Source organism: Silurus aristotelis, assembly GCF_946808225.1.
Source record: "Silurus aristotelis genome assembly, chromosome: 11".
Taxonomy (NCBI): Eukaryota; Metazoa; Chordata; class Actinopteri; order Siluriformes; family Siluridae; genus Silurus; species Silurus aristotelis.
This window is the reverse complement of record NC_139584.1, coordinates 6,387,194-6,531,372: the sequence shown is the minus strand read 5'-3', so window position 1 is coordinate 6,531,372 and position 144,179 is coordinate 6,387,194. Positions and strand designations below refer to the sequence as shown.

The following is a 144,179-nucleotide window of genomic DNA, read 5'->3' as shown; positions in this document are numbered from 1 at the left end:
GTGGTCATGTTAGAACACTTTTAGGTAACTTCAAATTGGCCTAGTAAAATATATTTTTTTACAACTTTTTGCTCCTAAAACCACTTTTGCTGATGCTGCTGGACCTCCTTGATATTTCGATTATTAATTAAGAGCACTCTGGGTATGCATTACTCAAAAATGCAGCTTGCATGAAAATCAGCAAGGCCATGATTGTCTCACAAAAAGAATGAGATGCTCCATTGAGGTGTCAAGCAGCAGAAAAGAGATTTATTGGAGTAAAGCCACTACACCTATCATGATGAACAATTAAGGTTGTTCAAGTACTTTACAAAAATGACCGATGGCCGGGCTGTATAAGGGTCACTATGGATTTGAAGCCTTGGCATAAAAGTTATGCCAAGATTGGGCATAAGTTGCCAGTAAACTGTCAAGCACTATTTATTCGCACGCTTATTTACACCTTGAAACTCACCCTTCAATTATGTAGTGAAAAATGGAGAGGTTGTAGATGTTCGATTTCATAAAAAAAATAAATAAATAAATAAAAAAAACAACACCTATTAAATTTGATTGCATGTGTCAAAACTGCACAAGAAGTGGGAAAAACAGCATTTAAGGGTGGAAAAAAGGCCACTTCATCTATCATGCAAAGAACGCAAACTAAATTGGGACAGCTCTTCCCTAGAGGCAAAAACAAGGATGACATACACAAATTATACAGAGTCACAGGAAATAAACCAAGCCTGCAATGTGAATTACAAGAGATCAAGTATAGCAAAGGACTATAATATAAGGGTTAGGATTATTTGGATAGGATTATTTGGGTTTACTTAAATTTGATTTTGGATGTGTCTGAAATCAAGAATATATTGACGTGTGGTTGATTCGTTTATGTGCATTTTTTCATTCAGTGCACGTGTTTAAATCAGGACTTATTGATATGTGCTTGAATGCTCTGAATTCTCTGAAAGTAATTTGACTTGGTGCATAGCTATAGACAGAAGGATTAAAGCTACACTTTCTCTTGCTGCAACCAAACAATCTGTAACCCAGTGCTGTGACACAGCACTAATTGTTTTTTAGTTATTCATAAAGACAATGGAAAATAGTTAATATGATTTGTAATGTCAACTTTTGAATTTATAAAATAACAACAAATGAAGAATAAGAACAAATTTAAAGGAGTGGAAACTGCATTTATTTTTCTACATACTTTCCTGCTACAGTTATATACTTATCCCAGCATTACCAAATATTGCCGGCAAAGACATGCCATAGAAAGATTTGTCAGTATGCCTGAACCATCCTAGGACAGCCTGCCTCACTTCGTCGTCAGTACTGAAATGCTAAAGTCAGAGGAACCCTTTTCTTCTTTTCCTTCGCGTTTCGGCTGCTCCTGTTAGGTGCCGCCACAGCGGATCATCCGTCTCCATACCCCCTGTCCTCTACACCTGCTTTTTTCAACCCAATCACCTGCGTGTCTTCCCTCACCACATCCATAAACCTCCTCCTTGGTCTTACCCTTTTCCTCCTTCCTGGTGGCTCTCCTCTGTCCCTCCTCTGCACATGTCCAAACCATCTCAATCGCTCCTCACCTTGTCTCCAAAACATTCTACATGCGCGGTTACACTAATAAACTAATTTTTAATCCTGTCCATCGTCGTCACTCCCAATGAAAACCTCAACATCTTCAGCTCTGCTACCTCCAGCTCCACCTCCTGTCTTTTTTTCAATGCCACTGTCTCTAAACCATACAACATCGCAGGTCTCACCATAGTCCTATAAACTTTACATTTCATTCTTGCAGATACTCTTCTATCACGCATCACTCCTGCTATCACTCTTCTCCAACCACTCCACCCCGCCTGCACACTTTTCTTAACTTCTCTAACACACTCTCCATTACTTTGCACTGTTAACCCCAGGTACCTGAACTCCTCCACCTTCTCCACCTCTTCTCCCTGCAACCACAACACTCCACTGCCCTCCCTCTCATTCACACACATGTACTCTGTCTTACTCCTACTGACTTTCATTCCCTTTCTCTCCAGCGCATACCTCCACCTCTCCAGGCTCTTCTGAACCTGCTCCCTACTCCCACCACAAATCACAACATCTCAGAGGAACTCTTTTAAGGGTCCAAATAGGCCTTCATCTCAGTGCAGACTTTAACTCTTCTGGTCTGGTCAAAAGCAGAAAGCTGTCTTAGTACCCAGCCTATGCTAAATTTTTTTAAATGGAAATGTTAGTGAATGATTGTGCTCACTATTCCCCATGTTGTCCCTAAAACATATTCCACATGTTTTATGTGCTGAATGTTCACAGAAATAACTGCTGTGGGCAGGGAACCACCACAACTGGGATCGCACAGCCATCTTTGAAACGTTTGCACCATTTAAATGTCTTACTGTGGCTGAGCGTCTCTCTTCCCCGTGCTGTGTTTGAAAGCCTTCTGTAGATATCCACATGTTTTACTCCTTCCTTCACAAGAAACTTCATCACCACATGCTGTTCCATGCCCGCACTAACACTGTTATCTAGCATCTTGGTTAATGGCCTCTGGACTGGCCCTCGACATGTGTGCCAAATATCAGTAAAACAGAACACTTGCCACTTACCACTGCATGCAGTATTGCCATGCTATCATCTATTTTTTATACCTGTAAAATTAAAAGTCCCAATTTGCTTTGAACGCCCTTTGTATATCTTAATAAAAACATATTCTAAATCTGTTGATGCTGTTCATCAAATTAAAGAGACTCAAAACAGTTTGAATGCTGCCACCACATCACACTTCGATTAACACAGTCTGCATTCATTTAGCTGAAGTCAAATGGTTTGCATCTCATTTCGCTTCTGTCTGTTTTTCCTGCTTCCTGCAGAGTGTGCATCCTCAGAGCTGGGTGCTGTAAACAGAGTCAGATAAGAAGCTGGCAGGTGAAATATGAAGAGGTTTACCACTGAGACCTTCAGTTGAAGATGGGAGGATTGGGGACTGGATTGTAATAATCAATCAGCCTGCTGAAGGATCTATAGTAATAAAGAATGGCCGTATCAGACAGACCTGTCGACTCGTTTGGAACCAGTATATAATTTGAGCAATGTATTCTTCTGTAGATGCTGGGTTAGGGTGCTTTTACCCTGGTTGGTTTTATGCATCCATTCCTTTTCATAAACTCTAGTTGATTATTTGATTTGTAGTGGATATGGAGCCTCTCTTGGGAACCCAGGGTGCTCTCTGGAATAACATTCCATTGCATACACACACTGGTTCAAATGTATGGGCATGAATGTAAGGTGTTACAGTACTGGGCAAATGTTTTGGACAGGTGTGTAGAGTAAGAATGTTTTCAAAAATATATAATTTTATTGCTTTTATCAATTTACAAAATGGAAAATCTAAATCAAATCAATATTTGGTATAAGCACCCTTTGGTTTTTAGTTCTTACACATGCACACTTTGTACACTTGTACAAACAGAGTTAGGTGTATGATAAACCAGTTATACCAAGCAGGTGCTAATGATCAATTTAATACAGTATGTACGTTGAAAAAAAGCCATTAACTGAAACAGAAACAGCGGTGTAGGACATTTAATTTGTGTGAGGAACAGCCAAACTGCTTCTATAGTGAGATTCTGGGAGTTACAGGTCATACGCCATGGCAAGACTCAGCACAGCAACAAGGCACAAGATAGTTATACTATACTGTTCAGTTATACAGGTGCTCTGGACTGAAAAACAGAAATATTTAGCTGTAGCATGAGGGAGGTTGTTTGTGTCAGGGCTGGAGAGCAGTAAAACAATTAGTTTCTGCAGGCAACAAGTTTCTGCAAATGGAGCTTTGGTCAGGATGCTGGGAAATACAGGCAGATACATTATCTCACAAAAGTGAGTACACCCCTCACATTTCAGCAAACATTGTTGTATTTCTTATTAAGGTACAATACTATAGAAATGAAATTTTATTTACTATTCTCTGAAAAAAAAAAATTTAACATACAGCCATTATTGTCAAAATAGCTGGCAACAAAATCTGATCTGATTGGCCCCAAATTTATTTTGCAGCAGGACAACGAGCCCAAACATACAGCCAATGTCATTAAATACTATGTTCAGCGTAGAGAAGAACATGGAGTCCTGGAAATGATGGTTTTGCCCCCCACAAAGACCTGATCTCAACATTATTGCATCTATCTGGGAGTACCTGCAAAAACAGAAGGATTTGATGCAGGTTACATCCACAGAAGATCTCTGGTTAGTTCTCCAAGATGTTTGGAACAACCTACTTGCTGAGTTCCTGTGCTGTGTGCTAGAGCATCTAAAAAGAACTAATGATGTTTGTTTTTAAAGGGTGGTCGCACCAAATATTGATTTGATATAGATTTTTTCTTCTGTTCATTTACTTTCTATTTTGTTCATCAATAAAACTTTGAACACTTCTATGTTTGAAAGAATTGCTACTTTAGAGCATTTTCCACAACTGCCTAAAACATTTGCACAGTACTGTATGTATGATAATGGTTTTTGAGTTTAATACAATTCAAATGATGATGGCTTTATTAATCATTGAGTTTACGGTGTTATTTGATGCAGCCTTGGCATCCTATAAAATAAAATAGAAATGCTTGAAAAACAGACATTAAAATAAACTATTATGCACACATGCAAATTATTTGACATTAAATCTTCACAAATAAATTCTGTGTTTTTTGTTTTGTTTTTTTTCCCAACAAAAATTGCCTACTGTGTTGTTTCCAGATATATGAAACAAGTGAAAGTTCTGCACAGGTTACAGTTTATAATGTATTAATGCTTTTAAGCATACTACAGTACATGCATGTGCTACTTGTTCAATTAAGTATGGGCGTAATAGCTTGATTAGATTTAAAGTGGTATTAACAGGAAAGTTCTGCTATGGGTTGTAATGCCATTTGGGGTTTTAACCTTATTATGGATTCATCGTCATGCCTGTCAGTGTCTGGAATAGCTTCTGAATATCTGATGAGGTTCATGAATAATTCTTCTTTAAAATACAGTGCCTAAAAATCAATCTTTATAGACGAGAAGATTTGTGTGTGTGTGTGTGTGTGTGTGTGTGTGTGTGTGTGTGTGTGTGTGTGTGTGTGTGTGTGTGTGTGTGTGTATGTGTGGGGGCTTACAGTGGTGGGGGCTGGGATAGATATGTATTAGAAAACATCCATCATCTATGACTTTTTGAGTTTCTGCCAGTGCAGGCCAAAGTTAATAGTTGACAAAGTTGACATTATACTTTATGTCTACTTGTACTGCTTACTTTTTTAAGACTACCTTCCCTTGTGGGTGTTTCTGACAGGGTAAAAATACTCAAATTCTTTATTCAAGTTACTCATCTGCATAAATATTTGTGTAAAAGTTGAAGTACTGCTTAAGGATTATATGAACTCTTACATGTACTTAAATATGAGAGTACAAAATGAAATCATGAATTCAAAATCTGTTTCTGACATTTCGATTTTGGGTATTGAATAACTGTCTGTTTTGCACGAAATGTGCTTACTTGATTATAATCATCATTATCATCTTTGTTATTATTTTTATTATTATTAATATTATTATTATTATTATTATTTGGATGCAGACATTACTGTATGTGTGTCACTGGCTGGTATACTGCTTTGATATTTTTTATATATATATATATATATTCTTCTTCTTCTTCTTCTTTCGGCTGCTCTCATTAGGGGTCGCCACAGCGGATCATCCGTCTCCATACCACCCTGTCCTCTACATCTGCCTCTTTCACACCAACTACCTGCATGTCTTCCCTCACCACATCCATGAACCTCCTCCTTGGCCTTCCTCTTTTCCTCCTACCTGGTGGCTCCATCTTCAGCATTTTTCTACCAATATAATTCATGTCCCTTCTCTGCACATGTCCAAACCATCTCAATCTCGCCTCCCTCACCTTGTCACCAAAACATCCTACATGTGCTGTCCCTCTAATAAACTCATTTCTAATCTTGTCCATCCTCGTCACTCCCAACGAAAACCTTAACATCTTCAGCTCTGCTACCTCCAGCTCCACCTCCTGTCTTTTACTCAATGCCACTGTCTCTAATCCATATATATATAATGGATTATAATGGAGTATATTTTATATATATATATAAACAATATAATAGGCTACATATTACAATCTGCTATAAATGTACAAATATATGAAATTACAAATGTGATAACAGTGTTTTAACAAAGATTTATAAGGTAAAAAGCAGAGAGCCAAACTTATTATGTGAGAAAATGGTGGCGAGACACATTCAAAATGTTTTAAAACAAAATTTATATGTAAAAAAAAAAACAGTATAGAAGAAAAGATGCAACAGGTTAAAACAGCTGTTTTGGATATACAGTGAAAAATACACCTGAGACAACATTCTATTGCATTCACACATATTATACATATAAGTATGTTTCAGGAAAAAGAAACTGGAGAACATCCAGAAGAAAAAACTCTAAGGAATGCAATCTGAACATAGAGAACTTAAGGTACTCAGGATGGAACAAGAGGCACTGCAGTTGTGAGGTGTAATCATAATAAGTAATTAAATGTAAATGGTTAATTTCATGGTTTTTAAGTTTGACATATGTCAGATTGTGATGGTTTTGTTGACTGTTTTTGCGGTTAGTTTTGTGATGAGACTTTGTCCTCCAATATAAAAGAAAGAGGAAATGGCTGAAAGAGGAAATGGCTGAAAGAGGAAATGGCTGACATCAAATAATTTTGTTCATGTCAAACTTTTTTATTTTATTTCAGATTTCTTTAAATATCAACTCAAAGTTCATTGATAACATGTTTTTAATTTACTGGCCAGTGGCCCTTTTTTAATTTCATAGTTGTATCATTCCATGTATTTCTGAGAAGCCTGAACTAAAATAGAGACATTATTTTTGACACTATTACTATTGATTGATTGATTAATTTAACACATTTGGGCATGTTTTTTAAATGAAATTTTACAGGTTCATTTCTTTCTCTAATCAGAACTATATTTTTATTAATGAATTTCCCCAAATGTTAAAATGATTGTCTTAATGTTATATTTATGGGAAATGGTGCATGGTGTAAACATGAAGCTGGAATATTAGAATTTTTCAAGCATACATATTTCATGTTAATACATTTTAAGCTCCAGTGCAAAAATATACAGTTAGTATAAGGAGCAGTTGCCTAGCAGGCAAACCTTTGACTCTATTCATCTTCATTCATGTCTTGCCTTGAGTTAATTCACATGTAATGATCGCATTGTAGCGGTAAGCTGCATGTGTATTGTGTGTTCTGATCTGGAAGGTAACAGAGGCCAGTTTTTGTATCAGCCAGATTAAAAAGAAAGAGGGTCTGGGTGATGTTTAGACTTTGTAATTCTGTGATGTGATTTTTTTATATTCATAGTGGGTGAACACTGCAAAATTGATTGCGCTCCTGCTGTTCATCTTAACCGCAGGCCTACATAAAACATTATCTCCTGAAGAAAAATTCATATCAGCTTTTACACTTTGTTGCATTATTTGGATGCAGACATTATCTGTGTCACCGCCTTACCCTGAGCGGTGCCATGCTGTATTTCTTCAGTTTGAACGAAAACCCATCAACCTTTCAAATCTGCTTGAAGTGCCTGAGCTTCCAGTGCGGATGTGCCCCAAGCTAACAACACAGCAAAAGAAAATCTTTTCCCTGTTTAATCAATTAGCACATCTTTAAATCAACTAATTGATTTCTGCTGATGTTCATAATACATAATGCTTTGCGATGCACACGGGTCATGGGTCAAACACAAGCCAAACAACTGTGTGCTGCCAAAGCAAAGGCCACATATGGGCAACACCACATGCTACATGTACACTGGATATAACTCTCTGAGTAGAATCATCTGTTCAAGGACCACTTTATAAGGAATTTCTGTACCCCTGATAACCAGTCAACCAGTTATGTTGTACTGTAGCAGTGTAATACATAAATTCATGACGCAACAGTGCAAGAGCTTCATGTTCCCATCAAGCATCAGAATGGTACCAGATGGGCTTGTTTAAATATTTCAGAAACCGATTATCCCTTGAAATTTTTCTCTCCGATTTCACACAACTCTAGGTGTTATGAGAATTGGTGTAAAAGAATCCAGGTCTGCTAGCATCGACCCCTTGTTAATGAGGATTATGGCTGAACAGAGCTTACAAGAAGGCTATATGAACTCAAATCGCTATTTTTAAAAACGAGGCTGAGCAGAAAAGCATCTCAGACTGAATGGACACATCAAAACTATAGTAGGATGGGCTACAGCACCAGAATACCACATTTGGTTACACATCAACAGAAATCTGAGACTATATTAGGAACAGGCTCACCCAAACTGTGCTGTTTTTTGCTGTGGTGGATTTTGGGGTCCAAATGTGGTTTTAGCAACATGAATCCATTAAAAAAAAAAACACTCAAGTGAGGATGGGTGCTGCAGTCTGGTTCTTCTCAAGGTTTCTCACTCATGTAATTCTTCTTCACTACTGTATCATCACCTCTGGCTTGCAGGGATTAATTTATAGGGACTTATTTATGAGATTAATATACTCTGATCAGGCATACAATTATGGCATTATAACATTATGAGCGGTGAAGTGAATAACACTGATCATCTCTTTATCATGGCACCTGTTAGGATGTATTAGGCAGCAAGTCAACATTGTGTCCTCAAAGTTGATGTGTTAGAAGCAGGAAAAATGGGTGAGCGTAAGGATTTAAGCGAGTATGTCAAGGGCCAAATTGTGACAGCTAGATGACTGGGTCAGAGCATCTCCAAAACTGCAGCTCTTGTGGGATGTTTCCTGTCTGCAGTGGACAGTATCTATCAAAAGTGCTTCAAGGAAGGGACAGTCGTACAAGCCAAGGCTTGCCAAGGATTACTGACTCATGTGGGGAGTGAAGGCTGGTCGGTGTGGTCCGATCCAACAGACGAGCTCCTGTAGCTCAAATTGCTGAAAAACTAAATGCTGTTAATGCTCAAAGGGTCAGAACTGTTTTGGCAGCAAAAGGGGGACCAACAAAATATTAGGCAGGTGGTCATAATGTTATGCCTGATTGGTATATGTTCATAGTCAATTTTTCTGTGAAGCTGCTTTATGACAACGTCCAGTGTTAAAAAGTCTACACAAATTAAACATAATTGAATTTAATTGAACAGATCATACCAGTAATGTCTGTGGTGGTGTCATAATAATAATGTATTCATGGCCCACCTTGTTTGCTCACCACACACATTATATAAATGCCACCCTTTCCCCACATTAATGCACTTTGCCACGAAGCACAAGTCATTTAAAACCGGTTCCATAAACATGACAGTGAGTTCACAACCACCAGGTCTATTTCTAATACTTTTGGGATGTGCTATACCAAGAAATCCGAAAGAATTGGAGCTATTGTAAGAGCAAAGTATAGTCCTTCCCATTCTTAAAAAAAAAAAAAAATCCTGTGGCTGTATAATAGTGATTCAACAGAAGAGTGCAGTCATCAAAAAAAGAATAAGGACAAAGAGAAATAATAAAGGACAAGCAGCTCCTGCTAGGGGTAATTACAAGTCAAAAGCACTTGACTGTTGATCAAATGCATGCTGGAGAAATATACGGTTACTGCAGCAGGATACATTGAATATATCTTTCTTTCTGTACTACTTTATATTTGTTAAAACAGGTTGCATTGTGGAAGAGAGCAAAAAGCTTCTGGAGAATTGTAGGGTAATAGCACAGATTCTTGTCCTTTTTTGACAAAAATACCCTATAAAGAAACATACCTGAAACATACATTTAACATGTTCCTATTAAAATATTTGTCATATTTGTTAATAGTGCTAATTAGTTGGTTGGTCCTGTATTTTAAGTTATTCCTTTGAAAGGTTAGGGGCTGCGTAATGTCAGGGGGATATTAGTAGGTGTTTGATTTGGAGGGAGTGCAGTCAGGTTTTGTGACAACAATCTTTAATGTCACAGTCAAGAGAAATCCAGTGTGAAAGAAGCAGAGGTGGTTAATTTTGGAATCAGCAGAGACTTCTCAGAGAGTTTCAGTGACATATGCATGTATGTATGCATATGCTGTAAATATACTGTATATAAGGATACCAGTATCCTTATATACAGGAATAGACCAGATTTACAGTGAATTTTAAACAAAAAATATTAAGTCATAAATCACCCAATTGTTTGGCAGTCAACAAAAGGACAAAACCAGGTTTTTTTTTCCATAATACTGCTTATATTAATGTAACAGACCACTCCATTATGTTTCATTCATTTGCAAGCATAGCAATTGATAGCTTGCAATATTTGACTCCCATTTTAAAAGTATTGAGAAAGAACACATTTACTGGTCTTTTTCTCAGCACAGGGTTAAAATGTATTGAATTTTTGGACGGTTGTGATGCCTATACGCTACAAATGACGTGACTTGAGATTAGAATGAAAAATGCTGGAGTATGGAGTGCTCGATAGCATTCATTTGGTGAAGCCTTGCACTCAGCCGATCATTTCATTTCATATCATTCACACCGCATGCTAAAGTTCTCGTATGCTTGCTTTGATTCCTTTCATTCGCTCTCTTATAGGATGCTCCGAATAGCTGCTTTTTACCTGCAGCAGAACAACTAAAGCATGTCTTTTTCAAATTTTATTTCTTCTCATGCTGGGAAAATTAAAAAGCACCACCGCTGATTAATGCTAGAATCTTTTGAAATGGATGCACTTATGACCCTGCTGTGTGACCTCCAAAGTAAATGGAGTTGCTGGAACAACGACAGTGAGAATGCATAATGTAAGCTTGTGGTTGGTGGAGGAAAAGGAAACAGATGAGCATATACCATGCTTCATCACTATTCTATGTGATTAACACAGGTGCTGGCTAAACACCAAAACATGTTCTTCCAAGTGGATTCAGTAGCAAGCGATTGTTATAAAATTTCTAATAGATTCAGTGGAACATTCCATAAAATTATTTTGAGAAATCATTCAAAATAAAAAAGCAAGGAAATAAAACATAAAATAATGAGTTTAATTATTTTCAAAAAATGACCCTCTTCTGATGTCTTTTATTCTTTTCATTCGACATCATACATTTTAATTATTTATAGTTTCATTTAAAAACTTTCCTACGGCTTCTACCATTAGGGGTCGCCACAGCGGATCATCCGTATTCGTGATCCGCATGTTCGATTTGGCACATGTTTTTACGCTGTATGCCTTCCTAACGCAACCCTCCCCATTAATCCGGCTTGGGACCGGCACTAAGAGTGCACTGGCTTGTGCAACCAGTTCCATTTAATGTTGTGAAACATTCTTTAGAAAAGCTCGATCCCGTTATCACTTATATTACAGAAGCCAAATATGAGGCTTGTTATGTTACTGGGAAACCAGAAACCAAAGTGAACAAAGCCCTTATTTCAACTCATCGTAACCACATAGCTGGTCAGTTTTATGTATAAAATAAATGTAAGCTGCTTTGCAAAAGAGCATCTGCCATATGAGTATAAATGATTTAGAAATAATAAGCAATCAGAATAAGCACATTCATATAAACCCGTGATTTGTAGATGCACTACACTCAAAGCTGCTGTTACAGAACATACATTTACCTTAAAAATCAGATTTGAGATTTGTGAAGCACTAGGGTCTGAAATATATTAATAAATATAGACCGAATTCTCCAGGTCACAATATGCTCTTGGACGGTGGAGACAATGCGGTAAAATCATGTGGCACTTGAAGAGCCAGCTCTTTGAGAGGAAATATGAAAATTCAGCTTCAGTGAAGGACTGAATTTTACATTGCTCTTTTCATTGAACTGTGAAGTGCTGCTGAAGTGTTTTGCCAAGCAGTCATTCACAGTCCCCTCCTTTTTTCTCCAAAAAAGACCTCTATTGCAGCAATTAATGAATCATTTTGGACAAGCCTTTGTTCCCTGCTGTTAAGACCACAATTCACTTTCTACACAAAGTGGAAAGTGACAAAGTATGACAACACTGTTTGGGTTTTTGCAACATATACATCTTGAGGAATACTCATTAAAAAGTCAGTGTTTATGAAAGAACTAGTTGTCTTTCTCAGCATGACACTGTCGAGCAGGCTTTTTTTCAACACTATGTCTTTGCACTAAGATTTACACACATTAGCTAATTGCTAGCTATTTTACTAATTTCAGTCATTTTTCAGCCAGTTATCAAGTGATTCAAAAAGACGCAGTAACAACCAAACGGTTTTGTCATTTGTCATGTGTTTGCACTATATAAAGCAGCTCTTTATGTCCAAGTTTCAGTAGAAAATTAATCATAGTTAATAGTAACAGTACATTTTTTCATTGATAAATTAATAGCATTGAGATGATCAAACATCACATATAAAGCAGCTGTTGCTTTGATATATATATATATATATATATATATATATATATATATATATATATATATATATATATATATATATATATATATATATAAAGTAGGACGATTTCTTCTTCTCTCTGGTCATGTCTGACCTGAAATACAAAAAGACAGGTCTAAGTAAACTGACTGCCAAAAGCCACAAGTGAGAACCATTGCATGTTACCTGCTGGTTCGATCACCTACTCTTTTCCGCTTGACCATTTCGCTGCTGCCACATTATTTAAACTTCATTAGCGGGCCGTGCATTTCACACAGGCTTTTAGTAGTGTCCTATAGAGTCAATGGTGGCATTAATCCAGCATTTAATACTATCATTATGACACCAAATCTATAAAAACTATTAATATTGTATAGAAATGCAGTATAACAGAGTGCTGCATCACATACATGTATCTGCAGTGAGAACGAAAGCAAAGCACTAAAGCAAGAAACTCAATTAACACAATTCAACAAGTCTTCTTTCACTGCAGCCACAGCTACAACACCCACTGTTCAGCTTCTCTTGAAAAACCTGTCTTGTAATTGACCTTTTGTAAGTGTATCTGCCACCAAATCAATTTATTTTCCTTTGTCGGCTATTGTATAATGAAAAAAAAAACAGATATTATATAGACACAAATATATTTGAGCTTGTGGAGTTTGCTACAGATGCGATTTGTGAGCTTTGACTAGTGCGCTGGCTGACCATCCAATCAAAGGACAATCTTCTAGAGAGCATCAAAGTGGCCTGATCACAATCTGATTGGTTAAAGCAAATGATTTATGCAACATACTATAAAGTTTATGCTAAAAGAAAACCTGCAAGTGGTAAATGTGAAGTCCTTATGTCAGTTCCCTTTGACCCTTTCAACATGTCATGTGACTGCTGAAATGTGATTGGATAGAAACTCAAACTTACACCTGGATGCGCTGCTCCTTGCTACTTGCCACTATTAAATGTCCTGTGAAGTGCATGTTCAAGACAAACTCTAAGCACTAATATTAAGTGATTTAATGAACATATTCATATTTGAACCCATTCTGTATCCAAACCAACAACTAACACAGAAAATCTGAATGTTTTCACTTTTTCTTTATAAACAGGTGATTGGATTTAAAGTGTTTATATGTCTACTTGACATTCACAAGTTGGCTGAATGTACAGAATATATACAGCTGACAAACTGTTGCTATACATTTTGAAGACACACTATAAGGTATTATTAAAATTTCAGTAGAACTAACACTCTTAAACCTGTTGTAGCATAAAGCTATTGTGCATGAGGAAAGTGCTATGTAATATATAATGCCAAGGTTGGAGTGAAAGACCTTAAATGTTTTTTTCACACAAAATATGTCCATGAAGACATTTTTGTCCGACATCAGTGTTTGAACTTACTAATGCTCTTGTGGATGATCCAGCATCTATTGCAAATCCTTCTCAGATAAGTGGAAGCTTTGAAAAATTGAGCTCGATCCCATATTTATGCCCATAGTTTTGGAAAGGGAAGCTCAACAAGCACATCTGTCAGTAATGGTCAGGGGCCCATGTGTACAGTATATGGCTACATCCTGTAAGTTAAATTTAACAGCGTCATTACAGCTTAACATTACCCTACGTGAATGGTTGTTCCAACAGGCGTCGGCATTCAAAAAAACTGCTTTACTTAACTGTTTTGACAGTTCAGAAAATGACCCGAGGTTGTCCATGTACTTCTAGGTTTATTAGAGTCACATAATAATCATCTGTAATAAAAATTGTTAATCATAAGGTACACAGAGCCGTGGTTAAGAGAGGAGATATGATGACTGAGATACAATGAGAGATTACAATCATTTCTGTGAGAACTGGATGAGGTCAAGTGCACATTTTATTTAAGTACCCATGAAAATTATAGCACAAATGCATATATTGATGGTAAAAGAATGTCTTAGCGTGGTTAGTTATCCACGTGACCATGTCTTAGATTCAACAGCTAGTTATATATTTCTTTTCTAGACACACAGAAGAACATCCTTTGGAAATCTTTGTACAAACTCCAATTCCAAAAATGTTGGAACACTGTGTAAAATGAAAGTAAAAACAAAATGCAACGATCAGCAAAACTAGTAAAACACGTATTTTATTAACAATAGAACATAAAAACCATATTAAATGTTTAAAGTAAGGAAATTCACCATTTTATGGATTAAGATCATTTTGAACTCAATGGCTGGAACAGGTCTCAAAAAAGTGTTTTAAGGTCAGTAAGATGATTGTGAAATCTGTGAATGACTGTGTCTACAAATTGTGGACAATTTCATAATAATGCTCTTCAACATTAAATGTCTATCCTGCAAAGAAGAAGGCATGCATGGCCATGATCCAGAATTTCTTCCATCCTCTCTGGGCCAAAGTGTATTTGAAGTGTGCTGAGGCAAATTGGAAAACCTTTCTGTGGTCAGATGAATCGAAAAAATATTTCTTTTTCAAAAACCATGTCCTATGTCCTATGCACTATGTCCTATGCACTATGTCCTCCAGACTAAAGAGGAGAGGGACTATCTGGCTTGTTATAAGCACTCAATACAAAAAGCCGCATGGTGGCTCTGCATGTTCGACTCTGAGGGTATGGAATTGCATTACCCTGTAGAATGGGAAGCTTGCACATTTTGAAAGGTTCCATCAATGCTAAATTGTATATACAAGTTTTAGAGCAACAAATGTTGCCATCCAGAAAACAGCTTTTTTAGGGAATGCCTTGCATATTTAAGCAAGACAATCCTAACTGCATACTGCATCTATTACAATAGCATGATTTGTAGTAGAAGAGTCTAGGTGCTCAACTGGCCTACAGTCTAGACCTTTCATTATTTAAAAACATTTGGTGCATTAACATTAAAATAAAAAACACAACAAAGGAGACCCAGAACTGTTGAACAGCGTGAATCCTATATTAGACAGATATAGGACAACATACTTCTCCCAAAACTTCAGCAACTGGTCTCCTCAGTTCCCAGATGTATACCTACAGAAGACGTGATGCTACACAGTGGTAAACATGGCCCTGTCCCAACCTTTTGGACACTTGTTGCAGCCATCCAATTTCAAAATTACCTTAATTTTTTAGGTAAAAAAGTTTAAACATTTGTTTGTTGATCTGTTTTTAGTTTTATTGTGAATAGAGATTAAGATTAGCAAATGATTGCATTCTGGCTTTATTTACATTTAACACAGTGTCCCAACTTTGGAATTGCGGTTGTATTTCCATGTAATACACAACCTAACTATCATGTCACTCTGACCTTCAGGAACTATGTCACTAACCCCTAATATTCGCATGACATGAAAGAAGAGTGAAATGGACCGGAAAGTGTCATAACACATCCAAACATAGAGGTGTTATTTTTTCGACGTCACATCACCAATACCAGTGTTTTTCGAAAGCTGACATGTGTTCAGAAAAGGTCTTTATTAAAACTGCACAGTAATAAAAAGCTTGTGTAGTTGTAATTCAACACCTGAAGTTAACAACTATTTTCTCAGCAGTGAACTGAACGTATAAAAAGTTTAAAAAAAGGCAACCGAAGTCATCAGCTCCCAACTTCAGACTCTAAAGTGTTTCGCAATAGAAGTTCCAGCTCTCTAATGGCTGGATATTTGCTTGTGTTCTGTGCTCAGGCACTGAATCATGCTCAGTTTTCTGCTCGTGGTCAACACTCTAAGCTTGTCAGAAGAAATTTACATAATTAGCCTTCTAGACTATAGGGCTAATGTCCAAACTTAAATAATTTACAGGCCAGTGAATCTGCTTTTTTTACTCTTGCTGAATGCTGACTCCTCCTACTGTACATGCAAACTGGGCCATAATACAGAACAGTTTAGTACTCAAAATATTTTATAGGAGTAGACACAATGCTGGGGAATGTGCATGTGTGTGCATGTGTGTGTGTGTGTGCGTGTTTGTGTGTGTGTGTGTGTGTGTGTGTGTGTGTGTGTGTGTGTGTGTGTGCGTGTGTGTGTGTGTGTGTTTGTGTGTGTGTGTGTGTGTGTGTGTGTGTGTGTGTGTGTGTGTGTGTGTGTGTGTGTGTGTGAATGTCCATGCAAGTGTCCTGAAGAACTGGAGGACATTAATGGAGCTGTGACAAGTGCACAAGGGCCCCGAGGCAATCATGCGTCACATCACATCACGGAGGGTGACTGAAACATCACCCTCTGACAAAATCCAGACAGCAAAGAGTCAGAGGACCAGTCTCTCAGAGCTGACATATCCCTTCACCATTTCCCAGTTTCTCAGAATACAGACATTCCTGTTGTTGTTTTTTTGTCAGGATAGACACACAAACACCCAACCCAACCACCCACACACACACACACACACACACACACACACACACTTCCTTCTGTAAATATTTCAAGTAAATGAAAAAAAAGTAAACTTAATTTTAAGAATTAGACAAATCCCATATAAATGTATACACATTTTCTAATCAGTGAGAGTTTTTCATGAGATTTTTGATACAGTTCTTTTCCCCATATTTATTTATTTATATGTATGTATGTATGTATGTATGTATGTATGTATGTATTGTATTGTATGTATGCATGTATTTATTTATTTATCATGTGTAATTTATTTCCTTCTTCTTCTTTCGGCTTTTCCCATTAGGGGTCACCACAGCGGATCATCCGTCTCCATTCTACTCTGTCCTCTACAGCTACCTCTTTCAACCCAACTACCTGCATGTCTTTCCTCACCACATCCATAAACCTCCTCCTTGGCCTTTTTCTTTTCCTTCCTCTTGGTGGTTCCATTCTTAGCATTCCCCTACCGACATACCCCATGTCCCTCCTCAGCACATGTCCAAACCATCTCAATCTCACCTGTCTCTAAAACGTCCTATCTGCATTGGTCCCTCTAATAAACTTCTTTCTAATCCTGTTCATCCTGTTCACTCCCAATAAAAATTACACCATCTTTAGCTCCGCCTGCTTTCTTTTTGTCAATGTGAGACGCAACTTCAGCACATCATTTTGGGACATAATTCATGTAATTTCACCTGAATTGTATAAAACATTTTTTTCTGAATACTGCAAATGATTCATTTATTTTTATCTGTATCTTTATCCCAGTGCAGTGGGCAATTGTAATAATGATCACATTATTGTAGATCGTCTACGTATTTTCATTGTAGGAGCCATTAGATAGATTTATGTTTGAATATTCTTATTTAAAATTACATTTTTATTAGAATTGATTCTTGGTTGGAATTTTGCAATGTTTTTTGCGTATGTTTTGAGTGTGTGCCCTCTATACATTCATTTCCACTTATGTTTATTTTACTTGTCAACAACGCAATATCACCGGTAACCTTAGTAGTGGTGATACAAGAAGAAATATAGGAGCATTCACCACTACATTCAAAATCACATGAAAAAACTTGATCACATGTGGATACCTTTATCACTGTTAGTCACACTTTAATACCTATATCTTCTCTTATTCCCCCCAAACCCCCCCCCCCTCTCTCTCTCTCTCGATTTTAATCTGCCCTGTAATTTTTCATCATGATACAGCCACTTGAAGGAACGAAGTTTGTTTAAAATGCATTAGACCTGTCACATACAATAGCAGCCAGCAGCACTGTAGATTATCACAATGCTATTATGTTTCAACACCCATAGGTTCACTCTGGAAAACTTTCCACATTAGCATTGCTTGGTTTTGCAATGTCATTCAGAGTGATGTAAGAAAATATGCGTATTCATTTATGCACCTGGCATTGCTACTTTTCCCAGTATCAGGTTTGATGAGTACACCTTGCTTGGCTGTGGCTGCAGCAAAAATGTCACTTTTAATTTTTCCTCTAGTTATTAACGCTGCTCGAATGTCTCAGGATGACAAATTGGGGATACCTGCCAAGTGCAGTCACAAATTCTTAAAGTTCAAACACAAGTTTTAAATGTGAGTTGTAATGGGCCACATAATGATTATCCAGGTGTGCACTCAGATGAAGGAATTTCTACATCTAATTTATACCACATATGCATATTCCTATAAAATTTGGGACAGTCCATTGCTTAATCCTGATCCTGATGTCTATATGTGGTTTGGCTATCAAATGTTTATTTATAATATATATAAGCAAGATATTTGTATAGAACATATGTACATTTGGTAGACTCTAAAAAGGATTTACGGTGTAAACACCTTCTTTAATCTATGCTATAGCTGTCTAATGACTAATACCTTTGTTATCCAATTTTCTGGCATTTAGTAGATGGCCTCCTCTAGCCAGAGTCACAGCTATTATATTTTTTTTATCAATAAGTTCAATGATGATTCACAAGATGTTTAAAGCTTATACGATATCATCCGTAAGTTGTTTTTGTTCCTACTTGTTTAATGGGCAGAGGTGCAAAAATTAGGTATGCAGTGCATTCAGTGCATGGGGGCACAATTGCATGTAGTGTATTCTTTCTTGTATTTACCTCTCCTTCTTGGGAGGGGGATGCAGAGAAGGGGGAGCACCAACTATGATATTGCATACCCTCCAGTCAATTTGCAATTGCACCCCTGTTCATAAGGTATATTTTGTAATAAAGTATGGTACCTTGCAGGAACATATGCATTTATAAGGTCATGTGACACTTCTTTACTAATTATGAGAACTAATTTAGGAGCTTAACTTGAATAGGAGTGAATACTACTGCATCTCATACGTTTGACATTATTAATTAATGAACATTTTTGCAAACTTCATTTTGTAGACTTAATAGTATTGAGGTTTTGTGCAGATTCATTACAATCCAAAGTGTGGAAAAATTCAAGGGAGGGAAATAATTATGCAAACCATGTATTAAGACCTCTGTGTAATGTCTGACTGTCAGATAAGATCTCAAATTGGTCCAAGGCCCATCCCTTCTTAGGGATCCCTTCTCAGGACTATACACTCTCTTTGAGACACAGGTGCAACTGAGTGATATCCTCTAAAGCTGGAAAGAGCTTCTTAAAATCAGCCTAATCTATGAATTGCTTTAAGCTAAAATATACCCAATCCCTGTTTTGCATTTTTACCAGAAACGTAATACATTAATCTTTTTGTAAGCAAAGTCGGAGAGAAGAAGACGTTGCAATTTTTTTCTTGTCAGCTACACAAAAAGAATGGTGGGAGGCCTGACAGATACACACGTTAGCGTTTACCGGTGATTTATTCCCTGTGCTACCTGATGACAGCAGCAGTCCTGTTTTTTTCTTTTTTATTCTCAGGTTTTCTTAGATAATTGAACTAAAAGACCAATCAGAAGCTTCCTGCTGAATCTCTCTTAACACTCCTGGTCCCTCAGGGTGACCCCTCCTTTCAGATCTAAAGGAAAATGACAGCCACTCGTTTCCTGTCTCCATAAATACTCTCTCCATCACTCTTGACTCCCACTCCCTCTGAATCACCCTCAGATGTGGATTTTATTTGCTCTTTGACATAGAGGAATGGAAATGTCTCTGAAGAGTGAAGAGTGACAGAAGATGAGCTACTTGGTGAGAATGGCAAGCCAATAAAACTTCAAGAGCTGACGATTAATGTTGTTAAAGTAAGTGAAAACCTGAGCAGTCTGGCCATGATATAGACACTGATTCAGTGCAGTTATATAGAATTACCATGAGGTTTTGTGCAGGTTTTATTTCAGCTTACCTGCCTGAGGTAGAGCTCATCATGATGCTACCGCCATCATGCTTCACTGTAAGGATTGTCTTCTAAAGTGAGTGTTGGGGTTATCCTGAATTTTACACAAGCTCAAATTTCATATGTAAAAAATACTTGATTGATTAAATTTAACACAGTGTATACCGTGCACATCCGATTATTATTGTGTGTTGAAATAATACATCAGCCTATAGTTGGAATTGAGCACCCTAAAGCTAGAGTGATTCATCTAGCTGATGTGTCATACTAATCCATTCCCTCACACGATAAAAAAACATTTCAACCCCTTGTGTTACTCACCACAGCTGGATTATTCTGATGTAGTCCACATTAATGACCATTGACAGGCTGGATGGAACATGTGGTAGGTGAGGTAATTGTAATAGAAAAACATCCCACATTTTGTGCAGTTGTCAGGATCAAGTGATTCACCTGCAGTGTGAGTAGGCATAAATAAATTGCAGAGGAGCGACAAAATGAATATCAGTTAGAAGCAGCTATAATACATAATGACCTCAATGTTGATGTTTGGCTAATGGTTAGTTTCCATTTTTTCTGGTCCACCATCATTCATTCACTTTTGTGAGGATATGGATTTTAAAGATAGGAGGTGTGATTACAGTGGTTATATCTGAACAAAGAAAACATATTAAATTGTTGACACATGAAGAAAACATATCTACTTTTTGTGTCTTTTCTAAAAAGAAAACCAAAAAACAGTGGCATTTCATGAATTACAAAGTCATGCTCTTTTGGGACACTTTCTTTTACTAAACCAAGACCTTTGCTGTACCACAATATTACTCTGACTGACTCATGGCTTATAGAATTTTAATACTGGCCCTCCTCTGAAACAACATTCTCATATTATTCTGCGAAAATTGTCAGCTTTGACCAACAATTCTGGCACATTCTACATTTGCCACTGGTTGCTTCTTGACAGCCTGTCAGAGAAGACACCAACAATATGATTGAAAGTGAGAAGGTGGAGGATTGAGTGCTTGAGTTGCCCAGAAAAGCAGGAAATGGTAATTGGATGAATTACACTAGGCATTGAAATGTGTAGATAATGTAGTGAAGTTTGGCTTGAGGAAAGGCATCTTGGAAGAAGACAGTGACCAGATGGATCGTGAGGAAATTCTGTGGAAAAAAACAACCATAGAAACATGTTATATCTCTAGAGGATTTGGAACCATGCTCGCCCATCAGGTTTCCCTCCAGGGATGCAAAAATAGGGGAGAAATTAAGAATAAGCTGACTGCCATAGGCATCACTATTAAAGCCATAGTGTCCAAAGTCATTCATCATTTCTGGTAAAACTATTTTGTTAAAGTAATAGAAATCAGAAACAGCTCCATGCCATTCGCAGAGTAATACTGCATGGATACACTGTCAATTGGAAAGAAAAAAATGACACCTTGAGTCCTTTAGTGATATATAACTTCAGTGTTATATCAAATTAAAAACCTGAGAATATGAGTTGACTAAATATGAATCCACGAATAAAACTGGAATCATTAAAATATCTGACTTGTTCACCTCTCCATGACTCAGCTGCCTTCCTTGCTGAGAGCAAAGCAGCAGCAGAAGCAGCTGGAAGGATAGTTCCTGAGATACACACAGAGAATGCACTTCAACACTGTTCTTAGTTCAGAGACATGCTGATAAGATGTGTAAATTAAAAGGCATCACACAGCACACTACAATAAGGGTCATCAAGCCTAGATGAGCTGTGGCTGAAGTCCTGCACATTTGAATGCTCGGTCCACTCAGCAGTCAATTATAAGACTTGAATGAAGTTCTCTGTGCTGTTCTAGTTTTAAGAATTTCAATAGAAAGTGCAATAGTTCAAGTTGGAAATTTTGATACTGGATGGTATATTGATACAAAGGTTTGTATACACCTTATCATTGTACCCCAAACAGTTGAAAGTCACAAAGTTGGAAGCATATTGTACAGGATCTCTTTGTAAGCTGTAGCTTTCCATTTTTTTTACACTGATACTTAGATGAGTATGCTTTCCAAACTCATGCTTTTAAATATGTGAGTTTACAGGGATTTAAATATCTCTAAACACATGGCTGAGCCAATATACATAAATAAACGAGGTCAAAATAAAACTCATCTCTAACCGTGTCACATATAAGGTTCAGGATGCATTAACATTTAGAAAAGCATATTAGCTTTGCAATATACTACAGCATAATTGGAATCAAAATTTTATAATTTTCAAAAGTGCCTAGAGAACTCTGAGTCAGTGCTGTGGATCAGATGACTCATCTCTCATGACTGAGTTTTAATAAGAGCTGCTTATTTTCAGCAAAGAGGCCAAAGACCCTCTCAGATGCACTTTACAACTTCCAAACATGTATACTCTTCTTTAATGCATAAGCGGAAAAGTACCATATTATGTGTGAAATGGTCATATTGCAAAAGCTGTAAGAATGGGTCTTTTTGCTGCTTGATTGTATGAAGTAGACACATGTAAGTCACTCTGGATGAGGGTTTCTGCCAAATGCCATAGATGTTATGTCAGTTGTTCTAAAGGTCCAGTGTAGCCATTATGTAGCACTTACATGCAAAATCCTATATGAGCAACTTAGATATTTATTGTGATCTTCAGTGGCATCCGAGATTTGCAAGTCCCACAATGCTATAACATACAAACATTGTGTTTGCAGTGGTAAAGAGCCACCGTGAAACATCAAACCGTCCAGACGTCGATTTTTTTTCCCCACCAATTGTGTTTTCCTCCTTATTTGTATGATAATTAGCAAAATACGTCAATTAGCTTTTGACAAAAGAGCTCCTAATGATCCCAATCAAGAACTACATAGGTTAAATGCACTCTACTACTGCTATTCCAAAGCGAAATCATTGCAAATTCTTCTCATTCTCCTTACACTTGTGAAATGGTCCAGCTGATGGCATGAGCTTTGTCATTACATGCCAAAATATGAGAACGCTCATAGCACTCACAGATCACCACCAATATCTGAGGGGAAAATGTAACTGTCAGACCCATTCCATTAATGTACTATTATCATCTTTAATAAATGATTTCATCTCTCTGCCAGTGACTGCTAGCTAAAGCCCTGGGTTCTACTTACAGAGAGTTAATCTGTCATAATCGTATTTAAAAAAAGAGTGCATTGCCTTTGATAAGCGAATGACAATAAGTCATATTCGTTTATTTTTCAGGTTAGTATAATAGAATGTAAGTGTTTCATACAAAATATTGGCTTCAAGGTAAAATGACTGGAATTTTGATTTAATACTGTAGGACTACAATTGTTGTATTAGGAAAATTATGTTTTGTTTATTTTGACATTTTAGCAATTGATTCCTTTTCGATTTGTTTTTTCTTTTAGGATGTTTTAGTGTGAAAGCACACTAAACACTTGACATGTAGTGTGTGTATATATATATATATATATATATATATATATATATATATATATATATATATATATATATATATATATATATATATATATATATATATATATACAGTGAGGAAAATAAGTATTTGAACACCCTGCTGTTTTGCAAGTTCTCCCACTTAGAAATCATGGAGGGGTCTGAAATTGTCATCGTAGGTGCATGTCCACTGTGAGAGACATAATCTAAAAAAAAAAACATCCAGAAATCACAATATATGATTTTTAAACTATTTATTTGTATGATACAGCTGCAAATAAGTATTTGAACACCTGTCTATCAGCTAGAATTCTGACCCTCAAAGACCTGTTAGTCTGCCTTTAAAATGTCCACCTCCACTACATTTATTATCCTAAATTAGATGCACCTGTTTGAGGTCGTTAGCTGCATAAAGACACCTGTCCACCCCATACAATCAGTAAGAATCCAACTACTAACATGGCCAAGACCAAAGAGCTGTCCAAAGACACTAGAGACAAAATTGTACACCTCCACAAGGCTGGAAAGGGCTTTTATAAAAATCATATATTGTGATTTCTGGATTTTTTTTTTTTTAGATTATGTCTCTCACAGTGGACATGCACCTACGATGACAATTTTAGACCCCTCCATGATTTCTAAGTGGGAGAACTTGCAAAATAGCAGAGTGTTCAAATACTTATTTTCCTCACTGTATATATATATATATATCACAAAAGTGAGTACACCCATAACATTTCAGCAACCATTTTATTATATGTTCTTAAGGGACAATACTATAGAAATAAAACTTGAATATATTTCAGAGTAGTCAATGTGCAGCTTGTATAGCAGTACAGATTTACTGTCCTCTAAAAATTACTTAACATACACAACAAAATTTAGTACACCCTACATAAACATTTTATAAATGTGTCCACATGTAATAAAAGTATTTTGTGTGACCACCATTGTTATGTTGTCCTTAATCCTTCTGCTAAGTTGATCTTTATCTTAATCTGTCTCATCAGACCACAGGACGTGGTTTCTGTAATTCATGCTCTTGGGCAGGTCATCTTCAGCAAACTGTTTGCAGGTTTTTCTTTTAAGCCAGCTTCAATGTGCAGCATATGGTTTGAGCACTGACAAGCGGAAGTTTCGCTTCTGCAACCTCTAAACCAATGCTGCAGCACTCAGGTGTCTGTTTTTTTAAAGCCAGTTTCTGCACCCGACACAAAACAACAGGACTTTGAGGCCTAATTCGAGAAATCCTCTGTATGACCCTGGCAACTGTATTGTAACTCAGGGTCTTACCAATATTTTTTATAGCCATGCCCATCTTTATGAAGAGCAACAATTCTAATTCTCAAATCCTCAAATAGTTCTTTGCCATGAGGTGCCATGTTGAACATCCAGTGGTCAGTATGAGAGAATTGTACTCAAAACACCACATTTTAACTGCTTTAATACAAGATACACGAACATATCCTGTCAGGCAGACAAAAACATGAACATGACATATAGGACATGTGGCTTTGCATAGTTAAATGACATACACTTGTTATCACTTAGGGTTTACTTCATTTTGTTGACATGTTGAGTTTTTTTCAGAGGGTTGTACTGCTATACAAGCTGCAGATTGACTACTCTAAAATATATATTAAAGTTTTATTTCTATTGTATTGTCCCTTGAGAAGATACACTAAAATGGTTGCTGAAATGTGAAGGGTGTACTTACTTTGGTGAGATACGGTGTCTATGCCAGCCTATAATTATAAATGTTGAGGTTTATTACACATACAAAATAGTCTCATATTTAAGAAGCTTTGCACAGCCAAAGTCATATAAAATATGACATTTCTGACAATTCATCAGGTTTTACCTACATGTTTGTGCATGTAACATAAATAATAAATCTACAGTTGAATAATAGATTTAATAAACCTGAATCACTATACAAAATATGAAAGTCCATCCAGTATGAAATAAGTGATGGGTTAATCAGCACTGAAATCAACATTTTTTGAGAACATTTTAAGAGCATATACCAACAAATGGTTTAGAATAAGAATGAATTCTTCAACATATACGGTATTAAACGTAAATGATAAAAAATGAAGTTTGGTTTTACTTTAACTTAAAAAGCAGGATTTCTAAGATTCAGACCCCAAGTGCTTTATTCTGGGGTCAGTAGTCCAGTATTATCTTTACTTTTCCTGCTAGAAGATACCAAAGATCCAAATACATCAAACTCACCAAAATTGAAAGAATATTATATTTTTTACATGTTTTGATTTATCTGATCACTGATAGCAAACTCTAGTCTTCTATAGTTCTGGTTAGATTAAAAACAGGTTTATCAAACAATTTGTTGTCATGAAAGTAATTGTAAATCAGGAGACTTGGTTACCCTGAAATCCGATGTTATGATAAGTTAGTATGCCATGAAGAGGTGTACGTAGAGTGTATGTGTGTAAATATATATATATATATATATATATATATATATATATATATATATATATATATATATATATATATATATATATATATATATATACACACACACACACACACACACACAGTAATCCCCTGTTAATCGCGGTGGTTACGTTCCAAAACCACCTGCGATGAATGAAAAACCGCGATACCCCAAACATTTTTATTTTATGGTTACAGTACTGTACTGTATTAACATTTTACTTTATTTTATAATTATTAAATATATTTCCTATTAATACATTTCATTATTTCAACATAAAACTCGATAAAATCAATTCCCTATAAGTTTTTTGGTCTATGGTGCTAAGAAACCGGGAAAATCAGCCAAACAAATAAGTCACATTTCAAATGCAATTTTGGGACGTGAGCGTCGAACCGTGATAAAGCGGAGGAATTGCTGTATATATAAAATCTTGACACAAACTGGATTAGAAAATCTCAGGTTAAATCAATAGTTGATATTCTTTGCAACAAATAATCATTTTGCCATGCAATTCAATATCTTAACAACTTAATCACCAGTTCTCTTTGCTGCTCACTTCTCTCTATTAACATTCATTCATTTATACATTTTCTTTAATTCTCTTTTTTTTTCTTATTGTCATAAAATATAGATTAGATAAACATAATCAGCAACTCTCATGTTTACTTTTCTTGAAAAGTAAGATTTAGGGATTAAGGTTTAAACAGAGATAACTCCAGGTAAAAGATGTAGTGTATTGTGTAGATATTTTTCCTGCCAGCCCGGTCATGTAGTCCCAGGTGTGTATATATAGAGGATTTTCAATTGGACTTCCAGCCAACCAGAACCAAATAATATTATAATAAGATGATATATTAAGTGTAATAATGTGATGGGGTAAGAAGGTATTGGAACAACCTACTGGAATAATTCTCATTACAGTGTCAGGGCTTTAAGATCAGCAAACCACACCTTTTCCTCTCTGGCTATACTTATTAATACTATTAAGAATGAGATTTTAGAACAGCATAGGATGTCACAATGCTCAGAAATTAATAAAATCATTTTTATTTAACAATATTATTTACCAATGTTATGCAATGTTATGGCACAAACACAAATATAATGAAATGGCCACAATACTGTGCTTTACTTTTTCTTCAGTGTCAATACAAAGCCTAAAAAACCCAGCAGACCTCAGTTTTACTGCTATAACTGTTTTTTTTTTTTTTTAGAAGTCTTTGTGATTTTAAAGCTCTGACCGATCCAAGTTAGTTTGTGCTTGTTCTTTTCTTCTGATCTAACTTTGTGAAACTTGAGCAAATGTTATGAATGGGTATGTTTCACAGTAACATTTACTGGACAGACAAAGAACAAAACTGTCAGCAGACCCCTTTTCCACTGATGTTGGTGCTGGAGCGGATGCTGTGTCAGGGATTTTGTAGGAACAGGCAAAATCATGTCAAATAATGCCGTACACATTGCTGGGATTGTTTAGTGATGTCTGTCAGTAAAAATCATCCAAATGATATTAAAAAGTATATGTACAGTATATTCTTTATGCTCTGTTGACATGACGAGAACAGTGGTACTTCAGGTTGTATTCCCATCTCATGGTTTCCTGATGCTGTTTGTGTGGAGTGTCCTAACCATGTGTTTCCACTGTGTCCTCAGCTTTCTTTACACCTTACTTTCCAGGTGTTTTGCAGGTCCTCTGACTACTCTCATTTGAAATTGTTATATGATAAAGTGTATAAATGTGTGTGTGGTGTCCTGTAGCTGAATGCTAAGCGTGTTCTAAGAGTGCACCCCTATACTCATCTGTATTTGGAACATTCTGTTCAATCTGAATATCACATTTATATTTGTTTATATCTTAGCAGACACATACATGTACTCACACACGCTCATTTTGATAATATTTGTCTTCTCGGGGTCTAATTTCAGACAATGTAGATAATATACATAATTTCTTTTCTTAATATTTATTATTTTCAACATTGTATATTAATATTGAAGCCATCCATTCTATAGAAGAACATGTATGAAATTATGCGGTAAACATAAGTGATGAACAACCCAGAATATGTTTTATATTTTTGATTGCTACCTCTGCTGCAAAGGATAAATTTATGTGGATTCTGCTGCGAACCATGAAGGAGAATGTGTGATGGTGTGGCGGTGCTTTCCTAGTGAAAATTTGAGAATTTAATCGAAACAGAGGGCACATTTTGCATCGACATGTCCTCCCAACTGGTTTGCACTTAGTGAGACCATAGTTTGTTTTTCAACAATGACCCCAAACACACCTCTAGGTTATGCAAGAGCTATTCGTTCAGGGAGAGTGATGGAGTGCTGCATCAGGTGACCTGGCATTCACAATTATCCAATCTAAATCAAGTTATGATGGTTTTGAATGAAACTGGACCAGAGAGTGAAGGAAAAGCAGCCAACAAGCACTCAACACCTCTGGGAACTTCTTACGATTGTTTGAAAATTGTTCCAGGTGACTACCTCATGAGTCTGATGGAGAAAATGGCTATATGTGTGCCAAACTGTCATCAAAATAAAAGGTAAAGAATCAAAATATTAAACAGGTTCTTGGTTAATCAACACATCTCTCTTAACTACATAATTTTATACTTGTTCTTTCATAGTTTGAAAGTTTGGATGTCTTCAGTACTAATATACAATGTTCAAAATGATAAAAAGTAATAAAAAACAATTAAGGAGAAGGTGTACAATCTTTTGACTGATACTGACTCAAAATGAGTTGTGGATGTGCAGCTGATTTAGCTATTTGTTCCTTAAGTTTGATAAAAAAACAAACAAAAAACACACACAGCTCCTAAACCAGCACAAACAGAGTGTTGGTGGAAAAAGGCTACAATTTCCCTGATGCATGGAGAAGTGAATGTGCAGATGTTCATTTACAAAGTGAACAAAGTGAAGCTCTGGAGTCGCTAAACTATTTAGAGGCCATTTATTCTATTAAAAAGAGGAGGACGTACCGCAAAGAGTCCACTATGCTCTGTCAGCAACAATAAAGACATTCATAGTACTCCACTCCACAGCAGTGGAGCACACCTATCAAAATGAACTTGGGGGGGGGGGATGTTTTTGGATTATTTCCATAGAGGCACCTTCACATTGCTGTTCGATGAAGGAGGACACAGCATCACTGGTAAAAGTCTCAGTAATTGTGCTCTTTTCCTTTAGAGTGCCGTTGTGAGTGTTAGAGTGAGGAATAGTTGAGACTGGGCTAATCACTCTGAGAATTATAGTCACAACATTTTTCAGAGAGATCACATCATTGTAAATTTTTTCGTCTGTACTTAGTGGCATATAGTCCACCTCTTTTCCATAAGTAGCATTCTTTTAGTGTCTTTCCTCACTAATTTTCCTCACACGTAGGCCTGATTTTTATCTCTGTGAATTTTAGAGAGTACTGCCAACCCGTCCAAGAGGACCACTCGATGCCGTCGGCGTAGGACGAGTGCTGGCCGCGCAGGTACTGTCCGTTCAGGTTGGACGTGTGGCAATTCCGGTACCACCAGGCTCCATGGTAGAAGGAGGCACAGTTGTTCTCCGAGTGATCGTTGTCCTTGTCCTTTGTGGTGAACTTCATGCCGTTGTGTTTGAGCAATGAGTCCCCTAAAGAAATAGAGAATAAATGGACCCAAAACAAGAGATTATTTTGTGACTCGATAAACTTTTTTAACATACTTATAAACTGCCACTGACTACACTACATTTTAAAGGACAAATCTACTGAGGTAGGAGGAGAATGACTGGAATATCAAAAGAATTTACTTCATTTTAAGTAAGTGCACATTGTCCGAGTTTTCAATGCTGTCCCAGTTTGCTAACTGATACATAAGTGCTGTAATTGTTAATGGATAAATCATAGGTTCTTATTTTTTTTCTTCTGTATGCAAACTCTTTCATGATAGCTAGCGATGTTAATTCACTTTTAAAGTGTTAAAACTAAAACACTGCCTAAAAAATCTACTCAGTGTAAAATGGCTAGTTAAATGGGTAGCTTGCTGTCAATTTTAACTTATACCTGTTTGGACAGGCAACTCGCTATTGGTGTAAATATATTGCTGTTATAAATGTGAAAGCATAACTGGGCTAACTATATTATTTTTAATGCAGTTTCTGAAGAGTTTACTCCCTAATTATTCACCAGGAATTATGCAGCTCATTAGTTCAGCCTCTGCCTCTAAAACTACAATTAATTAGTACTTTTGCACAGTAGTCTCTTTGATCTAAGAGTGGATTAAATGACATTGCATTCACTATAATATACATTCTATTTAATAGATGCATTCATTAATTGAGATTTATTAGAGGTATTGGATTTGCATTTACATTTTATTCATCAAACATATTTTTTCTTGATGTGAGACAGAATACAAACCAGGAATATAGATATTGAATAATTCAAGACTGAATTTGATCAATTTTTTTAATCATGCTATTTTTTTTTTATTTTTATAAAGATCCGTCTCTGTCTCTCATGTTTCTTGAGCTTGGCTTTTTTTTGTGCAATTTGATAAATTTTATTGTAAAATGTTTTACTCATTAGGCGCTTGAACTGCTTAGGGCGAGCAGACTTGGAGCTGATGCTCATGAATATGAAGTCTTAAAAGCCACATGTCTAGCTATCTGTAGAGACTCTGCTGAAACTCGTGACAACCAACAACCACAGGAAATGTCTTTTTGAGTGAATCTGCAAACAATCTTTGACATTGTATGCAAAATTATCAGTGCAGTACTAATAACTAGTTGCATGTGCAATAACTTTTAGAACTATTAGTGTAGACTGATTTTTCTGCCATCTGTTCTTCCCTGCTGTTACAATTTCCATTTGATGATCCATTTCACTTAACATTACCTTTATATGAATATTTATTTTGATTAAATTTTTTTATTTTTACTTTAAACTTTACTTTGAACTTTAACTGTGAGCGGCTGCAATCAAATAATTTCTCGATGGAATCAATAAAGTATTCCGATTCTGATTTTTGAACTTCCAGCATGAGAAAGAGTGCTTTAAATTGAAAAGCTAGCATGTGTAATGTGAAATAGAGAGAATAAAAGATCACATTACTATGTCCCATTACATTCCATTATGAAATTTATTTACTTATAATAACTGAGGCTGATTCAACAGTAAAAAAAAAAATGTAAAAACATGTCAAAGCTCATCATTTTATTAAAGGGTTTATACCTTGTACTTAATCTGCTAAAATAGTATTCATTAGCTGTAATGTCTTTACACAATGCAGAAGAAAGGAGAAGAGAGGAGAGAGAAAAACATTATGAGAAGAGATTAGAATGGAAACAATTAAAAGAGAAGAGAAGAGAAGAGAAGAGAAGAGAAGAGAAGAGAAGAGAAGAGAAGAGAAGAGAAGAGAAGAGAAGAGAAGAGAAGAGAAGATTCATTTGGTTTGTTGGAGCAGTATGATGGACTGCAAGTCTCATAAATGCAATGTTGCAGTGCTAACTGTAATAGAATTCAGCACTGATGACATCAGACTTTACTGCAGCCGTATGAATCATACCAGACCTTTTGAAGATATAAAGGAGATATCATATCATAAGGCAGAAATACTTTTATAAATCTCAGGTGGCTTATGGATACATCAGGTTCCTCTTTGCTTTATAGACAGTACTTTGTTTTTTTGTCCATAACGTCTCAAAGTGTTGAAACAGAATTGTGGAAAATTGTAATAACCACTACTTCAACCTTTGGAATAGTCAATTTCTGGAATTGACAGCAAATTCACATCAAAATACCACAGAGTTATGAAACTTAAATTAAGCCTAATGATCGTTTCGGTTTCTTACCAGTAGATTCCTTTTTTTTATTTGTCATATTTGATGCATAGAGTCAACTGTTTTTCAAGTTTTAGGTTTGAAATCAGGAAATCAGAACATTATTATGTAAGGAATAAAAAACTCAGGGCTGTGCTGTGTTGGAAAATAATCAGTAACAACGAGGTGCATTGTGGATCAAAGTCTTTTTTTAATAAGTGAATAATTGAATGTTTTATTCTTATATATATATCACATATCCTTTTTTTTTTACCTAGAAAAGTTACCAAGAAACTGTTCGAATATTTGTGCCATAAATGAAACCATCTGAGTCAGGACTTGAACAAGGTCACTCAATTCAAGTACCTGGGCTCATTCATCTGCTTCTTTTTCAGACACCCGAGCATGAGACAACACCACATGACTAATCTGGCAAATTACTGGAGTGCTCTATGATCCAAAGATGCTCATCGATCTCAAGGCAAAAGTGTACAATCCATATAGTTGCTCGGTCTGGGAAAGAGTGCTGTCCAGCCACCATTAAGCACCAACAAACTATCCATTTCTAGAAATGCTTTGCTGCACACTAATGTCTATCCCACTTTAATCACAAAATTGTCGGCAAAATAACAAAAGCGGCACTGGTCACAGAAAAGATGTGCAAAGTCTGACTGTGATCATACAGCCATGCCCTTCACGGTGGCAAGAAGACAGCCTTATGACATAGTCCTCAAGAAATCTGGCCTCATGGTCAGCCAAAGAACCACTGGCTCAACAGACTGAAGAAAGATTGCATTGTCATTGATTGAGTCAAGTAGAGTATGGTGTGCAGAATTGCAGTACCTGCATTAACACAAGACAAACTCTAGGAAAAAGAGGAAAAAGAATAGTTATCCCCTGAGAATCTGTAAAGGGGCAGGATTTGGAAAGAAAAACAAATAGCATGTCCTATTGCTTAAAGCAGCTGCAGAAACCTGATTGGCCACACCAAATTACTCATGTACAGGAAGCAATGAAGGTAGAAATGTGATTCTTGGCTGAAAGCCTAAGGGGAAAACAACTGCATTAGACTTTATCTTGCTGTCCACTGGCCTCATCATTTGTCATTTCTCATTTTAGAGGTAGCTGTAAACCACCAAATAACCTGACACAAAATGGTTAAGAAAAAAGACTTGAATAATAGGTGTAGTAAACTGGGAAAACTCACTAAATTGCTGGTATTGGTGTGGCTGAATTTTGGCAAAACAACCAGTAAGTTTTGGGACGTGCTGACTTTTAGTTTTGGAGTTTAAATGCTATGATCTTACTTACTACAATCATCTTTGATTTAAAAGTGCATAAGGGTGATTTATTTGCAAACAATATGAAACAAAAACCATGAGAATCATTAAATGCATGGCTTGTTGCTATTTCATCAAATTTATATAAGAATTCATGAAGTACTTTTGTCTCTTCAAATGTATATCTAGTTATATTGCAATGTTGGAATCCTGGCATGTAAATGCCTTTGTAACAACATACCACACATACTATATACTGGTATATTACTAGGAATTCTGGCTTTTTTCCCCTGACTTCTGATCTAATAGATCTGGTGATGAAATAGTACTTGACATCATTATGTGCTGAAATTTTTCGACTATATTACTGTTTTGCAGATGTTGCATTCTGTCTGCCCTTTGGACACTTCTCATAGAATTCTATGCAAAAGTGAGCACCGTATACCTTTCACATTAATAGGAAACTTGACTTCAGCTTTACTTTATTTTGTGCTACAGAAACCTGAAAGAGTGCTTGTTAATTAGAGCTGTGCAAAAGACGCCCCCCCCCCCCTTCCCTGACTTATATTTATAAAGTGTTTATTTGTCATCCATAATTAGCAAACTGTCCACCTTTATGGCATGCCATGGACATGTCACACTACCTCATTATCTCTGCTCCTCCCGGTGAGTCCGACCTGGTGAGGAGGCCAGAGGCAAAGGACAGGGACCAGGGACAGATTGATTGCAGAAAACCAATTAACGCTTGACAGAGGACCTGAGGGCAGTGCAGGTAAAGGTTCTCTGCCACACTGAGATAAGCAGCACATATATTTTACTTTTTCAGTATTTACAGGATAAGAAGTTTTAAACATGTTTGCTGAATTATCATGACAATTCCTACGTCTGGTTTGGGTCTGATCTCCTCACACTCTCGAGTCCAGCAGCTTACTTTACCAAAACTACACTTTTGAACTTTCATGGGCAATACAAAGGAGATACACAATCCAAAACATAATAATGGCTTTTATTGTACACGCTGCTCAACTTTTCCTACATTAGCAAAAAAATGATTCCAAGATGCCTTGAGCTTAAATTGCATCGAAAGATAAACGAGAAAAAGAGGGGAAAGTACTATAGTGCAAACCCACACTGCTGGAGATCCACTCAAATGATTTACTTTGATTGGTAAATACTAGAATATTCTTTAGCACATTTCTTAACCTAAAAAAAAATATTCATCCAAGTACTGTATAGCACACATGAAACTGTATATAGGCTTATTAAAAGTGTTCATATGCTATTGTGTTTATATACAAGCAATTCTGAATATAATTAAATAGAGGTACAATTTCAGATATCAGAAGAAATTAGATTGGATTCTGGTTAGATATTATAAATTATACTAGCTAGTATTTAATATACTCAAAATATATTGTTTTCTAGTGTAATTAATATCAGCCTGCTTTTATATCAACTATTATACTATTAACTATTATATCAACTTGGCTTTATATTATTTTAAATGATGTCTAAATTCACCTGATTTGATTCATGACAATAAACAGTGCCCAAAAAAGAATGGTTTTCCATGTAGTCCTATGAATGGATCATCTCACAAGATAATGCCACATTAAGGAAGTATACTTAGAAACTCTGATGATCAAAAGGTAAGCCTTTTTTCATAAGTTGGTCACAGCAAAGGTTGGCCTAAAAATAAAGCCTTGGCAGAAGAACCCTGTCGAGTATGTTCCACATTTCTGTAGTGCAGCATGAGTCTTTACAATCTGACTCTATAAAGCAATGCAGCTGTAACACACATCTGAAAGGTTCCTCCTTCCCCATAAATCTAAAGGATTCTATCTAAGGATGGATTTTGCCACTCATACTTGCTAAAGCTTTCAGGACAAAGAATGAACCTACCAGCGGTTCCTGAGTAGTCCGCTATGCTCAATGGGTAGCCGTCCTCATCCGGGTCGACGGAGAACAATCCTACGCCAAAGGATCCATAGTGCGCGAACGAAGTGCTGTTCTCAAAGTCCTCCAGGTCAATCCTCATCTCATAATTAGCCTGAATAGTCAGAGCATGAATCCGCTTCAGACCTGAAAAAAACAACAGTAAGTTTAATGACAGAACCTAAATAAAAAAAAAGAATTGAATACATTGTATATAAAGGTGTCTGGCTGGCAGCGAACATGAACATGAACATGAACTGTATTATCTGAGAGCCATCATCATATATATGTATGATGTAAATATGTATAAAAAATAAATAATAAAATATACAGTATATATATATATATATATATATATATATATATATATATATATATATATATATATATATATATATATATATATATATATATATATATATATATATACAGTACAGACCAAAAGTTTGGACACACCTTCTCATTCAAAGAGTTTTCTTTATTTTCATGACTATGAAAATTGTAGTCACACTGAAGGCATCAAAACTATGAATTAACACGTGGAATTATATACATAACAAAAAAGTGTGAAACAACTGAAAATATGTCATATTGTAGGTTCTTCAAAGTAGCCACCTTTTGCTTAGATTACTGCTTTGCACACTCTTGGCATTCTCTTGATGCCTACTTTGAACAACCTACAATATGACATATTTTCAGTTCACTTTTTTTGTTATGTATATAATTCCATATGTGTTCATTCATAGTTTTGATGCCTTCAGTGTGAATCTACAATTTTCATAGTCATGAAAATAAAGAAACTCTTTGAATGAGCAGGTGTGTCCAAACTTTTGGTCTGTACTGTGTATATAATATATATAAACTTTTGGTCTGTACTGTATATATAATATATATACAGTACAGACCAAAAGTTTGGACACACAAGGTGTATATATATATATATATATATATATATATATATATATATATATATATATATATATATATATATATATATATATATTTATATATATATATATATATATATATATATATATATATATATATATATATATATATATATATATATATATATATATATATATATCACAGCCAGGCATAACATCATGACCAGTGAGTAAATAACACTGATTATTTGTTCATCATGGCACCTGTTAGTGGGAGGAATATATTTTCGACAACGACTGAACATTATATATAATGTGTGTGTGTTTTGAACATTGTACTTATTCAGCCACAAGGATGTTACAGAATCTTTCACTTCAACCCATGTAAAGCATATCTTCGTGGAGCTCACTTTGTGCACAGGGGCATTGTCATGTTAAAACAGGTTTGTGTCTCCTAGTTCAAAGAGAAGGGAAAAAGCAATGCTGTTACATCCAAAGACATCCTATACAATTATGATTTTTTAATTCTGTGGTAACAGTTTGAGGAAGAAGCACATATGACTGGAAAAGGCAGGCGTCCTATTACTTTTGACTGTATATTATCATAACATGAACACGTATTAAGACCTTAGGTGCAACACCAGAATGAATAAAAATTCACAAACTGCATGAGAGTAACACATATGGGGTAGAGTTTGAGTAAAACCGAGGTAAACCGAGTAAAACCTGTCTGACAGCTCACACAAAAAACTGACATTTATAAAAAATCTGGGAAAATGTCATACAAAGCCAATAATAAACCCACAAGTACAATCCATCAATGTATTAGTAGTATTATTACTATTACACACAGAAGACAGAGGAAGAAAGCATTTTGAGGGCCAGAGCTGTACACATAGCCGGTCAGCTTTTCCTTTAAAAGGTTCATCAAACAGAAGAAACTCATATCTTTAATTTCATGTCTGGTAGCCTCATTAAGTTTAATTTTGCTGCTGGTACACCGTATGAAAATGAAGGTTAAAAACAAAGCTGTCACATGAAACTACTTTTGCAAAAAAAATGTGACCATGACAACTAAGACTATTTATTCAATTATGATCAGTACTTTAGATCATTACTTTGTATTTCCTGTAAGTATTATTTCATAGTAATAACTGTGATGTAAGAATGTAATACAATTTCAGCACATTTGCTTTGTAAAACACTGCACATATTTAAACATGTACACTTTCTAACTTTCATTCATTCATTCATTCATTTTCTCCCGCTTATCCGTAATTCGGGTCGCGGGGCAGCAGTCCAAGCAGGCCCCCGCCTTCGACTGCTGCCCAATCCTCACAGCACCGTCCCTTACGGTCCCTCCTGCAGGTGGTGAGCCCACGGGAAGGCGGCCCCACGTCACTCCGACGTCATGGACCTTGATATTTCCCTCGTAAGGACCCCCGGAGCATAGAGGGTTAAGGGCCTTGCTCAAGGGCCCAAGAGTGGCAGCTTGGCGATACCGGGGCGATTGAACCCCAGACCTTCCGATTGGCAACCCAGCGCCTTAACCACTGGAGCCACCACTCCCCAACTTCTAACTTTCAATCAGGTTTAAATGGCTCAGTACATACTCTCACTTTCATTTTTAATTAGGTAAAAGTTTCTTTTTTTACCATTTTGTAACCCCACAGATGAACTTAACGCTCCCATTTATAGCTTTGAGAACGATGCTAAGTTGTTTGCCCGTTTTCAGGAGTAATTGCGTGTTACGTACAAAGCTGGCGCAAACACCTCAGTAGCTTCTCAGAGCTTGAAAGCAACCATTAAGTTTATCTCGGAGTGAAAAAGAGAAAAAATCCCGAAAACTATACTTACTGAGTCAAAATCTTAACCAATTAAAATCAAATGTTCACAAAGCAGCGAAGGGAAACATTAAGCTAGATGAGGGCTAGATGAACCAAGCTGTTTCCGCCCGTTTTCAGACATAATTAGGCAAATTTTGCATGTTTTGTCGGAAATGGGCAATCTCGAACGGGAATGGGAGACCGAATACATATTTCCGCTCCATGTACCAAACTTTTCACTTTTAGCTAAATTATCCCTCAGCAAGGTTTGTATGTCATTATATCGGCCTTACAAACGCAGGTCCAAAGCAGCACCTTGCTCGGAGCTGTGTGTGTGTGTGTGTGTGTGTGTGTGTGTGTGTGTGCAATGCTGCCAGGTGCATAGTTTTTTCTTTCAACTACAATGCACATATTCACTCACAGATACTTTCATTTGTGGCAAAAAAATAACATTTTAGGACTTTTGTGAAAAATACTTTTTAGAAACTACATCACTATATTTTATTTAATACATTTTCGTAAACTGGATTTAACGATGGATATATTGTAATTATAATTGAGATCTATCTCTAATGAGCAAGGCAATGGCAAGAGGAAAAAAAGTCCTTTAAATGACATGAGGAAGAAACCTTGAGAAAAAAAAAAACAGACTGTTAGGAATATTCCCCAAATGCCAAGCGCTGCAGTTAAAGCTCACCGGAATGCATTTCTGACACCAGAGCTACACTTCTGGGTTTGGTTTAATTTGCTATGTGTTTTTTGTTGCCTTTCACATCCTGTTTCAACCCATGTCTTGTCATTAGCTGCTTCTCTCATATATCGTTGTTGCCTGCACCTGTTTTTGGTTTACAAATGATTATTTTGTATTTTTATTCCCACCTGTGTTCTTTCTTCCCTTGCGAAGTATCTTCTCATTGTGACCAAGATTTTTGATTCTACCGTGTCGTTATTTTGTTGATTTGTTTTGCCTTTTTGTTCTTTGATCGAAAGTATAATTTTCACATTGATGCATCTTTTGCAAATTTTTTTTGACACATTTACTCAATCACACCTTTTCACACCTTTGCTCAATCGTTGGCTTGGAGATCCAGAGTGGGCAAATTTGGAAGTTGGAGTTCTCAGTTGCCATATTTGGAGGCCACAGTGATTGAAGAGGTTTGGAGTTCTCCACTGGCTGTGAAAAGAGGAGTCTATTCTAACCTGGGTGACCCCCAGATATTGTCATTCTAAATGATCCTATTTCTATAACTGCATTCTATAAAGTCAAGCAGTGCTTAAAAATAATAATAATAATAATAATAATAATAATAATAATAATAATAATAATAATAATAATAATAATAATAACATTTCCATACGTTTGTGACAGGTGCTGCAGTCGACCTCAAGAAAAAGTAATACAGTTAAATTAACACTTTCCCTATTCAAATCTTTTAACTAACACAACTGCTGATTAAAACTGGAATATTAGCTCCATTCTTTCCCTTTCACACTGTTTACTTACAACTTTGACACCAGCCTTTGTTTAATAAGAACTTCATTTGCATATCTTCATTACTCAACTCGCTTTTAGTCCCAAGATTTTTTCACAGAAACTTTTCCCAGCACTTAACAGCAGCTTTTCATAACACAATCAGATCTCGAGTGTCTGTTAACACACTCAGTGAAGCTACATTTCATAGAACTCAGGTTAGCTCTCTATCATCAAGGCTTCAAGTTCAATACAATGAATATATATATATATATATATATATATATATATATATATATATATATATATATATATATATATATATATATATATATATATATATATATATATATATATATATATATAAAGCATGGAGCATACATTATGCACATGAGTTTTCCACAGGAAGACCAGGTACTTGTACATGTGTGTATGTGTGTGTTTGTGTGTATGTGTGTGCCTGTGTCCCATAACATCAGAACACAAAATCAATGAGCCTGGGATTCTTTTTTGCAGAATTTCAGGACTATTACTTGGTTATTTACTGCAGAAAGTGGAAGATTAATCAAACTATGTATATCATATACAACTGCACTGGTATATACTACACTGCACTGCTATACACTATGTCTTAAATCATTTACTGCTCTATTAGGAATGCAGTTTGAAATGAGTATTCAAGATCAATTGAGTATTTGGGAAACCCATGAACACATCGCTGTTGCTGCAAATATTACTACAGACCCAGTCATAGAAATCATTGTTTCCAATTTTCTCATAAAAGCTCTTCTCTTTAAATTCTACTATTAATAGTGTGTGTATTTTTGGTCTTGAGACTGGTGGTGTGATGACTGAGACTATAAACTTGTTATTAAATGTGAGGATCAGAACCTGGTGGTTTGTTGCTATTGCATCATTTCAAGTAATTTACTCTTACAATCAAAGATTTCACTTAAAAATTATTTGTGCTGTAAAATAAGAAGTGGTGCATATCACCAAAATACTGTGGCCTACATTAAGTGTTCAATTCAGACACAAGGTTGGAAACATAATATTTGGTAGACCTATACATCTTAATAAAAATTGCCCTGGAAAACTCCTCTATTTTAAATAGAAAAATTGGAGTGAACAGTTTCTGCCCTCATGCCATGTTTCCCTGGTTGCAGACAACATGTTTTAGGTTTTAGCCAAAAAGCATGTTACAGCTTTTTGTTCTAATCCTGTTCCACCCCTTATTTGTTTTTGTCTGGCTATTTTCTGTTCTCCATTTTTGTGTAAGTCCTTGAATAGTGTGTGTAAATACTGTATACTCCTGGTCAAGAACATAAGGCAAGCCCAAAATGGCAAAATATTGCTCTTTTAATAGTTTAAAAACAAATGATTGGTTAGACAATTAGCATCACTTTTGCCTGATATTCATTTAAAGGTTCATGCATGATGGGTCAGGTTCCCTGGTGGTCTAGTGGTTAGTATGCGGCGCTCTCACCGCTGCGGCTCGGGTTCGATTCCCAGTCAGGGAACCGACCCCAGCCATTAGGGTTGCACAAGCCAATGCACTCTTAGTGCCGGTCCCAAGCCTGGATAAAGGGGGGGTTGCGTTAGGAAGGACATCCAGCGTAAAAACGTGCCAAATCAAACATGCGAATGATGAATACGGATGATCCGCTGTGGCGACCCCTAATCGGAAAAGCAAAAAAATAAATAAAATAGAAATAAAACCCAATATTATTGTTGGGATTCAAACAGTTGAAGATGTGTAGCTGAAAATATCATAATTAAAATTTTTATACGTTCTTTTATTACCTGAAACAGTTTACATGCCCAAAAGAGAGTCTAAGGAGTGCATTTATTTCATTCTTCTAATTCCCTGACCAATGATTTGTTGTAAAGACCAGTTAACTCTTTTTTGTTTGTTGGAGTTTGTTTTTTTACTGTTTTAAATGAAGATTGTTTGATATATACAATTTTAGAAAGATTTACTACAAAAACTCAGGCTGGTGTTCTTAAACTTGTGTCAAAGTGTATATAGACAGTTAGGGCAATTGTGAAACCTGGAATTGACATTTCATTTTTCATTTTCATTTTTATAAGATATTAACACAATGCCAGATTTGATTTATAACCTGATTCTCATGATTTGAAACCCACATGTTTACAGCAAGGTGCTTGTAGAAGAAGTTACACAATAAACTTTATTCAGGTTTATGATTTCTAATTCAACCTGCAACATGTCCCCCGTGTCTGACATGGGGTTTCACGGATGATCATGTCACTTGACAACATTAGGAAACAACATTTTCTAAGAACACCATCCTTGCATCAGCTTTCTTGTATGTTAAAGAAAGTAGAAATAGACATATGATCCTACATATATGTCCTACGATTGTTAATTACTTACACATACTGTACTGAACTGTACACATATCAACATACGTCCTAATTTTATAGTACCCGTACATACCTCTAACCGTACTCCAGGATGTGCTTTTTTTTTATCTTTTCATAAAACAGATAAATAAAGGTAAGCATTTGAAGATCATACAGATCTCTTTGCCTCAAGCTTAGCCAGGCAGAGCACTCATAGCCGCGGGCATGCTCGAATAAAAGAATGCACAGCTCCATTGACTTATTAACGAAACGTGGCAAATATTTGAGCAGCTGACGCACTGCTGATGTTTAAACAGTTCGCTTGTTTGGAGGTCTAATTTATTCTCGCAAGAATTTCACACTCACGTCGGGCTGTCAAACAATCTTCGGAATCAAAGCTTTATGTTTGGGTGTAATCACAATAATTACGGTTCAAATGTATCAGGTTATTTACACACATTTGTTCGACGTGTTTGCTGAAAATGAAACAAATTAGCAACGCATAAGTTGCGAGCACAACTTTTTTTCAATGTATTAAATGTAAAAAATAAATAAATGGAATATTCTATACTATATCAAGTCAAGTTCATTTCTATAGCGCGTTTCACAACAGACATTGTTATGAGGAAGAAACCTTGAGAGGAACCAGACTCAAAAGGGAACCCATCCTCATTTGGGTGATATCTAGAGTGATATATTTTCCAGTCGTGGATCCTCCTCAAACTGTTACTACAAAGTTGGAAGCACAGAATTATAAAGGATGTCTTTGGATTCAGTAAACTGAAAATTTCCCTTCACCTAAACTAGGAGACCCAAACATATTCCAGCATGATAATGCCCCTGTGCACATAGATATGCTTTACATGAGTTTTAGGGAAGATCTTGATTGGCCTGCTGTAGTGTCTGGGCTCAAACCTATTAAACACCTTTGGGATAAATTGGAATACTGACCCTAGGCCTCCTCACCGTACATCAGTACCTGATTTTACTAACACACTCGTGGCTCAAAAATCACCACAAGCACACTCCAAAGTCTAGTCGCACATCTTCCTGGATGACTGGAGGATATTATAAGTGCAAATGGGGACTAAATGTGGAGTCGGATGTTAAAAAAGCATATTTGAAACTCAGGTGTCTGCAAACTGTCCATATAGTGTAAACATTAACCCCTGTTTTTTTCATACCCACTTGTACTGCTGTGTGTGTTAGCATCTTTCCTGCATACATTAACCAATGCTTATTTTAAATTGTATATATTTTAGGTATTAGAAATCAATAGCAATAAGAAATAATAACTCGGGCTAATGATTGCAAAGAAAAAAAGATGTATGTCATTTTGTTTTTATATAAAAAAAAAATGTATGTGTGCTGAATGGTTCCATTATCATTACAAAAAAATGGGGCTGTGACTATAAAAAGTTTGAGTACCCCTGGTCTACATTATGTGAGTGTTAATGAAAACGAGCTATTCTTTGTGAATAAGATGTGTGTTTTGCAGTGGAGCGTGACAGTCCGCTCTACTCTCCTTTTCTTTCCGTGCAACAAAACAGGGTCATTAATATTTAATCACAGTCCTCCATCTGTGTAGCTGTTCATGGGAGAGCTTTCGGGAACAACAGGCTCATACACAGAGGTGTTCCTCTCACTCTGTCACAAAACTGCACTGAGAGGAGAAATGAATAGGGAGAGAAAGAGAGGAGGGTGATAAAAGCTCAGCACGAGTGCATGCTGACACACACACACACACACACACACACACACACACACACACACACACACACACGCACACACACACACGCACACACACCTCTCTCTTTCTCTCTGGAGGTGGAGGTGTTGTGCCTGTAAGCTATCAGGTCTTGGTATGGGGACTCTGAACACCTGGCATGTGACTGACATGTCAGAGGCACATTAGATCTTTGACACACTTACACACAAATGCACAATTCTGCCACTCATTTCGCATCTGATGTGAATATTTCATAAATATTTAAATACAAATATAAATATTTAAGAAAGTAAACAGCTTTAAAAAATAACAACACTATTTTAGTACGCTTTGGTGATATTTAACACATAACCTGGATCAGCCATAACATTAAAACTACTTACAAGTGTAATCCATTTTTTTTATTTTGTTTTTATTCCAGTCACTTTACAGGGGTAGAATATTTTATGGCGCAAATATACGGCCAGTTCTCAAAGCTGTGGTGTAAGAAGCAGGGGAAATGGGCAATATCTTAATGACCTTGACAATTGTGATGGTTTGACAACTGGGTTTCAGAATCTCCAAAAACGTCAGGCCTTGCAGGATTGTTCACAGTTTTCAGTAATTAGCACCTACCAAAAGTGGTCCGAGAAAAGACAAGCAGTTACCTGGTAACAAAGACATGAGCACCCAAAGATCACTAATGTGGGCCTGAAGTAAAGACTAGCCCATCTGACCTGGATCCATAGAAGAGCTACAGTAGCACAAATTGCTGGCTATGATATAAAGGTTTCACCAAGTGCATCACAGCTCAAAATGGTCAGAGATACCATGCTGACCCCTGTCTATCACCAAAAACTCCATGGAGCATGGAGAATATGACCTGGTTTGAAAATTCACATTTTCTTTCACGTCATGTGAAAGGCCAGGTGCGTGTGCGTTGAAGAGATGGTGCCAGAATGCACAAAAACCAAAAATACAAGAAAGTATTGAGGAAGTGTGAAGTGTGAGCAAAGTTCTGCTAGGAAAACATGGGTCCTGGCATAAAAAAATTATACACGTCACATGTATTTTACAACACAGTGAAATTGTTTCTTCACATATCCCAGTAATGTGAAGAAGCTGGGGCCAAGCTCGGGGTCCCCAAGAGTGGCAGCTTGTAATATCCCGGGTAGGTGATCGGTTCCAATCAGTAACCCAAAGTCTTCACTCTGAGGTACCACCTTGTGCTGGTGTTAAAAAAAACACTCAACAACTTTTAAACTTAAATAAATAAATAAACAAAAATAAATTAATAAATAAATACAGGTAGTCCTCAACTTACGGTGGAGATGTGTTTTGATAACCTCATCATATCTTAAAAATATGGTGAGTCGAGACATGGCCTAGCCTACCCAGGAGTCTAAAAGAATGGTGATCAGTCGTAGGTGATGGAGTAGTATATGGAGTAATATTGCTCTGTATTGCTACATAAATTAGCAAAACAGTTCATTTTACAGTACCATACTGTAAAAACTATATCTATCTGGCAGGAGGCGCATGGATGAGCGCGGGTTCACGAGGACAGAGCATATGCTGCTGCAGTACATTTGCCTGCACGAAAATATTATTACAATATTGTTGTATCGCTATCATCATTGTAAGATCGAAAAATCGTAAGTCGAACAATAATGGACCATCTGTAAATAAATAAATCAAGTTTTTACAAATTAGTCACATATCATGCAATTCTTGACAGTATCAGATGCTTCACATCTTTATCAGCAGAAATCGTATTAATCCGTCAGCTTCTCTGTGTAAATTTCTTGACCCGCTTTACCCTCTCCATCTGGTTTTCCAACTTCCCCTCCGAAAAGCGTCGTACACATCACTGTTTATCACTGCTTTCACGTCAGGCTAACCAAATAGCCTCTCGGGGACCAAGAGACATGTGGTGCATCCAGAAGGTAGCACAGACTATGAAATTAATTGCTTTTTGAAATAATTTTGCTTTTATCTTAATATCAGACTGCAACTATCTATCTTTAATACAGAGCTAAAATCTATCAGAAACATGTGTGGCATCGGGACCTGTGAACCTACTGTACAAATCAGATCTCGGGTGGATATGCTTGACACTAAGCAAATTTTCCTCTTTGAGAACAGTAAGGTCTAGGCTTTCACCTAATTTACACATCACAATTTCTCAGCACAAAGTAATGTTGAGGTCTGTGTGGCGCACCAACAAAAATCTTCACTGAACAGAAAAAAACTTCCACTGAAGCAGAAAAAAAGATTTTTTGTTATTTTTATTTTTGAAATGTGCATATAACTGAAGGACATTAATGCAAGCAGAGTATCTCGGCATTATCTGGTGGAGAAAGATAAGTAGGCGGCTCCAAACAATAAGCATAAGGATTAAAGCAAATGCTTTGTGGATGTTGAACGAGGTCATGGTTTATTCAGAAACATCAGGCTCACATACAGATCACAGATAAAGACCGCATTATAACTACCAATGTGTTCATGGTGCATGACAACTCAATGGGGACTGTGGTATCATTGTGCTCAAATCTCTACCTGCAGAAACGGAGCTTCGCTTTCACTGTACTACATACATGTAATCCACAATGCCGAGAAGAAATTGGGAAGATTAAAGGTGGTCTCAAGGATTTATTTGGGTAATCCAGCTCTTGAGTTCTTGAAGCATAGACTAACAAATAATGTCAACTGAGACCTAATGTGTTCTCTCTGTGCAAGATTTATGGATAAAAAGCTTAATGGCTCAAATAAACAACCAGAATACTAGTGTATACATTGAAATAGTCTGATATTTGATTTCATCCATCCATCCATCCATCCATCCATCCATCCATCTATCTATCTATCTATCTATCTACGCTTGTTGCTTTGCGGTCATTGCTCCCATACCTAAATGCATCCACCTTTGCTTTTGCAAACCATTCGTGTTAGTGTGCTCTTGTGAAACACTCACCTACACATTTATATACCTTTAACGAAACCAGCCTGTATTCTTTTTTATTCTATTCTACTGTTTTCTTGTTTTTTATGATTATAACAGTGTTCCACTTTAGCTGCTCTGCTGTGATCCGGCCCCTGCTACAGGCGTTGACATCTTTTCTGGCTTTGCCTCAGTAAACATCACACTTAAAACGATTATACAGAAAGACAGGTTTCACTGAGTAGTTTAACCAAGGTGTCCATATGAAGGAGCATATTTTGAATATTTAGAAATTGGCTCAAAAGTGTAGATCTAGTAGACAACCAAGAATCATAATTGCCAAATCAATTTTTATTCAATCAACTCTCTGGAGGAACACCCTGTTTTCTGTATTTTCTGTCAAATCAATAATCAACAACCTAGTATTCATTATTAAAATGAATAATTATTACCTTTTGTGTAATCAGGGAAATTAGCAGGACAAAGGCTCCCTATTACTTTTACTGCTATTAGCTATAGCTATTACTGGTGATCTCTCTAATACTAGAATCTCACTCTGTACTCCCCTGTTGTCTGGCAAACGATACCAGCTCTTTTCTATGGGTGGTCTGGCTCCTCAACACATACCACTCACAACCAGGATCTGGTCTATATATATGGACTGACCACATACTACTGTATTCTAAATAAAATACTTCAGGCCTATGTTATGTACACTACATACATTTTATGGACAAAAATACTGCACTTATAATAACCACCAGATTTAAGAGTAAGGTTTTATAGATTTTTGCTTATTCAACCACAAGAGTGTTAGTAAAATCAGGTGCAGTACTGATGTAGAGTGAGGAGGCCTAGGGTGCAGTCAGCGTTCACAGTTTAATAAAAGTCTCAGTAAAATAAATTAAGAAACAGAATGCAGAGTCAGAAACTGTGCAGGGTTCGAGCAAAGGGAAAACAGATTTCAAGGACCTGAAAACCAGAGAGATAAAAACAAAAGACAACCGTAATATAAATTAGAGAAAAATAATACTTCGCAAATGCAATTTGTCTTCGAATCTCTATATATACAGGGAGATATATATATACGTTGAACCTGGAATAGTGTGTTGTCTTTTAGGTCAACCATGTTGGATGGTAAGTCCTCGGCGTAGTGTGAATGGAAAGTATGTGGTTTTGATTGAGGTGTGCAGCTATGTTTAGATTAAAGTGTTAGGTGTGTTTGGGTTAATTTGTGTATTTTCTGAAATGTGTAGCTGTGTTTTGTCTGTGGTGTGCTAGTGTGTTTTGTTATCTTTTCAAATGTGTTTTTGCATTGTTAGAGTTGTGCAAGTGTGAATGAACACTTGCTCCCTCATAGTATTTAGAGTACAATGCTAAAGACGGTAGTTTTGGTGTCTAATCTATTCCGGCTGTATTAGCATGTTCTGCTTGTCACACTTGCACCTCCACATAGGAGAGTCAAAATATTCTTGATGCTCTTTGAAAAGCCGAGGTTGACAATTTTTGAAGAGTTAGTTCAGAAGCAGCCAGCTGTTCGAATGTAAGCAATTGTGAAATGTCAAAACACAAAACTTCACAAACACACGAAAACACATAAAAAAATGACAGAATAAAGCATGCAGCAGGAGATGGAGATATGGGGGAATAAGAGAAAAGAAAGTAAAAGATGCATACAGTGAGTAGCCATGCTTGTCAGCAGAATGTGTTGTACATCTCAGGAACTGGATTTCAGTACACCAGATGGGAGAAGAGGTAGGGGAGGAGAAACATGTATCACTATGTGATACAACAGAACATAAAGAAGTGTAGAGGAATGAGAGGGAGAAAGAGAGAGTCAGAACAAAAATTGCCATAAGATTACTGACAGCTTTGCCAAAGAATGAAAAACTGTGCTTTGCTATTGAATTTCATGTTTGTTTAAGTGCAATATGCTCCAGCTAGTTCATATATATATATATTTTTTTAGTTTCAAAACATCTGCACTCTTTTTCAAATCCCACAAGAATTCTCTGGGATGGCTGTTGATATGAGTTATTGTATAAAGTATGCAGGTGAGATTTGTTTAAAGTGTAATTTGTATAAAGTGTGTATAAAATGTGTAGGTAAGTTTTGTCTGAAATTTGTATAGGTGTGTTTTGTCTGTAATGTTTACAGATGTGTTTTGTCTAAAATTGGTAGAGATGTGTTTTGTCTGAAATGTGCAAATGTGTTTTTATTTATAGAATGCATATGTGATTTGTCTAAAATGTGTAGAGTTGTGTTCACTATGAAACTATAGGCATGTTTTCCATGAAGTGTGTAGGTGTTTTATGTTTGAAAATGTGTATATGTGTGTGTATTATATGACGTGTGCAGGTATGTTTTGTCTAAAATGTGTAAATGTGTTTCGGTTGAAGTGTGTGTTTAGTGTCTTTCACTAAACATTTAAATTAGCTTGACTTGCATTTCAATAATAAGAAATATAAAGAGACGGGAAAACATTTCTGGAGGGTGTGGCACATTGCAGCAAAAGATATTACTAATGGCAGCACACCACTAATTTTTCTGCACAATTTAAACAGTTATCTAGCAAACATCAAGATGCGTTTTTACAAAAATATAATCTACCTCATATAGCAGCCTTTTTTCTACCTTTTTCCCCACCATCATAATTATTAATCTCTTTAAGAGGAAAGGATAAAAGCTATGGCTATATAATTCACCTCAGACATTCACTTGCTTATTTCTTCATAGTATGTATCAAGACACATAATTTGCCTGTCATACTTTTGAGTTAAATTGAGTTTGTTGTCATTTTTCTGCCTTGTTAATGACTTCTGTGCATAGGACTGGGCAGTACATTAGCGTTTCATTTAAAAAACGAATGATTTCTCCACCCCTACAATAAATAGCTTATTTCTTTCAGCACCATTTAACCCAGTTTATTTATTCACATCGCTGTAATTGAATTTACCGAAGGCACCTTTAATAATCTAAAAGTTCACAAACCCGTCCAACTAAGAAAAAAAAGGTGATTACAAAGACTCTGAGATGATATAGCACATTCACACGCATAATGAAATCACACATCTGATGTTGTTGTTCAGTCTTTCAAGGGAGGGTGAGAGGACCACTGATGACATGCTACTGGAGGTTCGGCAGAGCCGCTTATAAGTCAAAAGCTGTTGCTTTCGGCTCAATATGGTGAGAAGTGTCATCGGCTTCATTTTTGCATGAACACTTTGCAGGAGCAGCTCCGATACCATCTCCCATTTAAAAAAAATAATAACATTCCTAACCATTACACTATAGAAAACAGTGAGAAGATAATCCCTCTTTCCATTGGGTTCAGTTAGATGATATAGCCCTGACCTTGTTGAGGGATTTATTACATGAGCATGGACTGGTCTGTTTTGGTAAATTCAAAGCCTTCTGCTTCAGTATAGCATTAAGGGCATTAAGGAGATAAGCAAAGAACCAAGACATTCAATTATTTTATTTATCTATGTCCTTATAGCACCATTTGTGCTATTTTTGTACAATGACCAAATATTTTAATTAGAAACCTAACCTAGACCTGTAAATAATTAAAATAAAGTATCAAGCATCATCCTTATCTTTAAGCTTTTTTCTAAAACAAAACAAAACTAGGTTTAAGAGCTCTGTATGCAACTTCTTTTAGTTCTCTGTATCGTTCTTGATGATGTCTACATGGCAGACAATTGATTTGTAAGAAAAATGTATATGGAGGCTGGAATCCACCAATACAGTACTGCCAAAGTATCAAATATTGATGCATCCCTTATACTATTACTTGATGCTAGAAATTCTCACATTCATATTATGTTCTCATTCTATTTGCATATCTTTATTTCCTGATGATAGATCAAATATAACACTACTGCAAATCCCTCTTAACTCTCTTACAGCTAAACTGCATCTCTGCCAGGGTTTATCTTTGCTAAGGGCACTGTGGCCTCTACACTGTCTCTTTCTCCACCCTCTTATCTTCATGACTGCATATTCTTGATTCCCCCCCCCTCCAGCTCATCTCTTTGAACTCGCAGGTTAATTGTGCTCAGCTTCCTCATGTCTTATTGATCGGAGATCAGAGGAGCAACAGACTCATCCTCATAACCAGCAGCACCGTTCTAGAGCTCCACCAACAGGCATGAGCATTGGGCTTCTTTAGTTTAATGCAGTAAGTATATTATTGGGCATCCAACCCAAACTATCATTCCTCTTCTTATAAACATCATTAAAGCAATGGGGTGACATTCACTGACAGGCCTGTCATTCCACATTACGGGTGCCTTAGTCTCAAGAACATGGGTACGTGTTTCCCTCAAACAAGGGCAGAATATAAAATAAAGAAACTGGATTAATTCATTAAAGGGAGCCATTTTGCATCAGAATCGATCAAAGTGTGACTTCTTCATACTGTTGCCCTGATAATGTAGAGGCATCCTTGCAGCAAATTAAAAAAAGTACTATTAAATTTGCATATATTAGTTGTATCTGATAATAACAGATAGTCAGAAACACACGCATAAAGATTTGTGCAAGAATATATTGTCAGAAAAGCTTTTTTTGCCTTTCCTCCTTCTTCCCATATCTGTCTTTATTGCTATATATGCACCCACCAACATCTCTGCCAACATCTCTGTCTCTGCCAGGGAGCTACATTAAAGACTTCTATACTGTATTACTCTTTATTTAATTCACTATAATAAATCATGGATTATAATTACAGACAATCTGTCTTGCTTGTTTCATCAGTAGTCATTTATTTCAAACTGCTGTTCTCTAACATCAAACCCAAAAAAATAGTTTTTAATTAATGGTAATGTCTGGGTACCACGACATGACAGGACATGATAAGGACCTGTTTCAGGCTTTAACTTAAGGCTTAATGAACTCCAGCGGATAATTACATTCAAACTGATGCAAAGTTGGTACTTACCGTTTCGAAAAAAACACTGTAATATGTCAAATATAATGAAACAATGCCTTACCAAGCCAGTGCTCTCCTGTGATCTTCCCAAAGCCCTCACGATACGCAGCCCAGTCCCTGTAGAAGTCGACAGAACCATCTTCTCTGCGCTGAAACACCTGGAGGACATAAATTAAGATGTCAACATTTCTTTATTCGATAAGGGTGGCCCACTGCGGCATACAGCCTCAATAAGCAGATTATTGTAATGTTTTACCGTTTACAGTATGAAATAGGAATGTTGATTCACATCATGAAATTTACATCATTTCTTATCAGCGTTTTATTAATTATGCATCTAATGCAATTGCATTGTTCGAACATGAGAAGCCCCATGTCTCTATAAAAATGTAGAGAAAGGACTCTCGGCCTCACAGTTCAGGATCGCTCTAATCTACACACATCTAGCTCTTCAGCAGCTCTTAAGCAACACCGGCTAAAGTAAACAGTCATTTAGGGCAGACATTTTAGCCAACCTTGGAGCTCTATTTCAGGTTGAAATAATGCCTTAGGTGCTGCTACAGTACTTGCGTTGCTTCAATTAAATTTGAATTATTTAGTAAATTTTTTTGAGAAAATGTACAAACATTTATTTTTATGATGATGAACATCGTAATATCTGTAACATAGAATATTAAACCACTGCTCAAAGCAATTTTATTTAGTTCGTTTTAGACAGACATATTCATTGGTTATTTTTTTAAAGGGTTTTTTTTGGTCATAATTTTTTCTACTTCTGTCACTTTCCTTTACATTTATATTTACATGTATGGCATTATGGCATCCAGAGCAACATACAAAGGTGCATTGAGTGTCTATCAATGATTAAATCAACATTGTTCTAGGTAACAAACGTATCATCAGCCTAAAACTCTGCTGTGTAAAAGTGGAATTATATATATATATATTTTTTTTTTTTCCCCACATTATCACAATTAACAAAATTATCAAGCATTATATATTTAAATGCTGAGCTTGTTTTTCCATCGTTTAGTAAATTTGTTTAGTTTAATGCTTCAGTAATGCTACATTTTTGCACGTATAAAAAAGCAATCGCCAGTAAATGTACAAATTTGTTCTCAGTTAGTGAAGCATACAAAACACCAGAGTGACTGACTAATGAAAGACAGCTAAGTACTTCATTAATGTCAATCAACTATTATATTTCCTTTGCGCTAAATGAAATGCCTGTTTAATTTGCGCAATGCATTTTTTATATATATATATATATATATATATATATATATATATATATATATATATATATATATATATATATATATATATAAGAGTTATATACATTTTAAATGTTAATCCATCTTGGTGCTTTGGTCCTCTGGTCATTCTGAGGTACCTGAGTGACCCCTGGAGCTTAGTAATAAACCACTTGGTCATAGAAATATATATATATATATATATATATATATATATATATATATATATATATATATATAAAATATTTTATCTAGTACTGAATTGAGCATAATAATCAAATTCTGCATGTTGCAAACAGAAAAAGGACTCTCTGCCCAGTGTGTTTGCCAAAATCTATAACTGTAGGCTTTCTTTAGTATCACTAGCAACTATATACAGCCTTTTCAACACCATAAACAAGACTTTGACCTTGTCTATTGATGAAAACAAATACTGGCTGCACCACAAAAAAATGAAATACTACATACAGTGTGTCAGGACTAATACAGAGCATCTAAAGGACCATGTTTCATCATGCTCCATCAGACCACTCTCCTGTTTCTTCCATGAAAATGGGCTGGAAAACAATCCAGCCTCATGTGAGCCAGCTCTAGGCCTTTTTCCCACTGCAATGTCATATAGCCATCCTATCGCTACTATTACTGCAGCTGTAAACAGTCATTTCTTCACTTTCTATTGAAGTGAGATAAAATAAAGAACATTACTAAGAAACTGCAAAACCCAACATATAGCAAATAGAAACAGTTTAACATTCATTCCACTGATTGAAAGAACTAATACTTGAAATTGATACTTCTCCTACAAAATCCTAAATACACATCTCCTCACAGAAAACTTGGCTAGACATCATTAAATACTAACACGTTTATTAAAGGTTCATCAATACACTTTAATTATGAAACATTCATCATACAAGTCTCTGTGAGTTGGTGTTGCTATAGAAACGATTAAATATTACAACAAGCCCATTAAAATAAACCTCTGCTTTAAATTCAAGCCAGCATCGCTGTCAGAGTTGCTGTTTTAGAAAATTACAACACAATCGACACTCTCTGAATAGTCAGATTTGAGAATTCAGAAAATATTACATAGCAGTAAAATTAGAAAGAATACCCAGAACTGAGCTTCTTCTGAAGAATCAATGATGCAAGAATAGATCATTTTAATCAGAAATATTTGCCCAGTAAGCTGTAAATGATAAGTGCTGGTCTTTGTTATGGTGTGATGGAAAGTCTTGGATAGAATTCAAAGCATAATTTAGGCAATAATTGAGTGCCAATGCCCTTATAGAGGATTAATCAAGCAAACAGTGAATCGATGGACTCCTGGAAATGCCAGGAATTGAAAACCCTTCTTTTAATGTGCTTGGTCAACTGCAGTACAAACAGACACACACAAACTGCTGTAGAAAATGCTTCCCCATGGCACTATGAGACAAAAAAGAAGAATGCACACTGATATAGACACATCCTCCAGTCGGGATTAGAAATAATAACACTGTCTTTCTTGGTTGTGTGGGTCAGAGATCGACAGCTTCGTTGTCACCTAGCATTCATATCAAAGTGAAGCCTCACCATTAGTGTGGTTTAGCTGTGGGTACCTGAAGGCATATTTATCTGTGAAGATGTGTAGCGTCTAACCCAGAGCCCACAGTGGGGCTCAGGAGCTGCACCTTTCAGGCAAGAAATCTTGGAAAACACAGAGCACCTTTTAATAAAACATGCGAGCGCTCCGCATCGGTGCTCGGGGCCGCATTTGAAATGAGCGACTGCGTTATTCGATTCGAAATAAATCCCCTCTTTCAATCCTCCTGCAATCCACAAATTATCCAAAGAGCTTTAATTATTCAGAATAATCCCTGTAACTACTTTTTGAGTCACCTTTAAGTGGGAAGAGCTCTAAATCTTTATGGCGCCTAGAGTATACATTTAGGCAGTTAAATGCAAGCGACCTCTTGTGTTTTAATAAATATTTTACATGGATGGATCTGAAAATTCTCAACAGGACTTTTGTATCTTTGCTTCAATTTAGAAAGCATTTAAATGGCATATGAAAAAAAGAAAATAAATACATACATAAAAGATAAAGCTTTGGAAAGTCCTGACTCTGAGAGTTGAAGATGGTTGGCTGCAGAGGTGGGAAGTAACGAAGTACAAATACTTTGTTATTGTACTTAAGTAGATTTTTGTTGTATCAGTATTTTACTTCACTTTTCGGACAAATTTTTACTTTCACTCATTACATATTTGACACAAATATCTTCACTTTCTACTTCTTACATTTTTAAACCAGACTCATTACTTTAGTTGTAATCTATTTGGTGACATGATCAATATCCTTTCTTCTTGTTTTCAAACTAACACTGGTGCAACATTTCCTGGTTCTCACCCACCACAGACGTAGGCTAGTTTACAAAGCTAACAACATGCAAGGCAGAAAGCAACATGAGGTCTGGGGTTAATGTGGATGAGACAGAGGGAGTCAGTGATGTAAACAGAGACATTCCTGATCATCATCATCATCTTTTCTCTGCTTGTGATCTATATGGTGGATGTTCAGCCTGGATACATTCATTAGAAAACAAAATTTGAAATTATTTTGCATTAATATATTAATATGATGTGAGGTCCAGAAACCAGTATGACACTAAAAAACCAGGTAGTAGTAATGGCTACTTTTTACTTAAATACATGTCAAAACTCAAACTTCTTTACGTTAACTTGTGGAAAAGTAAAGTCAGTACATTTACCAGAGTATTTTTAAACATGAGTATCTGTACTTTTACTTGAGTGAAGGATGTTTGTACTTTTGCCATCTCTATTTGGCTTTGCTAAAAAGGTTTAGGTTAAGGCAATACCTTTACAGCAAACCTGCAGACTAAATAGCTCATATACTTTGTAAACAAGAAAAAAGAACATGCTATAATAGCAGTGGATGGAGTGGGAGTGGGTGTGTGATGTTTCCTCTATCAGTTTCTTTTCATATCCACCATGAATCTGCTTCAGCCTTCACACAGTGTGTCCACAAAGCAATTTCTCTTCCTATAATAAATGTCCACTGGCAGCAGAGCACACAAAAGCTGACACTAGTCCTTCAGTTCAGATGAGCTTCAGCAGCAGATTACACTGCTTTGCCATATACACTGCTTATAAACAGCCCTGACTGCTCTGATTTGTAAGGCAAATCACATGTTAATACGAATGCACCCATGTATAATTTCTATAGTGGCAACTAACACTGGGACGTATAGAAGTGATGTGCATCTCCATAACTGAGGCCAATACAATTTGCATCTCAATGCATAGCCAATGATACGATACATTAAAGATACATATCTACAGATACTGATGCATTGCAATACAACACAATTCACCACTTTTATGATCTAAGTTTGCACAATGTGATTCAATGCAATATGATGCAACAGAATTTCTTTGGTTCAGGCAAACAGCAAATCATAAATGTACCGAAGTACCTTCTGACTTCTAATGTTCCTTTCATAAACAGGCCTTCATATTGCAAAAAATAAAAGATTAAATAAAACCAGATGTTTTCCTGTTCTGCCTTCAGGAAGATGCAGCTCTACCTCTGCCATGTTAATCTGTATTTTATGAGACTCTCAGGACACGCCTCGGTCTCTTTAGCATTGTTATACGTGATATTCAATTAGTAGCAATGGTGGTGAGAAAAGGCGCTTAAGAAACAGTTAAGTGAGGAGAAATCAATCTGCATATAAAATATTGGTCCCAATTTATTGCCCGCTTTCTAAATAATCAAAGGATGGCGCATATATAGTAGTTATATATAAATAAATCGTTTTTTACGATGATGAAATATGTTAAAAACAATGCATCGCCGATTCAAATAGCGATGTATCCAAATACTTGTATCTGATGCACACTTTGTCAGATAGATCATCTCTAATGTATTGTAAACTTCTGTAGGTCCACCCACTCTAAGGCTAATAATCATTAGTTATATTTGTAATAGATTTAGGTCTAAGTTACTTTTAGAGAGATTTGGATTAATTGATTTGCTTTCACCTTTCACTATGCTGAAATGCATTGTGGCTGCAGCAGGTTATACCTGGGAGTTCCTGGGATCTCCCACCTCTTACAAGCTTTAAGTGGAAGACTTTGGTAGAATTTGACTCCATCATGAAAAAAGCTCAACAGAGATTGGTCTTCCTTAGTCAGCTGAGGAAGTTCAACCTGCCACAGGAGTTGCCGGTGCAGTTTTACTCAGCTGTCATTGAAGCTCTCCTGTATACTGTACTTGAATGACTGTTTTGTATGGTTCAGCTACCAAATTAGAAATTAGAAGTGGGTGATTGGGACTGCTAAGAAGATTTTTGGTGCTTCACTGCCTGATTCTCACCAGAATTTCACTGTGCTGTAATGTATCTCACCGGTTATCTTGCCCTTGGTTACCTCGACAACCCTATTAAGTCGACGTTTTTGAAGTGGAACCGCCAAATTCGCTTTTTCTAAGCATTTTTTATCCGTTATGTTTTTATGTCGCCGAACCCTGATATCTCGAGCACAAGGGGGGAAAAATTGCCATTTAACGTCGGTTATCTCGGTGCAGCAGCAGAAGAACTCGCGGAAGTGGCGGAAAAATCAAGCCTTACAGCTGCTACAGGTGTTGTATTGTATACTGGTGAATCTCTGTTGTTAGTTAGTGCACACATGCTTTTTGTTGTTAAATGTTATGCGATGAACGGAAGAGCGAAAGCCGCGCTTGGCGGCGCAGAACGTGGGATGAGCAGCACACGCATAGAATGAACACCGGCAGGATCGGGGGGGAATCCGCGGTGTGCTTTGGGAAGAAAAGAGCAGCCTGTGAGAGAGTGCCGGTGGGAAGACACGTACCGGGATACACATGAGCGATAACAACGACCGCCGTGAACCAACATAAACCAACAATAACGGACAGTGAGAGTGTGGAAGTTTAAATAGGAGCTGGTGATGATGCTAAACGAGCACCAGATGTGCGCGATTGAAGCCGGGAGCTTCAGAGAAAGCGGCCGAGAAAACACCTGACACGCTGAAGGGGGCGCCGAAGGGGGCGTGGCAGGTGGATTCCTGACAGATAAACATGTACTGTATGTATTTTTATAACATGCCTTCATCAAACAAATCGCGGCAACGCTGTTGTGTAAAAAACCCCTTCAAAAACACGTGCATGCACATTCTCATTTATTAACGCACATCATGTACATAAAGAAATTGCAAGCAGGTTAATATATTGCTGCCATTTAGATTTTCGTTTATCTCGATCGTCGGTTACCTCGATGCTTTTTGGCGACCCCCTAGGACATCGACATAACCGGGTTCCACTGTATATGTGACAAATAAAGGCTATTTTTCTAAAAGGTTTTACATTATTGAAAGAAGTATCCTGTATCAGCACTTTGTAACAGTCATTATGACTTTTTATAGCATTTTATTAACTAGGTAATAAAATAAAGTACGTTTACAGCATTTGGAAGACCTCATCCAAGTGCGTTACAATTATCTTATATATGCTAACAAGCAGGTGAGGGGTAAGGAGAAGCTCAATAGGCCACCAGTGGTAGATTGGTGGTGCTTGGATTTGAACTCACAAAATCCTTTTAGAAGTACAGCAAATAACCATTTATCAAATCACAACAATTCCTACAACTGACATAAACCCATAAATTTAGGCTGCAACAAATCAATAAGACTTTTATGGTGGAGAAGGCATCAGAGTATGGTTTGCCAAAAGAGACATTAAAAACTATATAGTTTGATTGGTGTAAGTGATGTAGCTTAGTGGTAATGGCATTGGACTTTGGCTCTGAAGGTTGTGAGCTTAAATCCCAGACAAACCAAGCTGCCCCCCTCATCCACCCACTCTCCTGGGCCCCTAAAAAAAGGCCTAAACCACATATCTGCTCAGCTGTATGAATGAGATAAGGGCATCTGTCACATGCTGTAAATGCAAGTAAGAAATTTTGTATTTTGAAAAATACAATCCATTCTTTTGTTAATTAGAGAAAACTTACTTGTTTCATGAATATCCATAAAAACAAATAAAAAGTGACATGCCCTTTATTAATCAATGAAATATGCATGCACTATGGTGTTTTATTCCTTACTAATTAGGGGCAACAGTGTTTATCCTGGATACAGGCATGAAAGAATGTGTAAATAGTTGATGTTCTAGACATCTGACATTGCTGTGTGATTTAGTCATTCTGTGTGTGTGTGTGTGTGTGTGTGTGTGTGTGTGTGTGTGTGTGTGTGTGTGTGTGTGTGTGTGTGTGTGTGTGTGTGTGTGTGTGTGTGCGTATGTGTGCGTGTTAAAAGCATTCATGATTTTACATCGATGTGTCAAACCAGGTACTGTCCAAAATCTGACTCTTACAATCAGCTGGTATTGGAGACTCCTTCCAAAAATAAACATTTTCTAACATTAAACGTCACATTATTATTAATACATCCATTCTTTGTTAAATAATAATTAATTTAATATCCATTCATTATTACACTTACATTATGTGAAATGTCTGCCAAGTCTGTTTATGCTGTGTTACTATAGAAACGATTTTATACTAGGATTAACATCACACTGAAATTGGCCTAATGTCACAGCTGCTGTTATAGAACATAAACATTAATACAGAGCATGCAGCACATACTATACAGTCTATGCGCAGCAAAGGCAAGACACACAGGCTGAAGCCTGTCCATCATCTCAGCACCACCTTCTCTGTGGAGGCTCACAAGCAATTTGAGAACAGAGCAGTGAGGAAGCCCCTAAGCGCATCTTCGCAAACTGAGTGCCTCCAAAGTGGACAACAAAGACACTCGTTCTGTGACTGCAGCTATCGATCTAGTCCATTAAGGGAGCGAAGATTTCATAGCCGTAATATTTGTCAATTTGGAACAGATGTGATGAGAAAAAGACAGTTAGGTAGCCGACTGAACGTATTGCTTTAAAGCCTGTGTTTTGCTTTCCAATTTACAGCCTCTCCTTCGATCCTCGCACAGTCCAAATTACGTAGCTCCATCAATGACAGTGGTCTGCCATGAAGACAGAGCTTTTCACCAATGGAATCCACAGCATCTCCTTTACAGCTCTCTAATCCACAGATATCACAGCATAAAGACAAATAGAAACAAATAAACAGATACGCGTTGCTATTGAAAGCTTTTTTTTTTTCTTTACACCAGTTCAATGCGCCAAATTGCACAGGACTCGCATTTATACCTATTCAGCCCTGTTTACCCTTCGGTAATCCTTTAAAGCTGTATAAAGCATTGGATAGTCATCATTCTTAATCCCAATTACTGTTTTATAGTTAATTTTCTTTCTATTATAAAATTTTTCATTCAAAAATTCATTATAACACTGGCACAATAATATAATCTTAACACATTAATACATTATAAATATGTTCAGCTAGTTAAAAAAGTAAAAAAAAAAAAAAAAGAGATGGCATTTATTAAAAATATACTAACTCTGTCAGGCTGCAGACGCGGAAGCAGATAAAGTCCAATCATGTTCTTTATTGAGGTGCAAAAAACAAAACACTCATACACCAATGAAAACAAAAGCAAACCCAGACATCCGCTCGTAACGAAGTATCCACTATGAGCGCGAATGTCAAACGCCTAATCCCAATGCAAGTAAAGCTTTCGGCAATGAGTACTTCAATAAGGAAATGGAGTTCGGAGAAATAGCCAGCGGTGAATCCCGGCGTTTGAGCAGCCACGCGATTTACCTGCATGACAATACAACGACCGACAGCCTGTGACTCAAGAACGTGAGTTTATGTAGTCTGATCTTTCATGAGCCACAGCTGTCGGTAATCTTGGGAAGCAGCGTGACTGCTATCGAGGGGGGCGTGGCAGGGTGGATCTCTGACAGCTACAGAGGGGGGCGTGGCAGGGTGAATCCCTGACAAACTCATTATATGTATTCAGATTCTTCCTCTTTAATTTTTACATCTTATTAGAGTGTATAAAGAGAAAACACTTTTTAGTAAATTAATTAATTAGCAGCTTCTACTATAGTTTATACAAAGATGTGATGAAAGAAAGAAAGAAAGAAAGAAAGAAAGAAAGAAAGAAAGAAAGAAAGAAAGAAAGAAAGAAAGAAAGAAAGAAAGAAAGAAAGAAAGAAAGAAAGAAAGAAAGAAAGAAAGAAAGAAAGAAAGAAATATAAACATATAAACAATGTATGGAATCAAATGTATGGGTAAATAAAAAAAAAATAACAATTATAATATGGGGTGATACCATTTTTACTTTTTTATTACACAAAAACTTTTAAATACCATGCAATTTGCCAATGCAAATAATTTTGTATAATTTTGAATCCATTTATAGTTACATTTAATTATATAGCACACCCATGTGTCAGATCTCCAAATATGGCCACCGTGAACTCCAACCACCAGACCAAAACCCTCTGCTGTTTGAATTCTCCAAGCTACTGATTGAGCTGAGGTGTGTAACAAAGACATTCATTCATAAGTTCACTGAAAAGCATTTCTCATACTGAGCAGCTCCTCTGCCATACCAAGCCTTCTAACATATGATTGATATCTCATTCATGTTTTGGCTACTGTTTCAATGCTTGTTTTGCCCTGTTTAATACTGTTTGCACTTTGTTCAATTTCTGCCTATTTTTGACCCCTCTTTTCCATATCAATTTGCATTTTACAACCCTTATGACACCATGAATCAAGTTTGTTCATATTGTTAATGTTGTTATAGCAGCCATTAACATTTGTTCCACCACAAGCCTCTTTTTATTTGAGCATAATTAAATAAACTCTGGGTCAGTCCATTTTTAGATTTCAACTATTTCATCAAACAATCAGAGTAGTAAATCTTGATGAAGCCGTGTTTTAAATTCCAATGCATATACAAACAATACACCGATCGAAGTACTGTAATGTAAACAAAAATCTAAATTACAACATTTTTGTTTGGTTGGAGCAAAAATGCTTTACGGCATGTTGTTCAATGGCCCCTTATCTTTTCTAATAAACCGGGATTTGCTGCAGTGGATACGTTTGTGACTCGTTATTACCATAATTGTGTAAGTACTGCATTTATTTAGGCATGTTCTTTGTTTACTGTTTACACAAATTCAGCAAATACATTCGTTATACTTTTTCCATTGAAAAATAGTGATCTAAAATCGCTGCTTGATGCTAAGACCTTTAGAATGATTTATAGTTAATGGTTACTCTTGACCCTTTTTATTTAATTTATTGGTAAACGTTAACACCTCTAAACAATAGGATATCGGTCGCGGATGGGGCGCTGAAGGCTAAGGGGTTTACTTACATTCACTTCAGGGTGTGTGGTTCTAATAAATAAATTCAAACAATTAAACAAGTCTATTGCTATTTTGATGAAAAGATGAAATGATGTTTGTACATATGCACAGTTGGGGACAAAACAAAAGAGATTAATGGCTTAAACATGCTGAATGAGTCAATTATTAGACTAAAGATATTGAAGTATGTGACAATTTTATAAGTGCCAAAAATCATATAATCGGATTATTAGTGTTCATGTAAATACAATCACTATGCCACAGCGATCCAACAGCACTGAATTGAAGCCAAACTTAGCATGCTGACATCCATCTGGGCCAAAATTAGTGCACAGAGAGAGAGAGAGAGAGAGAGAGAGAGAGAGAGAGAGAGAGAGAGAGAGAGGAGAGAGAGAGAGAGAGAGAGAGAGAGAGAGAGAGAGAGAGAGAGAGAGAGAGAGAGAGAGAGAGAGAGGGGTCAACAGATTTTTATTCTATATTCTAAACATGATTTTGTGTGAGGTTCCCAAAAAGAACACCATCATTAAAGTGCATGTTCTTGTTTCAGTCCATTATTGTGGCTATTTTGTTCACTGTATAGATTCTAAATTGTGTGGTTGCCTTTAATAAATCCTTTGTGCATCAATAGTATCAATGTTTTCAGTGTTTCCAGAACTTCAGTGAGAAATTCATGAATGGAGCCAACATTTATTCTTTGTTATCATCTGCAATTCTGAGTGGTGTTTTCTTTTGATTGTTATATATGATTTTAGCTTCGACTGTAGTTTCGATATTGATTCTCCTTTCTTTCTCTATCTCCACCTCGATTTGTACCTTAAGCTCATGTAAATATATATAATGTAAATATAAAAGCACAATATCCCCTATTTTCTAGTACTTGGTACTGGTACTACTAATACTAGTCTTGATACTACACAGCATTTGAGGCAAAAAAAATATTCACAACAAACTGCCAATGGTTTCAATATTTATATCTTACATATGATTCAATTCAAGCTGACACTGATGCCACTCATTTCAAATCCTTTCATTAGAGCGTACCATTGCAAGTGCACAGATGCTAAATAGATTTTCATTTAAAGTTCCCTGGCATGATCTAGATTTCAGGTTCCTGTGTTTGGAAAATTCCTATCTGCATGAGACCTCATGTACAGTATAAGGGGTCTCAGGTTTTCTTTGACCTTCAAAAATGTGCTGCAATATGGAATGGTTATGGTGCCGAGTGTTTCCAGTGATCGGCTCAGGATGTACAAAATAACATTTGTGCCAAATGTATGTAATCTAAAGCTTTAAGAAGCGAACATGAATTTCTAATTAGAAGGAAGTAAATATTCTTTATTATTATGTAGAAATGATTTCCTTCTTTCTATTAAGTAATGAAGTAATTATTGAAGTTGGTTTATTCATTAAGTGAAGAGTGGGATGACTACCCAAATCCTTAAATATTAATTATAAAATCAAATATTATGAACTTTACATGTACTATACTAATACAATAATAAAATGAGGAAATAGTTGGGTCATTTCCAAAACAAAGTTCAAACTATACAGAGAATCGCATGCAGGACACTCTCCAAAATTCACTTCCTGGTTAGGGAGCAGTCAATTTAAACCTTACTAGTCATAAGAGTCAAGCACTTCTTAAGCCCTGCTCCAAAAGGGTTTGCGCTAGAATCATGAACATAATATTGCAGAGCATAAAAATAAAACTTTGAAAGCGTAAAAAAAAACACGGCCAGCGGATTTAAAAACCATGATTATTGACAAAGAAATTATTAAAAACTATTAACATGGAATTCTGTTTATTTGAAGACCATGTTCAGATTTTTGCCACTACTCAGTTGCAGATTGCTTAAAAGCTACAGTACATTCAGTACTTTTATCACAAATGTCATTTCATATTATATCCAGTACAATCCTAACCAGAATAAGACTTGAATTGAAAGAGAAAGTAAGAACGAAACTGCTATTTCATTACCAGTTTCATTGAAATAAACCCATGTTTTTGCTAAATCAAATCTCAACAACTGCACCAACAATTGAAAATATGAAAATAAGATGTATACACAAAAAGCAATTCCACATATTGGGCTTTTCATTTCCCCCTCTAATTAAATCAGGGCCTTAATCCAGAGCAGGAAATTAGCTCTTTTATAAAGGAAAGCAGTATGCTTATATAAGGTGAGAATTTTAGCTAGCTCATGTTTATTCAATGGCCCATACAACATCTTCAAATATAGGTTCTTTAAAAGAGATTATTATTTCTGGACTCCCCCGATCTCTCTCTTTATCTCTTTCTGCTGATCAAACCTGCAAACCATGTCATGCGCTAGCTGTCCATCCGCATCCACGATTTTTTATTTAAAATGAACACTCACAGGTCACAGACCTCCAAACAGGACTTGACATATATTGGACACGTGTTAATTTATCCTCAGTATCCTTCATTCATTTTCTCCCGCTTATCCGTAATTCGGGTCGCGGGGGCAGCAGTCTAAGCAGGCCCCCGCCTTCGACTGCTGCCCAATCCTCACAGCACCGTCCCTTACGGTCCCTCCTGCAGGTGGTGAGCCCATGGGAAGGCGGCCCCACGTCACTCCGACGTCACGGACCTTGATTTTTCCCTCGTAAGGGTAATTTATCCTCAGTATAATTTGTAAATACTGATTAATCATGTACTGTTATACGCAATCGTTCCAAATGAAATGAGGCTGGGAAAAGTGGTGAGGAGAAATGCCCTGGACCATCTGTAGCCCATCAGCAATTTAATACCGGCTAATATGCTGCACACTAAATTGTGGAATTGAACTCGTGCAACTCCTCCACCAGCAAATCAATAAAAGCCAGTTGGGCAATCAGGGATTATACAGATAGTGTCTGGGGGAAAAAAAAAACAACTTTGCAGTTATTCTCTTGCCACTTTTTAACTCTACATGAACAAGCCTTGTGGATAGTCGTAGGTATTCAGAGATTCTATATCTGAAGATGGTATATGCCTTTTCCCCATGTTTTATTTGTGTTATGGACAAAATGTGGCCCCTAGCATAACTAAGCACACTCCTCTCAGGAGGGTTATATAGTTCTTTCAAATGCATTAAATGCTACTTCGGTTTGTCCCTTTTGGGGTTTTCCTTTGAGAAATAATAGAAAAGTTTTCCCCTTTTATCCATCCACACAAACCTCAAAAAAACCTCTCCCTGAGTGTTCTTCTGGTTCCCATCTCAACATTTTAAGTGGAGCGGCCAGGTGAAGGCAAAATGATCTTGAAAAGAAATGACCTCTTTTATAGCCAATCGTTCCTTTAAATAAAATAGCCAGTAAACCAAAACTATAAACTATGTGAATTACAGGATGGAGGTCATAAAAAAAGACCAGGCATTACCATGCGATTAGGGTATTGAAATGACAAATTCACTTCCAACAGCCAAAGGACCAACAACAGCAACAATAACAGTTAATAACAATTATGAGACAACCAAAAACACACAAAGGTACATCTCAGGCATAGGACGAAGCAAAATAAGTGTATCCCTCAGACACAAATTCCCACATTTGAGAAATTCTAAATCTAAATACTAAAAAAAAAAAAACTTTTTCTGCATATTTTGTTATTTGCTATTTTATAAAGAAAACTTGATTGAGCAGAGTAAATAGTCTATACAGCTCCCGAAATCAATATTTATTTTCAGGATTGATCTAAAGTGATGTGGAGGTGAATTACATTAAAAATTTTCCTAAAGATTTACAAAAAAATAAAATAAAATTGAGTGAGATGTTACATTAGAGCAACCCAAGAAGCAACAAACTGGGGGAGCTTTTTGTACTTGTCACATGTACATTACAGCACAGTGAAATTCTTTCTTCATGTGATGTTAAGAAGATGGGGTCAGAACACATGTTCAGCCTTGATATAGCATATATGGGTAGGGACCTTGCCCAAGGGCCCAACAGTGGCAGCTTGGTGATAGTGGGTCTTGAACCCCTTACCTCTAACCAGAGCTACAGTACCAGTTTTCCTGTAGTTTTCACATAGCCCAGCTTGTCAGGAAGCTGGGGTCAAAGGGTCAGCTATGGAACAGCAACCCTGGAGCAGATAGGGGTAAGTGCCTTGTTTAAAACCCCCTGGTGCTGGGTTTATGACCAAACATAACAATAAAATATAAAAGCGATGAGACAACCAAAACAATGGCAAAATGGCACTTTGTTCTGGAGAAAACAGCTATTTATTGTGTGGTTGTCTGTGGAAAAACATCAGCTATTTAAAAATTTCCTAACTGTTGGATGATATAAATACATCTTTCTTTACATGTATCTGAACAGGAAATATAAATATATACTGTATTTTACCAAACTAGCATGTACATTTGTAATAAAATGGTGACAGGTGTTGGTATGTGCAAGCCTATCTAGATCTATCTGTATGTCTGTCTGTCTGTCTGTCTGTCTGTCTGTCTGTCTGTCTGTCTGTCTTTTAGTTATAATTTAATAGAAATCAGTCAGAGTTGAGAAAAAGGGTAAATTCTACAGTTACTGGGAATCAGGACCAGAACTCGAAGCCTAAAGCCAAAATCAATTTAGAAAGCACAACAGGGGTAAAGAAATCACACTGATATATAGGACACAGGAACACTGGTAAAACCAGTCAAAGAGTGGAAGAGTCACGGATTCCCCTCTCAGAGCTCGGTGTGGCTCCAAATGTTGTTTTCATGTTTCATTTTGAGGTTCTGTCACGGTAACACTAAAGCACTCAAATCACTCAAATATAAGCACAGTAAGAAAAACATGTAAAGACAAAGCAAAACTTTGAAATGCACCATAAGGACAAAAGTTTCCAAACATATGACCATTAGATTATTTTTGCTTTTTTAAACATCCTATTCCACAATTACTTTGCATTTGCAATTATAATAATCTCCACTCCTCTGAGAAGGTTGTGGTTGGTCCTCTGGTTGTGAAGATCTGTGCATATTTAGCCACAAGTATGTTAGTAACCTGATCCATAAATTGAGCAAATCTAGCTACAAATACAACAATGTACATGTCTAATATTCAGAATGGGATCAGGAGAGTATAGTTGGATATACAAATGAAATATTATTCATCTTATTAAAATAACTGATATCTGGTAGCTTGCAAACTAACAACAGCACAAGGGGGTGAAGATTGTCGCTGCGTGAGTACCATTATAGTAAGTATTGTGGTGATTCAGGGAAAAGAAGCATAAAAAGAATGAAAAAGAAAGTAAATGAGACAAAAAAATAAAATCATTAGGCATAATTGTATGAGAATTAATCAGCAGTTACAATTGCACAACTGTGAAAGGAATGAACTAATGTATGCAAAATCTCCAAAGTACAAATACACACACACACACACACACACACACACACACACACACACACACACACACACACACACACACACACACACAATAACAAAAAAAAATATATATAAATAAATAAATAAATCCAACCCATGCTGGCATTTAGAAAATAGGCATTTTTAATGTTAAAAGCAAAAGAAAATAAACAAAAATCTAATTTGGACTTTATTAAACAAAGAATAAGACCTTAATTAACCCCCAATATGTGCTTATTAAGGTAATGCACAATCATTTTTTAATAGAAAATGGAGGTAAAAAATGCCTGATAATGAGCTGTTATGATTCACATCCAAAAAAGATTTTTTTTTTTTTTCTAACGGTGGCTACAAGCCACAAGTTTAGTTTGGAGATAAACTTGTCCTGCATGTCATTTATTGATAGCTGGCTGCTAATCAATTCCCAGCAACTTGTGAAACATCTGCGCATTATCATTATCATGAAGGCTTAGTCATCCCTCGACAAGATTTCTCAGCAGGCTGCCTGTTTGCATTTATTCAAATGTCAGGGACACAAGGCGCTTCTCGTCGCCATGCTGAATTTCCATGCCATCTTATGCTTGATACAGCTGGCAACAAGTTAACTGGCTTCATTAAATCTGACTTTTTAATTTGCAACTAATTACCATAAGAGTGACAAAGAAAAGAAGAAGAAGGAAAAATCCTCCTAAAAAATACAGTCTTAGAATATGAGTTCAATGGTTCAGAAAGAAGAGAGCCAGGAGAGCACCACAGTTCTGTACATTGTTATTGCTCCCTCTCACTCGAATTTATGCAAATAGCTCATTCCTAAATGTCTTCTGGGATTAATGGAGCTGTTAAAAGGTAACGGCGGGAAACCGGATATATATAATGAAGTTGGACAGCAGTAATGTCCTCGAGGCCTGCTGCTTTACAGAGTTGACAAAAAAACGTTCTTTAATTTGGAATCAAAATTCATGTTTCACAAAAAAAATCAAATAAATAAATAAAAAATACATATATCATGAGAAGAAATCGTTTTAAGAAAGACTGGAGGTAGGGGAAAAAAACATAAAAAGCACTTGGTGAATGCAGCTATGGTAACCCAGCCATTAGGGTTGCACAAGCCAGTGGAGTCTTAAAGCAGGTCTCAAGCCCTGATAAATGGGGAGGGTTGCGTTAGGAAGGGCATCCAGTGTAAAACGTGTCAAATCAAATATGCGGATCACGACTCAGAATTTCATACCCAAACGGTCGAGGCCCAGGTAACCAACGACCGTCACAGGTGTTGTTAGCCAACAGGGTACCAGTGGAAATTGGACTACTGTTGGCCGAAGAAGGAGAAGGAGAGGAGGAAGTCATCTACAGAGACAGCAGGGAAAGGAGAAGTGTAGGGGAGTGGAGGTTCGGGTTAGTACTTTAAATGTTGGTACTATGACTGAAAAAGGAAGAGAGATAGCTGATATGATGGAGAGGAAAAAGGTAGATATGTTGTGTATTCAGGAGACCAAGTGGAAAGGGAGTAAGACCAGGAGGTGGGATTGTACTGTTCTATTATGGTGTGGATGGAAAGAGAAATGGTGTCGGGGTGATCCTGAAGGAAGAGTTTAGTAAGAGTGTAGTGGAGGTGAGGGGAGTTTCTGATAGGGTGATGAACATGAAGCTGGAAGTTGAAGGGGTGATGATAAATGTCATCAGTGCCTAGGCTCCACAAGTGGGTTGAAAAATAGAGGAAAAGGAAGCATTCTGGAGTGAGTTAGATGGAGTGGTAGAAGGTGTACCTAGGAAAGAACCATTGGTGATTGGGGAACCAGACTTTGATGTGCATGTTGGTGAAGGGAACAGAGGTGATGAGGAGGTGATGGGAAGGTATGGCCTTAAGAAGAAGAATGTGGAAGTGCAGATGGTGGTAGAGTTTGCTAAAAGGATGGAAATGGCAGTGGTGAATATGTATTTTAAGAAGAAGGAGCAAAGGGTGACGTATAAGCATGAAGGAAGGTGCACACAGGTGGACTATGTTCTATGCAGGATATGCAACCTAAAGAGTATTGGAGATTGTAAGGTGTTGGTGGGGGACAGTGTAGCAAGACAGCATTGGATGGTGGTCTGTAGGATGGTCTGTAGGATGGATGTAGGCAGGACTAAAAGAATAATAAGATGGTGGAAACTAAAGGAGGAAGACTGTAGTGTGAGATTCAGGGAAGAGGTCAGACATTTGCGGCATTTAGCAGACGCCCTTATCAGACAGGGGTTTGGTGGTTTTTAAGAGGTGTGAGATGATTGGGAAACTACTGCAGAAGTGATAAGGGAGACAGCTAGAAAGGTACTTGGTGTGACATCTGGAAATAGAAAGGAAAGACAAAGAGACGAGGTGGTGGAATGAGGAAGTGCAAGAGAGCATAAAGAGAAAGAGGTTGGCGAAAGAGAATTGGAATCGACAGAGTTAGGGAAAAGTAGGCAGGAGTGCAAGGAGATGCGGCAGCAGGTAAAGAGGGATGTAGCAAAAGCCAAGGAAAAGGCATATGAGGAGCTTTATACCGATTGGCCAGGCAGGGGGGCCGAGCTGGGAAGGATGTGCTGCAAGTTAGAGCAATAAAGGATGCAGATGGAAATGTGTTGACTAGTGAGGAGAGTGTGTTAAAAATATGGAGGGAGTATTTTGAGCAGCTGATAAATGAGGAAAATGAGAAGAGAGAGAAGGTTGGATGATGTGGAGATGGTGAAGCAGTGTACGAGGGCAGTGTGACAGCAGTGAAGTGTGCACTAGGAATAACAGACTGGTTCAAGGTGGAGGTTGGACTGCATCAAGGATTAGGTCTAAGCCCTTTGCTGTTTGCAGTGGTGATAGACAGGTTGACGGACGAGGTCAGACAGAAGTCTCAGTGGACTATGATGTTTGCGGATAATTTTGTGATTTGTGGTGAGAGTAGGGAGCAGGTGAAGAAAAGCCTGGAGAGGTGGAGGTACGTGCTGGAGAGGTAGAAGAGTAAGACAGAGTGCATGTGTGTAAATTAAAGGGAGTGCAGTGGAGTGGTGCAGTTGCAGGTAGAAGAGGTGGTGAAGGTGGAGTGCAAAATAATGGAGAGTGTGTTAGAGAAGTGAAAAAAAGAGTGCAGGCAGGGTGGAGTGGGTGGAGAAAAGTGGCAAGAGTGATAGAAGGGTATCTGCAAAAGAGAAAGGGAAAATTATAGGACTGTGGTGAGACCTGTGATGTGGTATGGTTTAGAGACAGTGGCATTGATTAAATGACAGGAGTTGGAGCTGGAGTTAGCAGAGCTGAAGATGTTGAGGTTTTCGTTGGGAGTGACGAGGATGGACAGGATTAGAAATGAGTTTATTAGAGGGACAACGCATGTAGGACCTTTTTTAGACCAGGTGAGGGAGGCGCAATTGAGATGGTTTAGACATGTGCAGAGGAGGGACATGGGGTATATCAGTAGGAGAATGCTGAGGAGGAGCCATCGGGAAGGAGGAAAAGAGGAAGACCAAGGAGAAGGTTTAGGGATGTGGTGAGGGCAGACATGCAGGTAGTTTGTTTGAAAGAGGCAGATGTACATATGTCCTCTACATCTGCCTCTTTCAAACCAACTATCTGCTGTGGCAACCCCTAATCGGATAATATAATATATATATATTTTTTTATAATATTCATTTTGTTATTATTATTCATTTGTAACTATTTAAATTTGCACTTCTGGAAAGTCTGGCAACTGTCTTGAAAGTTTTCCACCTGTGAATAATCTTCTTTACTGTAAGATGATAAGCTTTAAATTGGAAATGGCCTTATAACCCTTCCCAGATTGATGAACAGCAACAACTGATTTTTCAGGTAAGCTAAATATTCAAAAGTACAGCAGGCCTAGCTAATAATTCTACTTCAGGTCTTCCTTTCCATTCAAACTTTAAAAGAAAAAAGGTAAAGAAAACCTACAGTAATGCTTTCCCTATTTGCAGCACTGACATTTCTTTTTTTATCTCTCAGGACTTTTTAAGGTCATCGAATACAGAGAGTACAATACAGCGAGTACTAAGAGGACCACAAATGACAGCAGAGCAGACGAGACAGACCGACAGCCTGAAATGGAAGCAGTAAGCGTAAAAAGCTTTCCAGTTTTCAGGCTAGATTGAAATTAGATTGATATATTTCATTCCCCTGCCATGTCCTTCCCTTTTTCCCCCAAATAGGGAAGACACTCGCTCTGCTGCAATTTCCTCTCGAACGCTTCAGTTGCTGTCCATATCAAGTTGTCTATCAGAGTGACTTGTAGATGGACCGGTTGAGCTGATGCCTGATACACTAAAAGTCCATAACTCAGTCAAAGATACATTTACAGAAATGCATGTCTGCTAGTGTTGTAATGAAGCTGCTACCTTTCGCATTTTATATTATATGGTGCAAAAAGAGCAGTTAAATATATATGTATAATATATACTATTTAATATTTTTATACATATATGAAGGTGTTTGAGATGTTTTTTGTTATTTATTTAGTTTTCCAGTTTGTCAAATTATTCTTGTGTCTCAGCTCATCCATCAACTTTATTTATCTCATTAAGGATAAGAAGAAATGTTTCATGTTTAAATAGCTGTCTGCTGCCTCACTCTATATGCAACTGTAATTAAATGTAAATATGGTTAGAGCAGAGTATTGATATAGAACAGTAATTAAACTGTTCGGAACAATTTGTATGGTCAGGGATTTGAACACAAACCTTCCAGCCACTCAAAATGGAGCAGTCAAATAGCTGAATAAATATGGTATAGTCCATTATATATATAGATGGATTTATTATATTATATTATATACTATTATAGAGTACAGTACAGAATATATCTATGTTCTGAGAAGAAGCTACAGATCTGGGAAGATATATTTTGAAGTGTGCTTCTGGAGATTTGTACACATTCAGACACAAATCTGATGTGGCGTGTAGAGGCCTGGGTTGCACTCAGCATTCCAATTCATCCAAATGATGCTCCAAATGACTACTGCACCTTGCTTTATAAATAAATGACCTACGTATTTACTTCACTTTACAGAATTTCTTTCCATGTGCCTAAGAGTATACAGCTATATGTCAACTCCTCCCATGGCCAATGCCTGAGCAACACGAGAGAAAGCAAACCAATGCATCGAAACACAAAGTAATCAGAAGTCGACTGTGACGGAAACACCATGTGACCCTCATTGTTAAATGAGCTTTGAAGCTCCAAATGTCAGCACTGCATCCCACAGTGCAGCAGGAGCCGGCCGCGCTATTAGCCCCGGCTCAGCGCAGGCGTCAACCCGATGGAACAGAAAAAAAGCAGTGTGCCAGAGTGTGAAAAAATCCCCTTGAGCCACTGAGCTCTCAACATGAAGTGCAAATACTTTCGAACACCCCGTCGCCCACCACAGAGTATGCTTGGGCTTAAAAAAAAAAAAGGGGGGTTTTAAACTCATGCTGTCACTGAGTGCCTGCATTCTTGATGTGTCTCAAGGAGCAAGAAAAAACTCTTTCACACGTGTGGTTGCACCTATAAAACGTGTGAACATGCACAGGAGTTGTATATTTGCCAATTCTCTGGGAGGAGACCAAGTGAAGATAGAAGACAACACACTGAAACCTTCAAAATCAGCTTTTTTTTTAAGGCATGACAAGCTGCTTTTTTTTGCTGTAGGAGAGAAATATTGTCACGGTTACGGTAAAATCAGTTTGCAAACTACATTTCCCATCACATGTCACAAATCACATACACCTGCTCCCTGTTTCACCTCAATCAGCACAACTATATAAGATCCAATTTATCACCATCCCCTCGTTGAGCTTTCATTGAGGTCAATTATTTTTCTTACCCTGTGTACTCATTGTTTTGTTCTTAGTTTTTGCCCTGTTTCACTTTTTTGGTTCTTGTTTGGTTTATTACAAACGGCTTTATTACAGCTATAACAATTGGAGAGTTTGGTCATACTGTGATGCCGATCTGACTTTCAAAAATACTCCATTTAAATAAGTATTGGGATACGTGACATTTTCTGCCATATGTGGTTCTTCCCCAAACTGTTACCTTAAAATTGGAGGCACACAATTATACAGGATGACTGTGGATGCGGTAGCAGTAAATCTTTTCTTCACTTGAACCAGTCGACCCAAACTTGTTAAAACATGACCATGCCCCTTTGCACAAAGCCAGCTCTATGAACATATAGTTTAGATGGGCTGGAGTGAAAATATTGAGTGGACTGCTATAGATCTCTGACCTGAACCCTATTGATCAATGCTGACTCCATCTCAGGCCTTTTCACTCTACATCAATTCCTGTATGAGCACAAATCTCCATAAGTACACCAAAAAATCTAGTGGACCACCTTCCCAGAAAAGTGGAGGTTATTAAAACAGCAAATGGGGACTAAATGTAGAATAAGCCAATAAGTATCTTACGGTCAGTTGTCCACAAACGTTAGTCATATAGACCATTATTGCCATGTAGGAGTGTGGTAGAATTTGAAATATCACACGGTCTAAAAGCTTAAATGGATCCAATAGCATTGCTTATAAGTGTGCATCATCAATTTATGGGTTTTTTTTTTTATTATTTGAAACATGACAATAATTTGTTTTTGCTTTCAATTAACTTCAGAGGTTTAGCCTGTAGCCAAGTGGTAACCAAGCCTGTAGATAATCACTAAATGTTTCTATTAACACTATTTATTATTAAACAGTCAGAGATTTTGCATTTTATTCTATATCAGATCTGACCCAAAGACAGATCTGATATAGAATAAAATGCAAATTCCACTTGTAGTGGAATGTAAACCTATAAATAAATCAGAAAATCATGCATAAAATAAAAGTAATTATTAAAAATAAATAAAGATTAAATATATCAGATAAAGATAAAGCCTCCGCTTAAAATAATACAAATATATTTCAATGTGCAAAAGGGAAGTACAAATTATATGGAAAGTATGCAATATTGTTTTATTGTGGTGTGCCACGTGTAGTTCAGATTATGTCCTAGTTCGTTCATGTTCTCTAGTGTAAATTTACATTGTTTCATGTAGCACCATGGTAAGATCTCTGGAACAACTGTCTAGATAAAATGTGAGCACTCTATATAGACAAGTATTGGGATACCTGATTTTTCCAGCCATATGTTGTTCTTTCTCAAACTGCTACCACAAATTTGGAGGCACACAAATGTATAGGATGTCTTTGGATGCAGTTGATTCTTTCTTCACTTGAAATAGGAGACCCGAACTTGTTCCAGCATGACAATACCACTGTGCACAAAGCCATGAAGATATTATTTATATGTGCACATACTTTAGCGCATTGTTCATTGGGAAACATTGTTTCTGTATACTGTACCACCTGTATTATTGTTGAAAATCCAAGAAAGGCCACTTGGGAAAGTAGTAGCTAAGTGTTTAGGCTCTGGGTTACTAATTGGATGGTCAGGTTTCAAGCCCTAGTATTGCCAAGCTGCTATTATTTTGCCTTTAACCCTCTGTGCTCCAGGGGCACTGTATTATGGCTGACCCTAGCTTCCCAATGCGATTTGTGGAGGAAGAATTTCACTGTTCTGTAATATACGGCTTGCTCATCAGGGACAAACGCACACCATTCACCTTCACTGTTGTTTTCTGTAAAGCTGCTTTGAGACAATGTCTGTTGTGAAAAGCGCTATACAAATAAACTTGACTTGACTTGACTTGACATGTGACAAGTGAAAAAAAAAACATTTCCTTTAATATAGTCACAATTGTCCAATTTGTGTCATTCTCATTTGCAAGACCTCGAAGATGAATGTACATCCCAAACCTTCCTGAACATATGCCATCTTATAATACTCATGACTACAGTTTTAGAAAATGTCCAGTCTGTTGTTTTTGGGGTAGAATAAAAAAACTGTGGATGCACTGAGGATAATTATTGCAGACAGCCCCAGCTGCGCTACAGATGTTTATACATCTGACTTTGGCAGCAAAGCTATCTGCTCTAATTAACCGCTGTTTGTTGCTAAGATGTTATGTTCCAGAGCATTTTTTCATCTCCTTCTTTGAGCTCTTTCTCTCGTTTTTTTTTTTTTTTTTTTAAGCTTTCTGTTCCTCTGTCTCCTTTTCGAGTCATTTGCGTGACAGAGGTTGTGCATGCATGATGTCAGCTGCAGTATCTCTGCCTCCCTCTGTGATCTTTTCTCTGCCATGGTAATCTTTTTCCTTCTTCGCTGCGTGCGGCACAAATGGAAATAGACTGCAAATAATTTTTTTTATTAAAAAAGTAAGACGAGACAATACGAGAGCTAATGATGGGCGTCAATGCATTGTAAAAGTGAGTTCATTTGTCTGATAAACAGGGCTAAACAAGGGGGAAATGATTAACAATGATACATATCCACTTCCTTGTTGATGTCACACCCCCAATCCACCCTCTCTCTCAAATGTTGTTGCAATTTCTGCCACCTCCACCACCTACATCCTGTTTCCCTTTCTCACTTTTTCCATCCTTTTTCCTTTTGATCTCTGAACTCAATCTGCTCCTGCAAGCCCAACATCCTTGTCAGGGAAAAAAAAATGCTGGTGATGATAAATAGCTTTCTTCCTCCTCTACAGTCTCCCACTGCTGACGATGTGCTCAGGAGGGAATGAATGGGGCAAATGCTCCCATGTTCAATATGTCCCCTTTTCAGATGTCACAGAGAGGGCGAATATCAAAAATGTGTGTTTCTGTCGGCTCAGGATCGGTAAGTATTAGTTTCCTCTTTTTTCCCCCCTTGTTTTGTATCCAATAGTGCTTTTGAATTTTGATTCAAAAATTTTGAATTTCGAAAGTTGGACTGAGATTTTTTTATTATTATAATTTTTTTTTTTTTTACCAATTTCATGTATTTATTTATTTATTTATTTATTTATTTATTTATTTTTAACTTCTGACAGTAGTTCCAGATGCAAACTTTATATTAAATGTTACATCAAGTCAGGAATGTTTTTCATTTCTACCGTTCTTTTTGTTTTGTTTTTGTTATATAAATGAACAAAAACTGCAGCAGCACCCACATTTTCTGTTACCCTGCGTTTACATTTATTTATAAGTCACTTACTGATGTTTTTATTTTCTTTCAATGTAGTGACAATATTTAATATCTGTATTCTGAAAATAGATGTTTCTTTTTATTTTGTCATAAAATCAGTACAGCAAGAATCTCTAATTCATACAAATATACAAATACAAATACATAGGGGAGGTGGTAGCTTAGTGTTTAAGGCATTGGACTTTGGATCTGAAGGTTCTAAGTTTAAATCCCAGCCCCACCGAGCTGCCACTCCTGGGCCCCTGAGCAGGGCCAAAAACTGCTCTATGATGTTAAATGGAAATTTTATATCTGTTTTATGAATGAAATAAATGTAAGTATGCCAAATGCCATAAATGTAAGTATAAAGCACTATATGAGCAGGGTTATGGGAACTACAAATATGAATCCGTAAATGGGCAAAGTTACGGAAATTACAAGTATAAAGCTCTAAATGGGTGGGGTTATGGGAACCATAAGTATGAAGCTCTTATCCACTGTACAATCCTTGCATAGTTATACTGTATATTACTATATATACACCATATCGTATCTACTGGATCTTCTGTGCATAATTTACCCTCACCCATGTACATATGGAATCATTTACCACATTGCTATTTTTTAAATAGGCAACTTATCCGTTTCTGGTTAGATACTAACTGCATTGCATTGGCTTTGCACATGTATTTTGCACAATGACAATAAAGTTAAATCTAAACTAATCTAATCTAAACTAAATTAATCTAATCAAAACTAAACTAATCCAATCAATTCTAATCTAATGGGAATTATATGTATGAAGCTCTAAATGGGCGGAATTATTGGAACTACAAGTATGAAGCTCTATAAGGACAAGGTTATAGTACCTACAGGTATGAAGCTCTACTTATCCAGTGGATCGACTTTCAGAACAAGACAATATTTCCCGAATAACTAGGATAAATTAGCAAAACCTTAGTAAACAGGTTTAAAATTGTTTGACAAAAACACTCACCAACATCAACAAAGAAGTTTACTGCTGCTCCTCGCTCCTGCTTTGTTCTGTCACGACACTTCACATCTGCATGATTTGAATCCCACTAAAACTAACACTGCAACCGAATAACTTCCAGCTGCTTTGTCACATCACGTCACTGCCAGCATGAGTGCAGGGTTTCACATGTAACGAATTGTTGCCTGTCACTTTGTCACGTACTAGTGTGAATACCAGGCGAGATCAGTAATGTCAGAATTTAATTATACCAGTGCCTATCTAATGTTCTAAATCCCTATTATTCCTTAAACGTGTCATACATTGAAACAAAATAAAGTTTTGTTCTTTACAAGAAGAGCTGTGTGTGATATAAAAAAAAATAAAAATAAAAATAAAACCCCTTTTATGCAAGCATGTCTTTTGTTTATATAGATATTGATTATTTACAATGATTCATTTTTTATGGAATGTATATCTAGGGTTAGTTTTGTGCTGGATGTTTCTCCACCTCCTTCAGTTACCCCATGGCTACATCTCAGCTAATTCTTTCTTTAATTGCTCATTGACATTTGGTACACAGCCACAGGAATGAGTCACCGTTGTGCCATATTCTTATTTAACATAATCAGCGACTACAGAATTGAAAGGAACAACTAATGTTTAAAAAAAAGTCTGAGTGAAAATGCTTATATTTTGCCTTTATTTTTTTCAAATTAAAAATGATTGACAAATGTTTTTCTTGACAAGTTCAGATAAAAAAATAAATATCAGGATGAATTTTCAGCGCACTCATGGAGCTGGTCCGTGAGCCCTGCCATGCTCAGTGCACCTGTTAGCCTTCGCCACCGCTTTTGGGACTCTCAGCTGAAAATACCCTACCTACATTTTTATTTAAACATGTTTAGCTATTGATATTGAGTTGACTTTCATATTGATGGCCAGGTAGCCAGTATTTTTTTTACAGTCATGGCCATTCATATTGATGTGCGGCCATTCTAATCTAAACAATTCACGCACACACACACACACACACACACACACACACACACACACACACACACACACACACACACACACACACACACACACAAACTTACTTTTAAGTTCTCTTATAAAAACAGACTGGCAATAAAAGATCATAGAAAACTGTAATGGGAGATATATTGTAACTTACAGATGTAAAATAGGCTCAGATTTTTCATCTCCATGCAGATCTCCAGGTCTCTGTTGTTATTCCACCCCAACAATATTTTCCTCATCTCTGCTTTGCGCAAATCTCCGATAAAACAAGTTATTTGACTGTTCATTTTTTTTCTGTTTTTTTTTTTTTTTAGTAAACAAAGCCCAGTTAGCACGAGCTGAAAACAACTGTTTGTGCAGAACTGAGAGCTGCCTCCCTTCGAGCCGTTGGCTGAGGTGCCTTGGAAGTTCCTCACAGTCAAGACTGTGTTCCTCCTGGCCATTTCCTCTCTCAAGAGAGCTGGGGATCTTCAGTCCCTCTCTGTGGCCCTCTCCTTTCTGGCGTTTACTTTAGGCATGGACAGTGCCTTTACCCTAGATCAGGGTACCTTGTTCCCAAGGTACTCTTGGTCATCCCACTACCTGTTATGCTCCAGGCATTCTTTCCTCTTCCTTTCCAGGCCCCAGACCAGTAAAATCTTAACCAACTGTGTCCTGTGCGAGCACTGGACATATACGTGGACACAGAACGAGTTTGTGGAGGAAGTCAGAGCAGCTGTTCGTTTGCTATGGCCCTCTGAGGAGAGGTCTCCCTGCAAACAAGCGGACGCTCAGCAAATAGATTGTGGATGCTATTTCATCCTCCTACAAGTCCTCTGGTTGCCCTGCTCTTTTTGGGGTCAGAGCTCACTTGACCTGGAGTGTGACAGCCTTTACTTCTTGGTCCTTTGCAAAGACATTTGCAACGCTGCGGGCTGGTCCACCTCGCTGACCTTTGTCAGGTTTAACAGCCTCAACCTCAGTGCCACTCCTTGGGTCTCTGTCCTTTAACCTAGCTGTGCTCTTCCACACTAGGCAAGGACTGATCAGTCTGGCGTTATTGTACTCTTGTTCCCAAAGCGCAGCTTAAGTTCCTGAAGAGGAACGTCTCCAGGTTACGTATGTAACCATGGTTCCCCGATGGAATGAGGCGCTGCGTCCCCACGCCACACTGCCGGCATCCCTGCGGCACTTCCCTCCCTTTTGAGGAACTAGCGCCAGCTTCACTCCATGTGCTTTTATAGCTTCATGGTCATGATGTCACACCACTGGTGACACCTCGCTTTCTATTGGACTGATTACACACATGATTCAAAGTATGGACAACACGGAAGCTTTCCCAAAGCATTGTTGATGCAGCATCTCATTCCCTCTGGGAACCATGGTTACATACATAACCTGAAAACATTAGTCCTCACAATCCATGTCAGTTCTGCTTAGCACCAGAGAGAATCTGTTGCATGTACTACAAAAAGGAACAGGAATGAGTGTTTTAAAAATAAAAATATAAGCGCAGTATGAGTAGTACCATTTACATAAATGTATACAAGGGGAACATGCATGTATTTAGTCAGGACACTGCAACTAATTAAATGCATACATGTCAGCCAGATTCCTATAGTATATTTGAATCACTTTTATTATGAATATTGCCAGACTGCAGTGATTAGTATCTATCAAAAGTGCTGTAATGAAGGAACAATGGTGAACCGGGGACAGGGTCATGGCCGGCCAAGGCTTATTAATGCATATGGGGAGAGAAGGTTGGTCCGTGTGGTCCGAACCAACAGACGAGCTCCTGTAGCTCAGATTGCTGAAAAACTTAATGTTGTTAATGCTCGACAAGTCAAGACTGTTTTGCCAACAAAAGCAGAACCAATATCAGGCAGGTGGTTATAATGTTATGACTGATCAATGGCCATAAAGTTGCTTGGTTATTGTACATTCCTGTAAATGTAGCTATTGCTTGTATTGCAGTATGAAATATACACATAAAATATAGAATATAAGTAAGTAAGAGATTCACCTCCGTAGGTCCTAGTCTTTTATTAAATACAGTCTTCCCTAAATATGCTGGTGTTTGACCCTGGCCTTTAAAAGGAGGACTCACCGTCCAGCCACCTCCATCACTGCTCATATCACAGTAAACCTGGAAGCCTGATGGGAAGTGAATAGGAAACACGGAATAGATCCCGTCTTCTCGCTGTCCACTGGCATAGATGTCACTACAGTCTCTCGGTTGGGAGTCTGCAGAAAAAGACAAGAGGGTAAAAAAAAACTAACATTATCATTTATTATCGACACAGCAGACACAAAATGTGTCATCTTTCACACTCTGCATCTTTCCGAAAAGCATCAGTCACTCATAAAGGCTGCAGAGAGACAGGACCAGCCTAAGGGAAGTCCACAGGCGGTAGGAGTGCTAAGGCTCATTATGGCCATCTGCCCAGTTTATGAGAGTGAGAGAATAAAGATTTTTTCATTACCTTCTCCTCTGGCACAGCCTCTGGGTCGGACACCATTGCGTGCCGAGACCCTTTGAAGCAGATCAGCCTTTAGGAGACCCCTCTCGCTGCCAGAGTCCTTGTGCACTGAGTCGAGCAAGTCACGCAAAGAGTTCACAACCTTCATCATGTTGATCTGAGTCTCTGACAACAGCTGGAGTGGAAGAACAACAAGGGAAACAGGCATTCGAAATCTGCTGGTTGCATAAATTCTTATATATTAATGGTTTAATGTCTTAATTGTAAATCTTTGATTCCTGCAGCATGTTACAGACAGTGAAACAAAATGGGGGAATGCAAGATAAACAAACAAAAAATACATTTATAAACTTGCTGGATTTGCTGGGGGAAGTGGTAGCTTAGTGGTTAAGACATTAACCACATTTTTTTTTTTACATACCTACCTACCCTAATTTGATACATAGCCGATTTCCACCCACTAGCAAGCTTTCCACCAAAGAAAAAACCCTGTGGCATGTTGTTCTTTTTGAAACATGTGAAGCTTTCCACTTCATCTTATTTATCATTTTAATCGTTCCTTCATCACAGAGAAGCTAAAGTCTAATAACAAAATAAAAATAATAATAAAAACTAGCTTTCTGCCCTCTTCCACATAAACAAGTTGGTTCATGTCACTCAAACTGACAAGAACAAGACTTTGGTAATATTGGTGACATCATAACTTGCAGCATCTATTGCTGGCACATGGGCAAACGTTTTTCAGTTATTTAGGATTTATGATAGTAAACAGAATTTTTGAAAAGAAAGTCCACATTTCTTTTTTTACTAGTCTTTTGAAACTGCAGTGCACTGTTAAAAACTGCATGGGGAAAATTTCGACCAGGGGTCTCAGATTGTTTGTTGAGTGATTCTTATTTAACCAGTCCCATAACATTGCAAATGAAATTTTATATTGTTTTCATAGATGTAATTCTCATAGTTGTTTAGATTCATTCATTTATTTTCATAAACTTTTTTCCTAGGCAGTGGGTGTCCTGGATTAAACAGGAAGAGATCCAAACCCCCTATTGAAGAGCACCACACACACACACACACACACACACACAAGAAAAGGAAGGAAACCAGAGAACCCAGAGAAAGCCAACATAGATGCTGCGAATGCACGCAAAAATGGAAATGGGAAGCCTTGAGCAGCGAGGCAGCAGTGCTGCTGCATGACATTTTAAATCTCATCTAAAAGTCAAACCCTGTCAATCCCTTCAATGTTCACTCCAAATCCAAACCATCCAAACACATTAACTGACAAGATGGTAGACACACCTCCATACTCTGACTAGCAATACGGTGGGCCATTTTCTTTTCTTTTTTTTTATCAGAGCCTAGAGCACCACAAGAGAACAAATCTAAGTATAACCTAGTGGAAAATAGAAAATGTTTCTGACTTACATGATCATTTCTGACCCACACATGAACACACTGGTATATAATAATAACTATAAGCCATTGGGGCCATTCTGAACCCATTTCATGGCCACTACTATTTTTATTTTTGCCATTTCACATAGCTCTAAATTTCTGCACAATGTAAGATGATAGCAGAGAACTGAAAACTGTTTACCTTCACAGCAAAAGTAAAGACATTCTGAATGATACTGCTGTTGTAAGTTTAGACTCTAAATGAACCTCTGAAGCATTTTACAGTCTGCTTCTCAATACCTTGATCATCAAAGACAATCCCTGCCTTCATTTAGCACCCAAACATTACTCTCTACTACCTCCACTTGACATAAAACAACAAATGCGCAGCTCTGTAAGTTCTTGTGCAGCCTACAGTGGAAAAACCAGTGCTCAAGGCTCTCTATGTACATACAGCATATCACATGCTGTCAGCTTGCTAGTTACCACAGCAACCACGCTTACCTGTCAGTCATGACGAAGACGGAAATGATAAAAAATACATAACAACCGCAAGGGGAGAGGGTGCGTATCTTCATCTTTTGATGCCTTATATATCATGCAGCCTGAGTAGATCTTTCAGCACACACACTGTCATATAGTACAGTTAGCTTCCATGCAAACTCCATGGCCCCTGAGTGATGCAACAGGAAAAGCATTCGCCCTATCGCCCGAGAGATCACGGGTTTGAATACCAGTGGCACCACTGTTGTCTAAAACAATCTTGGATATAGGAAATAGATTATACATCTCTGACAACGCTAAGTCCAACTGTTGGAGAATATTCTTTGTTAGATGGTTAAAAGGGGGTTTTTCCTCACCAAGAAACTCATATTTTCCACTAGCTTAGGTATAATTTAAAAAATTATTATTTTAGACTAATTATGACTTTCTTTACATGAATCGATGTTTATTAGTGAGAATTCCCATAAACAGCTACCGAAGGCAAATTCAGAGCTTTTCTTTGATCAACTTCATGACATTTTATATGTATTTTATATGTTCTATTTCTATTCCATGTCTACTTTCTACTGTAAATTCAATTTTAATTTATAGCAGCTCTATGCAAAAAAAAACAAAAAACTTTAAACTTTTAATTTTATTCCTGTCTTTAACTCTTTTCCTTTACATTACCAATTTTATGTTTTTTTTTTCCATTTTAGGTCCATGACCATTCGTTACAATAAAAAATTCTAATTTGATTAGAATGATTAGCCCATTTAACTGCTTATTGTTTTAGTGTTCAATTACTTGAAAGTCAAGAAGCGTCAAGAAGCTTTTATTGTCATTTCAACCACATGTAGCTATAGGATCAATTCAACTTTTTAGTTTTCATTAAATGAACACTTCAACCAAATGTTGATAGTTTAATTTTAAATCCATTTTATCAGTGTACAGAAGCAAAATCATTCAAATTGTGTCATGGTGGAAACACTCATGCAACTGTCTGTGCATCCATACATGCATTCATGGCTTTTGTCAGCTGTCGAAACTCGGACTCGTGGTTAAAGCATAAAAGCATGTGACTAAATTGTAAAGACCGGGATCAGTGAGTGTGTTCATTAAAAACGATCGCAAGGTGCTGTGAAGTGCATGACTACTAAAATATTCATAAGGGAAGAATCACGACAGTATGAAGCAGTGAAGCGGGGAGGTGAGTATGCAAATAAAACATGCGAGAGCAGGTCAGCGCTACAAGAACTGAACAAAGAGACGCATGCCTGCTTTCTTGCCTTTCACTCACAAGCCATGTTTATTAATATTCAAACAAAGACAAAGAGTGATATGTATATGTATATATATATATATATATATATATATATATATCTTATATATATATATATATATATATCTTATATAAGATATATATATAAGATCCTTCTTTTATTGGCACAAGGTGGTAAGGTGGTTGTCGAACATCCTGAACAATCTGAACACCAACAATATGAAGTTCATTGCATAATATAATTAGAAAGAAAGAGGATGATTTGAATGACTGTTTAGTGCAGAACTGACTCATCCAGCGCTTTACATGCTCATACACTGTTAGTAAATTCAGTGCTCCTCCTGAGGCACCCATCATGCTTGTACTGTGATCTGGGTCTTTGAGTGCTGCATGAATAACTGGAACAGGATTCAGTCATTTGACTTAGAATTCAGGTCTCAGTTCTCAGCTGGCGCTTTGCTGGTAGATAAAGCCCTGCTTTGATTTCTGCTGGCCAGTCAACTCTGTAAATGGACTATCAGTGAGACCGAGCAGGACGCCGATGCCTGCTGCGTGCACATTATTTCAAATACGTCGGCTTGCTGACCGAGTCGTATCCATTAATCACAGACAAATCCGTGGCCTATTTTCCTGTAGACTTTCATATCATCAATAATTATCTTTAACATAGTGAGCTTTTGAGTGTGCGAAGCATAGTGCCTACTTAGAAAAATAAAAATGCTGCTTGGTAGAGAAGGAAATGATTAATGAACACAACAGCATCAGACAAAATGGAATAACTCAATCAAAACTTTCCATCTTTTAGTAATAGAGATAGTAAGCCTCTGATGCAGTTTATAAGGGCTTATTCTAATGAGCAAGATGTTGTCTTTAAAAAAGTATATTTTTAGGACCAGTTGGACACGGCAGGTTTTTCATTGCAACACGACACAACTGTGATACGCTTTAGAGTCAGGATTATGGACAGGAACTAAGTTTTTGATGAGCTCTTAGACTCTCCATTTACAGCACTCCTTGTTTTTCAATCGCATCTATTAGGGATGGTAAGCTTGAGCAAATCGCATCGGTGCGTCGGCATAAAAGTTAACTATGTGATGCATCGGTTTAAAAAAGTGTGAATCGGCTAGAAGTTGGCATTTGTATCACACACACACACACACACACACACACACACACACACACACACACACACACACACACACACACACACACACATATATATATATTATAACCTTCGCATAAGTAAAAAACAATTTATTATATAATTTTTAGGAGATGCGCTACACTTATTATTTAGAAAGTGACCAATAATTTGTGATTTCTCCTCGCTAAACTGTTTCTCAAATGGCTTTTCTCAGCACCACTGCTTCTACGGTATGTGAATATGACTTATCATAACACAAGGAAGACCAAAGAGTGCTCTAAAAGTCACATAGAATACAGATTAACATGGCAGAGGTAGAGCTGCATCTTCCTGCAGACAATACAGTAAAACAAAGCCTGTTAGGGCCATGCAATCAGAATTCAAAAGACAGTAAGAAAAGTATGTAAATGTATGATTTACAGATAGCAAACTATCTGTACCATATTGAATTGCATAGCATGTCATTTTTTTCCATTGCATCATATTGCATTGAATCGCATTGTGTTGAATCGAAATTGGATCGCAGCACATCCTAATGGGGTGAATCATATTGCATTGGTAGCTGCTTCATATGTCCCTTTGATGTATCGTTCCAGTGGCGATGCATCAAGATGCGAATCGCCTTAGTTATGGATATGCGCATCCCATTCCCATTCCATTTTGTTCCACTTCATGGTCTATGTTTAAAGTTACGATCCTTGACCCGTTGTCAATCATTTGATGTTTAGTTTAATTAAGTTTGTTTTGGTATGTTTTCACTATTTAAATTGTAAGACTAATGTATTATAAAATTACTAATACTATATTTTAACTAATCTAAAAGAATGTACTGTTTTTAGTGACAGAAGACAATGTCAACATGAGAAGAGTGAAATTGTATGTCTTGTCACTTATTTATGCCAGACAAACAATTTACCCGAGGAAATAACACTTTACATGAAACTTTGCTTCTAAGATTCACTCAATGCTTTTGCTATATAAAGTGTTAAAGAAAATAATACTACTAGAGAGACTTCCAGACCATTTAATTGGAATCAAGTGCTTGTCCTTGCAGCTGCACCCTGTACGTTTTTGTAATAAATCTATAGATAAGATTTCTTTCAACAAATCTTTTTTTTTTCTCTCACCTAGGAACATTTTGTTTCATTTCCATGACGAAAATGTACTTGCATCCGCTCCCACTTATCGCATATTATTTGAAATCTAGTCATTAAATATTAAAGCACTTGCTCTGCATGCAGGCTAATAGCTCGACCTCATCATGTGCCTATTCCCGTGATGGTACCAAATATGAATACATTCAATGTAACTTTAAAAAAAGGCCATTTATGTAAACTGTGATAAGGGCCCAAAAAATAGTAATGCTGGGTTAATGATGTGTCTAGATTTGCACAAAAAAAGTCTAGATTGATCAGCAAGGCTGTCTTAAGCCATTAAAGGCTGGCTTGGTATTTTCAAAAATCAGATTCTGAATTAATATGTTGGTTTCATTGTGATTGATGGCAGAGCAGCAAAAAACAAGAAAAACAAGAAAAAAATGTGTATTTGCTAAAAGGGGCAACTTTGCAAAGAGATCAGACAAAATGGCAGCACTGATACACTTCTGCATGCGTCTGATCGATGAATTAGCCACCTCATTTCTTTCTGGTTCTTAAATTAAAGGGTAAAAGGGTGGAGTTTTGGAGATAAAGGTGTCTCACCAGGTGACAGAGAGATGCACGATGTCGGACTCGGCAGGGGACAACTCGTGCTGCTCGTTCTAATGAAGCTCTTCTTGCAATTAACAAGATCGCCACAGCAGATCATCTGTCTCCATACCACCCTGTCCTTTACATCTGCCTCTTTCTAATGAACTACCTGCATGTCTTCCCTCACCACATCCATGAACCTTCTCCTTGGTCTTCCTCTTTTCCTCCGCATTCTCCTACCGATATACCCCATGTCACTCCTCTGCACATGTCAAAACCATCTCAATCGCCTCTTCCCACCTTGTCCCCAAAATGTCCTACATGCACTGTCCCCCTCATAAACTAATTTCTAACCCTGTCCATCGTCGTCACTCCTAATGAAAAGCATTTTCAGCTCTGCTACCTCCAGCTCCACCTCCTGTCTTTTAGTCAATGCCACTGTCTCTAAACCCTACAACATATCAGGTCTCACCACAGTCCTATAAACTTTCCCTTTCACTCTTGTAGATACCCTTAGTATCTGCTAGTACACACATGTACTCTGTCTTACTTCTACTGTCTTTTTTTTCCTTGTCTCCAGCTCTCCCTACTCTCACCACAAATCACAATATCATCCACAAACATCATAGCCCATGGAGACTCCTGTCTGACCTCGTTTGTCAGTCTGTTCATCACCACTGCAAACAGGAAAGGGCCCAGAGCCGATCCTTGATGCAGCCCAACCTTCACCTTAAACCAGTCTGTCGTTCCTACTGCACACTTCACTGCTGTCACACTGTCCTCATACATGTCCTGCACCACCCTCACATACTTCTCTGACACACCTGACTTCCTCATACAGTACCACAACTCCTCTCTCGGCACTTTGTCGTACGCTTTCTCTAAATCAACAAACACACAATGTAACTCCTTCTGACCTTCTTTATACTTCTCCATCAACATTCTCAAAGCAAATAAGGCATCTGTGGTGCTCTTCCTCGGCATGAACCCATACTGTTGTTTACAGATGGGCACCTCTTCTCTCAGCCTGGCTTCTACTACTCTTTCCTATAACTTCATGGTCACTTAATGGACTGATACATTTTATTCCCCTGTAGTTACTGCAGGTCTGCACATCTCCCTTAATCTTGAAGATCATTACCAGCACACTCCTTCTCCATTCCTCAGGTATCCTCTCACCTACCAAAGTCTTGTTAAACAATCTGGTTAAAAACGCCACTGACCATTTCCAAAACACCTCAATGCTTCTACCGGTATGTCATCCTTCTTTTAATCACTGCTCTCACTTCCTCCTCACTAATCCTATCCACTTCCTGCTTCACCATCTCCAGAGCATCCAACCTTCTCATTTCCCTTATTCATCAGCTGCTCAAACTACTCCCTTCACCTTCTTAAAACACACTCCTCACTAGTCAACAGATTTCCTTTTGCATCTTTTATTGCTCTAACTTGCAGCACATCCTTCCCAGCTCGGTTCCTCTGCCTGGCCAATCGTACAAATGTAATTTGTTTGTATATTAAATTGAGATTTGAGAAATTTGTGTGATTAAATAAAGAAGCAGAATTTTAATGCTTTATAGAAGAGATTTGACTTGGAATGTGTAGAGCCAGAGCTAAAGTGTGTATAAGAAGTTGAGCAACAGTCTGAAGAGTGGTGGTTGGTGTGTTTTTTTAAATCACATCAGTATTCTGCTCTGTGTGCTGCCTGGATGGTTAGTGGTGACTGAGTGGTTTGAGATAAGATCTGATCTTTGAAGAGGTGTCATGAAAAGCAGTTCTATCTGATGATGCTTTCACATATGGATTTTCCACTACAATTATACATTTTTGCTCTGGTTCCTTTTGTCAACCAAAAGCATTACACTTGCACTCAGATGCGGGTCTGAGTAGCTGTAGAATCTGTAGCATGGTTCAATTGCAGCGAGGACGTTATTCGCCACCAAATTAATACAAACGCCTCAAGTAAAACAATTACTGATTGCTGGTACTGAGCCCAAGGATAAACTGAACAAAAAACAATGATATTTTGGTTTGTTTATTTATATACTATTAAAGTCCAACTAAACCAAAAAGCAATTGATCCAAAAGTATCATTTTTTTGCACTGGTCTGGACTGATTTGCCTTCTAGAAGGCTCATAAGTGGTAGGAGAACACTACAATGTCTGTTTTTGCTGCTCAGTAATTTATTATGTATGCACAACAAGGATGGACTGAGAACAGAACCCTAAGGAACTCCTGATAGAAGCCTGCGAGGTGATGACCCGACCTGACACGGGGAACGATCAATCCTATAGATTTTGAAAAAAAAAAACACAGGTCACAGAGTAGCTTCTAAATCCCAAGCAAGCAACAGTGGATCTATGGATCAGGAGAGTCAGTGTTTCAAATGCTACTGGTACAAGGGTAAGGATTTTTTTTTAATAAGGGATTTTTTTATATTCTTAGACAGTTTACCTGGTTGTTAAGGTTTGTAATGTCTAAAGACTGACAACCTAGTCAAGGTATATCATTCTATCATTTCATGGAATCATGAAATTAACTGGTCATTGTGGTTGAAAGTTATCAAGTTATTTCTTTCAGAAAATCTTTGTTAGTCTTGGGCAGATGACAAAATCTAAAATGACAAAAAAAGATTTGATCCCCTTGACTTAATTTACTATTATGATCAATAATTAAAGTAATGATACAAGTTTGATTTTTCCATAAATTGTCATGTATTATCTGTATTATTATGTTGTAGTTGAAAGCTGAATGAGGCCTGGCTGTTAAGAAAAAAGAAGAAAAGAAAAAAATCTAACCTTAATGACGGAATGAAGCTCGAGTTATCCAAAAACAGTTTAGTTCTTTTATGAGTTTGATAAAAGTAATGAACGATAAGCAGTTTTTTTATGTTGCTATAATGCCCTGTACAATATATGTTTACACTTCAGAAATGGAGATTGGGCTAGTTTGATTTAGAGGAAGTTAAAAGGGAGGGGAAACGGGTAAAATCTAAGGGTTACTTAAGAGTACTTATTTTAGTACTTTGTGTCGAGGATGGTCTTGAATGTTTATTTGAAAACAATTCTAGTGACTTAGCTGTTCGGACATCCAAGAACAAGGCCATTCCACCACTTGGGTGCCATTAAAGAGAAGGGTCTTGATGCATGACTTCCTTGAATCTGAATGGATGGTGGGTCAATTTGAGCCGTGCTACAAGCTTGGTACAGTGTAGAGCTATAAGCATTAGCCTGTCTGGACTTTTCTCACCCTGACAATAACTTCACAGCGGCTGAAAGCCGTGATCTTTTTTATTTATTTTTTCTTCAAGGTGAAAAAACTTCTAACGTAATGTGCACAGCTCATCTGTCCTTCAACTACGGATCTGCAGCTTCTTATAAACGAACCTAAGAGAACATGACAAACAATAACCAAATCAAACACACCACAAGGGTTTACGGGAGATGGTTCATCCAGGCGGATAGCTGATAGAGCCTGGTGTTTATTGCCTGTCTGAGGAAATCTAATGAAGGCATGCTCCTAGTTCACTGGCTAAATTCATAAAATGCTGATCTAAATGGTCAGGCAGCTGGTCCCATCTGTCCCTCAGTCTGCCAGGCATGTCTAGTGCCAACCCTGAAATAACACTATTACAGGTTATATTTATGTTCTCTCCAAATTATCACCTTGCCCAGTAGAATCACCAAAATAACTCCTAGAGGTAGAACTTGCTAAAGTTTGAAGTGCTTGTTTAGCTGAAGGGTCATTTAAATATATATTTGTGGGAGGGGGGGTTTGTGGATCGAGGGTCCAGTCTAAAACCGCGGACATACGGCATCAACACTTTTCTCGTCCTTGTAAAGCTCTGTATGTCTTTCCTTTTGATTAAAAAAATTGTGCTTATGTCTATATCCCTTTAGTTTGCTAAAGCAGAGATGAGATGGGAGGGCATAATTGTGCAGATCCTGGTTTGTGTGGTTTCTCAAAAAGCTTTATAAAGGATACAGTAATGAACATATGAACCTCATCTACCTAATAAATAATAAATACAGTAGTTTGAAATAACCGAGATGCGAGGTGTAAGCAATTCTGTCAAAATGCAGGTCAAAGACTAGTATATACTTCATAGCCTTCATATACTCATTCATTTCCATGGTTCAATGAAAATTCACTTTTTATTAACTAGCTGACCAGCTCACCATATATTATAATTATTACCACATAACTACCATAATTAAGTTTCTGGCCATCTAAAACAAGGGACCTGAGCTTTTGCTTGGAAATGAATAAGGTGCTCTGTTAATATTGGCAAAGTGGTCATATCTTAAAACCTAGAACACATAAAGGTCAATCAATTTCTAATCACCAAGATTATAGATGTGTATGAGTGGTTGACAGGGAATGCAAATAAATAAAAAAAAAGGAGAAGAAGCTTGTAATGAATAATTTGAGCTGGGAATTGTTTTGGGTTTTTTTTGTTAAGGGCCCACCATGACTGTTTGGGATGTAAACTTCTTTTTAATTTTCACACTATCATTTACTTAGAATAATACAAAAAGGAAAAACAAAAACAAAAAAAAAGGAAAAGGAGGCATCTGAGGGCTAACATTTGCATATCTCAGTCTCATAAATATCTTATGTATTAGTTACTGATTAATATACATTTCAATACATTGCATTCATAGCATTAGCAATATTAGCTAGTTGCTCTGGTGGTATGCACCGTTCCTGATTATAAAGTACAAACCACCTGCTTAAATATTATTCCTGTAAAAGTAAAAAGACTGCTTTTACATTTCTACTTGAGTAAAAGTATCAAACTTGAGTTTCGAAAGAAAAGATCCTACTGATCCTTGAGAACTATATTTGTAATAATTGATGCAATTCGATGTTCCATTCTACTTCACAGTAGAGTGTTTTCTATTGGTACAAACACTCAGTAAGACACACACACACAACCACATTTAATCCACACAAACTCTCACCAAAGAGTGCTTGTGCTCTCATGACAGGTTCTCATTTAACACAATTTACGTATTTGGTTCAAAATTGTGAGAAAAGAAAAAAACAAGTTTTGTCTGAAATGTAGGAGAATAAATGCTTCCCAAAATAAATAATGATCATGTATAGTAATACTTGAGTCCACCACTGGCTGGTTGGCTATATACTGGGTAGGAGCAGGGGTGCAACTGCACATTAGCTGATTGGTATGCAAGATAGTGGTTGGTGACACCCTCCTCATCCCAATAAAAAGGAAATAATACAAGAATAAATACACTACATGTTCCCATTTACATTTTCGGCATACGCCCTTATCCAGAGCGACCTACAATTATCTCATACATACAACTGAGCAGTTTAGGCTTAAGGGCCTTGGTTAAGCGCACAGCAGTGGCAACGAAGTGATGAAGGGATTGGAACTCATAACCTTCTGATCAGAAATCCAACAAATTAACCACTGAGCTACGCCTTTTTTTTTTTGCATATAATCCATACCCCATTTTTGTGACTCTGTGTTTCTTTCTTCTATATGCATTGGTAGACTTTTTTTAAGCATAGCATTGTTTGCTGCTTGAGGTTAATAATAACATGTTTTTTAGGTACTGTAGATGCTGTAGCTTCCTTTCTGTTTTCAGGCTACTTTGCTCTAATTGACATAGTTAATACAGATTTGCATTCTGTTTATTAGTGTGACTCTGAATTTCATGACAAAGTTTTTTTTTTTTTTTTTTATATACGATTAAATAAGACATTTGAACAGATACCCAAACCCAGTATCTGGAACAGCTCAAAGTGTAAAGGCAAAATTTTTTTTAGGCTTCGGTCGATTTCCCCCATTATATCAGCTCTCAGTGTCTCACCTGGACAAGCCTGGCCTGCTCAGTCTGCAGCATGCTGATCTCCTGGCTGATGCTGGTCTGGCCCTGCCTTAGTGCGCTGTACTCTGCCTTCATCTGGTTAATATGGGCTGACAGCTTAGCGATTTCCTCGGCCAGTTGGACGAGAAGACCTCTCTCCTGTCCCTTTACCGACTTCAGGTCTGTGTCATGGTGGCTGAGCGAGTGCAGCAGTGACGTCTGGACCCCCTCCAGTCTCAGGAAGTTGCTGTTGTAATCGGGGCAGTTGGGCTCGATGAAGATGTTAATGCGGGAGCCGTCGCCTCTTTCTACAGTCACCAGGGCGTTGCCTTCATCTTGATTAGTAGTGATGAGTGGCGGCGCATCGGGGGATGGAGGTGTCTGGGAGTGGTTCATCAAGAGGATGGTGCCTGTTACCGTGAGAGCCAGTAGCACGGCAATGAATAGCAGGATGGTGCACAGAAGGTAACTACAACTCCTCCTCTGTAAGAGAAAGATAAGTTTATTGCTTGAGATCTAATTACTGCATAAAGACAGTACACTGTATTTTTGTGTATTTTGTTGGCATTTTAATGGTATTTTGAAAAGACTCAGTATACAGAATTTCCATGCTATTTAAGTAAACGCTATGAAACAGAGGGGATTATTGAGATAACTTTACATATGTATAAATGCGTATAGAACGTTGTATAAAATGTGCTGCAGGTGCACACATACTATTGTAGACAAGCTCAGGCGGGTTTACCAGTGACTTCAGGGAAGGCTTTAAGCTGATTTCTGTGATTGCTTTGGGCCTGTGAGAGCTTGGCTCCAATAATAAACTACACATGATGCTTTGGCTGTGCAGCTCTTCCAGCAACGGGAAATCCCCCCAGGGCAAAAGTGTGTAAGAGAACGAGGGAAGATACTAATACTAAGTCCTGCAGCTTAATCCATTCCCGTTCAGTTAGGTGTCTGGAGTTGACAATTCTTTTTGCAGTGTGTACAGACACAAACAATGGCAGCTTGTCACAAATGAAGAGAAAAAAAAACGAGGCGACGACAAAAGCGGAGGCTCCGGGAGAACAAAACGGCCACGCTGCCAGAATGAAGCCCTGCTGATCTGTGCTGTGTTATTTATTTATTAACTTTGTATATCTTATATATCTTATAACACGCCACTGTGTCCTCAGAAGCTTCTGTTTCTGTATGTACATAGGGCAGATTCACAGCAATGTTGCTTACAGCAGGGGTTCATAAAATGTAACTGTGAAAACAAAAATTCCAAGGGAACCTCTTTTAAATGGTAAAATAAATAAATTAAATAAATAAATACAACTTTGACTCAGACTGAAATGTGAAAACCAGGGTTCTAATGTACTGTAATACCAGTTATTGTATAGTAATCAGTACAGTTATCTGATACTACACTGGAATATGAAATCTCCTGACACTGAGAAAGAACCCTGTATATATGTTATACTACACTACATGTGAAGCATTACTCCTGTCTTTATGGCACAAATCTGCAGATAGTTTGCAAAGAATCAATATAAAGCAGACAGTCTATTTATTTTTTCACGAAGTCTGAAAATGGAAGAACTGGAATATCATTACGGAAATAGAGCAACATGTCTTGTCCTGTACAGCAAGCCTTTCAGATGTCTTCGAAGAGAAAGGTCAATTCATAAATGCATAAAGGTCACCACTATAAACCTTATTAGACATTTGAGAACTCATTTACATTTGTAAACGCCATGTGGCATTTTGGTGTACTTTAGACAGCCTGTCTTCATACACAGCATATATTTCACCAAGTAATTAAGGGTACACACTGACCCAGTTAATCCATTAAAATAAACTGCCACAACCATGCCAGCACATGCGGTATCATCAGACTCCCATGTTGCCGGTGGTGTTAGGTGTAAAAAACTCAAGCCTCACAATGAGACACACTTGGTGATAAATTGAGAAATAAGATTTATGCTAAGCAACCAAACAATTAATAGCTAACTTCAAGACAACAAATGGAATGCTAGTAGTTATAGAGATTTCCTAGGGGGCCAAGGAAAGTACTATTAAACACTCTCTTCCTGGGAAGGCCATGAAAGTTTCTATAGAACACCCTTATCCTGGGAAGGCCATGGAAGCTACTGAAGAACACCATTAATCCTGGAGGGCCAAGCAAGAAGCTGCTGAACACCACTCATCCTGGGGAGGTCATGGAAGGTGCTGTTGAACACCTTAATTCTTGGGGGCCAAGGAAAGTACTATTGAACCCCCTTATCCTGGGGAGGCCATGGAAGCTGCTGAAGAACACCATTCATCCTTGGAGGCCAAGGAAAGTACTATTTAACACCTTTATTCTGGGGAGGCCATGGAAGGTGCTGCTAAACACCACTCATCCTGGGGAGGCCATGGAAGGTACTAATGAACACTTTCACTTCTTATCTCTCACCAAGCCACCCAAATAATTTTAGCAGTACTAGTAGAAGCATTATTTACCACGAATATGGAAACATTGTTAGAAAAAAGTGTTTGCCTAATGTGCACCTAGTAAAATGTACAAATGTGCCATATTAGGTGGCTATTATGTCATCATGCAGAGCATCCACAGGACATAATGATTTCCATGAGACGGTTGCCCAAATCATTATAAATTCCTAGCAGACATTGTTGCACTAGGAATCATGGTTAAATTGACTAATCAAATTTATTTTGTGACGCTCACTGGTTTAGGCTGTCAAGTTACCACACACCTCAAAAATGGAACTGCAATTAATGAACATTACAAGTTGGCTGTGAGATGGAGGAGAAGGAAAAATTCTGGAGTGAATTAGATGAAGTGGTAGATGGTGTACCTAGGAAAGAACGATTGGTGATTGGGGCAGACTTTAATGGGAATGTAGGTGAAGGGAACAGAGGTGATGAGGAGGTGATGGGTAGGTATGGTTTTAAGGAGAGGAATGTGGAAGGGCAGATGGTGGTAGATTTTGCTAAAAGGATGGAAATGGCAGTGGTGAACACGTATTTTAAGAAGAAGGAGGATCATAGGGTGACGTATAAGAGTGGAGGAAGGTGCACACAGGTGGACTATGTGCTATGCAGGAGATGCAACCTGAAGGAGATTGGAGACAGTAAGGTGTTGGCAGGGGACAGTGTAGCTAGACAGCATCGGATGGTGGTCTGTAGGATGGTTTTGGAGGCGAAGAAGAAGAGGAGGAGAGTGAGGACTGAAAGAAGAATAAGATGGTCGAAATTTAAGGAGAAAGAGTGTAGTGTAAGGTTCAGGGAAGAGGTCAGACAGAGGCTCGGCGGTGTTGAAGAGGTGCTGGATGATTGGGCAACTACTGCAGGAGTGATGAGAGAGGCAGCTAGAAAAGTACTTGGTGTGACATCTGGAAATAGAAAGCAAGACAAGGAGACGTGGTGGTGGAATGAGGAAGTGCAGGAGAGCATAAGGAGAAAGAGGTTGGCAAAACAGAAGTGGGATCGACAGAGTGATGAGAAAAGTAGGCAGGAGTACAAGGAGATGCAGCAGCAGGTAAAGAGGGATGTGGCGAAAACCAAGGATAAGGCATATGAGAAGCTGTATGAGAGATTGGACACTAAGGAAGGAGAAAAGGATTTATACCGATTGGCCAGGCAGAGGGACCGAGCTGGGAAGGATGTACTGCAAGTTAGAGCAATAAAGGATGGAAAGGGAAATGTGTTGACTAGTGAGGAGAGTGTGTTGAGAAGGTGGAGGGAGTATTTTGAGCAGCTGATGAATGAGGAAAATCAGAGAGAGAGAAGGTTGGACGATGTGGAGTTGGTGAAGCAGGATGTAGATAGGATTAGTAAGGAGGAAGTGAGAGCAGCGATTAAGAGGATGAAGAGTGGAAAGTCGGTTGGACCAGATGACATACCGGTAGAAGCGTGGAGATGTTTAGGAGAGATGGCAGTGGAGTTTTTGACCAGGTTGTTTAACAGGATTTTGGAAGGTGAGAAGATGCCTGAGGAATGGAGAAGAAGTGTGCTGGTACCGATCTTTAAGCATAAAGGAGATGTGCAGTCTTGCAGTAACTACAGGGGAATTAAGTTGATCAGTCACACCATGAAGTTATGGGAAAGAGTAGTGGAAGCCAGGCTGAGAGAAGAGGTGACCATCTGTGAGCAACAGTATGGTTTCATGCCGAGGAAGAGCACCACAGATGCCATATTTGCTATAAGGATGTTGATGGAGAAGTATATAGAAGGACAGAAGGAATTGCATTGTGTATTTGTGGATTTAGAGAAAGAGTATGACAGAGTGCCAAGAGAGGAGTTATGGTATTGTATGAGGAAGTCAGGTGTGTCAGAGAAGTATGTGAGGGTGGTGCAGGACATGTATGAGGACAGTGTGACGGCAGTGAAGTGTGCAGTAGGTACGACAGACTGGTTCAGGGTGAAGGTTGGACTGCATCAAGGATCGGCCCTGAGCCCTTTCCTGTTTGCAGTGGTCATGGACAGGTTGACGGACGAGGTCAGACAGGAGTCTCCCTGGACTATGATGTTTGCAGATGATATTGTGATTTGTGGTGAGAGTAGGGAGCAGGTTGAGACAAGCCTGGAGAGGTGGAGATATGCGTTGGAGGGAAGGGGAATGAAAGTCAGTAGGAGTAAGACAGAGTACATGTGTGTGAATGAAAGGGAGGGCAGTGGAGGGGTGCGGTTGCAGGAAGAAGAGCTGGAAAAGGTGGAGGAGTTCAGGTACCTGGGGTCAACAGTGCAAAGTAATGGAGAGTGTGTTAGAGAAGTAAAGAAAAGAGTGCAGGCAGGGTGGAGTGGGTGGAGAAGAGTGACAGGAGTGATTTGTGATAGTAGGGTATCTGCAAGAATGAAAGGGAAAGTTTATAGGACTGTGGTGAGACCTGCGATGTTGTATGGATTAGAGACAGTGGCATTGAGTAAAAGACAGGAGATGGAGCTGGAGGTAGCAGAGCTGAAAATGTTAAGGTTTTCGTTGGGAGTGACGAGGATGGACAAGATTAGAAATTAGTTTATTAGAGGGACAGGTGAGGGAGGCGAGATTGAGATGGTTTGGACATGTGCAGAGGAGGGACATGAATTATATTGGTAGAAGAATGCCGAGGATGGAGCCACCAGCAAGAAGGAAAAGAGAAAGGCCAAGGAGGAGGTTAATGGATGTGGTGAGGGAAGACATGCAGGTAGTTGGTGTGAAAGAGGCAGATGTAGAGGACAGGGTGGTATGGAGACGGATGATCCGCTGTGGCGACCCCTAATGGGAGCAGCCGAAAGAAGAAGAAGAAGAAGGTACCACCCAGATGAGGATGGGTCCCCCTTTTGAGTCTGGTTCCTCTCAAGGTTTCTTCAAAGTTTTTCCTTGCTACACATGCCAATGGCTCAATTATTAGGGAAAAACTATTATAAGGATCAGACTTACAGACAATAAACCTACATATTCTTTTATACAACCTTATACAAATAAGAATCAGTTAAATCGAATTGAATTGAAAGTTCATTCATCATTTATAACTTATCCCTCCAGTTTTGTGAACTGCAAGATTTTCAATGGCATTAATTATTATGCACAAGAAATCAAGAAATACACGAGGACATTCTCCGTGCAGATAAAAGGAATGATTAGAACAGGAAAGTGCCACCCGCAGCTGAGCTGAACGTCTACCTTCATAATCGACTCAAAAGAAGCACAGTCTCACTAAGTGTCTGGAAGAGGAATGAAAGTAGTTTCTGTCAGAAATGTGCTTTTTGTATGATTGTTGACAGGCAGTGCACATGTTAGATGAGAACAGGAACAAACTGTATTCACTAAAAGCAGAGATGCTTACATTCATAATGAAGCAGATGCTAGTGCTGCTTGGTAAATTATAGACTTAAAGAAAGCCTTACTGCTTCTATTTAGTTTGGTATAACCTTTTAAGAGTACTGAAAATGTTATTAATTAGAGTAATAGGCTCTTTGTCCCTTGCTTCCTTTTATATCTTCTTGTTAAACATCTTTTAACAAGAATCGTAGAAATGAATTGAGCTCAGTCTTTATTTGGGGAACCTTTTTCCTCTCTTCCAGACACTGCAAAATTCATATGCTCTTAAAGAGTGTTGTGTGTGTGTGTGTATGTATATATATATATATATATATATATATATATATATATATATATATACATACATTCCTTGCCCATGTTTCTTGCAACAAATGTTCAATCTTTGCCAGACTACCAGAACAGGTTTTATTCTAGGGGTTGATCTTAATTTTTTTGCTATCTAACTATACAGTGAGGAAAATAAGTATTTGAACACGCTGCTATTTTGCAAGATCTCCCATTTAGAAATCATGGAGGAGTCTGAAATTGTCATCGTAGGTGCATGTCCACTGTAAGAGACATAATCTAAAAAAAAAAAAATCCAGAAATCACAATGTATGATTTTTAAACTATTTATTTGTATGATACAGCTGCAAATAAGTATTTGAACACCTGTCTATCAACTAGAATTCTGACCCTCAAAGACCTGTTAGTCTGCCTTTAAAATGTCCACCTCCACTACATTTATTATCCTAAATTAGATGCACCTGTTTGAGGTCGTTTGCTGCATAAAGACACCTGTCCACCCCATACAATCAGTAAGAATCCAACTACTAACATGGCCAAGACCAAAGAGCTGTCCAAAGACACTAGAGACAAAATTGTACACCTCCACAAGGCTGGAAAGGGCTACGGGGAAATTGCCAAGCAGCTTGGTGAAAAAAGGTCCACTGTTGGAGCAATCATTAGAAAATGGAAGAAGCTAAACATGACTGTCAGTCTCCCTCGGACTGGGGCTCCATGCAAGATCTCACCTCGTGGGGTCTCAATGATCCTAAGGAAAGTGAGAAATCAGCCCAGAACTACACGGGAGGTGCTGGTCAATGACCTGAAAAGAGCTGGGACCACTGTTTCCAAGGTTACTGTTGGTAATACACTAAGACGTCATGGTTTGAAATCATGCATGGCACGGAAGGTTCCCCTGCTTAAACCAGCACATGTCCAGGCACGTCTTAAGTTTGCCAGTGACCATTTGGATGATCCAGAGGAGTCATGGGAGAAAGTCATGTGGTCAGATGAGACCAAAATAGAACTTTTGGGTCATAATTCCACTAAACGTGTTTGGAGGAAGAAGAATGATGAGTACCATTCCAAGAACACCATCCCTACTGTGAAGCATGGGGGTGGTAGCATAATGCTTTGAGGGTGTTTTTCTGCACATGGGACAGGGCGACTGCACTGTATTAAGGAGAGGATGACCAGGGCCATGTATTGCGAGATTTTGGGGAACAACCTCCTTCCCTCAGTTAGAGCATTGAAGATGGGTCGAGGCTGGGTCTTCCAACATGACAATGACCCGAAGCACACAGCCAGGATAACCAAGGAGTGGCTCTGTAAGAAGCATATCAAGGTTCTGGCATGGCCTAGCCAGTCTCCAGACCTAAACCCAATAGAGAATCTTTGGAGGGAGCTCAAACGCCGTGTTTTTCAGCGACAGGCCAGAAACCTGACTGATCTAGAGAAGATCTGTGTGGAGGAGTGGGCCAAAACCCCTCCTGCAGTGTGTGCAAACCTGGTGAAAAACTACAGGAAACGTTTGACCTCTGTAATTGCAAACAAAGGCTACTGTACCAAATATTAACATTGACTTTCTCAGGTGTTCAAATACTTATTTGCAGCTGTATCATACAAATAAATAGTTATAAAATCATACATTGTGATTTTTGGATTTTTTTTTTTAGATTATGTCTCTCACAGTGGACATGCACCTACGATGACAATTTCAGACTCCTCCATGATTTCTAAGTGGGAGAACTTGCAAAATAGCAGGGTGTTCAAATACTTATTTTCCTCACTGTATATAGTTTATATAGTTTATTTAATACTGTATATAGTTTATAGGTCTCAGAAATAATGCTACCATCACCATGCTTCACAGTGTGAATAGTGTCAGGTTTTGTCAAATGTAATGTTCTTGTGTCGAGAAACAAAAACTTTTAATACTAGTCTCAAAAGGGAAAAAATCCTGTGTGAATGGGCAATTTTTTTTATATTAGCCCTTTAATGTAGTTATTCTGTGCTTTCTTATCTATGTTTAGTTTCTCTTATCTGAGCATTCGATCACTCCAGCTCCTTTAGAGTTACCCTTGGCCTCTTCGATTGCTTCTCTGTCTCCATACGTGGCCACTCTACTTTGGGTCACATTGTTTATTCTTTGCTTTTTTGAATAATAAATGTAATGGTGCTCCACAGACTGTACTTTAACAAACTCTGAGGCCTTCCAAAAACAGCTGTATTGACCTCACATTACACAGGTGGACACAGTGTATCTAATTATATGACATTTGGCAGATGCCCTAATCCAATTGAGCAGATGAGTGTTAAGGGCCTTGCTCAAGAGCCCAGCAGTTGGTGCTTGGATTTGAACTTATGACCTTCCAATTCAAAGTGCAATGCCTAAACGACTGAGCCACCACCAGCCGTGAATTTATATACATGCTAATTAGTATGTCATAAAACAGGTGGGTATCAGTGCTAAAGAGCCTCATTAGAGCAACATTATTATCTGTGATAGTGAGGACATTGTAAAGTTCTATAGGACAGATGAACAATTCTGTGCAGTTTACTTATAAACCTTAAATTGCAGCCAAAAAAACCCTACGTATAAAAGAAGACTTGTTAAACTGATTGGCAATGTGACTACATTATTCACAACCAAGTAGAGTCAGTATTTCTTTTTAACTTTAAAATATTAGAACATCTAAGAACCTTTATCTGTCAGCAGGAAAATTAAACCAATATGAACTGACAAAACGCAGCGAGAGCAGAAGCAGAGCGAAGGTCATCTGCACTGACACCTGAGTGAAAACTACGCTATGATGACATGATTACTTATTCAGGGAAGTGAAGGCAAGGTGTCAGGTTCACAAAGAGGGGAGAGTCACAGAGAGACGCCTTGAGTCACAGATTCACCTCACCTTGGCTTTTGATGTAAAGTTAAATAAAGTGTGGTGCACTTTGAAGAAAAAAGAGTTCATTGAGGAGATAGATCGCTGTGGTAAAGGCCCTTAGCTTTCTTTTATACTTCCCATGCTGATTCATATCCTCTTCCATTTAAAAGTGGCAATATATTGTGTGAACTTGAATTATGTGTCTGTGGTTCAGATGAAGCTGTTGAATACATTGTTAGGTTTCCCAATATTCATTATCCTTTGTCCATCATGCGTAGTCTCAAAAAGAAAGTTGCATCTGTTGGGCCCATGAACAAAGCCCTTAACTATCAACTGCTCAGTTGTATAAATCACATTGTAAATTTGGATAAAGGTGTTTACATGCAAATATTATCTGGGTGGGTGAATTATTCTCAATGCTGCACTGGCACTAAAACTGTTTGCCTAGTAATAGGAGATGCCCAGGTAGGAATAAATCTTCTCATCCGTATGCTGAGAAGAAAGAACTTTAAAGGCAACTGATAATTGGGTATATGGGGTTGGTATACTGTTTCACCATTTACTTTTAGCCTTGTCATTCTCAGGAATGCCAAAAAGGTTATTTTCCTCTATCTGATAAATGCTGTAATGTCTTCACTATCAGCATCATAAAGGAAGCATTGCCCTTAAAAAGGATATAGGTGGAATGTCAAAGGATGCACTAAAGGACGCACTTAAGGAAGTACACTAGCCAGCCTACTTCCTATGTTTGGAAACCCTGGATCCTGGTATTCATGTTGCAAGCCATGGTTACCCCTTCATGGTAGATTGGACAAAATAGTGGTGGGCGGTACACAAACCATGTACTTAAGTTAAAGTAGAGATACACTCAGTAAAATATTATTCCAGGAACAGTAAAAGTGCTCCCTTTAAACTTCCACTTGGGTAAAAGTACAAAAGTATTCGCCTTCAAATGTACTTGTGTCCAAAGTACTATTATTTATTATAGCAATAATGTCCTGTTATCATTTTTGTTACTGCTTAATCAACTCAGTTTTTGTGAAAGATTCTAATGTAACTCTTAGCACACAATTAATAGAATGATATTAATGAGTCAAACACTGATTGATATCTATCATGAGCCCAAAACCTTCTTTTCAAATACTTCACGCAAATAAGGCCACGGAGTTGTCGCAAATTAGAGTCAATCATTTATTCCTCTCAAAATGTTCTGTTTGCTGTTGTACTGACGCTGAGCTGTATGTTTGTACTAACTAGATGCCACAGAGCGACATTCAAAACAGAGCGAGTGCTCTACAGTACCCTGATTGGTGGCTTGCTGCGTGCTTGACCAGTTCAGTGTTTATCAATTCATAATTAAAAAAGGAACAACCGATTTTACAAAATGTAGTTAGTAAGATAATTGACTTTTTAAATGAGGTGAAGTAAAAAAAAAATTTAATACTTTATAAAATAAAAGCTATTTAAGTACAGTAACGTATTACATTTACTGTCCACCACTATTCCCTACTGGGGAGTGACTTTCTCAGGAGAATAATGCTCTTTAACACACTATAAATATTGTTCATTTAAGTTTTGAGGAACGTGTTGAATTGACCATGAAATTTCCCACATCTTAACAACTCAAGCATTTGTGGGATATGCTGAACAAAACACTGAGGCCTTAAATTACAACTTACAGGACTTACAAAGGTCTGCTGCATAAATTTGGTGCCAGATGGGTTTATGGTTCAAAGGTGTTTTGGTGGCACTAGCGGGTCCAGCACGGTATGAGGCAAGTGTTTTTAATGCTGTCGCACGTCGATGCGTAATCTCGCTGATTTACAGAAATGCAAAGCAAGAGCAGCTCTACTGATTATTATTTAAAGTGGACTTTTTTGCAGTTAAACAAAACAGCACCACCAAAGGCAATGAAAACCTGAATGAATAAATGGACATGTTAAAACAAAGGCTAACCTACGGTTGCATTGAAAAAGGAGATTTAGACATGATATCAATGATATGTCTTTTCAGAAAGTAAAATGCTGCCGAATATGTTTTTTGTTTACATATTAGAACTGACAGGTTCCTGTATGTGGATAATGGATTGTGTCATACACTAGATGGATAAAATGTTATATACAGTATGTGAGCATGGACAAACTAGATGTATGATTAGAAGTTGAATGAAATATCATTTTTCAGAAAGAACAGTGATGATTTATATATACAGTATGTATAAATGACACATTCACCTTACGTGAAAGACGTCTCATCAACAGATTAAATGTTTAGCTTTTATGTTAAGATACTTTTCTTATCAAGCTTAAGGCACACAGATGCTTTCTCAGACATGCACAGGTTGATAGGAGAGGTACCACATGCAGCAGGTGTTTTCTTCTCCCTGGTGTACAGATTTACATGACATACAGTTTACAAGAGCGGGTCAAAAAGCATTATGAAAAAAAATGGCTGTAATTATAGCTACAGTACAGCTCCAAGCTTGAGGCGTGACCTCTCGTGTTCTTGAAAACCAAGCTCTACTGCACACTGATATGATAACAGAATCTGGCAGGTAGCATGGCACTGCACTGATAAAAGCTGAAATCTTACGCTATCTGTGAAATGCATCGTGTGTGCTATAAATACTGAACAAGCGCTGCAACTTAAGGAACGAAAGCAAGTTCCCAAACACACCAACAGTGCTAAAAAACCACCAAGTGCAAAAAATATGGTCAAGCTCCAGCTGCTCTGTAAATTAGACCTGTGCAGGGACCAAAACGCTGAAAGCAACATCAGTCGACATGGATTATGGTGGCTTCTATGTAAGACCACTCATCCCTGCATTAGCCAGCAGTTTACTCAAAAAAAAAAAAAAAAAGCACATAAACCCCACTATGTAATATGGATTATAAAAAACTTAATATGCACAGTTGCAGTTGATTAGCTGTGGTGTGGAAAATAGCTTTACAAATGTACAGCTTTCTTATGGTTTTGCAGTGGATTGCAATAAAAAGCAAAGGGGCATCACACTGATTTAGTTAGAACTGTAGTTCAGTCAATGCTTAACAGAGCAAAGGCCTAGTGGTCTGGGAAAACCAATCAGAAGTTGCTGCAGCTAGAAGATAGAAATCAGACAAAAATAATACAAAGATTCTGGGTTCTGACCAAAACTATTGCTGCGTTCACTGACAAGTAAACAGACGAGTCTTTATTATAGAACTTCCAGGGTTATTGTTTTGGCCATAACCCATATTTTACAAGGGTTATACCTAACCCGCTGCTCTCTCTCTCTCTCTCTCTCTCTCTCTCTCTCTCTCTCTCTCCCTCTCTCTCTCTCTTTCTTTCTCTCCACTCTAGCTTATTTACCCCAAGAAACCCCCACTCCTGAACCCCCATTGAAGTAACATGGAACTGTTAACTTTAACCGAATGTTCAGGAACATTAGAAATAACAATTAAAATTATGTATTTGCTTAAAATACTGTACACTATTACGTTTATAAAGTGACATAATGTCTAGATGAATTCACTGAGGTACCATAGGGGCGATTTTTGGAAGCAACTGGGGACCACTTTATGCTTTTTGAACATTCTATTTTGCATGTAATTTGCTGTTATAATAACCTCCACTCTACCGGAAAGATGTTCCACTATACTTTGGAGTCTGCTTGTGGAGATTTGTGCTCATTCAGCCACAGGTGCATTAGTACAGCCGAGCACTGATGTAAGATGAGGAGGCCTGGACTGCAGTCAGTGCTCTAATTTATCCCAAAGGTGTTCCAATAGGGTTGAGGTCAGTGCCCATGTAAACTATATCTATGTGGTAGCGGAACTATGTATAAAACCATCCTGGTCAAGATTTACAGGTAATGTCTTTATCAAAGATTTTGAATGTTTGTGGAAAAACAAGATGTCCAATAGTAATAATAATAATAATAATAATAGTAGTTGGTGTTGATTTTAAACAATTCAGATCTACTGGGATTTTCACACTCAACAGTCTCCAGAGACTCTATAGTGTGCTGTGAAAAGAAATCAGACAGTAGTGCAATTTCTGCTGCTAGAAACAATAACACAGAGACATATATCAAGACAGTGAGGGCCAACTTGGCGAGTAAAACTTCATTAGCACATTTGAGGTGATAAATGCTTAATAACTGAGCATAGGGAGATGCAAACAGCTCCATTTCTGCTTTCCTAATGTCACCATCTTGTCATTTAGACAAATGATAGCTTCACACACACACACATTCTCTTACGATCGATATATGTTGCAGAGGGATGTTGATATGTTACACAGCTAAATGCGAATGTTTGTATGCCTCAGGAATAAAGTTAAGGTGGCCTGCCCAATTACTGGACTAGAATTAATGTAAAAGCTGATGAAAATTAACAGGAATATAAACTCTAGTGCAATCCCTACTATATTTGACAAAATGGGTGGTCTTCAAGGTGGTCGAGAGTAAACCATAAATACATGAATGTTTAGTCCTTCTAACAAAGTTTCCAATGAAGCACATTGTGTTTGTGACCTCAACGATGAGTCAACATGCTGTTAGTATGCTTAATCTACAGTACATTCACATTTATGGCACTTTATAGACACCCTTATTTTGAGTTACTTACAATTATATTGTTTTTTACAGCTGAGTGGTTTACAACACCAACAGTGGCACCTGTGTGGTGCTGGTGATTTGAACTCACAACCTTCTGATCAGACATCCATCATCTTAACCGATATGGTCAGATAAGTCAGTAGCCTGAGGTGCATCGCACCACCATGACGTTTATTAGAAACCACCTAGGCTTTTATCATTTTTTGAGACACAAACATTTTGTTTAAATGCAACAAACGAAGGTAAAAAGCAAAAAACACACAAATATTGGACAGTAAATGACTGAAAGACAGTTCTGTGGACAGATGAGTCCACACATATACACATAAACTCATATTTGTTAAGGATAAATGTGTTGTCTCCACTGAGAATTAAGACCCCAAAACTTCCATTTGTGTCTTGTGCATTTGTGCGTATTATATTGTAATTGTCTTTGCACATGACTAGAATGCAAGTTGTCTTGCCTTTGGACACTGGCTTAAAGAAAACAACCACTTGGAAATCCATTAGAGACTTCTCTTTTCCTGATTGCATTTCTCTAATAAAGTGGATGCCTCTGGAGATTTACCTCATTTTCGTAGAAAATTCTGATGAGCTTTTAACGTTTGACAAAGACAAAATGAAGTGAGCACCATAGGGGCAGCTGTTTCTGTGTCCTTGATTAGGATGCTGCTTTGGACTTTTATGTAACAGGCTGATGAAATGACAACTTGTTATGGCTGGAGAATGCTGGCACTAATTGGTTTGTCCACACCTGATTTCTGTCTTGGTGTCCACACTAGCAGATGACAGCTGTCAAAGTCACTCAATAGTAGGAAACAGGCTTTCTGCATGCTTTCCTTCCTCTATTAGTATCTAAACTTCAGCCCCACCCTTTATCTCATGTGTTTGGTTTACAAATCCTTGGATGTCAATGACATAGATGGTGTGCATTGTCAAGATTTGTCAATGCCACTTGCTTTAAAAAGCATCATCAGAAATACCTAAAAGCTCTGTGGAGGGAATCAGGATACCCCACTGACTGCATGGCATACTAAGAGTAAAGGGCACATCATGACGGATAGAAGCTTTTGATTTAACTTGAGTGTTGATTGAAAGGCAAAGACAAAATATTTGTGGTTTTGTGATTTGTCTCCCACACTTATTTACACCAGTGCCTTGAAGTCTTATATGGATGAGTTCAATAGATTCCATTAAGCCACTGGCCCTGGTTTAATGACTACAGGGACAATGTAGGGATATTATTACCCTTTAACTTTTCACTGCTTTTTTGCCTCCTGGGCCTGACAGTTGGATGAAGCAGTAATTGTGCAATTGGACTGTTCATTGTCATGCTTCATCAAATAGTACAATCAGTACCCAGTAAATGGCTAAAAGCTTACTAACAGTGGTCCTGTTTATTGATATGTTAGCTATTGCTGAAACTTCAAATGGAATTAGTTTAAAGTAGGTATAAAACAAATAAGCTTGTTACTTTAACATTATTACCTTTAATTGGATTGAATATAAAAGCTGGTTCAGCAAAACCTGGGTTGCATTAGCAAAAGTCTATGTTTCACTTCATGTCACATCAATCACTAACATCCATTGTACCCAAGAACCGATCACTTATTAGCACTATTTTATTTACCACTAATCACTGATCCCTGCGGCTCCCACAGACTATTCACTAATCACCATTGTTCTCAACATCCAGTCACTAACCAGCATTATTTCCAACAATTACCTTGTTTAATTCATTTTTATTTGTATAGCACTTTCTACAGCTAACATTGTGTCAAAGCAGCTTTACACAGATAAAGTGGTAATAAAAGAATGTATAAGTTTGTTCCTTATCATTGTAATTTAGTCCCTAATGTGCGAGCTACTGGCGACTGTGGCAAGGAAAACCTCCCTGAGATGGCATGAGGAAAAAAAGCTTTCGAGGATCAGGACTCAAAAGGGAACCCATGCTGATCTGGGTGGCACAGAATGTCCATTATTACCTTTTTACATTATTATGATGGCAATTAACTCTAACCTGTGGTCCTTAGCCATTATAGTAGACTGTTGACATTAACTACAGTCCAAATCCATCCTTAAATCTCCCATGTTGCTTTATAATTTCATGGATCCCCAGGCTGTTGATGCAAAACCATCCCCAGCTGCACAGAGTGGGTACAAACGAGGCAGATCCAAAAGAAGGAAACAGTTCACTTTTGTCCCCAAAGAGCAATCAACATTACTCCCAAAAGCCAATCACTGCTCACCAAGGCACCCAGAAACCAATTACTCATCAACATTGTTCCTAATAGCCAATCACTGATCACCACTGTTACAAAATCTCTTATTGATTTTCATCTGTGTTGAGATCTGGTAAAAGCAAAGGTCATAACACATGATTGGGGAGGTGGTAACTTGGACTATGGTTTAGAAGATCACGAGTTCAAATCTCAGCACCACTAAGCTACTACTGGCTGGGTCCATAACCCTCAACTTCTCAGTTGTAAGTCGCTCTGTAAAAGAGCATCTGCCAAATCCTATAAATGTAAAATATAAATGTAAATGATTTGCATCGGCATCCTTAACAACCTCTCCGTCGATTTCCTAATGACCCAGTAGATGGGGGTGGGGTCAACATGAAAGCGCTCACTCTGGATAAAAATATTTCAGTATATATAGTAAAGGTGATTTCCCCAAAGCATGACAGAGCTACGATTTATCCACTCATCTGTACACACATCATTCATCAACTGCTTCTGGTGCAGCATTTCCTTGAGATAAATCCTGTGCTAAGGAAAGCAGCATTATCCATGTGCACATGTTTCTGTATTTGTAAGAGAAATCTTGCTAACCATTACTCCAGAAAATAGACATCTATCTGACAAGTGTGAATTATGGTGAGCTGATCTCATTTTGCCACAAGATCTGATGCAGAAACTCTGTAGAGTCTGTAAGGGAAGTATCATGTGTAAGCTGCAGTGTATAAATGCCCTAATGAGCAAATCCTTCAGAGCCAACAGAAGGAGCAACATTACAGAGGGCGAACTGCTGTAGAGCAGGTTCCAGCTGTGTTTATGGTCCCCGGTGGTGTACCACACACACACACACACACGTGTGGCACTCTGTAATGAAGACACCGGTTTAGACATGCCTGCTCTCCACTATTGCATTCGCTCTCAACGGAAGGGCAGGTACCACCCTTCTCCATCGCTGCTTCAGAGATAAAGTGGTGCTTACAGATGGAAATCAAATCCAACACCCTCTCAAGCTCCTGCTCACATTGATTGGTCCTGAAAGACAGATACTTTCACTGAGTGTCCTTCGGGGAAGGTTCTAGGGTCTGGATAAATAAAGCAGCATAAAACTGGAACTCGAACTTAGCATCAGGTTTCTGGTTTACAGGAACAGCATTTTCACCAGTTTTGGGGGACCATTCAGTTTATTCGTTCAATTTTCAATTCATTTTTTTTTTTGGATAGCACTTTTAACAATGGACATTGTCTCAAAGCAGCTTTACAGAAATAAAGTGGTTATAAAAGAATGTATACGTTTGTTCCTTATTATTCTTTGTCTCTAATGAGCAAACTAGTGGCGAATGTGGCAAGGAAAAACTACCTGAGATGGCATGAGGAAGAAACCTTGAGAGAAACCAGACTCAAAAAGGGAACCCATTCTCATCTGGGTGGCACCGAGTGTCCATTCATTATAGTTTCATCATTGTTAAGGTGTGCAGTGATAGGCTATTAAATTCACCTTTGGTCCTGAGCCATTGTAGTTGGAGCTGCTCAGTAATTTCATGGATACTGTATTTGGATATTCTTCATGGATATTCATACTACAAACTAAAAGAAAAAAAAACTAGTGAAATTAATTGGTTCCATTAATCATACATACAATATTTCTATATTATACTGTGTTATATGGAATAACACACTTGAGGCATGCTATTATTGAAAACGGCATGAAGAGAACTTACCATTACTACCAAGTGAGTAATGTTTCCTATTATAACACCAAGTATTTCATTTATCTTACATCACAGCAATTAGCCAAATGACTACAAATAGGTAGTTCTACAAAACAAATTCACATTTTTACTCATTATATTTAAGCTAAAGGTGCGTTTTACTTGTCACATATACTTGACGATATTGGGAAACTGGAATCAGAGTGCAAAACCAGCCATGATACAGTACCCCTGGAGCATAGTGGGTTAGAGCTCAACAGTGGCAGCTTGGCAATACTGGGGCTTGAATCTCTGACCTTCCAATCAGTAGCCCAGAGCCTAAAACCACTGAGCCTCCACTTCCCCCTTAATAAGTGGAATGTCCAAGAAAGCAGTTTGTTCCTTCAATCACTATGTCATAGTAGCTATATGTTATATATATATTTATTCCCTTGTAGCCTTTCTTTTTTGCAAATCTTCGATCTAGACAACACTCAATAGCTGTTGGTATGACTGTTAATTTTCACTGACACTTCTTTTAAAAAGTTAAATGAATGTTATCTTTACAGAAAATATCAAAATACCAAAAATGTACACAGTTATAATCCATTGGTGTGAATACCCAAGCCCCGAATATAGCATTCCATAGAAACAATAATGTATTAGAACACGTGTGTTTAAATAAGCCTGTGATTTGCCTTGTATATAGATTGCTTTAATCGAAGGTCATTGGGGTCTTTTGCTTTATTAGAATGTTGGTCAGAACCTTCTGATCAATCAGAATCCAGCTTCAGTGCTGTAGCATGTCTTAGACTATGGACGTCATCTTACCGACAGTAATATAGATATTAATGTAAAATAAAAAAACACACCAAGAAACTGAATCGAAAAAGCACCTCAGGTATTAATGAACTTAAGCTCTTCTTGGAGAGAATGTCATTATCACTCGCCCGCAACATCAGACACTAAATGAAGTGAAGCAGACTGATACCATTTTGATAAACAACCATAGAGTTGTTTATGTCCTGCTATCATTCTCCTGTGAATTCTGCAATGTGTGTTCAGTCAGGTTTTCTCTGCCCACTCTTTTGTCACACTCCTATAATGGATATTTAAACGATAGCAACCAAGGAGCAAATGCTGGAGACTTGGCTGGACTTCACACTCATCCACAATCCGGATGAAGACTGCAGATATTAGATTGGTAGATTACTAAAAAGATATTAATGAGTCAAACCTTGATTAATATCTATTAAAATGATCATGAGCCCAAATACTTATTTTTAACCATTTTAGAAAAATCAAGCCAATAAGGCCAAGGGTGTTGTGGCAAGTTAGATTTCGCAAAATGTAGTTGGGTGAACTACAAAGACTTTAAAATGTAGAAGTAAAGTAAAAGTCTCTCCAAATAAAAATACTTTAGTAAAGTACAGATATGCAAAAAAGTAACTTAAGTACAGTAACAAATTACATTTACTTTTTTTGTATACACCGATACCTTCTCATATTTTATAGTCTGCGGAAGTTAATTGAATCATGTTACATGTGGCAGCAATAAAATCAGATTTTAAGTCCCTGCTCACCAGAAGATTCACTCCATAATTCATCTATCATACTTGCAGTAGATTTACTGTATTTTCTATAGACAAATTGGATACCTGCCCATCATACCCATACATGGGCCTTCGCACAAAGTTACAGGGTTTTAGGCACACAAATGTCTAGAATGGATTCCTGTTCCAGCATGAAAGTACCATGAAAAAAATGCACAGAAGCTTGAACTCAACCTCAAAATTACTGATCACTTTAGCGATAAACTGGAACACCAACAATTTACCAGGTCCAGTCAACTAACACCAATGTCTCATCTTAAACCCCCACATATATGTTCCAAAATCTTGATCAGTCTTCTCAAAAGAGTGGAGGTAATTATAAAAGCAAAGGGGCACTAAATCTGGCAATTTTTTTCCACACAAAGATGTGCCTCTAAGATTCAGTTCAATTGATATTCAGAGTAACGGTTAGAAAACAAAAAGGTCATCGCATTAGCTGCATACGAAAGTGACATTGCAACTTCTGAAATACCAAAAAACCTGTTCCTTTCTTTTTTACCTCAAAAACCCATCCAACAAATCAACAAAGCCTGGCTCTGTAACATCCTTTAATTCCATTGACGTCCATGTTGACTCTTCTTGGGTCCTTTTTGCCATGTAATTGACTTTGCCAATTAGGAATAATGAATGTTTTCTGTGTTTTCACTATACTTACTAGATATTTTATTTGCTTATCTACCTACAGATAGGGACAGTTAAGACCTGAAGGAAAAAGTGAAGAGTGTTCTCAGATGCTTATTGAGCTACAGAGAAAACAGATGCTGAAGCTTTTCTAGTGCGTAGAAAAAAAATCACAATATAACAGATTAAAACGTGGCAAAAAAACGAGCCCATGGCACACGATGCCCAGCCATGCAATCAAGTTTACTATTACTGCACAGTGAGCTTTTTAAATGACATTCAGTTTGGTGTACTTGGAAACCAGTGCTAGAAATATTCACACAAATGGTTGAAATTTATAGGATTCTGTCAGGAAAAAAAACACTCTGCACTTCTTTTGTCCATAAAGCTGAAGACTGAGTTAAACTCAAAGCAATATTTGTAGTTGGTAGTAGGGGGCTGATAAATAGGAAGCACAGTGATTGTCTTCAGCCAGCGCTTTAAAAGCCACTTCATTACAAAAAAGCTATTTCACCTCAGGAGCCATTCACACCACTGGTTCAATTTCTAAACCCTAATAGCTGCCACAATTTAAGCTGACGTAAGTCATGTTAGCAGTTCGTTGCAATTTCAACCAAACTTAAACAACAAATGAGGCTGGTTTCTTTCATTTTCAGCTAAAAAAATTCAATTTGTTAGTAAGAATTGGTTGAATAGGTTGCTTGAACAATTTCACAATTGGTGTCCAATAATTGTAGTCTTTCATGAAAACTAATATGTTAACTGTTATAGCAAAGTTCTCAGAAAATTCACAAGGAAATAGTGAGAAAAACAGTGGAGGTTAACTGCAAGGCATCTGTTCCATGCTAGCTCTTACATGCTTAAATCCAGGTATTAAAAGAACTTGTGTGATTTCATTAAATGTGTCTGCTCCTACAACCAGCCATGTAATAATATTCAAGCATGACTCATTGCACATTGTAACTATCCCTAGCAACATTAGAAGTTATGGGACATCCACAAAAGAAGCTAGTTACTATTACCTCCAGATACAGCAGACAGAACCAGTTGTTCCCTTATCAGCATTATTTCCCCTTCAAAGACTGTCATATTATAGAGCAAGGGTCCACAAACTATGGCCCATGGGCTAAAATGGCCCAACCCCACATATGAAATGGCCCGCTGAACAGTGGCAGAGAAATATTTCGAAAATGTAATTTTTAAAGTGTGTTTGACTGATATTCTATCTGTATTTAACAAAAAAATATTTGCTATTAACATAACCTAATTATTTGTTAGATTCACCCACCAACCAACAGAATGGTACATTCAAAATGACATAAACATAAATGTTTTGATTTCATTTGCAATAAATATGAAACGAAATCACATACTGATAGAAATAATGAAAATGCTCTTTTAATCTGCTATATTTCTTGAAAAAAGTAAGGCTTATTTGTCTGTTTGGTGCATAACAAAATATTAAACTAATCTAGCATTAGAACGCATCATAAATACTTTTAAAATCTTATTAAAATCTTCGGCGTTAACACTGGTAGTCACTCCAACCCATGACATTTTTCTGTTATAGACCAACCTGGCCCCCATTAAAGAAAGGAAAAATGATGTTGCCCTCACAGAAAAGAGGTTTGGGGACCCCTGTTATAGAGAAACCAGAAATATTGAACTTCTCTGGTCTGAAGACTCTCCCATGGTGGAAAATCTATTGACTAAGCACTGACACTGACGACGTGTTCTTAACCGACAGCTTTGCCAGTTTCAATGATTTTACACTTTTCGTTGTGAGGAAATTTCGTGTTTTTATTCACTTTGTTTCTTAGCAACATGTGATGCAACCAGCAAACAAGTCCTTGCCATTATGTTACTATAGGATGATGAGCAGAACGGGGATGGTTCTATAAATCTGTTGTTGATACAAATTGTTTTTTTTGTTTTTTGCCATCTTTGAATGTGCAAAACACTAAAATAAACCTTTGAACTGGCATTTTTTTTTTTGGCTTTCCTGTTCCTGATTTCCTAAAACATACTGTACAAAAACACCCAAAAAACTCCATGGTTTATTTGATATGTTTTCAGGCTACCGCTTGGCTTCTCATTCATTTATAGGCTACTCTTGTATAGGCATATAAAAGAGAGACAGAGAGGTGAAAGGCACTTGCATTTGCAAGTGCATTTGCATTTGCTGACTAGAGTCAAGGACTTTCCAGAAGATTATTTTCTGTGTGAAAGTTTATTTATTGACAGCGAACAGGATGCAAAGGAAGCAAAGTCAAATGGTTCATATAAAATGACAGTAGCTTTAAGCACAATAGTGTCAATGAATCTATAAAATCCACTTTAGTTCCCTCTTCCTTTAATCAAATATGTGACTAAGAAAAGACAAATTATACAATAATTATGTAGCCTATTGGCAAGTAAAAACACCATTGTACTACCCAGTCCTATGTTTTGGGCACCCAGAAAAGGACTTGTGGTGGCAAAGCCTGCTAATGCAATGACTTATATTAGACTAATGCGTCTAATGAGTCCAGCTAACGTCCTTAATTTCTCAACATGTCTAAACACTGTGTTCTTGATTTTAAAAGCATTCAACAATTTTTCATGCTAATAAAAACTGTTCTACCATCAGACAGATTGTCCATTGAATTGTTTTGGCTCAATACACCTCAATACTGCAAAAGCTTTTTTTTTGGGGGGGAGTGTCAAATGACTACTTTATAAACATCTGTTCATTAGGGAAACCATATTAGCAAATCAATTCAAAATGATTGCATTCCTGAACACAAACCGTGTTGGGATTATGACTCTGGGCTAAACTTCCCATCATCCACTACACCCTAACATGCCTGACTCACATGTCACTAATCAGTCACATCTGTTCCTTGTCTCCTTGATTAGCACTTGTATATGCAGTCGCCTCACCCTTCACTCTGGTCTTCCATGGTTGTTGTGAGGGTCCACAGTCTATGGCTTCTTGATCAGGTTTTGGTTTCTTTATTGCTTTGTTTGCATGCCTATCATGCTTTTTAGCACCTTTTCAATAAATAAACAATCCGTTTTCTTCCTCTGTACTTGACACGCACCTTGTTGAAGTGCCACGAAAAAACATATATTTTTTGGAAAACGGCATTTAAGTAGCGTTCCTTCACACTCAGCTAGAAAATCCTAACAGGAGGAAGTAAAGGACGCGTTCATCAAGCACTAAGCCATTCTGTTCTACTTCTCCACTGCAGGTAAGTGTTATTGATCCCACGAGAGTACCTTTGTCTCCTGAGGGAACAGAGTTTATTAATAAACACCAGGCAGCCAAATGAATTCACGCTGATTAATTAGCAAACCCTGAAATAACTTATGGTGTGTACAACAGGAGCAGGATGGCAGATGAGCCAGCACAAAGTCCGTGTGTGTATATGGCATGACGTTAAAATTCAGAACACAGGTGTGTAAATTGTAGTCATTTTTTTATGCTCTAACTTCCTTATAGACATAAATCACAGTATTGACGAATCGCTTGTCATTAAAATGACAACCCACAAGCACATTAATCCAGCTTTGCGTTCCATCGGTTTACAGTGAATGAAACAGACGAACATTCACGCACTTCGCTCACACACTTAGCAATGAAACATCATCCCTCACTTCCTCCGTGGCATGAGGGCATCTGTCATGGCATAGGGATGAGCGAATCTTCTAATGGACAGTAAGTGCATTCTTATAAGTTTTAGAGCTTCTGTAAAAAAGCCTTCATTGCTTAAATCTTTGTTTTTCACCATCAGAAGTAAGGAATAAAACAATTCAGGTGTGCAAGTGAAGGAAAGTAATCAATGTCAGGGTGATGTGACCATGGGCTGATGTTGATTATTTTCCAGGAAGTGTTTTGTTCCTCATACCACAGACATTTTACATTTTATAAATTTCACTGAAGAACCAATCACTGTACACAGGGAACGATAGTCAAACCAGGGTTAGGGGTAAATTCACAGAGTAGAATAGTCAAAACAGGGTAGATTCACAGGGTAGGATAGGCAAAACAGGGTAGAGTCACATGGTAGTATAGGTAAAACAGGGTAGAGTCACAGGGTAGGATAGGCAAAACAGAGTAGAGTCACATGGTAGTATAGGCAAAACAGGGTAGAGTCACAGGGTAGGATAGGCAAAACAGGGTAGAGTCACAGGGTAGGATAGGCAAAACAGGGTAGAGTCACAGGGTAGGAGAGGCAAAAAAGGTTAGTGTCACAAAGAAGGATAGGCAAATAGGGTAAGTGTCACAGGGTAGGATAGGCAAAACGGTAGAATCATATGTTAAAAAAGTCAAAACAAGTTGGGGTCACAAGGTAAAACAAGCATATTAGGGTAGAATCATGGGGTAGAATAGTCAAAACTGAGAATCACAGGGTAGGATAGGCAAAAACAGGGTAGAGTCATAGGGTAGGATAGGCAAAACCGGGTAGAATCACTGGGTAGGATAGGCAAAACAGGGTAGAATCAAAGGGTAGGATAGACAAAACAGGGTAGAATCAAAGGGTAGGATAGACAAAACAGGGTAGAATAGTCAAAACGCTAGAATAGTCAAAACAGGGCAGAGTCACAGGTAGGATACGCAAAACAGGGTAAAACAGACAAAACAGGGTAGAGTCACAGGGTAGGATAGGCAAAAAAAGGTGTCACAAAGAAGGATGGGCAAAAAGGGTAAGTGTCACAGGGTAGGATTGGCAAATAGGCTAAGTGTCATAGGGTAGGATAGGTAAAACAGGGTAGAATCATAGGTTAAAATAGTCAAAACAAGTTGGGGTCACAAAGTAAAATAAGCATTTTAGGGTAGAATCATGTGGTAGAATAGTCAAAACAGGGTAGAATCACAGGGTAGAATAGGCAAAACAGGGTAGAGTCACATGGTAGTATAGGTAAAACAGGGTAGAGTCACAGGGTAGGATAGGCAAAACAGGGTAGTTTAATAGGGCAAGATAATCAACAGGGTAGGGTAATAAGGCAGGATGGGGAAAACAGGATTACCTACATTTTCAAGGGAAAAAAAAACAAAAAAATATAAAACTCCATTAATATGTTCTATCGTGTATCTACTATGAGATAAAAGACTGTTTTAGTGGAAATAAAAAAAAAAAATCCAAACACACCCCCTAGAAATTATCTCACATTTATTTCATATACAGTGAGGAAAATAAGTATTTGAACACCCTGCTATTTTGCAAGTTCTCCCACTTAGAAATCATGGAGGGGTCTGAAATTGTCATCGTAGGTGCATGTCCACTGTGAGAGACAAAATCTAAAAGAAAAAAATCCAGAAATCACAATATATGATTTTTTAACTATTTATTTGTATGATACAGCTGCAAATAAGTATTTGAACACCTGAGAAAGTCAATGTTAATATTTGGTACAGTAGCCTTTGTTTGCAATTACAGAGGTCAAACGTTTCCTGTAGTTTTTCACCAGGTTTGCACACACTGCAGGAGGGATTTTGGCCCACTCCTCCACACAGATCTTCTCTAGATCAGTCAGGTTTCTGGCCTGTCACTGAGAAACACGGAGTTTGAGCTCCCTCCAAAGATTCTCTATTGGGTTTAGGTCTGGAGACTGGCTAGGCCATGCCAGAACCTTGATATGCTTCTTACAGAGCCACTCCTTGGTTATCCTGGCTGTGTGCTTTGGGTCATTGTCATGTTGGAAGACCCAGCCCCGACCCATCTTCAATGCTCTAACTGAGGAAAGGAGGTTGTTCCCCAAAATCTTGCAATACATGGCCCCGGTCATCCTTTCCTTAATACAGTGCAGTCGCCCTGTTCCATGTGCAGAAAAACACCCCCAAAGCATAATGCTACCACCCCCATGCTTCACAGTAGGGATGGTGTTCTTGGGATGGTACTCATCATTCTTCTTCCTTCAAACATGTTTAGTGGAATTATGACCCAAAAGTTCTATTTTGGTTTCATCTGACCACATGACTTTCTCCCATGACTCCTCTGGATCATCCAAATGGTCATTGGCAAACTTAAGACGTGCCTGGACATGTGCTGGTTTAAGCAGGGGAACCTTCCGTGCCATGCATGATTTCAAACCATGACGTCTTAGTGTATTACCAACAGTAACCTTGGAAACGTTGGTCCCAGCTCTTTTCAGGTCATTGACCAGCTCCTCCTGTGTAGTTCTGGGCTGATTTCTCACCTTCCTTAGGATCATTGAGACCCCACGAGGTGAGATCTTGCATGGAGCCCCAGTCCGAGGAAGATTGACAGTCATGTTTAGCTTCTTCCATTTTCTAATGATTGCTCCAACAGTGGACCTTTTTTCACCAAGCTGCTTGCTAATTTCCCCGTAGCCCTTTCCAGCCTTGTGGAGGTGTACAATTTTGTCACTAGTGTCTTTGGACAGCTCTTTGGTCTTGGCCATGTTAGTAGTTGGATTCTTACTGATTGTATGGGGTGGACAGGTGTCTTTATGTAGCTAACGACCTCAAACAGGTGCATCTAATTTAGGATAATAAATGTAGTGGAGGTGGACATTTTAAAGGCAGACTAACAGGTCTTTGAGGGTCAGAATTCTAGCTGATAGACAGGTGTTTAAATACTTATTTGCAGCTGTATCATACAAATAAATAGTTTAAAAGTCATATATTGTGATTTCTGGATTTTTTTTTTTTAGATTATGTCTCTCACAGTGGACATGCACCTACGATGACAATTTCAGACCCCTCCATGGTTTCTAAGTGGGAGAACTTGTAAAATAGCAGGGTGTTCAAATACTTATTTTCCTCACTGTATATATATATATATATATATATATATATATATATATATATATATATATATATATATATATATATATATGAAATAAATGTTTTGTTCGTGTTCGTGTCATGAAACAGCCCAACACCTTTCTGCTGTAAACCTGAGAAACTGTATTACATTTTCTTTCTCATAAACCAGAAGCCAAAAGTGATTCTCTTAACCAAGAATAGCATTCTAAATAGTGCAGTTTCTATAGCTAGAGACACACAGGGGTGAAATTATTCATTCATCTTCTTGAGGCATCAAGCACAGTCCTCTCTATTCTGCAAAAAAGCAATGCCAAGACACTTTTCCCAGCTATGAACGAGCATGAAAAAAAGCATTCCTCAGCTCTAACACTGTGTGAAAGAGAAGGCTGCGATAAACACTGACATGAGCTCTGGCAAATGTGAAATGTTATTTCCCAACAAGGGTTAATAAAGAGGACTCAGGGAAAAGAATGTGGAAGCAACTGAAAGAGCCTTGTGCTGAATGGCTTATTTCAGACACTAATCATTCCTTACAGCAGACATGTCCTAGAAACATGATTATGCCTGGTTTAACTGCTGAACCTACTCCCCACATACTCAAATATTTTCCTTTATAAGAGAAAGAGCAGTTATTCTGCTTTTCTGGACGTTATCTGAAGCACGGTGACTGCACTTTCGGTAAAATATTCATTTATTCATCCTCAGTAGTCTCTTTATCCAGGTCAGGGGCACTACGGCTCCAAAACCTATCCTGGGAATACTGGGAATATACCTGCACTGGATGCCAGTCCATCACAGGGGACCCAGGACTGTTCACACGACAAACAATTTACAGCCTTCACCTAACGGGTATGGAAGGAAACTAGAGAATCCAGAGGAAACACAGACACTGGATGAACATGAAGAGAAAAAAAGACTAAAGACTAAGACTACAAATTCTGGTTTATCGTAACATTCGACGCTGTTATGTTGTGATTGTTTTCATGAAAGCCGCCTGTTTTAAAGGATAATAAAATGATTGTGGCAATGGATGGATATGCAAATTAGCTTTGTGACGTCATCCAGCGGTGTACACCCACTTTTTTTTTTGCTTGTAGCTACTTTCCCCTGAAATGATCAATAAAGCAAGGCTGCACTATTAAAAAAAAAAATACTTTTGGCAACATTATGCAAATACCAAAAGTGGTTTTAATTAATTTTAACCTTAATAGCACAAAAACCGAAAATTATAGAGTCACTATAATTAGATTACATCCTAGAAAATAAGATGTGAAGCATGCTTAGTCATCAACCTCACACTCGACTGCTAAAATAAATGATCTTCATGTGCTGAGGGTGGATTTATTTGTTTTTATCTTCTTTTTTTTTTGTTTTAATGAGAAACAGAGTGTATATATTTATATATATATATAATGTCTGGGTCTCATCCAGTGGGGTCTACCTGAGCCTTGTGCTGCGGTCCGTCTTCAAGCTCCGTGACGCTGTTCATGATTTTCCCCGAGCGGCTTCACTGATATTCTCCGAGAGGGCAAACAAACAAACAAACAAACAAACAAGCAAAAACAACTTCCGGGAAAAAAAGCCGATATTTTGTCCTCATGGACTGTAAAGAAATCCGTCTAATTCCTCCATGAATGAACTACTTGAGCAGCACATGCACACTTTCAGCACTGAGATTCAGGACCTGCTGCAGACACTCATTTAAAAAAAAAATAAATAAATAAATAAAAAAACACTTTGTAAAAAATGATATATATTATTAAAAATACATGTAGAGATTACAGAGCTGGAGTGATGCGAAAGCCGCTTCTTCTTAGGCAGATCTTCATAAGAGGAAAGTTCCCCTGTCCGTCAACGTGACAAGAAGAACACATTAGACAAAAAATAGATAGAAAGAAAAAAAGAAAGATGTATCCAGAGAAGTGCTGCAGGTCGGGTTAATCCTGTAGCGTCCATGAGAGGAGATGTGGAGTCTTTAGAAACGTGTCGGACTCACATCCTCACTCTCTGTAGTGCGGCTCTGCTGAGATGAAGCGCCGCTTTACAGCCGACAAAAAGCAGCAGCCAGGCTCCTGAAGGCTGGGGTTGCCAGATTGTGTTCACTGCTTTTCCTCCCCAGCGAGGGTTTTCAACTAAACTGTCAATAGGATTGTACCCTAATGAGTAAATCTGTCATATATTTTATACATTTTTTTTAAATTTTATATTACAATATATTATTAATATTAATAATTATTTTATAAATATATATATATATATATATATATATATATATATATATATATATATATATATATATATATATATATATATATATATATATATTATTTTTTATCTTTTAAGAAGCAGAAGATAGATAGATAGATAGATAGATAGATAGATAGATAGATAGATAGATAGATAGATAGATAGATAGATAGATAGATAGATAGATAGATAGATAGATAGAATTTAAACATAGAAACCTAAAGACATAGGGTTAAATGTTTTCTGGAAAAGCATATAGATATTATACCAGACCTAAAATTTTGATATTTAAACATTTTAAGCAGTGAAGTGAATAACACTGATTTTCTCTTCATCATGGCACCTGTTAGTGTGTAGGATATTATTAGGCAGCAGGTGAACATTTTGTCCTCAAAGTTGATGTGTTAAAAGCAGGAAAAATGGGTGAGCATAAGGATTTTTGAAAGTTTTACCAGGGCCAAACTGTGATGGCTAGATGACTGGGTCAGAGCATCTCCAAAACTGCAGTTCTTGTGGAAGGTTCTTGGTCTGTAGTGGTCAGTATCTATCAAAAGTGGTGTACGGAAGGAACAGTGGTGACCCAGTAACAGGGTCATGGGCGGCCAAGGCTCATTGGGGAGTGAAGGTCAGATGAGCTACTGTAGGTGAAGTTTCTGAAGAAGTTAGTGCTGAATCTGATACAAAAAAAAGGTGTCAGAATACACAGTGCACTGTAGTTAGTTGCATATGGAATGGTGTAGCCACAGACCAGTTAATATTAGACAGGTGGTCATAATGTGAAGCCGATGTGTGTGTGTGTGTGTGTGTGTGTGTGTGTGTGTGTGTGTGTGTGTGTGTATATATATATATATATATATATATATATATATATATATATATATATATATATATATATATATATATATATATTTTTTTTTTTTGTTTGTTTTTTTTGTTTTTTTAATTTATTTATTTTTTTTTTTATTCATTTTAGAAGCATAATTCACAAAAATAAAACATTGAAACCCAAAGATGTGGGGTTTAATGGATAAGCCTTGCTTGTGATAAATGTAAACCAAAGAAACATTGCCATTATTTGGTTGATATTGTGTATCATATCATATTTACATATTTCTGTTTATTTTATATGAATCATTTTCAAATGCTTGATTTAAAAATCTAAACGAGCAGCCTAAAGATCTATGAACCAAATAGGAGGATTGAATTGGGCTATAATGAATATCCTCTTTATCTCTTTAAAGCTGCTTTGGGACTTTTTGTCTATTGTTAAAATAAAACTAAATTGAATTGAAAAATGCTTAAATCGTGGATTAGTAAAAAGGCATTTAGGTCATTTCCTAAATCAATGATAGGATCCTTGCTAAGAGTGGCTACCGGTATTTTGCATTCTAATGTAGATGTGATGCATAAAGATTTTAGGTCAATGTTAAGGTCAAACAAGACAACATGACATCACACCCATTATCAAACCAGCCAGTATTTTATTAAGCCAGAAGTTCTCATACTCAGCATAGATTTAGGTCAGAAACATACTTTATTTCTACTACAGCACACATCAACACACAGCCACAGCATCCCTGGTTCAACCCTGCGCTTCACTGTCTGCATGGAGTTGTTTGTATTTTCCATCTGTCCATGTGGTTCCTCCAGGATCTCTAGATTCCTCTAACTCTCCCAAAACATGCTGGTGTGTGCATTTGCTTTGTTTAATTGCCCCTAAGTGCTAGAATGAGGTGCTGACTCTGTTCCTTTGTTGAACAATCAAGGTAAGAAAATAAATTAAAGGCAAAACCTACTCTGATCTCACAAAATGGGTAAGTAATCAATTGAGCGAACAACCAATAGGTCAGATACTCAGTCAATATGCTACATATTGGTCTCTCCATTTACTTACTATGGTTTATGCCACTATTACTGTATATGCAAGAGCAATGGTGCAGTATGTAACTTTTTGGAAATATGTTCCAAAATTGATTTCCATTTCTTTATCTGAATACTGAGTAATGGGAGAAAAAAAATCTTGGAAGAATGTTTGAATGTGTGCATTCCAACATGTTATGTCCTGTCGTTGCACAATGAACTCAAAAACCATTTAAAACATATGCTATATATAGTAAATAAAACTATATGGCTAACATGTTAAAAAGTCATGTGTGACATTTCTACAAGAGGTGAGAGTCTCAGAAAACCTGCCCAAATGCTAACATACACTGAAAAATGCCCAAGACAGCATTCACTGTACTGTGTAGTAGCAAGCAATCTGAATAAGAACCATAAATAGACTCAACGCTGGTCACACTTTAAATAAATTATGCAAATAATCAATCAAAAAAGAAATCAAGTTAATCAATAAAATGTTGAGCCGTCTGTGAGCCGGAGTGAAAGGGAAAGTTTATAGGACTGTGGCGAGACCTGCAATGTTGTATGGTTTAAAGACAGTGGCATTGGCACAAAGACAGGAGGTGGAGCTGGAGGTAGCAGAGCTGAAGATGTTGCAGTTTTCTGACGAGGATGGACAGGATTAGAAATGGGGTTATTAAAGGGACAGAGCAAGTAGGACGTTTGGGAGACAAGGTGAGGGAAGCACGATTGAGGTGGTTCGGTCATGTGCAAGGGAGGGACATGGGGTATATCAGTAGACGAATGCTGAGGATGGAGCCACCAGGCACCAGGAAAAGAGGAAAATCAAGGAGGAGCTTAATGGTCGTGGTGAGGGAAGACATGCAGGTGATACGTTTGAAAGGGGCAGATCCTGTAGAGAACAGGATGATGACCCCTAATAGGAGCAGCAGAAAAAAAGAAGAAAAATACTGTATATAATGCACATTCAAAATCTTATGATCACATGTATTGATTATTCTGTACGGGAAGAAGGGAAGAAGGTTGAAAAAAAACATACATTTCTAAGAACAAGCTCTCTAGTAAAATATTGATGGCTTTTTCAGAGGATATATTGACAGAATAGCAAAAATCAACCAGGTCAGCAAAACCATGTTCAATATATTTGGTAGTGTAACCTCTCAAATTTTTCATAGCTAATATTTGTTAAAAACTGAAATATATCAAAATGTGGACTTGCTAGAAGATTGAAATGCTCTAGCAAAAAAAAAAAATGAATACAATGAAACTTGTCATTCGATGTACTTCACACAAAAAATTTAGCTCTGTCTGTGCTGGTTGAAGTTGTAACACAGTGACAAGTGTGAAGTAGTGTTATGTGTGGCAGCATTCTTACACACTAATGGAAATCTCATAGAAGATGAGGGTGTGGAAGGGGTCAACCGGTGAATGATGGGTTTTAGAAGTAGAACAGTTCTGTGTGGCATCGACAGGACTGATGTAGGCCGATCACGCTCACAGTTCATTCTCTATTTGTGCTGTAACACTTCAGTGGTTTTGTAAATAGGCAATTATTTCTGCCACGAATTTCTGCCCCAACGGCTGCATTGACTTTTCGGCTGCTTTAATATCGGCACGAACCCTGTGTGTTTTCCTACATGGTAATGGCCACTTGCTAAAGAGCTTCATATGTTACAGGAAGAATAGCAGTATGAGGAGAAGCACTTTATCCTGATTCATCTGATTAATCGAAGGCAATGTGCATTCAGGTTAAGTGGTGCATGTTTGAAGTACACATGCTTGGAACTTTCGTCTGAAGGATTGGGATGATTATAAATGGGAAGTTTCAAGTCCAGCATGAAGTTATGAATTCATTCTCAGAAGGTCAATTTTAGGAACTGAAACCATTCAGAAGATGAATTCACAAATAACCGTGAGGAATTTTGGTGTGGTGTACTAACATGTTATGTTGTTCCTTGCTCTTTTTTCATACTGTTTTGCTGACCGGTTTCAGCTTCATCAGTTTAGCAGCAGTAAAATTTCTCATAATTTAAATATGTTTATATTGTAGAGCATATCAAATCCCCACACCACACCTGTTCACCAGCCGCAACGTTACACTGTGTTCACATACACTGCAAAAGAGCTTTGGCAATGGATTTTGCCACTGGGTGTCCCAGCTTTGAAACAAAACAATAATTCTCTTTGTGGAGAAATTTTTTTTGATATAAAGTGAGGCCTGCTGGGGAGCACTGAAACTTTTGGGATGTGTATGTATCAGAGCATTCAAATTCATTATATATTTACACTTGATTTCACATATTCCACATTTACATGTATTTTTAAACCTTGCCACACATTTGATAGAACATGATTGTTAAGAGTTTCTTTGCATTAAGAATTCTTCTTAACTGCTACCAAGCGGCCCAAACAATGCCCTTGTGTACAAAGTGAGATCCAAAAAGTCATGGTTTGCCAAAGTTAACATAAAAGAACTTAAGTAGGCTGTACAGAGTTCTGATCTTAATCTTACGGTGGCCGAGAAGTGCAAAACACATTAACAAATTAGAAAACACTAACAAATCCAAAAACAAAATACCAAATCAGAAATCACAAGCAACAAATATACAGGAAATATGAAATCTTATAACTTTGTTTCTTGTACAGGTGTATTTTTTATTTCGATTAGTGCACCTTTAAATATATGAAAATACCAGAAGTAAACATAAGCAAGCAAGGAGAAACTGTTGTACTTCCTGAATATCTTGAATGACAGGTGTCTCATCCAATGATCAGTAAGTTTCCAATTACTTTTCCGGTTTGTCTGAATTGTTGCAAGAAAAAACACATCAACAAATCCGAAAACACAACGACAATTCAGACAAACCGGAAAAGGTAGGTATAGTTTGTGAATGAAACACTTACCGATCATTGGACGAGACACCTGTCATTCAAGATATATACAGGAAGTACAACTTCAGATTTTGACTCACTAATGCTCTTGTGGATGTTTGGAGGTGGAAGCTCAAGGGTTAAGGCATTGAGCTCTGGATCACAAGCTCAAATCCCAGCACCACCAAGCTTCCATTGCTGGGCATTGCTTGTGCAAGGCCCTTAACCTTCAACTGCTCAGGAGTTAGCCGCTCTGGAAAAGGGCGTCGGTCAAATGCCATAAATGTAAATGTCAGTGAAAATGACCACAAATCCACAGAGCCACATTGAGGAGTGGTGGTTATTATTACAGCAAAAGGTGGACCACATCTGTTCAAATGGGTGTGACTAGCAGATGTTTTAAAGTTGCAGCTCGTTCATTTGAGTTTTTAGACAAGGGATGTTATGTAGGAAAATTGATCTTCGGACAGAGTGAGCAGATGCGTAAATTGTGTATTTACTGAAGAAAACTATGCTGTAGATTCTCTCCATTCTCACAATAGTGTTGTTTCGTGCTATGGAATGTTTACAATCTTTTTCTCATTTACCACATAATATAAACAGCCAAGTTTTTTTTTTTTACTGTTTTGAACATAATCAAGCTGTAAAATGCACATAAACCTGACATCTGAAATACAGCAGCTGATAAAAAAAGATTCAACCATCAGATTTGACAATACAGTAATACGAAGATTTATGCAAAGAAATAGTATTTATTTATTATGGTTGTTTAATGTTACATTTAATGGATAATTAATGGTCAAAACTAGAAGAGTCACTTGTTAAAATTGTAAACCATTTATATGCCACCACTTGATAATGCAAAGAAAGAGAGGGCATGAGTAGTGAAATCTAATCTCATTTCTAATTTCATTTGTTGTAATTTAGTCTGTATAATGTATGCGGGAAAAATGTACAGAATTCATACACAGAAAAATGTCAGCATGCAAATTTACTGCCGTGCAAATGTTGACTAATCTTGGCACATGTCTATTGCAAATCCACATAAAAAGATCAGACATTGCCAAGCGGGTGAGTGAAATGCCCCTCAATAGACGTGTATTCCTAAAATGGAAGGTGTAAAGAGCCGTGGGTCTCAATTGCAAGAACAGACACTAGGAACACTTGTCTTGTGGGCAGATATTGCTGTTTCTGTTTAGCTCTTTGATTCCACCACTTAAAATTCATTTAGAGTGCAACTTTGGCTGGCTGCTTTATTTGCCTGCCTTAATTGTGCCTGTTGTCTTGGATCTCTGCTTTGATAATGTTTGCTTTGGCTATGTTATTAAAAAGGGTCGCTTATGGATGCTTCCTCACAATCATGTTCTGCTGTTTGGCTGAGGATTTGTGGTCGTCTGAAATTTATGAGAAGGAACTATGAGACAGAACATTCGTTAAAGACTCATGGGAGCAGTTCAGTGAAAAAAGACTGCAAGCGTGTGTGTGTGTGTGTGTGTGTGTGTGTGTGTGTGTGTGTGTGTGTGTGTGTGTTACATATCACCTGTGAGCACTTGGGACTGGAAAACCACACAGCTAGTGAAGCACATGTGCAGATGGCCTTCCCAGTGGAGGTTCCCTCATATCTATCGGATCTACAGCGGGGGTGAAGGCCATTTATGTCACCTGATGTTCTGGGAAAAATAAATGAAAACATACGGAGAGCGGGTTTAGGTTTGAAAAAGACTGAAAGCAAATTCAGGGTGATAAACTCATGCAGAGTCGTCCTATAAATTGTGTCTCAGAAGATTTTTTCGCTTCTCTTATATCATCTACTAAAAAGACAGTAGTGGCAGCATGAATACTGACTGCAATAGCACACATATAGACACACGCACACACACACACACACACACACACACACACACACACACACACACACACACACAGTTCAATGAAATGCTGTAACGCAAGAATGCTTTCAATATCAATTTCATTTGTTTATTTTTCATCAATTTACAAAATGTAAGGTGAGCAAACAGAAGAAAACTCTAAATCAAATAATTACTGGGTGTGACCACCCCTTGGCTATCAATCCTTACATTTGCACAAAGTCAAGGATTTTGTAAGATCAGAGTCAGGGCTATGATGAAGCAATTATACCAAGCAGGTGCTATTGATCAATTTCATATGTATTGTTTAAACACAGTCATTAACTGAAACAGAAACAGCTGTGTAGGAGGCTTCAAACTGGGTGAGGAACAGCCAAACTCTGCTACTAAGGTGAGATTGTAGAAGACAGTTTCATTTCACAGGGCATACACCATGGCAAGATTGAGCACAGCAACAAAACGCAATGTAGTTATACTGCAATAGCAAGGTCTCTTCCAGGCAAAGATTTCATGATATGATTGAAGAATCACAAGAGACAGGCAATGTCAAAGACCAAACACGCTGTGATCGGTCAAGGAAACGTAAGACAGCAGATGAAAGACACATCATGCTTATTTCCCTTTGACATCAGAAGATGTCCAGCAGTGTCAACAGCAATGTACCGGTGGAAACCAGTGGGACCCATTGACTGTCTGGAAAGGTTTGGCAAGAAGTGGTCTTCATGAAAGAATTGCTGCCAGAATGCTAATACTTCCGACATGGAAACAAGGTTAAGCAACTTGACTCTGCATAAAACCAAAGAAACTGAAGGCAAAAAAATACCAGCGGGTGCTCTGGACTGATGAAAGAAAATCAGAAATATATCGCTCTATCAGGAGAAAAGTTGCTTGCTTAAGGGCTGGTAAGTGATACAATTATGATTGTCTGCAGGCAACAGTGAAGCATGGTGGAAAAGTAGCATGTGCTGTAGCATTTATTTACCCTTCCTGATTGGTAGTTGGCATGTGATACAGTAAGACTTGAGTATGGCGAGAAATTGACCAAAAAACAACACATTTGGGTAGCACAGGTTAATCTAGCACACCTGAGACTTGGTTTCCCACATATTATATATATTTACCTGAATTCTTTCTTTCTTCTTGGGGAAATGATAGCTTAGTGGTTAAGGCTATGGTGTAGTGATTGGATGTTCAGGGCCCCTTGATCAAGGTTTTTAACCCTCTGTGTTCCAATGGCATTGTATCATTTTCTGACCCCAGCTTCTAACATCACTAGAATGTAAAAAAAAAAAAAAAAAAAAAAATTGCATTATGCTGCCCCTCTTATTTATTTATGTCTATTAGCACCGAGTTAAGAACACTGTGTTATGCAAAATAATAATTAAATAAATAAATAAATAAATAGAAATCAGCAAGCAAGCTTTGAAAACTGTGCTTTTATTTATTACAATTTTGTGTATTTTACCAACTTACTCCCATGCCACATCAAAAGCTCATGTGTAAGCTTTTACCTTGGTTCTGTTGTGTCTCCATTTATCTAATCCAGTTAACATGTTGTAATAGTGTGGAAGATCAGAAGAAGTTTATAGCCTCAGGCATTCACTCCTATCGTATAACTGTTCTGGTAAATACCTCCAGTTTGTTTTTACCAGTGGTTTGATTTCTGTTTAAGATTAAAACATTGAAAAAAAAAAAAACAAGTATGAGTCTCTGTTTTAAAATTTTCTTTTTGGCAGAAAGTTTACAGAATTGTCATTTCCAGCCATAAACGTTTTAACTACGTTTGGGATCGCTGTTCACTTCTTTGGTGGCTTTCATTCGAATGATTCATGCTCATGCTTGCCCAGATAAATTGACTCATCCTCCGTACCAACACTTAATTATTTACTACAGACCCTTATTAAAAACACTCTTTTAATTAATATTCGGAGAGCACAGCACAGAAATCTTGCTGCAGATTCTCCTCAGTTGATATGATACTATTTTGAGAACTATTTTGTGCTGAGAGAAATGTATACCTTCTGCTAAAATCAGGAGCGTTATTTTAAAAAAGTATTAAAAAGAAACACTCAATAAGGACAGGAACAGCAAAGGAGAAGACTATGTGAACACAGACGTTTGGATTGAGAACCCTGTTGTAATTAGCGATGCAGGCAGTAAGACCTGCTGGAACTGAGGGCAGCTGTGTACCTTCTCTAATCCCCGCACAACCCTTTTAAACTCCAACAAACAAACAAAAAACTAAACCACATACATGTTTTGGAGGAGAACAGCTTTCAAACTCCAGCATGCATCTAAATCAAAAGTATTGAAAATCCCATCCATAGCATGTGTTTCAAATGATCTTTTCTACCCCACTAATTTGTACTTTTTGGAGTTAAGAAAATGAAATAAGTCGCATACTGAAAGATTTTTTTCCCCAGTTCACTTGAAGATCATGTTTCAAACAATTCAGATATTACCATGTAGGTTAAATAATAAACTCAACATACACTGAACTTTTTTCCAAAAATTTACAACCAACTTTATATAATGTGAAATGTAACAATTAAATACATTCAACAGAACTGTTAAGTTCATTGCACATTGAATTCATGATTAGCATTTATACTATGGCTTTTGTATAAATAATGTCATTTTATTTATCTTGTGTAGCCAGTGTGTTTCTCATGTTCTTCCTAACTTCCCTAATTAGTTTCTTTACTTTTATAGTAATACTACAGCACTGATAAATTCAGAATGTCAAAGAGTATAAATACAAATTTTAAATAGCAGCAAAGCTGAAAGAAGTTTGTAATCTTGTAATCTTTATGGAAAATGCTTGGTCTAATATTTGATTATTTCTATAGTAGTACATAATTTATAAACATTATCTGTCTGTCTGTCTTTTTGTATATCTATCTATCTATCTATCTATCTATCTATCTATCTATCTATCTATCTATCTATCTATCTATCTATCTATCTATCTATCTATCTATCTATCTATCTGGACATGTTTGGTAGACGTATATCGTTTGGTCTCTGACATTCTGCAACATTAAATGTATCTATAAATTGAATGTTTTTTTTTTTTTTTTTTTTTTTTTTAAGTATGAGGTGCCCTGGTCTAATTATTAACAAATGTGTTAAAAAATAATAATTTGAAATCTTTTCGTGATACTGAGGAATTAAAAATTTCACGCCACCCTTTCAGAGGCAAACCTTCAACTTCAAGGTTGCATTTGGCATCAAACCAGGCTGTAGTTGATTATTTTCTCATAAAATGTCCTGTCATGTTTTATTTCTTACCTATTAAATCAGACTCGAGTTATAAAACGATGGCCTCTTGCATTATGCTGATTCCTACAATGTGAAACTCCCAAGCATCCCATTGGCAAAATACTGAGAGTTGAACAAGCTGTTCCTTTATTTACACCACTGTGTCTGGGGGTAATTTATATTGGATGTTATGCTGGGACTGTAAACTTTGGCAGAATGCCTTTTTTTCTAATCAATCTTGTAATTAGGTTGTATCACAAAAGCATGGTGCAAACGCGAATAGGCAATATATCAATTACATCAGTATATATCCATTAGATTTAGTATAACTACTGTAATCAGCTACATATTGGCTTAAGTTGTAGTCATAAACAAGGATCAAGAAACAATATCTTTTCCAACTGTGATAGGAATTTTATGATAATCAACTGAGAATCTCAAAATGGGCACACATGGCTTTTTTTTTAGTATATAGCCAAAAGTTTATTTTTTTTATGTTCCCTTGCAAACTAGCTGCTAAGGATCTCCCTGTTTTGGCAGCTCTTTTTCCCCATTGTGGCCTTGTTTTGGTTCCCAGCCAAACCAACCCAGCCACTGGGATTGGGGGTTCCTCAGGAAGGGCATTTGATTGGCAGGTGTGTAGCTCAGTGATTAAGACTCTTTGTTACTGATCGGCAGGTCGGGAGCTCAAGCATTGAGCAAGGCCCTTAATCCTATGCACTTCAGGGATGCTGTATCATGGCTGACTCTGTGCTCCTAGCCTAGCTTCCTAACATCACTGGAATATGTAAAGATTTTACCGTGCGGCAAAGTACAAGTATAAAGCACCTTTCTTTCTTCCTTTCTTGATGTAAAACCTGTGCCAAATCAAAATGCAGGCCAAAGATTTGCTGTGGTGACCCATAAAAAAACATCTACAATAATAAGCAAGTTTAACTTGTCACTTCTAATCAATCAAGGGGGGTGTCAAGTCAAAAAACAAGAGCAGCACGATTTCATGTTCTTCTGCAGTAAGCTTGTTTTTTAATATATTAGAAGTTGTGGCTTCTGCTTGGTTGTAATGAAAACCTGCACACACAACGGCCCTTTGCAGATAAGATGGAACACTCAGTATAATCCAAACTCAGCTCAACAGCAGCAGTCATCTTGGATCTTATAAATTATGTCAATAGCAAATAATTTTTTAGAAAGCTTTATGAAAAATACACATGTTCTATAGAAGACTTTGCTGTTAATTTTACATACATTAGTGGCTACAAAATATTTTTTGGTAACCACTGCTCTAGACAGGTTATACAAACTTGGGAGCTGTTACTGGTACTGGAAGCTTTACCGAATAACCTTTTTAAGATCATATATCCATCCTTGCTCCTAGCATTGAACATTAGTTGATTGACACAATCTTAATTCATCCCTTGTGCACTACACACTTCCCTAAAATAAAGAGAGTTTGTCGAAAGCCTAATCCAGCCTTTATGCCTGAGTGCTTCCCCGCATTCACCCGCCTCCTACACTTCCATAGATATATGAGCAGCATTTATCATACCGACTGGTGGTAACTATAACGTTGGCATATCCAATTACACTTGTTTTTCAGCAGCAAATTTACACTTCTTACTTTAAAAGCTCGACTTCTTATCGTCTGCAGAGTTCACGCACAGATATCTTTGTACAGTAGGTGACCCGTTCCGCTTGATGTTTCCAAGCAATGATGATTTTGTAGCAATGACAAACTTTTATTTTTGTTTCTAAAATGCCATATGATTACATCCTATCAGAGTCTCTGACTCTGTGCCTCTGTAAATGATAAGCATTCACATTTGGAGACATTGTGAAATGTATGTATGTATGTGTGTGTGTGTGTGTGTGTGTGTGTGTGTGTGTGTGTGTGTGTGTATATATATATATATATATATATATATATATATATATATATATATATATATATATATATATATATATATATATAATTATTATTATTATTTTTTTTTTTATTGAGCCTTTGAGAATAATGTGAACCACTGAACACACTGAAAAGCAAGACCATTGTTAAATTGGATTAAATACAGACTTCACAACTTCGAGTAGGTTTTATTGTCATTAAAACCATATACAGTGCAGTACACAGTGAAATGAAACTAGTCTCAGTGATGATGCAATGCCTCCTACACTATATGGACAAAAGCTTGTGGACACTTTAGCATAAGATTCGTATATGTTTTTGGACATCTCATTTCACATTTAATCCCAATTTGCTCTTATGATTGCCTGCACTCTTCTGAGTAGATGTTCCACCCGATTTTGGTGTGTCTATGGAGACTTGTGGTCAATTAGCAGCAAGGATGTTCGTAAAGGCTTGGGTGCAGTCAGCATTCCAATTCATTCGAACAGGGTTAAAGTCAAAGCTGTATAGCAAAACTTTCACTCCAAACCATGTAAATCATATCTTCCTGGAGCTGGCTTTGTGCGCAGGAGCATTGTCATGTTGAAGCAAGTTTGGGTCTCCTAGCTTATATTAATGAAAACTAGGAAGGCAGCCTATGCAATTGTTTACGTGCAATTTTGTGGAAACAGTTTGGAGAAGATACCTTGACAGTGACCAGACACAAAACACCAGAGATTGAGAACTACCATATACCGGAATATAAGATCGTGAGTAATGTCCTTTCTACAGTATTATACAGTCAGTTAACATTATAAAGGAACATGATTCATTGTTTCTGCATTGATTCTAGAATAATTAATCAGCAAGCTTTTCAGAATGACTACAAAAAGTGCTAATATGACTTACTTAGTTTTTAGGATTAATGTTATTACATTTCAGCAGAAACACCACTTTAAAAATCTGTTTATTTGTTTGTGTTCATTGAGTTAATTGATATGCTTCATTTATCACTTAGCTCATTATGCTGTGCATTTAAATAGACTAATGTTCTGAACAAAAAGTTGAAAACATCATTTGATTTCTTGGATTTAGTCTTATTAACTAGATCAAGTGCTTCATTTCCTGTCAAATGTTTAGTTTTTCCTCCCTACACCAGCTTCTGCTGTTTCTTGTTCAGATTAATAATGAGCAATCTATCTGTCTGTGAGCTCAAATCTTCCAGGTTTATGTAACTGTGAGTGGCATGACTGGGAAGATATGGAGAGGAGGAATAAATACGCTGCTCAGTGCGATAAAGAAAATATTGGACGCATCAGAAAGAAGAGGCTTCTTTCTGGCCTTTTTATATGTTGCATAAATAGAATTTTGCCTGTGGAGTTTAATCAAGCAAGAAATTTCATTTCGGTTTGGAGAGAATGTTGGTGTATGGATGGTACTGTGGGTGTCAAAGATGCATTTGCTGACTAAATCTTTGCATAACATTGAGATATCTTTTCCGAAATAAAATTGAATGCAATAAATAAATAAATAACCATTATTGACATTCAAATGATCCTCAGAGCTGTCTTCACAAAAAAATCAATGCCCATTTAAAGCCATTTTTTTTTAAAGAAACATCTTGAAGAAATATCAATGCTTTTTGTTTATCACCAGCTGGCTCTTTTAGGCTTGAGTGAGTTTCAAACTTTTGCATTTGCTCCAGTAAAGTGAAGACTGTGATCCACTTAGAAGCTGCCAGTCTGATCGTTACTGGATCATTATCCACTCGGTGTGATGGTCCTTTTTTTTTTTCTCTCTTGCTTTGTCTCTCTTTCTTTTGCTCTCTGTCTTGCCTTATCCAGTTTTCATATATACTTCCAATATTCCTCTCCTCCATTCCATCTATTTTCTTTTCTGCTATTACATGGTCAGATTGTTTGTTACCTTAAATACTCCAAAAGACCAGAACAGTCATTTGAATAATCATGTTCACTTGAAATGTAAACGTTTTTGGACATATGTTATGTTTTATACATTTTGAATATACCGTGTATAATGAGTTATGTTTCAGATGTGAAGAATTCTGTGATCGCATTCATATATGCATAAACTACTACTACTTCTACTACTACTACTACTAATAATAATAATAATATCAATATTTACTTTATATTGATCAAGGTTGCAGCAGGTCTATTCTGAGATCTATTTGCGTCTAAACGTTGGAAATTCGGACATGAAATACACTTCCGATGGGCCGTCAGTCCACATACACATTCATTCATCTGTGGTAATGTTCTGTATCTTAACCAATCCACCTACAAACATGTTTTAGTAGCTAGGAAGAAAGTAGAGGACTTAAATAAAACCCACATGCACTATACATACAGGAAGAACATGCAAAGGTACTCTATAACTTCAGCTAAAAGGATGGGATTCTGGAGTTGTGATGCAGCAATACTAAGAAACATTAAACTCAATAAATATGTGGGTTTGTTGCTGAGATCGAACCACTGTGGTGCAGCAGGGCACAAAGACACTGAACACTGACAGAGCAACAACACTGGCACCAAACCTGGCAAAATTAAGAGTGAAAGGAGCAGAGCAGGGCAAGCGTTTCTGCCTTTCACAAAAGCAGTGGACATGCCGAACATGACCAGGTGCTGCATCCAATTCAAAATGACATCCTGGATGAAGGCCACCACATTACAACTCAGGAATACTGGAGTAAATAAACCGTGAGCAAAGTTGTTAAAATGTACCAAGAATACAAGTCAACCACACATGAATATATTTTCAATTATTCCCAATAGTCTATTTTCTCCATTTCATAACTTTTCTCTTGGTTGCACTACTTTCAGTAGTGTATGTGTATGTTAATGTTTCCATTCCAATCAAATATTAACCTCACGTGTTGCCAGGGTTGAAGAAATCTGCCTTAAAACCTTTAGAATCAACAGTGCGGGTGGCTGTAGCTTAGAATACATGAGCTGTTGGAGTTGTTTACCCGATCAGATTTTGAGTGGGCTGCACCAAAGCCATCTAGCAGGTGCACTAGTCAGAGCTAGCAAACTGCCTCTGTAACAGACTGCATAAGGTCAAATATATTTGTTGAAGAACCATAATGCACGGAAAACCTCGGGTGGACTGTATTCTTGTCATTTGTTGAATTTAATATTGATGCTTCTGCTAGTGATGGTGTATGTGGGCGGTGTAGCTGTGGCTACAATGAAAGGAGATTTGTTGAATGTGTTAATTGGGTTTTTTGCTTTAGTATATCACATTTCATTCTCGCTACATAAGATATCTGTCTGTGATGCAGTGTGCTGTTATACTGCGTTTCTCTATAATATTGATTATTAGACCCGTGGCATCATAATGGTGCTATTCAGAGGTTGATTACTTCAGGTAGGGCACCACTAAAGGCCTATTTGAGAAATACACAGCCTACCACTGATATATGTGTGTGTGTGTGTGTGTGTGTGTGTGTGTGTGTGTGTGTGTGTGTGTGTGTGTGTGTGTGTGTGTGTGTGTATATGTATATATACAGTGAGGAAAATAAGTATTTGAACACTCTGCTATTTTGCAAGTTCTCCCACTTAGAAATCATGGAGGAGTCTGAAATTGTCATCGTAGGTGCATGTCCACTGTGAGAGACATAATCTAAAAAAAAATCCAGAAATCACAATGTATGATTTTTTTTAACTATTTATTTGTATGATGCAGCTGCAAATAAGTATTTGAACACCTGAGAAAGTCAATGTTAATATTTGGTACAGTAGCCTTTGTTTGCAATTACAGAGGTCAAACGTTTCCTGTAGTTTTTCACCAGGTTTGCACACACTGCAGGAGGGATTTTGGCCCACTCCTCCACACAGATCTTCACTAGATCAGTCAGGTTTCTGGCCTGTCGCTGAGAAACACGGAGTTTGAGCTCCCTCCAAAGATTCTCTATTGGGTTTAGGTCTGGAGACTGGCTAGGCCACGCCAGAACCTTGATATGCTCCTTACAGAGCCACTTCTTGGTTATCCTGGCTGTGTGCTTCGGGTCATTGTCATGTTGGAAGACCCAGCCTCGACCCATCTTCAATGCTCTAACTGAGGGAAGGAGGTTGTTCCCCAAAATCTCACAATACATGGCCCCGTTCATCCTCTCCTTAATACAGTGCAGTCGCCCTGTCCCATGTGCAGAAAAACACCCTCAAAGCATGATGCTACCACCCCCATGCTTCACAGTAGGGATGGTGTTCTTGGGATGGTACCTATCATTCTTCTTCCTCCAAACACGTTTAGTGGAATTATGACCCAAAAGTTATTTTTTGGTCCCATCTGACCACATGACTTTCTCCCATGACTCCTCTGGATCATCCAAATGGTCATTGGCAAACTTAAGACGTGCCTGGACATGTGCTGGCTTAAGCAGGGGAACCTTCCGTGCCATGCATGATTTCAAACCATGACGTCTTAGTGTATTACCAACAGTAACCTTGGAAACGGTGGTCCCAGCTCTTTGGTCTTGGCCATGTTAGTAGTTGGATTCTTACTGATTGTATGGGGTGGACAGGTGTCTTTATGCAGCTAACGACCTAAAACAGGTGCATCTAATTTAGGATAATAAATGTGGTGGAGGTGGACATTTTAAAGGCAGACTAACAGGTCTTTGAGGGTCAGAATTCTAGCTGATAGACAGGTGTTCAAATACTTATTTGCAGCTGTATCAAACAAATAAATAGTTTAAAAATCATACATTGTGATTTCTAGATTTTTTTGACAATTTCAGACCCCTCCATGATTTCTAAGTGGAAGAACTTGCAAAATAGCAGCGTGTTCAAATACTTATTTTCCTCACTGTATATATATATATATATATATATATATATATATGTATATATATATATATATATGTATGTATGTATATATATATGTATATATATATATATATATATATATATATATATATATATAATTTTATACCCTGCACTTATCAACCCAAATGGAGATCTATATTCATTCATTCATTCATTTTCTCCCGCTTATCCGTAATTCGGGTCGCGGGGGCAGCAGTCTAAGCAGGCCCCCGCCTTCGACTGCCGCCCAATCCTCACAGCACCGTCCCTTACGGTCCCTCCTGCAGGTGGTGAGCCCACGGGAAGGCGACCCCACGTCACTCCGACGTCACGGACCTTGATATTTCCCTCGTAAGGGACCCCCGGAGCATAGAGGGTTAAGGGCCTTGCTCAAGGGCCCAAGAGTGGCAGCTTGCCGATACCGGGGCTTGAACCCCAGATCTCCCGATCGGCAACCCATCGCCTTAACCGCTGGAGCCACCACTCCCCCGGAGATCTATATATAAAATAATAATAATAATAATAATTCTCTGTGCCATATTGTCAGTGAACCGTTCCAGGCGTTACCTCATTTTTCACTGTTAAAATAAAACGACAGAATATTTACCTCCTGCTAAATGACAAAAACAGAACACATTGTGCTGATAAAATGAGTTTTGAACCTTTCTCAAATCTACAGCATGCATAAACAATTTTTTCAGGATTTTTGTCTGTCATATTGTGCTTAAGTTTCATCCACAAAGCCAAATTAAATCATTGAATTTTTAAAAGTATTGCATACCCCCACAGCAATTGCTTACTCAGCATATTTGAATATTAATAATTTGCCACAGTAGAGGAAACATGGTGGCTGTTTGCCAGCCAATCTGAAGGAACTCCTCACTACATTTTAAAAGCTTTTTGCTGATTCATGCTTGTCATCTGAATGAGAAACAGGGCTAGAAGGTCTAGATTTTTATGCAAATTAATTATCCTTGTGGATAATTATGTTTATCAGCAGTTACAAACTAGGAAATATGAAAGCTATGTTGATGTTATAATACACATAGAAAGTCTGAAATAAAACACTTTTAGGTACTTTTAGTTAGAGGAAATGTATGGTGTGATACATCCAAACATGATTAATTGTTGCATACCCTGAAATGTTTTATTCCGTTTAAACCACTGTGTTATGTAAAGATATGAAAGGAAGAATGCAAATATAGACCAAAATATGAAAAGAAATAAACTAAACAATAACATGGGAAATTGCTAAAATACTAATTTTTATGAATGAGAATCAGCTGCATAAAGTCATTTGACATGATCTGTTATGGCACAGTGGCTTATGGGAAATGTAGTCAATCTATGTCTTTTTGGCATAATCCTGGCACGCTGTGATTTGCCACTGGTAACAGTGTTAGAATTATGTAGGAATAGCATTTTGTGCATTTATCCATTTAGAGTTACATTTAATGTTGAAATGCAGGTTAGATCAGCACTTTGTTTGGGAAGGTCATAGCAAATCAACACATTCTTAACATAACATATAACACAATACATAACATGGTATAAAAATTTTATTATGTAAACCTTTTGCTACTAAAGGGTTTTTTTCTAAAAATATCAAATAAAATGTATTCTAATTACCATGCACCATTTTTTCGAAGAAAATGTCACCATATAAACAATTACACACAGCATCGGCCCTACGTAATATAATAATAATCTCTATATAAATGGAAAAAAACAATAAAGAAATCGTAATTTATTATACCAAGTCTATTGATATACATGTTTGACTTGTCCTGCAGCTGAAACCTCCATATTCTGTTAAAGAACTAATCAACAACTTACGTATGCTTGAGAGCAGCGCTTTACAGCTTGCATCTGGCACAACTGGAATGGGCAATTGTATAATAATTGCTAATGAAAGAATAGAAGAAATTAAATCCTATTAAGAGAATCTATTAATGCTTCACAACAATGTACATAAAGAGTGTGCACTGATGATTGAATTAATGCATGCATGACTAATACTTGGCATATAAGCAAATAAAGTGTTTATGCAACATCCAGCAGAGTCATCCATAAATACAAAATAATAACGGTTATTCAATATTCACGTGTTATTAAATCTTTCTGTTAGTTATTAACACGAGTCACAGTATTAATTATCCTCGGCATTATCATGCTTCATGATGTTCATTTTGTAGGTAAAGTGTATGAGTTTTCTCAACATGTAGGGCATGATTCAGATGTGAAGAATTCTGTCATCACATATTCATGATTTTGTTAATGAAATGTATGCGATTTTAAAGTGCATCTGGAAAGTATCTCCAGCATTTCACTTTTTTCCACATTTTATTATGTTACACTTTATTCCAAAATGAATGAATGAATTATATTTCTTAAGATTTTACAAACAACACCCCCTAATGACAACATGAAAAAAGTTTGTTTGAAATCTTTGCAAATTTATTAAAAGTAAAAAATGAAATCATATGTACATAAGTATTTATAGCCTTTGCTCAATACTTTGTTGAAGCACCGTTGGCACCATTTACACCTTCAAGTGTTTTTGAGTTTGATGCTACATGATCTACATGCTATTTTTGAGCAGTTACTCCCATTCCTCTTTGCAGAACCTCTTAAGCTCCATTGGTTGGATAGGGAGGATCAGTGCAAAGCAATTTACAGATCTTTTCAGAGATGTACAATCGGGTTCAAGTCTGGGCTTTGGTTGGGCCACTCAAGGACATTCACAAAGAACATGTCTTGGAAAAGCTCTGTATGACCCCAGCCACTGTGCTGTAACTTAGTTCAGGGTATTTCTGATCTTCCTATGGCCTAGGCTGTCTTTGTGGAGAGCAACAATACTAATTCTTAAATCCTCAGAGTCTTTGCCATGAGGTGCCATGTTGAACATCATGTGGTCAGTATGAGAAAATTGAACTCAAAGCACCACATTTTAACTGCTCTAATACAAGATACACACATTTGTATGGTCTGTGAAGCAGACAAAAACATGAACATGATGAATAGGACATGTGGCTTTGAAGGGTTAAATGACGTACAGCTGTTATCATTTAGGGTTTACTCAATTTTGTTGCCAGCTATTTTGACAATCTGTAAATCTATTCTACTATACAAGCTACTACATTGGCTACTCCAAAATATACCTTAGTTTCATAAAGAAGTACTTGAGAAGATCTACTAGAATGGTTACTGAAATGTGAGGGGTGTACTCACTTTTGTGAGATACTGTATATTAAACTATATACTGTAGTATATCTTAGCAAGAGGGCATTTCCAGAGTATTTCAATCAATTGTTTGATCTAGTTTAGAAGTGTGTTGATTTCACATGCTTTTATGATTAAAATTTCTCATGCATTTTCCTCCTGTTAGACCTCTGTACCAAGTCAAAATCCACATTATATTATATTTTTTATATTATAACATTATTATATAATATTATTATATTCTATATCCACGTTATATTTAATATATGTATTGTTCAGCCTTCGCACGAGCCATTTATTGGTTAAAATCTTTGAGAAGAAAATTACCGCCAAGGTTTTTACGAGACAAAGGCACATTCGTTACCCTTTAATTGGGCTGCAGGAATAATTGCATTGCTGTATACTACCGCATGTGCATAATAAGTGGCCCAGAGGTTTTAGAAGGCAATGCATTTTCACCAGCAGAAGAAGTAGGTCGCTTTATGTGATAATCAGAAAACATGGAATTTCAAATTATTGTATTTCTGGGTTATTAGATATCCTGAGGTCTTTTGTAATCATAACATGTAAAAAGGCAAAGAATTTGTTTGAACACAACTTCAACAAGTCATCAAATGGTAAATAAAGAAGGGAAATTTATGAATAATATATTAATATTGAATTTAAAACCAATGGATGTCATGTTATCGAAAGGAATGGACGCAAGTAAATGTTTAATTATTTTATTAGTGCAAACACTGATGCTTAAAACCAAGAAACCATAGTCTGAGCATGAAGACGTGCAGTGCAAGGTATTAAAAGCATACATTTTTGACCATTTTTATTTAAATAGAAATAAATAAATATAAAAGAGGCGAAATTCAAACCTTTTAACGCAACACAGATTTGTTTGTGGCGTCTTCTCTTTACTCAGATAAAAACAAAAAATAAACTCTACAGAAAAATATTTCAAATATCTAAACATGTGTTTTACTCATTCAAGTCTCAAATCAAGCACCAAAATCCGCCATGTTGCACACATCCGGCAATTAAATCCGTCCGTGTGGAAACATAACAAAAGTTCTGTTGGTGTCCTGATGATTTATGTCATTTAAAACATTAACACAAGTATTTTGTCTTCATGCTCTATGTTGAGTTTGATTTCACTAATAATAAACATACATTTGCATAAAGCATTCATAATTGCCCATGCCCATGTTCATTAGAGTATTAAAAACTTAAAAAAAATTATTTATGTAAGATACAATAAAAACAGATACCTGTAAATGTTAAACATGTGCACAAAAAAATCACAATATGGAATTTATTTTAGGTGGTTTATGTCTATAATTCTGACAACAGGAATGTGAAAATAATCTATGAGATGTTAGTTTAATGCACTAAAACAAGATTTTTTTATTTACTACAGAAGTACTTCATTCTAACCAACACCAGCCACTCTCAGTGCCGGTCCCAAGCCCGGATAAATAGGGAGGGTTGCGTTAGGAAGGGCATCCAGCGTAAAACATGTGCCAAATCAAACGTGCGGAGGATCCGCTGTGTGCGACCCCTAACGGGAGAAGCCGAAAGAAAGAAAGAAAGAAAGAAAGAAAGAAAGAAAGAAAGAAAGAAAGAAAGAAAGAAAGAAAGAAAGAAAGAAAGAAAGAAAGAAAGAAAGAAAAGTACTTCATTCTAATATTGTATTTTTTTCTTCATTGGAGAGATTCATGTTATAGCAGCTATAAACACCATTTAAAAAGCATATTATTGCTTATTTTATTTAGCAAGCAATTCCTGTGAACATATTCCCTATCTACTTAAATATCTCATTGTGCTGAGAAACCCGTACTCTGTTTGAGCTTTGTGACAGTTCGATATCTGATATTCTGACATGACAGCTTGTTTTTGGAAGGCAGCATGTGTACTTTTTAGTGACTGTGTCATCTCTTTACACACTTAATATTAAGGAACCTTGATCCATCGCTCAATGTCTGACAAAGCTGCCAGAAAGAAGCAGTAAAAACATGAAAGATCTCCGCATTGTGTTGTCTTTGATTTACATCATCAGCACGTCACGTTTAACCATGTGGAAAAGAGAAATTCGGTTTATTATAACAAAGTATAAATATTTTGTTGTAAATAAACAGATTATAGGTTTTATATACATACACATTGTCACATATGATGAGTGAAAGCGGATGCAAGTACAGGTAAAGAGTTCTTTAATGAAAACCAGGCAACAGATCCAAAAACAAAATGTAACTTTACAGTAGTAAATCAGAAAGAAGTCAGGTATCAGTACAAAAATTGTGAAATTGAATTAAAAAACAAGGACATCAACTGAGAAACCAATGGAAATAAATGGCTTGATGAAGTCAGTAAAGCAAAACTTTACAGTTTTCAGATGAAACCATGAGTCAATGTTTGTTTATGTTAATTGAGCCTGGAGGTGTTCAACAAAAAAGGATGCATTTGTTAACAATGAGGTGTGGCATTGCACAATGCATTTACTTATCTTTAGAGTTTGGAAATTGAAACAAGCTGAATTTATAAAAAAAAATAATAATAATATGCAATGGATGTATACAAACCAATATAATAACCAAAGTTCAATAATAATAATATTTAAAAAAAGGCTTCCACATACATAAGAATTATTAACTGGAGTGATTGTATCTCAGGTTTTAAAACTGTTTGAGTCACAATTGACACCATATTAACAGTGTCAGTATTTCTGTTCAAGTCTTTTTGCTGGCACCAACTTTAGCTAAAGCTACAGACGTTATTGTACAGTACTGTAGATACAGATAGCGCCATTGCATTACGCCACAGTAGTATATCGACGCAGATTTTCAGAGTGCCCCAAAAATGATGTCAATGATGACAGATATCTTCTATAATTGCACACATCTACTGCAGTGTTTAGTAACACATCGGCAGCAGGTCTTAGCAATAGTAATTAAATGGGAGGAATGTAAATGTAACTGTGTAGCTACAGATGTGTGGACGAGTCAGCGTGGGTTACTATAATAATGTGGTTTGGGTGGGAGGGAATCAGATTATGGTCTGAGTGAGTGAGGATGTGCCTGGATCAGCACAGAGGGGAGTGTTAATTATTTGGCGAGGGAAACATGCCATCTGGCAAATGGCAACAGGAAGTCATGAGGAGTGAGACAGAGAGAAAGAGAGAGAGTTCGAGAGAAATGCTGTTTTCAGGAAACACGTTCAGTAAGTGAAGAAAAGAAAAGGCATGTGTGAATACCCATACACATCATTT

The 144,179-nt window shown here is 37.4% G+C and overlaps 1 protein-coding gene and 1 long non-coding RNA gene across 2 annotated transcripts; one reads left to right on the top strand and one right to left on the bottom strand.

Annotated features, from left to right (window-relative positions):
• Positions 1 to 27,014: 27,014 nt before the first annotated feature.
• LOC310733810 (fibrinogen C domain-containing protein 1-like) lies at positions 27,015 to 120,893 on the bottom strand. Its single transcript, XM_083555239.1, has 7 exons — positions 120,325 to 120,893; positions 92,398 to 92,877; positions 80,565 to 80,736; positions 80,189 to 80,325; positions 51,198 to 51,294; positions 34,968 to 35,147; positions 27,015 to 29,616 (listed from the first exon to the last, which is right to left on the bottom strand). The coding sequence occupies exons 1-7, from the start codon at positions 120,370 to 120,372 to the stop codon at positions 29,357 to 29,359; spliced, it is 1,374 nt and encodes a 457-aa protein (XP_083411365.1). The 5' UTR covers positions 120,373 to 120,893; the 3' UTR covers positions 27,015 to 29,356.
• On the top strand, positions 115,029 to 119,798 carry LOC310733768. The gene is made up of 4 exons (XR_014535876.1): positions 115,029 to 115,341; positions 115,476 to 115,547; positions 115,682 to 115,808; positions 119,592 to 119,798. It is a non-coding gene; the product is annotated as an uncharacterized lncRNA (long non-coding RNA).
• Positions 120,894 to 144,179: the final 23,286 nt, after the last annotated feature.

Coding starts and splice junctions, on each gene's coding strand:
- LOC310733810 (XM_083555239.1), bottom strand. CDS start 120,372: ATGAACAGCGTCACGGAGCTTGAAGACGGACCGCAGCACAAGGCTCAG. Junction 80,737..92,397: donor AGCAGGCCAGGCTTGTCCAG/GTGAGACACTGA, acceptor CTTCCACTCCAG/CTGTTGTCAGAGACTCAGAT. Junction 80,326..80,564: donor AGGCTGTGCCAGAGGAGAAG/GTAATGAAAAAA, acceptor CTTTTTCTGCAG/ACTCCCAACCGAGAGACTGT.